We start from the raw sequence: 144,179 nt of genomic DNA, 5'->3' as shown, positions 1-144,179 counted from the left end.
GGACCCCCCCTCCCCCCGAAATAGGATTTTCGCATCTGGACATTTTTCCTCAAATATTTCTCCCCCTTAAAAACGATGTTACGTACCTGCATAAGCATTTAAAATAAAAGTTACATATTAAGTGACTAAGAAAATGCATCAATTTTTTAACAATAATTTGTAAAATGGCTCCCCTTTTACGGAGGCTCATTACACCCCCAGTTTATTTTAGATTTCATTACAGCACCACTTTTAATGAAGATTTTAAATATCCAAATGGAGATTTTGATAGGATAAATATTTTTTAATCTTTTTTCTGATTTTGGTTAAATGTTTTATTTCAAGTTTCTGATTGATAGTATTGCAGGAATCTCAGTGTCAAGTGATGGATATCATCTTCAGTTATGTAAGCAATATAATAACACTTCATAATATTCAATATTATATTTATTAGAAAAAATAATTTTTCCCAAAAAAGAATTAATGTGATTTTCTTCTTAATTTTTGCATGAATAATTTTGAAAATCAGTTATAAATAGACAAGGAATGTATATTTATGAATAACAAGTGACAAATTGAATAAAAAATGTTTTAAGGAAATGAAAATTCCAATTTAAAAAATAATTGGAACAAGAGGCCCATGGGCCACATCGCTCACCTGAGTAACTTTGGCCATGCTGTTCATTACCAGACTTCCCCCTTTGTAATACTTCTTGAGAAGAAGATTTTTAAATATTTAACCTATATATATCAATGTAAAACTTGTATTTCCTATTGGGGTCATGATTTGAACAATTTAGAATCTATACTACCCCAGGATGCTTCCACATAAGTTTCAGCTTTTCTGGCCCAGTGGTTCTTGAGAAGAAGATTTTTTAATGACCCCACCCTATTTTTGTTTTTTCTTGATTATCTCCCCTTGTAAGGGGACTTGGCCCTTTATATTAACAATTTGAACTCCCCTTCACCCAAGGATACTTTGTACCAAGTTTGGTTAAAATTGGCCCAGTGGTTCTTGAGAAGAAGTTGAAAATGTGAAAAGTTTACAGACGGACAGACGGACGGACGGACGTCGGACAACAGGTGATCAGAAAAGCTTATTTGAGCTTTCAGCTCAGGTGAGCTAATAAAAAGTCCATTTGCATGAGTTATCTTTCCTAAATTCCCCTGACTCAAAACACTCTGGAACGGTTGAACATATCTTATTCAGAATAAGCTAAAATTTCTAGAATAAATATACATTTTTCAAAGAAATAAAGACAATCACACAAACCAACAAGAGTACAATACTCTAAAAGCGCAAGTCAATTGTAATTTATTTCAAGGAGGTCGTAGATTTCAACTCGAATTTCCTCTATACGTACATGTTGTCAGTGGTAGAACTTGTTGCTTTCGCCATGACCTTGGGTAGCGAAGATTTGACTGTCATTCTCTGGTCTCTGCTGAAAAATAACCCTTCTTCGTTTGTGATTTATAATGAATCCGTTACCTTGTTCTCATTGTTTACAACACCGCATGTAGTCTAGTATGGAACGCCAAATTAACATATATTCAAATATTTGTACCTATCTTCAAATGAATTGTACCTATCTTCAAATTAATTGTACCTATCTTTAAATCAATTGTACCTATCTTCAAATGAATTAGAGATAGGTATAATTCAATTATACCTATCTTTAATTCATTTGAAGATAGGTACAATAGATTTGAAGATAGGTACAAATGCAATGAATTGAAGATAGGTATAATTGATTTAAAGATAGGTACAATTGAATTGAACCTATCATTAATTACTAAGATATTGGCAATAATAACTACTCCCTTCATTATACGTCATTTCCGTTACTTCTACCGATCTCCGACACTTTCGGGGTACTCGAGTATATATATTTTTTCGCTCACTTATTGACATACATGTGTATTTTAATAAGTATATTATGCTTTTTGCACATTTTAACATACCTTTATTTCTCCTTTCATCCTCATTGTCGTCGCTCTGTATGCTCTGTGCGTTTCCCTCCATGTTCAATATTGTCTCATAGGGAGCGTTCATTATTTTCAATAACACAAAACGAATTGAACATAGGTATAATTGAATTGTACTTATCTTCAAATCCTTTGTGGATATGTTCTAATTGTACCTATCTTCAAATCAATTGTACCTATCTTCAAATCAATTGTACCTATCTTCAAATCAATTGTACCTATCTTTAAATCAATTATACCTATCTTCAAATGAATGAGAGATAGGTATAATTCAATTGAACCTATCTTTAACTGAATTGAAGATAGGTGTAATTCCATTAAAGATAGGTATAATTTATTTGTACCTAGGTATAATTATTTAGAGATAGGTATAATTATTCACACCTATCTTCAATTCAATTGTACATATCTTTAATTCAATTGTACCTATCTTCAATTTATTTGAAGATAGGTACAATTATTTGAAGATAGGTACAAATATTTGAATATATGTTAATTTGGCGTTCCATAGTCTAGAGCGTTTTAAAGATTTAGATCATCAGCAAAGCGAACCTGTACAATTCGTCCCCAGGAGAAAACGGACAAACAATGGAGGTTTATTTTTCTGTGTAGTACGTCACCAAAAAGTGGTGTAATGAGCCTCCTTAATTAAATCGCCATTTATTTGTTCATTAAATTTTGGTGCGAGACTCAGTTACCTGGCTAGTACTCGAAATAAACTGTGTCAATAGGTCGATTAAAGATAATACCTGACACCCGTTAAATTCAGAAGAAAAGCCACACGTGTCCTAACTGTCCTTCATCATGAATGTGGACAATTTAGGTAAATATATTGTGTGTAGAAATGCATAATGAGTATCTGTAGCTTTGAACAAGGGTGAAGTGCATTTTCTGCCGCGTAGTCAATTTCTACAGATTATATTAGTGACAAGATAATTATGTCAACATTTTTTTATGTCAATACGGAAGTTATACATATTGCAGCGCAAAAAAATAAAAATAAAAATAAATCTTAAAAAGACAAAATTTAGTCTAGATTGGCATCTTGCATGTAATTTCATCATTATGTGGCATCTTTTGTCAACAAGGTAATTTGTTTGCATACGTTCATATGCAAAATGCTTATGTATCGACATGCAATGTTCTTTTTCCTTTGTATTGATTAAAATGAAATACACTTTTTATGAAATCAAGAGTCTCCATATAAGGATCTGGTAAAAGCCGCTGTGAAAGCGAAAGATAAAGCTTACTGTCCCTACAGTAACTTTCATGTGGGTGCCTCCATCTTGACCTCTAATGACCAAATTTTCACTGGTAAGTAAAACCAGTAATGTGAATTGATCCAGACTGTTATTACATTTGTTTTGTGATCATATTGTAGTCCACATCTGTGATACAGGTGTTAACGTAGAGAACGCCTCCTATGGGCTTTGTGTCTGTGCAGAGCGCGTCGCCATTATGAATGCTGTGTCACAAGGTCACAAAGAATTCAAGGCCATGGCTGTTTGTTGGTAAGTTATTTGATTTTATTTTGGTTTCCGTTTATTTCAAAAACATATTTTTATGAAATGTGAAAAATTCTAATTCTTTATACTCTGGCGGTATTGGGTTAAAACAATTATGTTTCATTACCCCCTACTTTTCAAGAATCACAAAAATAAATATTTTTAGAAATTACCTTCTTCATATTTGGCAGTGACATCAAAGATTCTTTTAAAGCGCCCTGTGGGGCCTGTCGGCAGGTATTTGCCGAGGTAAGACAGAAAGATTGGTGATGAGAGAAGGGACTTTTGTGAGTAAATGATAATTTGTTATTTATATTACAACTTTACAACGTATTTAAAACTGGCTATCCCTAAGCTAATGACCTATGTTTATCTATAAAGGTCTCAACCCGAACGGTTGATTTAATATACCGGAAAAATATCTTGTAGGGAGTAATGTATTCATTAACTTGATTAATGAATCGAGATATTGCGTAACTGCGGATCTTTTCTGTTTTTCTACGCCTGAGCTCTTTAATTGATGTTATTTAATATAAAGATTGGGGTAAATCTAGTAACATGACTACATGCGCCTTTTTATTTATTTTAACTTTAAGCTCAAGGTCAAGAGGTCAAATATGTTGACAAAAATTATAATAGTTTTAAAACATAGATCGTTGGCTTTTTTTTTTTTTTTTTTTTTTGAAATCAGAAGCCTTTTGGATTTTTCGTTATTTCTAAGAAAGAGGACAAAAGTTTACTTTCAAATTTTGGTGTTGGTTAAAGGTGTTAATGACAAGCGTAGGAGTTGTCTATCACACTCACCCATTACCCTAATGTTAAGCGATAGTGCATTACTTTGTGACCCTATATTATAACAAATACTATTGCATCATTAATCAAAAAACATGAAATATGTCCATTTAAACAATACAAATCTGGAGCTGGGCAAATACGGACCTCCAAAAACATCTGAGGTGGATCAGGTGTCATGGAGGAGTGAACATCGCCTGCCGGACGGTCTAATCGCCGTGTGATCCTTGTCATGATCGGGAAAAACGGAAAAATCCGTCAGACAATTCATGAACAATGGCCTAACAATTAGTATGAAAAATGTCAGTCAGCGTTCGACTTAATGATAGGTTGTATTTGCTGACAAGGTCATTGTATCGACCATAAAACTTAAGAATGATGACTTCAAACGAGACTGTTGATATCCTTGTTTCACCAACTCGTTTGTCAATAGCTTGTCTCGTTCATACGTACAGCATGCTCTTGCTTATCGAATCAACTGGAAAACAAAAACCCCATATGCAGGGTATATTGCAACATAAGTAAGCAAGTTAGTAAGTTATCATTAAACTAGATCATTAGCCTAATGATTCATGCAGTTTTTAAGAGAAAAAATATGAAATGAAATTTTCAGGTCATTGAAGGCAGCAAGACAGCTTTATAGAGAATCATCCTTTTTTTCAAATTTTAATTATAGAATTTAAATATTTTCATACATTCCATTGATATTATCATTCTACACATTATATCAAAAGACCGAGTTGAAGCATGAACAGGGCAAAACCACGGACCAAAGCAAACACCAGAGGTGGAATCAGGTGCCTAGGAGGAGTAAGCATCTCCTGTCGACCGGACACACCCGACGTGAGCCCTCTGCATTGATCTGATTAACAGAGTAATCCGTAGTCTAAGTATAAAACGCAATGATGTAAACACATATCCTATGAAACATGTTAAACAAAATACGACCCAACGATAAGTTATATTTATAAACAAGGTCATGATAATGACCATAGAATTTGCGAAAAGTTGATATTAAACGGAATTATTAAAGTCCTTGTAACTTCAACTTATTTGTCAGTAGCTTGCTTCAGTTTAAAAATTGATTGCTCAGAGCATGCTCAAGCGTATAGAAAAGTTGGAAGACATAAGCACTATATGTAGGTGATGGAAAATTACTACATCAATAGGAGACGTTAACGATTGAAATGCAGAGGTCATCTCGATTGTCATAAAGTTGAGTTATAAGCCATTGTCGTCTGTATTCAGTAAAACATCCAAAATGAACAAAAGATGAGACAGATTCTGTAGTGTCTTTTATTTCAAGTTCACTGGGATACCGGTATATCGTTTCGACAAATCAATGAAACTATTGTTAATTGATGAAATGTCGTCGGTTTATCTAAATGTTGAGCTGAAGGCCACGGTAAGAGTTTTCTTCTTTCGTTAGAAGTTTTTGAAAAAAAATCTGCTTCGTAGAAATATTAAAGGGGTCGGCTAATAAAGGAGCACAACAAATTGTTGGAAGACCTGACTACATAGATACATGTATTGTCAATTGGAACTACAGCATCTATTTAATATGAACTTCTGAGTACTTGTATATAGAATCAGAAGGATTTTTAATAAAGTAATTTTGTAGATGACGATCACAAAATATGAAAATTCACGAGTTCCATTTTCATTGAGAAAGCAGTTGTCTATGATGTCAAAAACCTGCGATTAAATTTATCGCGAGGAATGTTATAGAAAAGCCATATGTTTTGGTGCTATTGATGTCTGAAAATTTTGAAATTCAAACAGATTGAGAAGGCAAGTGATTTGTTTTGATTATGCAATTTTTACAACAGACAAAATGTTATTAATCTCAAATTCATCGACCAACAGAACAAGACTGTCCATTTGCGCGTCTGCTAAGGACCAAGAGTAATTTATTGTTGCCAGTAATATGAAGGGGTCACATTAATCAGTTCAAGTCTTATTCAGATCACCTGGAGAGGAAACGGTGTCTTTAGCTTTTTTCAGTGTCAGATCATACCTGCCCGACATTTTCTGATCTACTTACTCAGGAATCTGACACCTAGCAGATCAAACAACTTAAAACGCTAGGACTTTCATCATTATTTTTAAAATAGCCTCTTTTCAGACAAAAATCCCTCTTGTACACATTTATTGTTTTGTATAATAATTCATCTCTGTATGCCACTTGCACACATTCTTATCTAAAATTTCTGAACTAGCTGTATGAAGCAGGCCTGTTGAACGCGGGGGGGGGGGGGGGGGGGCAGAGGGAAGGGGTCCGTCACCCCCATTTTTTTCTGAGTACAGTATTTTGCTATAGTAAATGTTTGCCCCTCACCCTCCCCCCCACCACCACACTTATTGTTGGTATATTAGGTTAAGCACTGGAAAATACCAGGATTTGGACAGTTAATTAGTTTTTCCCCTTGCTTTTCAGAATTTTTGGGAAGCCCCCCCCCCCTTCCCCTTTTGAAACCGTTGCTACAGGCCTGTGTAGATCTCTAAAAGTGTCTTTTTATACTTTTTAGTTTAATTTGAACATGGATTTCTATATGGTAAAACCAGACTACACATCCAAAAAGATCACAGTAGGAGATTTACTGCCAATGGCATTCACCCCAGCATCGCTACAGGAAGAAAGAGTGTAGAATAGCTTACAAAATGATACCTGAATATCAAAAGATAAGGAAAGTGTTGACTAACCATTATAAATATTGAATGACATGTCTTTATTAACAGTTTTGATATGGAATTGAATCTTGTATTGTATTTCATTGTAAAAGACGTTATTTGCTGAGTGAAATGTTTATCGAATTTTTAAAATGCATATTCATGATAGCAACAGAAAGACTGTAAAAGTATACACTTTTCTACGTTGTAATGTAATGGTGTTAAATATAAATATGAAAAATCCCAATATTAAGATTTAAAAATTAAGATTTATTTACAGATAAATATTTGATTCTTCTAGTTAACTTTTACAAAAATTCAAAGAACAAAGGACTGCCACTCATATTTTAAAAATTTTCATTTACGTTTACGTCACTTGTTGCTAGCTAATTAAGATTGGGAAATTTTTATTGGATAAGAATTGTTAAGATGAATGTATCAGGTCAAAGCAATTTATTGTTGTAATATCATAATACATGTAATCTGTTTTTGCATTCTAAGTAAGCCAATCATTTTGAATACCAACGATACACCGTTCTTTTTTTTATGGAAAAGCATTTCAGATATAAATGTTTATGCGATGTAATGTTGCATGTGTTAATTGATTCTCCTTAAAAAGACCTTGTTCAAGCATCAGTGCAAACTTAGGAGAGAGCTTATTGTCCGTACAGCAATACGTCGGGGTTGCAGTACTTACAATTAGTGATCAAGAGATTACGGATAATTAAGATTGGATTTTATTTTTAACTTTTTTATAGCATGTTCGAATATAGTCCTGTCATTTTAGAAGTTTATTTGTTCTTTAGTTCTGCGCATTTTCACACTTCATCTATCGGTTCCTTGAATTTTCATTATATCAATCGTTGTCAAAGCTCGGGACGCTGTGAAGTTTTTTGTGCACTCCGGTAGATCGTCAGCATATTCATGTTGCTGCTATAGCGGTCACTGACGTGTACAGATAATAGTGTGGCATTATCAGAACTAAAATAATTAAAGTAGTATACTCATCATTAATTTGTGTGTCTTATATTTGTCATATATTTATCATATATTGACATGTTCTAATATTTTGTTTTGGTTTCTCTGATTTTGAATATCCATGAGTAAATTCCAACGACTTCTTTGGACAATCCTCGTAGGTTTCTCCATCTATCATGATGTAAAAGGTGAAGATAATGAATAGTAAGCAAACTCATAAATCGATTAAAGAATATGAATCGTGAACAGGGCAAAAACCAAGGACCCCTGGAAACCCCAAAGATGGGATCAAGTGCCTAGAAGGAGTAAGCATCCCTTGTTGACCTGTCAATCCCGGTGTGAGCCCTCTGCATTGATCGGATGAACGGAGTAATCCGTAGTCAAAATGTTATAAAAACAATAGCCTAATGATTGGTGAGAAATATGCCAGTCAAAATACGCCCCAATGAAAAATTGTTTTAACAAACAAACAAGGTCATTATAACGACAGAGAATTTGCGAAATGCTGACTTGAAACGGGATAATTTGAAACTCTGTGTCGTCAAATTATTTGTCAGTAATCTGTATCTGTTAAAAAATTGATGATACTCAGAGATGCTCTTGAATATTGAATAAGTTGGGAGACATAAACACCATTTGCAGGTGATAGTGGAATATTACTACAGAAATAGGGAGAGTTGGCGATGGAAATGCTGAAGTCTTCCAGTTTCACACATAGACTAGTTTTTAGTTTGCCATTAACGTCTACAGTCAGTAAAATATCCAAGGATGAAACAGTTATATCAGACTTTGTGGCATCCTTTATTTCGAGTTTACATGGATATATTGAGTTGACATTTGAATGAAATAATTATTGTTAATTGAGAAAACATTGTCGATTCATCGAAATATTGAAGTAAAAGTCACAAAAAAAAAATTTCTTCTCATGTAGAAGTTCTTGAATTCTTGCTTATTTATATTTTAAATTCGTATCCATAGTTATGTATCGCATGACATATATTCTAAAATTGCCCATTTACATTGTATACTTCAAAATTTGTAATATTCATTTTTATTAAATTTGTATTTTATAATTGTTCATTTGTACAGTATGATTTTTGTACATGATTTTTACGTTGTGTAATTTTCCATTTGATTAATTCTATCACGTCTCCATTGTATTGTAAATTTCCTATTTGTATTGTACTATAATCATTTGTATTCATTATTGTATATTAATTGTTTAATATATTTTCTATCGATGTTCTATAATTTTCCATTTATGCTCATTATTTATACTTTATTGTATAATTCAACATTTAAAAATTTATCTTTTTTTAATTTGTATTGTAATTAAATTCCATTTGGGTTCGATAATTGTAATTAAAAATACAAACAAACTTTGTTATCGAATACAAATGGAAAATCATAAGTCAAACAGAAAATCTATAATACACCGGACAGTTATAGAATGCAAATAGAAAATTATACAATACAAATAAAAAAAATAAATAAACGATACAACTAGAAAATGTACCATACAATTTATGGAAAATGTACGATACAGGTAGAAAAAATATATACAGTACAATACAAGCAGAGAATATACAATTCAAAGGACAATTATAGAAAACAAAAATATGTTTAATACAAATTGTGAAATAAACAGTACAAATGGACAAATATAGAATGTAAAAAGGAAAAAATCGAATATTATAACGTTTGACATGTCATATTACAGCTTGTTTTCTATGTTCTATACTCCTGTCTGGTATAATTCCACTAATTTGTTACAAATTACAGCATTTGATATTACATTCACATTCCTTCAGGCAAACTTTTGAAGAAATTTATTTATTTATTTGTTTATTTCGTACAATGTTTAAATTGTGTGTCAGTAAAAAAGAGAATTTTCTAAGGATCGAAATTACATTCTTCCTGAGAAAAAAAAATTCTCAGGATTTCTTCACGAACAATTACAAAAATGCAACTTGCTGACTTTTTACATGTTTAATATACAAATTCTTTTTTAACTTAAGAATTTGGAATAATCACATGGCAAAATTCTGAACCAGAAGTATCCTGATAATACTTTTTTTATTTGAACTTAATCTTTCGAATGCATTTTACATTTTATAGGGAAATCCACTAAGAAACTTTTCCATTTCTTCCGCTTTATCAAAATATCCATATAAGGAAAGTAATTAAATGAGCAGGTAGGTACACGGACAAAGTTGCATTTGTAGAAAAAAATGTTTTCAATTTTATCTATTAATGTTTTCTTGTTTTTCACTGTCCGATAGTAAAAATTTTATACAAATATAAATCCATTTTTGAACGTAAATCATAAAAAGGGTTGTGGTTTAGCGCCCGCGTAAAGAAGGGAATTTCCGCCTTGTGCCTGGTTAGAATTTCCTCGTTGTAGCTGCAAGCAGAGCATTACATATATTGGCGGACAGCATTGTAACTGGGGTGGCATTGGCATCCCACGAATCCTCGGACATATTCCTACAGGAATAAAACCGTCTTCGCACGCCCCTTCTGCTGCACATTGACAAAGAAGCAACTTTCCAATCTTGCCACACAGTGCATCAGCGATACCTAGAAAGACGAGTTACACCAATTTTCAGTGAAAAATATAAATATTCTGTTATATTAAATCAGAAAATTTAAATATTTCTAATTCGAAATTTGAACATTAAACGTCAAAATATCAATAAGCTTTTAGCAAATAGAATAATCAAAAAATGTCATGTCGATTTACGGAAAGAGGCCACTAACACTCTTTGTCTTCAAACTGCCTTCTTAGACATATCCTCTTAGACATTTTTCTTTTCTTAAAATGGATTCTAAATGATAAATTTATTTGCACATTTTTTTTTATTAATCAAAGGCTTCAAAGACTTTTCTGAAGTAATAAAATTTACTGTTAGGGAAATTAGTTTTAGAATATATCTAAATTGATTTCAAAACAAACTACAGCTTGTGAGCTTTTGTTAGCCTACAAACAGATTTGAGTTAAAAATCATGATCAGTAAAACCTGTTTTTTCTCTCTTATTTAAGGGTCAGCGTTGTTTTTTAATTATTATTATTATATTTTTATCATTTTGTATCTTTATTTGATTACTGCACCATATGTGTAAATTAGAAATATTTAATATATCAAGCATAGAAAACTTATTTTACTTGAATCTTTTTTTTCAGTGGAAGCATTATTTGATAGACCTTATGGTATTATCTGTTTAAGCGAAAAGGAAAACGAAACATAATAGAATTGGGCATGACATGATTGTCAACGGTAATATTTTCCTGAATGTCAAGGAAAAAGATAATGACCTTGCTACGATCAAACTTAATTAGATACCATCACTAAGTGATATTGTTCTCGAAAATCTGTGAAATTATCATCAATTTCTAAATAAAATGAATATGAGAGAAATCCATCTTCAAAAAGATCATTATTACTGTACCGCTGAATTCCAAATTTGATTTGTAGATTTGAATGGGGATCACTACCAAGCGAAACATATGTTTTGACGTCAGTATTCAATTAAACATAATTATCCAAATTTGAAGCATTTAGCCAAAATCACTTGAAATAGTTCTATGACATACATTTTTAAATTAAAAGAAAAGAAACAAAAAAGTTAGGGTTTAACATTCAATTCTATGATAACATAAACACATAAATAAGACTCCATTCTAGACAACCAAATACCTTGAGACTGGGCGACACAGGACCCAAGGCAACACAGCACTAAAACTGAAATTAACGTCCAGTGCATCTCTATAAGTTAACATATACCTAAGCACTGCACACTAGAGGAGATTGCTGTTCTTTATATATATGTTTTCGGTCAGAATGACAAATTTCATCTAATGAGTCTAGATTTAATTTATAACAACACAAAGTTTTTAGTGTAAAGGTGGACACTATATTTCTAACTTTAGCAAAAGTGGTTGACGTAATTTGTTACCATCTATAAAAAGTCAGGTCATGAAGGGTATATTGTTAAAGAAAACATATTTTATAGATATGATTTTCCTAAGGATAATTGGAATGGAGTTATTTGATCTATTTGTATAGTATTAATGCATCACTCTGCCTCTCTCTCCTCTCTCTCTCCTCTCTCTCTCTTTGATCAGAAATACCTTGTTTTGTGCACTTCTACCTAACGATTGTTATTCTTAACCTTGAAAAATCGATTTTTATTTTTAAGGCGTTTTTAATGGACTGTGATTTTAAAGTTTTAGAGAAACTTTCTGGAGTAGGATGGTTGGTTGATGATGTCACCATAGATCCCCAGGACTGCAAATTTATTACATGACTGAAAGAAATCATGACTGAAAGAAATGAATTAGGGGCATTCTGAGGACACTGGTATAGCACAGATGGTGATTCTAGTGCATCTGAATCATGCTGATGTAAGGTAACTCGTTTCTAAGATAGGAATGATGGACATAAAGGTTTATGGTTTATATTCATACTTGCATTTACTGGACTTGGCCCCGGGAATCATGAAACTTCTTAATCTAAAGTCAAATTCTTCATGCATGTTGTGGAGAAATTATTTAGACGACAAACAATCCAAAAAATTACTATCTGATATTGTATCATCCAACTGCAGTTGTCTGCAAATTCATTAATGCCATGATAAGCAAGCTTGAATAAGTAAGCTAAAGTTTGGTTTAGCTGATAAGATGGATCATCTCTTATTTTGGGTTATAGCATAATATATTTTTTCTTCGTTTTCCACTAATAAAAAGCACAAGATAATTTCAAATTATATGTACATATAACACAGATGACCCAACAACAAAAGTTTGTTGGGCATATGAGTACAAGAACTAATATTAATAACTGTTTACAAAAATATATGAACAGTGATGACACATTGTATCAATGTATTGATTTAATATTGCAGAGCTCAGTACAAGTTTAACGAAGCTCCTGTCCTTACTCCTCACCAAAAACAGTAACTGCTTTGAAGGAGAAACTTCAGACGTATTGCTCTACAACATATTCAACAAGTAGTGAAAATCAAATGTGGATTCTAGACAACTCTAAAGAAATTTTGGAAAATTTAAAATCTCAAACTTTTCAAACATCAATAGCATCAAAACAATTACTTTTCTACGCTTTATACAATCTATCCTCACGATAAATTAAAGATCGGGTTTTTTCGGACATCATAGACAACTGCTTCCTCAATAAAAATGGAACTCGTGAACTTTCATATCTTGTGAATGGTTATCTAATGTACAAAATTACTTTGTTAAAATCATTTTGATTCTACATTCAAGTACTCGGAAGTTGATATTCAAATGATGCTGGAGTTCTTCATTGACAGTATCTATGCAGTCTTTAGAGACTTCCAGCAATCTGCTGAAATTCCGATGGACTGATAGTGTTCCTTTTATTGCTAATCTGTTTTTATATTCCTATGAAACAGAATTAGAAACTTCTTCATGAGAAAAACTTCTTCATGTGGCCCTCAATTTAACATTTAGATACATATTGACGACGTTTTATCAATTTACAATAATTACTTCCATTCATATGTCGACTCTACATATCCAACTCGAAATGAAAGACACTGTACAGAGTCTACCACATCTGTTTCATGTTTGGATGTTTTACTGACTATAGACGATAATGGCCAACTAAGAAGTAAAGTGCTTGACAAAACGGGATGACTTAAGCTTTTCTATCGTCAACTTGCATATGGTGTTTATGTCTTTATGCAAGAGCATGCTCGAAATACGATCAATTTTCAATCCGAGGCAGGAAACTGCCTTAGGTAACAAGGATTTCAACAACCCCGTTTAAGCTTTTCGCGAATTTTACGGTCGTTATAATGATCTTGTTTGTAAATACAACCTATCGTTCGGTCGTATTTTGTCCGAAATGTAGGGTCATTGCTTTAATATTAAATCTGACTACGGAGTACCCCGTTTACCTGATCAATACATAGGCACATGGCGGATGTGACAGGTCGACAGGGGATGCTTACTCCTCCTAGATACCTGATCCCACCTCTGGTGTATCTAGGGGTCCGTGTTTTGTCCTATTCAAGATTCATTTTGTTTAGATTTATGCTGTTGATCACTATTCGTTATCTCCACCTTTCACATATTGATTCTATCAGATTAAAAAAGTTTATAGTTAAAATCTGTCAGCGTTATGCACTTTTTTCTGTCAAGGTAGTGCTTAGCTGCTCCGTTAATTGCAATTTACTCGATGGATAAGGAAGGGATTTTTAAAATATAAATCAAAATTTCGGACCATATAAGGGTGCACAGAAAATAAATATAAGCATTACATTATTAACCAGCATATTTTGAAAGATGTAGTTCCATAACTACAATGGTGTTCACAAAAAATCATAACGAGCTTAATCATTTTTATAACACGTTGCTTATTTTGCTTACAGCTATGAAACTTCATCTTTCAAAAAGTATTAATTCAATGCTTAAATAAAATCAATTTTTATGAAAATAATATTTTCTGACGCTTTTGTGTTTGTAAAAGTGTATGATATTTAATTATGAACGACGTTGTCTACTTAAGCTTTATAATTTATTCTTATGAAAGATATTTCGGGTAGATAGAAAAATTCTGAACTACCGTGACGGCTGACGTTATTCGATAAGAAATGGGTAGCAACTGTTCCGAGGCCCCGTGTCACGGTAGGCGTTGGCACAATAAAGAACCCTCACTGTTCAATGGCCCTAAGTGGCGAGCAAAGGTCTAAATATGAAGCCCTTCACCGGTATATGGTGATTTCTCTATATGAGTGAAAAATTCTCGACCGGGACGTAAAACAATCAATCAATCAATCTAAAAGGCTCTTTTTTCATTACTTCAGCGGTGTACTCTTGTTGATAGTGTAATGCAGCGTAAGAGTCTACAAAAAAGTGTTTAAAAATGGTAAAATCCCTAAAAATTATGTAAAAACTTGATAAAAAGAATCTCGGACCACAGTTTATGATAAGATATGATTTTTGTGTTCTATCTTCTCACCGAAAACACAAATCGTTAGATAAAAATATTTAAATCGAATTACTACCCATTGGAGATCCTTAGATATGTAGTATTGCTTCTTGCTAAAAGTTCTTGCTAGAACTAAATAGGAGACTTTGGTAAAATACATGCACTTTTGAAAATAGTGTTTATTTGACAGAATATTAGACGCATGTGTGTTGGTATTTTAATTTTGACTGCACAATGGACATGGGCTTGATTTCTAGATACAATGGTAAATCGTGCAACGCAAATGCAAGGAGAATCAACCTTCATTTAGACTAATCCCTTCTTTAATAGGATTAATTGGAACATGTCAGAAGAACGTATTTGTATTGTTGCAGTGTGTTGTTAATTTATTGTTCTTTTAAACCTGTACTTTTAATGTACAAGTATATATTCTTAAGATTTGATTTGGATAATTATAGCATGATGTCGTAACAATACGTTCAGGTTTTCGTTAACAGAATCTTCAACTGTTACCCTTACCCCTCCCTACCCTTTTTTCTTTTAATGATCGGACCTTAAAATAAAATGTAAAATGAAAGCATAAACTCTTCAGCGATGTTGTATATTAAACTTATAGAGGCTGAAAAGAAAAAAATGGAAAAAGAAACAGCTAGAGTTTTATATTTATTTACACCTGTACAAAAAATTTAAGATGACACAAAGGTAACAGATAGATAAATTCTACCTGAAACTAAAAAAAATATTTTAGATTTAATGAACAATTGTTCTCTTAAAAAGCTCTTTCAAGACGAAGCTTAATCTCAAAATATGATTTTATTTATATAAATCACTTGTTTCAAAATTACTGAAACACAGTGCATATAAACATAGACATCTCAAAAATAACATTATATATTAAATAGATGTAAAAAAAAAAAAATAAAAAAAAATCAGAATAACTTTTTCCCTTCCTGCATTGACCTTTTTGGCAATATTCACACAGGTGTGTTTAGATGCTATGTATTGAATTCACTAATTCCCAGCGAACTGTCCAAATTTTTCTGTCTCCCATTGGACCCTCGTTCTAAATGAACTTGGAGAACCCATTGTTTATTTTATTTTTATAATGTTGCGGGTGGTTTGGTCCCCACTAACCGGAGGGAATTCCCGCCTTGCCTCTCCCTAAGGATTCCCGTGGAGGAGAAGGAATTTCCACTTTTTGTCTGATTTGGGGTTTCCAGTGAGGGAACAGAATTTTCGCCCTTTGTCTGATTTGGATTTCCGGGTGAAGATAGGGAATTTCCAGCATGTGTATGATTAGTATTAGATCTTTGTTGATATTTTGAGCAGATCATGGCATACATGGGCGGACAGCATTGTATTTTAGGAAGCATTGGTATCATAGGAAGCATAGGACATATTCCCATAGGAATATGACCCTCTTCACATCCATCTGCAATTGTCGTACATTGACACATAATTAACTTCCCAACCTTCCCACATATTGCGCTCATTGTACTTGGATTCATCAAATCCGCCATCATTGCACTTGAACGCATCGTTCCTGAAAATTATTTTTTTTAAAGAATTATTAATGATGAAATAAAGAGTGTAATTTATAACTCTTCCTGATCTAAAATTTTCATCTGTTCTACCTTTGATCATGATTCCCATTTATGTTGCAAAATTGTGTCTTTTAGTTATTGTTATAACTATTGTTATTATTTAGTTATCGATTTTAATTTGATGAATTATTTTTTTGATTAAAATTATAAAATTGTTATATCTAAAATTATTTTCAGGATAAAATGAAATAACTACATGTACTAGCTGAATAATTGAATTATCATATTTTTTGTGTTAAATTTAATTGATATATTTTATAATTAAAAAGTGATAACTAATATGATTATTTTGAAGAAAAAATAATAGAATTAAGTACATATTACATGGATATAGAAAATGATAGACATGTAACTAATATTCAAAAAACAATTTCGCAAATGTTTGAAAGTAACTTTAAGAAATTCAACAGTTTGTATACAAATATTCAAGCAGATTAAATATTTTATTTTGAAATAGAATTTACTTCCACGTGTATTTAAGCGAGTTCTAAATTTATTTTCTTATATTTACATATCAGTCTAAGAACGTTAGAACTTTAGAAACATGACTTTAAAGAACAAAAAAATAATAAAATGAAACTTTAAAAAATACTTTTTTAACAATGAAATACCTCCAGTTTGCAATTGGGCGTCACAGATCCCCAGGCAACATAATGCTAACACTACAATTGAGGTCTGATGCATCTCTACGTGTTTAAAATATACCTATGTACACTAAAGCAGTTTGCTTTCTTTTATATATTTTAGCTTGAAGTCACAAATTTCAATTAATGAGACTTGATTTCTTATGACAACATCAACTTGTGCGCAGAGAGGGGGTCACGATGTTGCTAATTATAGGATACACTGTTGATGAACATATCATAATGTCTTAAACTCATAATGACCCGAGGGAAATCCTTTTAGTTTTTGCCACAAGGAAAACTCAGGAAAGAGTAATCATTAAATATTGACATACGTCATTTAAATTGCGACATTATTGGGTATTGATACATATGTAATTTTTGAATCACATTCAGCGTTTCGTAGAGGATTAAAGTTATCTCTTCTTTCTTATACGACAAAGGTCAAGTAATAGGAATATGATGTTTACAAAGCTGGCGATTGAAGTCATGTCAGTGAACTACGTTTCTGTTTTAAAAAAAACAAATCCCAACAAGATTTATGTTTTTATTTGTGACGTGGTGATGTCACAATGATCCTCGGGGCCCTGTAACTCATGACCAAAAGAGAAGAACATCAAGGGATTTTAAAGGACAATGATCCTTTTTATAGATGAAACTAATATCTATGGAATAGAGTTGTAAGAAAAAAAGAATAATGGGAGTTTCATATCACCAAATTATTTAAAGTCACATTATCTTTAGGTACAAAATGTCTTTGAGAGTTTTCAAACTGACTCTCATTATCTTTTACTTCAGTTGTCTTTGAAATTGTGTCTGAATACTGAATTTGTATTATAATTAGTTTGTTCACCAAAAAAGAGCAAAGTTTTCCAGGCATGTAAACGATCAGTGTTTATTCAAAGTTCAGCTATTATTGTTTGGATCAACAGTAGTATATTATACAAGGTCAATATGATGATAAATCCACCTGAGCAGTACAATATCATCTGCCACATCCGTTTCATATTTTGACGTTTCACTGACTATAGACGATCATGGCCAACTCAATAACTAAATTGTATGACAAACGAGATGACTTCAGTTTTTCTACTGTCAACTTTCTTTATATAGTAATAGTCCACTACTATGTGCATATTATGTATATGTCTTCTAACTGATTCGATACACAAGAACATGCTCTGGGTACGATCAGTTTTTAAACCGATGCAAGCTACTGTCAAATAAGTTGCTGTTACTAACTTTTCGCAAATTCTACAATCGTTATAATGATCTCTACAAATACAACCTATCGTTAAGTCATTTTTGTCTGATATGTTTCATACCAATAGTATTGCTAGAACATTTTATTTATACTTTATTTGATTACGAATTGCTCCTTGTACCGATAATACATAGAACTCACTGGTGTGACTGGTCGACAGGGGATGCTTACTCCTCCTAGGCACCTGATCCTACCTCTTTTATTTCTAGGGGTATGTTTTTCTCCCCGTTTACGATTCTTATTCTTTACTGGATTTATGGGATAGATCATTGTTTGTAATCTTCACCTTCTACATAGGACCCATAAGGTAAGTTGTATTTTTAAACAGGTCATTTTAACGACCATAGAATTTGCAAAATGATGACATTAAAGAAGTTTGTCGAAATCCTTGCAACATTAACTTATTTGTCAGTGGCCTGCTTCGGTTAAAAAATTATCGTAATCAAAACATATTTTTGCATACCGAATCAGTTGAATAATATAAACACCATATGCAGGTGATACTAATTATAGTTATTGAATATTGCTATTAAATAGGGGGATAGCGATGGAAAAGTTGAAAGCATCCCGTTTGTCATATAGTTTAGTTGTTAGTATGGCATGTCTGTAAAACATCCAATATAAAAAAGATATGACAGACTGTGTTGACTAATAACGAGTTCCCTATCTAAATTACATGTAACTTACAAACCAAAATATATTGCATGATGATATTCTTCCAACAGAAAAAAAGACAGGGAAGTTTTGATTGCAATTTTGTAGCATACAGTAATTATGTCATTAAAGTGAAATCGTAAATCTTAAAATATCCATGATCTTAAAAACAAAGGTTAGAGGTTATAGGCATGAATTCTATAATCTTTCTTTGAAAACTTTGTTGTAATCTGACTATTATGGTAGAATTGGTATGTAAGCCCTTTTCTGTGGGAACTAGAACCTAACAGACCTACCTGGGATAATGTCTTTTTTGAGAGTAAGATTTTCTTTTTAAGTATTTCCACCACTGGGCAAAAAACTTCATAGTGTAAGGAAGGTGAACGGAACAAACGTTAGAATATTAAGTATTTTTTGTACATAAATCACATACCCTCTGTACATTTTCCGTACTAATTTATGGATTACAAAGAGGTGACAAGCAATCCTTATAAATTAGACGTGGCTGTACACAATGTAGTTAATATGTTATGTTTACCTACATAAGAGTACCTTTGAAGTGCGCAAAAGTGTACCAATTTGTAATTTATCCTGTTCCTTAAGAAATAGCAAAAGAATGGTAAAATAATGACCTTCACCTGTTTGATATGTAGGGAAAACATTTTTTGCAATGTTACAAATATCTACTCAGCAAAATTTTGTAAGAATATAATAAATAGAAAATAAAAGTAAAATTCTCATGTTTTTTACATATATGCCCCAGTAATGATTTTTCTTTATTTCTATGGCCAGTCTTTAAAATTTGATGAATGTCAGGCATACGGTTTCCTTCGGCAGGAAAACACTGCATATGTATTCGAAAGTAAACTTTCCCTCTGAAAATTAGTCAGCCTATGCGCCTCGGTTGACAATGGTTTTCTTGGGAATGAAAATTTTCAATGTTACACTCAACTACATGCAATATTTATATATTATCATTTGACCTTAAAACCAATCAAATTCATGTACATGTATTTGTAATGGTTAAGCTGTTTCTAAAGTTTAATGACAAATTAGCAAAAGGTTCTTCATATATCATTAGGAAAACACTTTTCTACAGATCGTACCATCAACGGATTATTATTGAGAAGGACACACTGAAATAATAATAATAATACCTAACTAGAAACTCATTGCGAGCAATGAGAGGTCTTCCGTCCGATTCTGAAAACGAAAAAGAAAATTCAAGCTGAAAAATAATAAAAGAAATTCAGACACTCTGGAGATTTTTTAAGTATTAATTTAAAAAAGAAAAAGGTTAAAAAAATGTATTTCTTTGATCACTTCCTGTAACAAGCGGAAGTGACGACTGACACGTTTAACCCAAATGGTTTCGCCTACTTTTCAAGGTCTATTACTCATAAAAGTTTGGTGTTTTAATCTTTTACCTGTTTTTGAGATCTCGCTCAGATAACTTCTCATTTTGAGGACAGGAGAACACGCGACCGGAAGTGATTTTTTGAAAGATATTTATGGATACTCTAGACATTTGCTATCTGAATAACATATTTAAAATTCATTTCAAATACTTTGTCTACAAAGATATTAATGGGAAAGAAAAATACTCAAATTATGTAGTTTTTCTCTTATAACCGGAAGTTGACGTTTTTGTTTCCGGTGGGACAAACATCTTTCGAATCCGCGAAAAAGATGCAATAAAGTGATGCAATTTTTAATTAATAAAAGGAAAATTGAAATTTTACGATTTCTTTGATCACTTCCTGTGACGACCGGAAGTGACGACTGACGCTCGGAACCCATATTAATTGCCTTCATCTTAAGGTCTGTTGTTCGTATAAGTTTGTTGTCTTAATCTCTTACCCTTTTCGAGATCAACTCGTCATTTTTAGGACAGAAAAACACGCGACCGAAAGTGAATTTTACAAAGATATTTGACGTTACTCTAGATATTTGCAGTCTGAATAACATATTTAAAATTCATTTCAAATACTTTATCTACAAAAGATATTAATGGGAAAGAAAAATACTCAAATTATGTCGTTTTTCTCTTATAACCGGAAGTTGACGTTTTTGTTTCCGGTGGGACCAACATATTTCGAAACTACAAAAGAGATGCAATAATATGATATAAGTATTAATCTAAAAAAGGAAAGTTGAAATTTTACGATTTCTTTAATCACTTTCGTAAGCGACCGGAAGTGCCGACGACGAACGAAAAGTAGCGACCAGGCTTGTATCTATCACGATCTATAATTCCTGAAAGTTTCACATTGATATCTTTTACCGTTCTTGAGATTATCCACGGACAAAATGTCATTTTAAATTCAGAAAACGGACCGTAACTTGGCACCGGTAGTAAATTTCTAAAAATTCTCTCGGATAAAATAACTTCAGATTACAACACATTGTTTCTGCAAATATCATTAAAATCCATCCAGTAGTCTTTGAGAAATCGCATGCACAAATTTTGGATTGGGCGGAAAAATAATAATAATAAGAAACAGTAGAATCACTATAAGGTCTTCCGTGAAGACGGAAGACCTTAAAAACAAATTTTATTGCATGAACAACAAGAAATAGGGTGAATTTGATTCCACTGAGCTCCATCCTGCAATAAAGAATACAATATTTTGTCATCATAATGATACAATAAGTAACTGCGTGTTATATTATATGCAAGGTATATTAAATTTATAAGTATTATATAAATACATTTATTTCTTTTCCAGTCATTATTCACCTTACGTTACACATCAACAGTTCTGTATCTTCCAAACATGGAACACATATAGACGATTTGGACAGGACAACATTTCACCGCTCGGAAAGGATAACAGTACCCAGCTGCGTAGGAATTCTGAGAACACTGATACGCACACGGACAGAGCATGCGCAGTGGACAACTCATCATTTGTTGTATATTTTGTCCTATGTAAAGAAGGGCTATAGGATTAATTTAAAAGTACACACAGACAATGCTTCTAATTTGATAATTTTGTTCTTAAATGTTAACATTTATTCCTATATGTAAATTATTAGTCAAGGTAATAAATTGTATTTCAAGTCTTTACTTTATATCTGATCTGTACATTGTAATATATATTTTTTGGTATATGTCCCTACCAATAAAGTTACGCAAAGTTTTTACCATTTTTAGGATATCATAGTTCTGTTTATATGAATCGAAGTTTGTCGTCAGGAAGAGTATCATGTTGTAAATTTTGAATTTACTAGGTGGAGGTAAAAGCAAAATGTTGTAAATTTTTCATTTACCTCCACCTTGTAAGTTCAAAATTTACATGATAAAAGCATGGCACTAACACCTTGTGCTGAATGAATAAGCTCTAAATCTGAGAAAACATGCATCTTTTAAGATGTACAGAAAGTGAGATTAACAAAATTCGCAATTTTTTATTTATCAACATTTAACATTAGATTTATATTATAGATATTTGGTTCCCAATTTTGTGTATATTTTTGTTAACAAAGACACTTGGAATACAAGCATACTTTTAGCTTGTTATCAAAAATTGTGTCAATTTTGAAAAATTGCGGAATTAAAAACTTAAGATTTCATACAAAAATGGGAATTCAGGTTTATAAATTGCACTTTGACGATTATTAGAGATAAACGTCGTCCATATATCTAAATGTTGAATTGAAGGCCACAGCGGGAGACTTCTTTTCATGTAGAAGTTTTTGAATAAATTCTGTTTCAGATGAATACAAAAAATAGGTCTGCTAATAATGGGGCGCAATTAGTACCCATTCCGACAGATTGTTGGAAGACTTCATCTCCAAAAACTACATAGATATTGTCAATCAGAAACTCAAGCATCTTTTTATATCAACTTCGAAGTACTTGTGTGTATAACAGAATGTTTTTAAATAGTTTTACAAATGACTAATGAAAAGGTAAGTAAATGTATGAGTTCCATTTTTGTTGAAAAAGCAGCTGTCTATGATTTCAAAAGGCCTGGACTTAAATTTATCGTGGGGAATGGTTGTATAAAAGTCGTACTTTCTGATGTTATTGATTTTGGTAAAATTTTGTGATTTCAAATTTTCTAAAATTAAGCTCCCTCGAGTTTTTATGTATCCATGCACATCTGATATACACCACTCAATTCTGCTTCAAATGATGAACGTTACATATATTTTCTAAATAACTGAATATGATTTCAGTCTTTTTGGACCAGGCCATTCCATTATGGAAGTCATAAGTCTTACATAATCACGTCCTGCAATATGTTTTGCAGGAAATCATGCTTTATACTTTACGTGACATATTGATTCGTACAAGTTTAAGCTAGGTCTATTCATCCTACATTATGAAAATGCATACTAGTGCCAAACATTGGATGATACATTTTAATGGAGTTTTTCAATTCCTCATTATGAAAATTCAGTTGTTTAAACCAGCAGAAATACATTGGAGTATACACTACAAGTAAATAGAAATTTTAAATTAAAAAGAGCAATTCACATGTTTCTTTAGGAAGTGATTTTTTTCTTCAAAAGCAAGGGATTATGTTTTATTTCGTAATCTGTCAGACAGAGCAACGCAAGTCTGTGAACGATGCCGTCTATCATGTTGTAAATTTTGAATTTACTAGGGGAGGTAAATGCAAAATTTATGTTAATTTTGCATTTACCTCCCCCTAATAAATTCAAAATTTACAACATGATACCGGCAATCGGGAAAAAGAATATCAAGCTCAAACCTGTTTACCCTGATCTAGACTCAATATAATTTCCAGGAAACTTTTGCTTTTTAAAAATCAAACATAGAATCAGAAGTCTCTGCGTTTGATCTGGAGACAAGAGATCGATCTTCTTCATTTTCAAGGTCGTAATTCAAAGATAAGAATCGTAAAATTTCCTGACAATAATCTTATGAGCTTCAAACTTTTTGATGCAGGAAAAGGGCTAATTAAAAATAGATCGAGCCTGCTGTCGAATCCCATTCACTTTTGTAAATTAAATATTGTTTAAATTAATTTTTTTGAAAGTAGACTTAAAGTGAAGTTGGTATCTGGAGGACACAAGCTTAAGGATAAATAATACTAACAAACTTTTTTCCAGAAATCAGCAATATTTCTCATAGATTAATATACGAATAGGTAATCTGAATGATGTTTTCTGGGTAAAGTGGGAGAATTTTGTATGATTTTGTCACAATGTCAAAAATATGTGCATATTTTTGTATAGAATTACATAGAAAACGATACAAAGTTGCTTATCTAAGCACCAAAGAAAACATACGATTTCTTTATATTTTAGGGATTAATTATTTATATCATTTCCATTCAAAATCAGTCAAAAATATATATATCAATCCATGCATCGAATTTTTGTTTTTGGCATGTACCCTTAAACCTATACTACAAATCAATGCATTGGGTTTCTTGTTTATTTTGAAGCACATGTTACGTTTGTGATATTTAGTCTCATTTGGTGATGGAAAGTTATTGCTTTCCTTTGAGTTTCAGGTCATGCATGCCGAAATTCGAAATTGTAACCTACCACAAACAAATCACTACTCTAAAGTAGCCTAAAGATTCGGAGACAGACAAACAATTTTTTTTTAAATGCATTTTAGCAAAACAATTGTAAAATTGTTAACACTGAATGACAGATTTAATCTTGTACCTGAAAGTGCAAGAGTTTGCTGCTAGGGAGAGAACAGCGGTCAGTTTTACACGCTACTAGACGGGCAAGATCTGCCCGTCAGCAGGTGATCGTCACACGGCAATGATCAAAATTCAACATCATTTGAGAGTTGCCAGTTCTAGTGTCAGAGTAACACAGTTTGCGGGGTTTTTTTTATTTAAGAAATTTACCATTTTTTTATGAACAGTGTAAAAATATTACTAATCTATTGTTTTAGCATCATGATCGATTTAGGCTTTGTTTTTTATCAGACTAAAACAATTGTTCGATATGGACATTTGTGAGCAATAATGTTCTGTCACCAGCTTATTAATTACAGGTTTTTATTGATGATTGATAGTGACGAAAAACAATAAAATACGCATGTCTTGCTGATCAAATAAAAATACCGTCCAAGTTTCACCATGTCTCCAGCTGTGTGTGTCACCTAGAGAAAATTTATGTCATTCTGTCATTCAAAGTTCCAGCAGAACAATTGTGGATCATATTTCATTAACTTTTATTCTCGTGTGATTAAAAATAATTAAGCGAAGTAATCAGCACCAGTGACAGATTCAACGAAATAACAACAAAAAATATATCTTTTTAAATGTCGGTTTATTTTTTAAATTAATTTATTTAAACAATTTTATGTTTCACAGCCACTTCATGCTACAAGAAGAAGAACGCGTGATAATTTGCCTTAGATGTACAGCGAGATAAATGGCTGCTTCATGTCTGCCATTAATCAACTCGTAGGGTTTAGGATGAATACACAAGATTCTAAGTAGCTTTTCAAATATTAATGAAAACCTTTTTTTTTTTATCAAGGGATACAGTTGTATAAGATTTACATTGCACTAAAAAATATATAGCTTTAGAGAATTTGTTGAGTTTAATTAATGTTGTAAGAAATTATTACTTAACTGCAATTGACCCAGGTCATTTTAAGTCACTCAAACTATCCAAATCATTAGCAATGTGGAAGATGAATAAAAAAATTAGTAAAAAACTTCGGAGCTGAGAAAATCTGAAACATGTAATATTGTCCTTTCTGACATATTTTATTTTTGTCATAAAAATCTGGAAAATAGTCGAATTGCTGATTTTTATTTGAGGAAATAAAATATGTCTGAAAGAACAATATGTTCAAAGAAGTTACCTCTTAATCATCTTATAGAAACTGACAATTATAACTGATAACCATAAGTATTGGGTATATGTAATTAGTGGTCCAATATTTGTTCTTGGAAATTAAAAGCTTTGTTGTTAAATGAAATTTATAATTAGAGAACAAAGCTTAATAATCCATTAATTCATTTTATGCAAATTTATTAAGTTATCTTAAACTATTAAGTGAGTCTTTGCACGATGGAAATTTTCATAAAGCGCTATAGGTAAAGAAAACAAAGATAAAATAGACAAATGTCTTGTATATATAAAATATTTTCAATTTGTTTAAAATTTAGGTATCAATTTTACTATATATTTAATGTGTCTGCGAGAAAAATATCCTTATCAGTCCGTTTACCTGATTCATTAACATTACGTCAGTTTCCTCCTCCATTTAAAGAGTTTCATCGATGTCGAAAAAGCCATAATACTTACCACTAACAGTGTATAAACATCCAAAAACAGATAAAACTGTAAAAAGAAGAAAGGCGCGTTCCATAACCATGGACTTTGTGGTCTACCTTGGACTGACCAAATAAGTGACCGATGTGAACATTGTTGTCATTCGTCATCATGTGGGGTATAAAAATAATTGTTTTATTTATTTTTGCCACATTGCATGGTCGCATGCCGGACATGACGAGAAATTAGAAGGAATAATGTTGATAGCGATATGTTTATTTTTTGTCTTTGGTCTTTGATCAACTCATCTCCTACACATGTAAATCGAATTAAACTACTAGTGTAAATTGGATGGTGATCGATTTATTATATCACACTTTATTTATTGATTGTGTTCAATGTTGTCAAAAGAAAAAAAAAACACCTTTTTATTGTACCTGATTGGGCTAATTTGTCAATGTTGATATTGATAGTACAATTTTTGTATAATGAATTATTCTTAATCAGTCATATAATTATGTTGTAGAACAAAACAATACATTCACAGAAAATATAAAGATAGAGCCATTAAAAAAATCAAAATAAGTTCTATTAAAAAAAAATAGAAGTGTCTGATGAGTCTGTAGCTTTACTGGTTTGTACTTATAACAAAGGAAAAGTACCACTTACAGTTGAAACTATGCAACAGCAATAAATAGAATAATGATCCTTGGTTTAGTCTCTTTGTGGCAAGACTTATTGCAATCAGACTAAAACTGTTGGAGGAGTAGTCTTTTGAAGATTTTCACCAAAATTTCTTTTTTTAATAAAATGGTTAGACCATTCATCAAATTAAAAACTGATATATAGAATTATATATCTTAGTGTAGTCTACATGTAGGCAAAGTAATGTTGAAATCACACCAAAACTGTAGGAGAAGTAGCATTTTTAAAGTATTTCACAGAATTTTCTATTTTTAGTAACCAAGGCAACATTATTATTCGAAATCAAAAACCGATATGCAGAATTATTTATCTGAGTTGAAAATATCCTTGTATGGAAGTTATAATATTGAAATCAGAGGAGGGGTAGCGTTTTGAAAATATTTCACAGATATTTCAATTTTTTAATAACAATGGCAACACCGCTCACCAAAATCAAAACCGATAAAAAGCGTTATGTATCTTAGTATAGTCTACTTGTGTGCCAAGTTATATTGAAATCAGACAAAAAGTGTAGGAGGAGTAGCGTTATAAAGAAATTTCACAGAAATTTCTATTTTATAACCATGGCAACACCGCTCATTGAAATCAAAAACCGATGCACAGAGTTATGTATCTAATTGTAGTTTATTTGTGCGCCAAGTTATATTGAAATTAGACCAAAAGTGAAGCAGGAGGAGTAACGTTATAAAGGAATTTCACAGAAATATCAATTTTTAGTAACCATGGCATCAAAATCAAAAATTGATGCACTGAATAATGTATCTTAGTATAGTCTACTTGTGTGTTATTTTAAAGTCAGTCAATTGGTTTTAAATTTCAACATCCAACTCATCAACAATAACACCTCTTATATATAACAACATCATTATCGTGTGTCGATACCATTTTTATAATTGTTTAAGTTTTTAAAATGATCAAAATACTGATCCAATGATATATCATTTGCACCAATGTTCGTTCTATCCATAGAAAAATATTTTTAAAAATTGTTCATTACTACAAAGCAAGCAATTTGCTACTACGATCTAATGATTTTTTTACGAGGCCGAGAAAGCCTCAACCTGGCCAGGGTCCTGTTTTACAAAAGAACTTAAATCAATTTTTTTTTTTACAAAATATAAAATTACAAAAACGAATTCTTCTCATTCACATTAAAACCACAAGCGGTCCTGAACCCTTAACCAAAGAGTAATGATTTTAAGAATTCCTGTTTAATGATAACAATACTCATTATAATAAATTTTCTGATGGGTGTCCACAAGAAAAGATGAATCTTTTAAAAGATATATATATATAATGAAGTTTTTACCATATCTCCAACTTTTTCCAACCTTGAGGCCTGAATCCTAACTACAAGCGATATGAATTTCACAATTTAAATATAGTCCATTATTTGTATACGGTTTGCTTGCTATATGAAGAATATTTTCAAAGATTCATATATCACTACCTTAGTCCCACTTGTGATCTGAACCCTAGACCCGGGGGGGGGGGGGGGGTGTTGTTGTTAAAACAGGAGACAGTTTTTCACGTAGAAAACTAATATTTTAATACATAAAAACTATCATCAAAAATGAAACACGAAAATTTTTCCAAGTTTGTAATGGTATGGCTTATTTGAATATTAGACGATATGTATATATATATACATGTAAAACCTTTATCATTGTTTATTATAATGCGAAATGTAACATTTAATTGGGATGATGTGTTGCTAGAACTAACCCTTACATCCAATCACTATTTTAAATTGCGTTGTAAATTGATCACACAAACACTCCTTGTTGAAGTGTACTCAATACATAATCTTCTAGATTATCATTTTAAAGACAAATCAAAGTGTTTATAAAAGTATTACATAAACTGGTTAAGGTTTCATAGATCTAAAAGAAACACGCACTGCTCTGTCTAAGAACGGCATGGCATTGTGTAATATGCTTCAAAATGTAAAAATCGCTACATTTCAGCAAAATCTGACCTAGACAACTATTTTCAAAAGAAAGAAAGAAAGAAACTGGGTATTGTATTGATTAAATTTAAAACAACTAATAACTGGTCGTCACATGGAACAGAAAATGAAGAAAAAAGTTGTTTCTTTGAGGTATTTGTGAAAAAAAGTCTTCTGTTAAAGACATTGGTACAAATGTATATGATTTCATATAATCCTTTTTTTTTATTATTTGCTGTAAAATTCCTTTGTCTTAATAGATAAATGTTAAATTGGAAAGGTTTTGATGTGTTCTTGACCTTTAATAAAGGTACAATTATATAGATCAGAAGTATAAATCCACACAACTCTTCCCATCCCTCTCTGTATCCATAAATGTATGTGATGTCCTTCATACTATCTAAATATCCTGCAGGAAGAGTTGTGCAACAGCAACATTCATCACTTTGAATGTGTCCACGAAGCTAGTGCAAAGGTGTATATTACTGAAACAAATGACACACCAGGGGGCAACATATCATAACTTTTATAGTGTATTTAATGACACTAACATTACCTTATATTGGGGCAGAAAAGTAAAAAATGATAAAGATACTGGTTAATTTTTTTTTCCGAAGGCTTTTGAAATGCAACCACGAATAAATAAATGTAAGCACAGGAAGTAGTTATGCTAATTTATTACAACCTACGGCTTTGTTACTTTTGTTCCAATAGGACAAATAAAGCATAAATGGAAACAAATTACTTTATTTTTGAAAAGAGAATAGTAATGTTAGAATACCGGTATGTTTAAAATATAAAGACTATAGGTTAATTTTTTTGTTTGTTTTATTTAAAGAGATTTGTTCGTTTTAATCGAAGTACCAACCCCGTCCTCTCTCTCTCTCTCTCTCTCTCTCTCTCTCTCTCTCTCTCTCAAAAAAAAAAAAAAAAAAAAAAAAAAAAAAAGCAGATGGCTTCAATTTCGCTGTACATAGTCCCTCATATATTTTTTCTTCAATAAAATATTCTGCATCCAGTTGTATATATATATGCACTCAAGAAGAAAGAGAATAACCAACATTACATAAAGCGTTAATTCGACCACAACATACAATGGCACATTGGTACCGACAACTACCGTGATAATCCAATGGAGAGTACTATGTTGGTGAGTGATGGCACACAGACGTGTTCTGGAAAGGACCACGGATAGACACAATTGGCAGAGGTGGCCCTATATCAACATGAAAAAGTTTCCGTTATTGTGTTTGTATGTGTCATTGATACTGTTTGGATACTCAAAGCTCTCAAATGGTACGTCAAAGAAACACAATTTTTACAAACTATAAATACTTTTAAAAATATATTTGTGGGAGGAGAGAAACAAACTTATCGTCTTTGATTTTTTTTTCTCTCTCTACAGTAAATGTGGTCTGTTTTTGCTTAAGTCCAGACATTAGATTGATATTTTAAAAAAGAAACACAACTCCATATAAAATCCATAACCTATTTTTAAAATTATATATACGTGAAAATAGCAGTTATGGGCGAAAAATAATTTCTGAATACACTTTTTGAAATTTGATTTTAAGTTACGTTTGGTTATTAGAACATAACTTTAATACTAATTTATCGTGTTTTAGTATAAACTAATCTAAACACTAATAAGATGATAAAAAAAAATCGTCAACATTTTGGCAGATTAAAGTGGATATGAAAAAATGGGCCGGGAATGAACATGAACAGTAAAACTTGTTACAAATATTAGCAATAAAAAAATGTTCATGATAATTAGATTTCACAAAAAATACGAATATTTCGTGCTTTATCGTTGGCCTTAGCTCGACGTTTTAGTTAATTGAAACATATGGAACGCCAAATTAACATCTACTCAAATATTTGAACCTATCTTCAATTAATTATACCTATCTTCAAATCAATTGTACCTATCTTCAAATCAATTGTACCTATCTCCAAATGAATTAAAGATAGGTTTCATTCAATTATATCTATCTTTAATTCATTTGAAGATAGGTACAAATGATTTGAAGATAGGTACAATTGATTTGAAGATAGATACAATTGATTTGAAGATAAGTGCAAATGCCATGAATTAAAGATAGGTATAATTGATTTAAAGATAGGTGCAATTGAATTGAACCTATCTTTAATAATAAAGATACTGACAATAACAACTACTCCCCACAAAATGCACTGTGCAGTTCCCTCCATGTTCAAGTCGATGTTAGAGGGAGGTTTCATTATTTTCAATAACACAAAACGAATTGAACCTAGGTATAATTGAATTGTACCTATCTTCAAATCGTTTGTGGATATGTTACAATTGTACCTATCTTCAAATCAATTGTACCTATCTTTAAATCAATTGTACATATCTTCAAATGAATTGAAGATAGGTATAATTCAATTGAACCTATCTTCAATAGAATTGAAGATAGGTGCATTCCATTAAAGATAGGTGTAATTTATTTGAACCTAGGTTTAATTATTTAGAGAGAGGTATGATTATTTACACCTATCTTTAATTCAGTTGTACCTATCTTTAATTCAATTGTACCTATCTTCAATTTATTTGGAGATAGGTTCAATTATTTGAAGATAGGTACAATTATTTGAAGATAGGTTCAAATATTTGAATATATGTTAATTTGGCGTTCCATAGTATGAAACATGTGTACTGATTCCCACTCTAAGGAAAAGGTCATGTCGAATGACAGGGTTTCTGAAAATTTAAAAAATGGGAAATTTAGTACTATCTCGAAAATTAACTTAACGACTAAAACTAAAAAAATTTAAAAATTGTGATCTTCAAAATGGTTCGGAATTTTGATACACGAATGTTGTTTACCTTTCGATGGACATTTTACTCGCTTAATCACCTGTTCTTTACAAAAATCTTGCTTCTTTTGTAGGCCAGAACCCGCGGCAGATGATGATGTGCCCATTAACCTTCCTTTGTCCGTGTGTCTTCTCGTGTCCTCAATATGGCTACGCCATGGGATACTGCTTCCCTTTCAGAGCTATCAAATGCTGTCCGTTCTGGGTGGTGAACTTTTGTGCGCGTTCCAGATCTTTATTTGATCCTTGATGGATTCGTGAACACTTTGACCTTGACTAGTTCCTGGACATGAGATCAAAACCATTACAATGTTCTTTGTGAAAATATGAATTTCCTTTTAGATGGGACTTTTTATGTATTTGTAACTTTATCATCTACATGGACCTGTTTGAGGAAAAATAACGAGGATCTCACATCAAGTAGAATTTAAGTTTGTTACCAATGTAAATAATTATAATTTCTTCTTTATTATGCAATCGTTGGTATGCATTAAAGATTGTGCGTGCTTCATATTTCCTGGAAAGTCTGCATGTTTAGGATAAAAAAGCACATCTAGTGTCAATCGGCATCATTGTATTGTAAATTCATCACAATGCAGCAGTTACAACTTATAAAAATAATTTGTGGTCAATGGATTAGCATATGGTGACTTCGGTGTATCGGTGCTGGTCAAGATTTCGTTATTTTTGTATATAAGAGACATATAAAAGGGGACAGTCAGCTAATCCAATGAGGTCGAGCGAGTTCAAATATATAAAACATGATCTATATCACAAATCTCCAATAGCCTATCAAATTAATGGTGTAATTTGCCTACTTGTTTTGTTGTGTAGAATTTGATTAATTTTTATGGATATATTTGATATCATATAAGATTATTACATTATATAACATACACAATAAGATAATATAATATAAGATGTGGATTCATCTATAAATAAAGATTTTTGAACAAGTTTCAGTATCTACCGCTTTATAATCATAAGATTGCAGGGGTTAAAGCTATTCAAAATGACAACGAATATGACAAAACAAAATATATGGTAAGAGAAATTCTGAAGTCTTCTTTAATGTCGCGTTCAATCCAAACTAAAAGATAGACTGGTGGACAATGAAAACGGGCCCAACATGCTTCGCCATAGACACCACAAACGGTCATCTTCAAGATATGTACTACCAATAAGATTTTACTTTATACAGGCATGCATTACCTTTAAACTACTATTAAACTTTTTGAACTTGGAACTTTGCATTGACAAGAGTATATATAAGGGATATAAAGGAAATTCCACTGTTACTCTTAGTTATCATAGATAAATGCATGGACCTTTACAGTCTACAGAGTGGTACAAGCAAGTTTTTCTGAGCCACAAGACCCTTTTTCCCCTTAACTACTTCTTTTTCAGACTTCAGAACCATTTTGTAGCTCCTTGGTCGAAAGGGAAGCGATACAAGTCTTAAGCATAGATCATCTGAGGGACACCCCTATATGGATTATTTTTAACATTAAAATGGGATCAGCCTTTCAAAACAAGATTATAAATGCATTGCAATACATTAATGAATAGTGAATTTGACAGACTAATAGTTCAAAATCCATATAGAATTTTTGATACATGTGAATCCATCTATTCAAGATTATGAGTACAACTGAACCGTATCTTGAACACTGAGGAGAGGACGTTCTAAGTTTTAAGAATTTGTGTCCGATCCTTTTGTTGTAACATCTAAGCAAAAAAATATATTCAAATCAACACTGATAATCTTGAATACCATGGATGTGTCGAAGTGATTTGGACGTCCCAAAAAGTTATTCATTATTTTACTCTGGATATCTCGAATCCTCGGATATATCTCTGGTTCTTCTCGGTCTCATTGCATTCGAGATAATGAGGTTTGACTGTACTTTAAATAGGACATACTGTACGTGTACATGAATTGGCATATTCAAAATTTAGCGCAATCACTGGGTATGGAGTTGTTGGAGTAATCATGAATTAGTGCCACACATAGCCGTGCCCTGCATTATATATATGAATGATTTATTAGCGCTATTCATCAATTAGTGCATCGTTGTCTGTGCCTTCACCTTACTTGGGGAGAAGCAGAGACCGTGGCCAAGAAGAGAGCTGAGTGGCGAAGTCTTGTGTTGACCTTATGTTCCACTGGGAGCAAAGAGGATAGGTAGTGTCTGCGCCAAAGCCTCTAAAATATGAAGCCCTCTTTTTTAAGTACACATACAATATTCTCATATAATTCAGTGGATGAACAAGATACAATGTTAACCATTAATTATCTTTTTTTTTAATTTGGAGGTTAATGATACTGAAAAGTGTTTGACATACATGTACTCAAGAAATACTTCATATATGGCATCATGTTATGGACTTGTTTAATTTCAAAACTGTGCAGTCAAAACCATATTCTTTCACACTTAATTATCCAAAAAAGTCGAAAAACACAATATTCAAAACACATCAACAACAAAGTTTCTAAAAATTCTTAAAACATCCAAGCAAATCTTCAAAGTGAAATTAAATATGATTATTTAAATGTGACCTAGAATTCTAAAAAGCACAATAAAAATTTTAAAATGCGCTTAAATGATTCATAAATGGTTTATGTAGAAACTAGTGGTAAATGCAATCATTTTTTTTAATAATTGAAATCTCCACATCACAAACTCTGAGAATATCCTTTAAGGTTAAATACTGTATTCTTGTGTGCACAAACATACTTGAAATAACTTGCACTGGTCAATTTTTATATGAACACCACCTATACATTTTTTTCTCTCCAAATTTCTTGGAATCCTTGCCCTTTTTGATTTGGGATATGTTTGGCTGAGATCATATCTTAAAAAAAACTCCTGGCTGTTTACATAGCTGTGTGTGAATATATGTACTGTAATCTTTGTAATCTGATTGCATGTAAATGTGCAATAAAATGTAAAAATTACTGTAATTATATTAAGGCCTAATATAATTAATGCAGTACATGCCTTTTCCATGTACATCACAACACATCTGTCAAAGAAGGTTAAAAGTAATTTCCAATAAAATATACAAGTATTAACAAAGAGATGCAAACATCTCCACTAATTATCAGTTTGTACAAAAAAGTCTCTGTTCTGGTGTCATGAGTAAAAACATCAGTTTGGAAAACAACTCATAGATTTAAAAATTCTACTCTTCAACTTCTGTCAATACTGCTTCAATCTTTTGCTACCACTGTAGCTCTTTTAACTTAGATCCCCCTTGAAAGAATTAATTTTTGCACAGATTTTGAGGGCAGGCCCCAGCTTCATATTCATAGTGGTCATTAGGTGATCCTCCTTAAGAAGCATCAATGCCTGGCCATCAATCTCCTGTGACTTAAATTCATCAGCATATGGAGTACAGCCGGGCATAGACTTGATGAATTCATACACCTCAGTGACCTGTCATAAATAGAACAAAGTACTTGAAAGGTGTTTTGTGAAATCAAGTCTCTTTCAGGACCCAAGCATTAAAATTTGGATCACAAATGCATCACTAATTCAAGAAAATAAACATATCCAGTTTGTTAAATATGTAAGATTCAAGGAAGATGTGAAAATACAGAAATGGCAGAAAATAAAGTATGTTTGATTAGTAAGGTTAATCAATACTTAATATCAGAAATATTCATAATTTGGTAGCAATTCCTATAGTATTTGGCACAGTGATGAAAAGTTTGAGCACAAATTGAAGGACTTACAGTCCATTTTCCTGGGTTTGTGGTGGGTGTGTCAGATTCCATGGAATTATCGGGCTGCTCCTCGGGAGTCACGGGGGAGTCTGGAGCTGAAGAGCTCTCATTAGATGTAGAGGTGTTAGATGTACTGTGTGCTTCTCCTTCCTCCATAGGCTCTGTGTCATCTCGCTCTCCCTCAGGGAATTCCTACAGAGCACAATTGAAGCACATACATGTATATGTAAAATTTAATCTTAAAATTTATATGTATCTCATCCTTCAATAAAATATATGCATCCCTTATACGTCCAACCAATCTTATAATATATGTAGAGTTCCTGAAATAAGAATAAATGTATAAAAATAAACTGCAAGTAATAAATATACACTGTATGCACATGAAGCTTTTGTAAAAATGTTAATTTTACCCTGTTTTCACCATAAGGCAATTTTCCCCCTCTTCCTGGTCCTTTGAGTCCTTTCTTCAGAATCAGAGGAGAGCCTTTCTTCATGATCATTCCTCTTCCAATGCCCACTGTATCAAGTAAGAAATCAGCAAGAAGTCCAATGACTAAATCTATTAAGGACATTCATAAAAATAGAAACAAATTAAACCTTACCATGTTTTCCTCTGGTTTTGAACACAGATGTCCTATGGGCTCTGTTGTACCGCTTGGCACATGCCATGGTGCAGAATCTCTTTGATCTCTTGAATCTAGAAGCCTGCTCCTCAGTACCACAAAATTCACATTTAGAGAAAAATTCTGGCTCTGTAAAGAATGGCAGGAAAATATTCAGGTCTTTAAATTATATTAATAATCCAAAATTTTTGCAGAACACTGTTATGCTGTACCTCCCAAAATAGCTAAAATCCTTTTGTCTCAATATTTTGTTAATCAAGATATTATTTTAGATTTTATGTTTATACTTTGTAACAAAATAAGAACTCAATAGATGCAATTATTCACTTCGGACATGTTCCCTATAAATGATAGGTATGTTTAAGAAATATTGAAAAGATACTGAAAAAAAAAATTGTTTATGTTTGGTGGTGCTTCCTCCTGACCTGGAACTTCTTTCTTTGGCACCACCTCTGAGGGTCCAGCACTTTCTGATTCTTCCTCCATTCTGTCCAGACTCTGACTGGCCTTTGGTGGGATAAATTCTGTCAGCAGTGATGACCTCTGAACCTGTGTAGTTTAAATGAAAAGGTATTTAAAAAATTATCCAACAACAAAGATTTATTTTAATTTGAACCAAAATGCTAAAATATTCTTATGAAAGAAATAATTACACTCCACAATTATTTTTCCTTACAAAGTCATCATATGATTTTGTATGCCAATCAAATATAACACAAAATCACAAGGACACATTTTTTGAGGAAATGAAAATTAGCTATAAAACAAAAAAGAGGTGTATGTACATGTAGCTAAACACATTAATAACTAGAAATCTGATGAGTCAGCAAGGGCCCCGCCGAGGGGTAGAAATATAAGGGTGCAGATTAGGGGATGAGAATTTTACTTGATTACAAAACTTTAAATATATATATAAAGAATAAGCAACAGCAACTGCTAAATATCAAATAACCTGTAAATAGTATACTTGTATTTACATAAGGTAGTAAAAAACCTCATATCTGTAATAACTAGATTAAATGTATATTTAAAGAAGAATGAAGCATGTGTTTTCTAAAATGCCAGCCTTCAGTGAATGCAAATATCACCCAGGCTTGACCTTAACTTCAAAACAAATATCAGTTGCAGACAAAGGTGTTAATTAATCTTAAAGTGACAGAAAGATAACCCTCTAAAATTTTCTGCAAACCAGCAAGATAATCAATCCCAGGGGATTAATTATACTGCTCTCTAAACCTTTTCTTCTAAGTTTACAATAAGAACTTTTTCAGCAATGATAGAATCAGGTTTCTATCTGAATACCTATTAAAATAAATAGTATTCTTGAATTTACAAAAGGCAGAAAAAAAGAAAACAAAAAAGAAAAAAAATAAAATCATAATAAAAAAGATGTCTTTGTCTACATGTATATCTTGTTTTAAGAATTCCATAAAATCATAACTCATTGTGTATTTTACCAAAATAAAGTATGAACATTATTTAAATCCACATTTCAGAGAATGTAAACATCATTCAAAATTGACCATAACTTCAAAACAAACTTCATTTGTAGACAGAGGTGTTAATTAATCTCAATGAGGCAGATAAAGATAAATGCTTTGGATTTTCTTCAAGAGGAAAGTTAATTAATCCCAAAAGACTCATTGCAGCCTTTCATAGTTTACAACAGGAACATTCTCAGCAGTTATCTCTCTTTGCCCATTCACTCTTATATAAAGTTAAGGAATCTACCCCACCAACCCAGCTCCAAACCGGCTGACATAGAGACCCAAACTTAGCATCAAAATATATCTTACTGCCTATTCAACCAACATACCAAATTTGAACTTAATTGGTCAACCCTATAAAAAGATACTAGAAAAAAACAGAAAATTTGTGGACAGAAGAAAGACAGACGGACAGACAGACAGAGTGATTACTATAGGGCACCCGCAAATCCCTGCGGGGCCCTAATTATTCTTTTGCATTTTATGTCCAAAAAAATTCACAGATATCATTACAATTCTCCTAGCATTCTAGCATGCTTTATCAAAATTACATATACACTAGGGATGTCAATTTTGTCAATAATTCATATTCGAATATTCAATGAAAGTATTCGAATATATTCGAATATTCGATACAATAAATGAAATCTGGTTTATTTCAAAAGTACATCATCATACTCTCATGGCAGGTTTTGCGTCGGTATTTGGAAATCAAGTGTATACAACCGAAATATAAATTTAACAAATGATATATATATATATATATATATATATATATATATATATATATATATATATATATATATATATATATATATATATATATATATACAAGCTCAAACCGACGAACCAGTTGTCTACCCAGGGGCAAGATTGTCGTTTACTCTTCAGATTTAAATACACATACAGTGTAATTAATTACAATTATCTGCTTAATAAGAGATATAATCTTGATATAGTGTTTTGAAAATACAAACAAACACTTCCATAGACAATTTTCCAAGATAATTATTTTCCGATAATTATTTTAAAATTTAAGAATATATTCAGATCTGATCGTATTAGACTACTGAAAGTACTTTTTGTATTATACATTAATAATTCTTGTTTATTTCTTTTATACCTTACTCAAAATGATATAATTTAGAAGATCTACAAGATAAGAAAGTAGTAGCTCTAGTAAATACAACGGGGATAATTTCAGCACTGTTCTAATTAAAATTTATTATCTCTTTTTTGTGAAATATGAAAAAAAAACCGAATATTCGAATCATAAATTCACATTCGAATATTAAGTTATCGAATGAATATTCGAATGTTCGAATATTCGTTGACATCCCTAATATACACATAAGTGATTTATAGCACTGTGAATTTTGAAATATAATCCCTCAATGTTTAAATATTGTGAGCATTAACATTTGCAAAACTTAAACCCCATTTCAGTATCACAGAAAATCATTACCCTTTGAACCATTCATGTCATTACTACTACAACTTACAGGGAATGGTTCTGGCCCCTCCTGTATGACAAATCCCTCGATGACATGAGTCAGGATGTGTGGTTTTACTATGGCCTTCTGTTTCTCTACCACTGATGGGTTCTCCTTCTTCACTCCCTCTGTCTTCAACTCAGAGGTATCCATCTTCTCAGGAGCTGATGATTTAACTGATACGTTACCAGATGCCTTTTCTTGCTGCAAAGCAATGGAAAATTGATCTTTCAGTTGAAAAAATCATTAGTTTACAAACTTTATATAAAATTCAAAATAAATTGCCACTTGCACGTAAGTGATTACTTGTGAATGTTGATTACATTAAAATTGCAAGACACAAGTGCATTGCTTCCCCAATTTTTGGTTTGATGTTCAAATTAAAATGAAATATTAAAAGTTTGTTTTCCCTTAAATATGATTAATCTAAATATTCATCAATCTTTCAAAGATTTAAAAGTTTTTAATTTTTCATACCTTGATTGCTTTACCAGACCCTGTCTTCTCGGGCTTTTCCCCTGCAGCACTTTTCTTGGTAGATTCCATCTCACTATCTGATTTGCTTTGACTTTGATTTGGAACAGTCAATGAATTTGGTGTAGGGGTAGAAGGTTTTGACTGACTGGCTGCCTTAGACAAAGACAGTGCTGAAGCCACCGTGTTGGTACCTGCTGATGCTGTCATGGCTCCTGATTAAAGAAAATCCTCAAAATTGGTACATCATCTCTTTAAAATAAAGAGTTTACTTTCATTTTTTAATAAAAATACCTTAGAAAATACATTTTTGATTGATTGGTGTATTAAACATTTCAGAAGTCAAGAATTCTTACCAACAATTCTATTGGCTGTCCTGGGTCGACCTTTCGGGTTTTTAGGAGCACCAGGAACTGCTGCAGTTTTTGGCTTGCTGACAGTTGTGGGGTTAACCCTTGCAGTGACAGCTTTGATTGGGTAAACAGACTGACCCTGGTTGGTCTGTTTGCCTATCTGGACCCCTGCAACATTATTTTGCGAGGAGTTTTTTACTGAAGTCCCAACAATCTGTACCCCCTGGGCTGCCAGTACACCTTCAATCAAACTCTCTTTTAAAATATGAACAACTTTCACACCACAACACCTAGGGGGAAGCTTGACAACATTCACTCATGCAACTCCTCACACATTGCACAACATTTGAAATTAATACAGTTTCCCTGGTGACCAATTAATATGCTTATATCTGCACTAAGTTTGATACAAGTAGTGTTGGACTTAAATTTTGAACATACACATCTATAAATCTATTTCATTTGTTGTTTTTTATTTTTCCTCAGTATCATTATTTTTTATTCTGTGTAAATGTTTCTTCATAATATCACATCTGTCACAAAAATACATCAACAGCATTTCATACTCCATATACCGGTAATTAAAGATGGCTGTTTTTCTTTTTTGTTGAATACATGTACTAAAATCAATGACAGCAATACACAAATAATCACTAAACACCAAACACAAGAAAGACATTTCTACACATACAAGTACTACCTTGTTGTCCCTGAATCTGTGTTGTCCTTAAATAAACTGGTTGTCCAGGTAAGATGGTTGGTGATTGGCCAGATGCTGATAATTGTAACTGCTGATGACCCAATGGGATTGCTCCTTGCTGAAGCTGAGTAGCCATGGCTTGAAGAATGGACTGATTTGTCATGATGGGCTGTGACTGTATGTTTATTTGACCTGAAAAGTTACCCAGATCACATTTTAAATAAAATGATGACTTAAAAAGAGAATGTCATCTTCATATCTCTTATTTTCAAAAGCTTCATGAAGGACTTTAAGGCAATATTTTTTATAATGTCCACGGCAAAGAACCAACCTGAACTAGACACAAGTTGAGGCTGACTGAATCGTATTGGTGCTTGTGTACTTATCAGCTGTGCTGGGGCACCTTGGTTCAAAGCTATTGACTGTCCTTTTGACTATGAAAAGACAAGAAAATCAAAGTTAAAAACTTCAGAGGTTAAATGTGCTGAGTTTAGTTCAAGAATGACCTCTTAATTAGATGTTGAATCTAGAGATGTATCTAGGCTGCCTAAAAAAGATAGAGTTTCATGTAAGTGAACTATGATATACCGTATAACGGGTTTCTTTAGCGGATGTAAATAAAATTTGGCGTTTTGCTTGCTCAAAGGTATGCCAATAATGTTGGCAGAACTTTTTTGGCAAACACAAAGTATTATGGCGTTGCAAAATAGAAGTTCATCTTCTAGATGAGTTTCAGGATCTATAACATTCGTCTGAATATCCATTTACACAAGAGACTGGGTAAAAACCAATACTAGATGGATGATATAATATTCAATTATTAACAGACTGATCAAATTATTTTTCTTGTACATGTACTTCAGTACTTGTATGAAAGGGTGCAAATTTAGCGATTAAAATTTTAGCGGGCCTTACAAAACCGCAAAAATAAGGCAAAGTTAGCACCCTGCTAAAAATTCCTGCTATACGGTATCATGTTTCATTGATCAATATTGAAGAAAAGATTTGAAAGATGCATGTAGCATTACACTATCCTGAAAATTGTTAAACTAACAATTCCATAAATGTCTTGTCCCTGTAAATATGACATTGGTTAATGAGAGTATTTATTCTTAGATTATAAGATAGGTTTGTGGAAATCTTCAGTCAATATACTTACTCCAACAAACCCTGTGGTACTTGTCAGTTGATTAGGTAAAACACCTGCAAAGAAAAAAAAACAGAATTAAGATACAATGAATTTCAAATTGAAAGTCTTTTATTTTGCAGAATTTGCATAGCAACCAAACATTTAATTTATTGTACTGTTTTTGCTCATTAGTAAAGAAATAAATATGATAAGCATACTCAGAACAAGTGGCTGTGCAGCAATGTTTGTTTGAGTTGGCATGATTGGTTTGCCTCCTATAAGTGTGGTGGCTTGGGCCTGTTGTGTGGGTGTGCTAGGGGTTGTTTGTCCCTTACTAACAGTCAGAGCCTTCCCATTGTTGGCAGTGGAGGTTGCTGCAGCTGATACCTGGGCTTGTAATGGCGTGAAAGTGATACCTGGATTCTGGAAAGAAAAACATGACTTTCAAAATATTAACTCCTATTTGCTACATCTGTATGTTACATTTTAATAGTTATACTGAAAATTTCAATATGCTATAATGAATTGTTTTTGTTAAGAATTTTTCAAATAAACAGAAGTTACAACAAAAATGACCTTACCTGTGTAGGTGTTGTTGGGCCTGGTGACATTAGCCCCGCCCCCATTCTCTGCTGCTGCATGGCCATAGCAGCCATGTTCATATTGGCCATGTTTATCTGTGGGTTTATGTTCATGTTCATAGCATTGGCCTGCATTGCTGCTGCAAAATGAAATATAAACTTTGCACACACACTTATTTTAAATAACAACCAAGAGTATAATAATATTTCTACTTCAGATTCTTGTGAGCAGACTCAAATGTTCTAGATGATCTACATAGAACTATATAATTATTACTACATCCATTTTTCTGATACCTTGCAGGGACATCCCTTGCATAGCAGCATTCTGCAGCATGATTTGTTGTTGGTTGAAGGGATACTGCATGTATGGTGTACTCTGCATCTGTGGAATGACCTGCACCTGTGGTATTGTTGCACTTCGCAGGTTAGCAGCATTAACAGTCATGGCTTGAGATGGTATACCACCCTGAAGAGTTGCACCTGCCATGGCATTTCCAGCCAAGGCATTAGCTGTCATGGCATTTGCCACCATTGGATTTGACACTGTCATCATTGAGTTTGCCACCATTGGATTCGACACCGTCATCATTGAGGCGCTGCCAGAGAAAATTGCAGCAGCATTCTGAGGTGTTATGCTAATGGCAGCATTTGCTACTGATGCTGGTTGCTGGTGTTGATGCTGCTGATGTTGCTGTACTGTTGGTGGCTGGTTGACCTGCTGCTGTTGAACTTGCTGTGGTGTTGCAGGTTGTGGATGCACCTGCTGTGGTGTTGCTGGTTGCTGAGATGGTTGTTGCTGAATTGGTGCTACAGTTTGCTGTTGCTGTGTGCTTGCTTGTGGTTGCGAGTTCCCTGATATGAAAAAGTACCATAATTGTTAGTAATTTTTAAATTGAAAATCCTCATATTAAATGTCTTCAAAGTTTTAACAGAATTTTGTTTAAATTACACAGTGCTTAATGCTGCACTTAAACATACCCATATATTCAACAAACAGCCAAAGATGGACAAAAATGCTTTGCTACATGTATATCTTTAATTCATGATACCCTGTTGATATTTTATTTGTTTGAAATTTCAGTGACCAAATATGACTTTGACTTTTATTATAAGCAGGATTGCCATTTCTTCATGATCACTGTAGTAAATATATTTCACTGGTTGGAGGTTATGGATCTCAACTAGGGATTTTAAAATCTTTATATATTTAATCTTTAAAATATTTATGTGTAATACATTTTCAATGCCATTTGGAGAAATGATAGAGCATTTTACTCAATTTATCCATTAATTGGCAGTCTTAATCAATTTTGAATAAGTTGTAGTAATTTGACTTACTTATCAACAACCAAAAAAAAAAAATAACAGTCTATGCGAAAGTTTTTTGGACCACACAGGACATTTGGTCCGGTGTAATCAATGAACACACAGGACTGAACCAAATTTTGTCAGACCAAAAAACTTAATGTAAAAAAGTGAAACACGTGAAAATACAGAGTAGTAGACTAGCTTAACAGCTTTTCTTTAACAAGGGATCACTCCTGCATAATACTGTAGATGGACATGCTGTTTTAATCACATTCATTTACGTATTTTGATTTCTGCGATATTTTTTTACTTGTAACAAACATCTAAATGATACCGCATCAAAATAATAATACTCAAAACTGGACAGTGACACATCAGACATTCTTGTCCGGTGTAAAAAAAAGATGCATCGGACCAGAGGCACTATATATCGGTCAGGTCCGATGGTCCGATGTCTTTCGCATAGACTGAATTAATAATAAAATTTAAAAAAAAAAATCAATGTTAAAAGTAAACACCAGACAAGAAATGGTCTTGGAGAGGAAATGATAAGGATTTCAATAAGTAATAGTGGGGGAATTTCAAGTCAATGTGAATATAACTGGTACTTATACCATAAACTAGAGATGTCAAATGTCAATAATTCATATTCTGAATATTCAGTAAGAGTTCTCAAACATATTTGAATATTCTATAAAATGAATAAGCTCTGATTTATTTTAAATATGTATAATCCTATACCATGATAAATTGGAAGTAAAACTAGATGTAGACTTTTGTAGGTGTACAGTGAGGAATTGTCATTGTTTGAAGCATATACAACTAAATCATAATTCAAACAAGAGCCCCATAGGACATAATGTTCACCACTTAACTTTTGTCCAACTGTTCTTAACATATTTAAAAGATTTATCTCCTTTATATTCCTATCAAAAATTGTAATTATTAATAAGAAAATTGTCTTAAGTTTGGAGGTATTTGTTTATATTTCAAAATATTTCAAAGATTACCTGTTCTGATCTTTTACAATAAACCACTAATTAAATAAATAAATAAATCAAAAAGAACAAACAAAACAAAACAAACAAAAACCAAATGGTAAAAGCTCAGGAAAACACTTGAAGGGATAGGAATTTCATACTTTAGGTAAATGGCTCATTGCCTTTTCACAATCCTGCAAACATTTTGCATATTTTCCAAAACTAGGCTATTAAAGTATTTGTCATTTATTCAAGCATATTTTTACTCAAGACGGGAGTTGGCAATTCTGACAACAGGTACATTTATAGCTAAAAATTATCTTATCAAGACATAGTCCAGGAAAAGAAATCACCTCTCTATCTCTATTGTACATGTTATGTATAGTATTATTTATTATTTTTGCAAAGACATTAACCTTGCTGTGGTTGTTGTTGTGCTGGCTGCTGAGGGTTTGCACTGGGTTGCTGATTTTGAGGCTGGGCAGCTGCCTGCTGTGATTGATCAGCCATGGCCTACGATTTTGGCAAAATCTGTAAAGATACATAATGAAGAATGATATCCACGAAAGATTTAATTTTACATGGAAAAAATAAAATGAAAATGAAGAGACAGACTTTTTAATTTTTTTTTTTTTTACTATCAAACATCATGAAGCTTAATGGAAAAACGCTGCAGACGTCGTCTGGTAAACACTGCACTGCACTGTGCAGTGTACTGTCAAAACTTTCATGAAGAATTAGGCCAAATATCTATTTGCTGGCAATACGAAGATATGCTTATTTTTGAAAGTGTTGGGTATGTGAGATATAAAAGTATTAAAATTATCGAATAGCACTTTTTATTTTCTTTTTTTATTCCCCATAATATAGACCAAAATAAACTGGGTTAATTTATTATAAATAACTCAACAAAGCTCAGCAATATATTTCACTTCAAGTAAATATCATGGCAATTTCAACCGCCTTACAATGAATAACATATACTGGTCGCTATTATGAGTATTAAATATACCTGCAGAACTTTGAAACTGACCTCAATAAGGTGTATTTTAACTTCTCGATTGCTGAACTTGAAGGGACAATGCATAATCCGCCATTGTTTCTTTTCTTTTCGGAACTCCTCGAAAAATTTCTAAAACTAAAAATCGGATCCGGAGACGGTGGATCCGGGAGGCAGTTCATTATTATTTTTAAAAAATGACAAGGCTTCACACATTAGTCAAATTAAATCAAATCCTCATTAAAACATAGATTGAAATTTTTATATCATTAGAATTGTCCAATTTAGTGAGTTATACCAATCTTTTAATTAATTTTTTTTCACAAAAAAAGCATTTTTTTTAAAAAGTGTTTAATGTACAAATTACAAAATCAAAGAATAAAAATATATTTCATCTTGAAATATATCCTTATAAAATATTAAAAATGAAACGTAAATATATTGAGAACTTTGTGCCACAAACTGCAAGAGACAGCTAGTATGAATAGAAATGTCCATGTATTTTTGTTAGAATAAAAATATAATCTTTGCAAATATATTTCATCAATTCTTATTATCTTACCATCTTGAAGTATAAATAATTGAAAAATATTGTATTAAATATTTAAGCAGTTACCAAAATAATGTTAATAAAATGAAAACTTGTGACATATCTCATTGTTGTAATAAAGTGCACTGCCAAGGCACATGTTACGCATCTAATATTGTGTGACAAGGTGGGTTCGGTCGTTGGTGGCCAGAAAGCTCAGCTGGTAGAGCACTAGAGTGGAGATTCAGGGTTCAAATCCCAGTTTGGTCCATCACATTTTTCTCCTCTCCCGTTACATCTGGTGCTCTGCCATGCCCTGGAAGTGACAGGTGAAAGACTTAATTGCCAGGGAAGAGCCTGGGTTGGTATCTTTGGGGTATAAGACCTTTAAGGAGGGAGGAATGTGGTGGTCCGACGGGTTCGCTCGCCAGTGGCCAGATAGCTTAGTTGGTAGATCACCTGACTAGAGATTCAGGGGAGTCCTGGTTTGAATCCAAGTCTGGTCCATCAAGTTTTTCTCCTTAATTGTTTAATTATCATAAACAGATGAGTGTGCATCATGTCCATCTTGATATTTAAGACTTTTCCATTCCTTACATTTCATTTGCATCTCCTATGCTGTAATATTAATTAGAACAAATAGTACATCGATATACAGAGGCCCATTTAGGACCTATCATAAAATATATTTTTGATTTCAATATGATGAATTTAATCAGGTATAATAATTATTTTTAATTCAATATAACAAATTCAAAAATAACATTAAATTCATTTAAAGGAATTCTTTTTTTTTTTTAACGAAAATCAAATTCATTCAAACAAACTCTTATATCAATTTGAATTTGTTTAAATTCAACAATTCATTATATTAAATTCAAAAATATTTTTCGATAGGTCTTAAAGGGGCCTGGACACAGTTGCATTGTTTAAAATTTTAAATGTCTCTATTTTTATTCAAAACGTAGGTAATCAGAGATTACAGAGCTCACCTCAAGGAATGTTGTCTTTAAGGCAAAGTCCCACACTAAACTAATAATCTAGTAGTGTGCATCCCTAGATGCAACATTTATGCAGTTTTGGTCTGATAGGGCTTGCAGTTACTTGGGAATGGATCTAAAAGTAGGTCAGATCCAGCATCCAAAGCAAGTTTAAAAGTGTTTGTCCTTTGATGCATCATCCTTGCAAGTTTGGTTCAGATAGGCCTTATAGTTTCTTGGCAATGGACCTGCTAAAAAACTTTAACCTGGTCACTCATCTGGAAAATGTAGGTACGATCCAGCATCTGAAGCAAGTCCAGTAGTGTGCATCCTTAGATGTATCATCCATGCAAGTTTGGTCGATATAGGGCTTATAGTTATACTTGGAAATGAGATCTGCTCCAAAAACTAGCCTGATCATTCATCCAGAAAATGTAGGTCAGATCCAGCATCCAAAGTAAGTCCAGTAGTGTGCATCCTTAGATGTATCATCCATGCAAGTTTGGTCAATATGGGGCTTATAGTTACTCAGAAATGAGATCTGCTCCAAAACTTTAACCTGGTCACTCATCCGGAAAATTTAGGTCAGATCCAGCATCTGAAGCAAGTTCAGTAGCATGCATCCTTAGATGTATCATCCATGCAAGTTTGGTCAACATAGGACTTATAGTTACTCGGAAATGAGATCTGCTCTAAAAACTTTACTGGTTACTCAATAGGAAAATGTATGTCAGATCCAGCATCTGAAGCAAGTCTGGTAGTGTCACTAGTGTGCATCCTTAGATGTATCATCCAATCCATACAAGTTTGGTCAACATAGGACTTACAGTTATTTGGAAACAAGATCTGCTTCAAAAACTTTAACTTGCTCCAAAACCTCTAACCTGCTCTAAAAAAATTAACCTTGACAATGTCATTCTTTAGCTGAAATTGCAGCATCTGAAACCTTGACTAGTACAACGAAACACACTAGAGGCATCCTCCATGCACCTCTAATTGATATAGGGCATAGAAGTACTTGAAAAGAAATCTGCTCTAAAAATTTTAACCTGGGATGACGATGCAGAGGTTATTACATAAGCTCCCCCAACTTCGTTGAGGTGAGCTAAAAATGACTTCAGTTTAATGATTTGAATTTCTTACATGATTATTTTTTGAATTCAGTGATGTCATTCTTCATAACATCATGTCAAACACTTGTGTTTGTAAACAGGACATAAGCTCTGTTATTGTTTACGTTTCACCAGGTGTGTTCTATTTGTTTAGTCTGCACACATCACTGAGCTCAGACTGACAATACTAGTGAGTTGGTTTTGCTTTCTGGTAATGTCTAATCTTAGTTGAAAACTTTGATATTGTCAGACTTATTTTGATATTTTGCATTTTACAATTTATTCAAAAGTGAGAAAAACAGTTATTAGTAAGGTCTAAATTAACATAAAGCAGGCAAAAAATGAAGAAAAAAAGTTAGTTGACAAAAGTTCAAAGCAAACTTGGGCCTCTACTCCAGTTGAAACAATATATAAGGTCTGATGAGACCTTCCTTGAATATTTGATTTTGTATCTGTTTGTAACATACAGTTGAACTTCGGTATCTCGAACATGGATTTCTCAAATACCATGGATATGTCGAAGTCATTTTGAAGTCTCAACTACTTATTCCTCACGTATTTTACCCTGGGTATCTCGAATCCCCGGTTATCTCTAAGAATTCTCTTGGTCCCTTCAAGTTCAAGATAACAAGGTTTGACTGTATATAAATATTACGATCTTATGATCTCTAAACTGTTTTCAAAATGTCTTTAAAAAATTTGAACACCAAATAATTAAATAACAGCAATTCAAGTCATATCCGTTAGGATTATATAGGATATACTATTCTCCTTGGCACAAATACCTGGTAATGTACTCAATTTTCTGTGAGAAAACTTGTTAAAGAAGCTATATGTCAATCACAATATTAAGAACTATTATATATTACTGAGGAACGTGTCACCTGACCTGAAGACTAAGTCCCCCACCCCACCCCCACACACAAAAAGGCCAAAATTTGTTACTTGTGTGTTACAACAAAATGCTTCATTTGATTTTAGTTAGAACACTATTTGAACTTATTACTGGAAATCTGAAGAATACTGAATTTCAGAATAGGTATATATTAAAAAGAAATAATGTGCAGCAAAAATTTTATTTTCTGTACTCATATTTAAAATATACCTTCAGAGCACATATCTTTTTAACCTTTGAAAACTAAAATGTCCCACATTGCAAGTCCACATTGATAAAACCATACACACATGTACATGTAATCTGTATTAAGCCATCTAGTCTATGGCTTTACATATTTTTGATTTCACTTCTTGAAAATCTTCATGCATTCAGAGATTATATTGTGTATACACAAGAACTTTTCCATCATCACTAAAAATAAAATACTGTTCTGTATACATTTCATGTAGTTTATTTGCATGCCAAATGCCCATCGAAATTTACGACAGACTGGTATATGTACATATACAAAATAAAATAAATACTAACAAATCAAAATACCCATGTAAGAATCAAAATACGTATGCAGTAAAAATAAAATGAAAAGGAATATCAAAGAAAAAAAAAAATAAACGAACAAAGCTTAACAATAAAATATAATTTTCATTTAAAAATTTAAGATTAAAAGGAAAAAGTTCTTTAAAAGATGAACTTGAAAATCAGAACAACGTATATGCAGAATACACGTAACAGGTAAACAGCAAATGCCTTGCATAATGTTTGAATTACATTTCACTTCAGGTAGTTTAGAGACATTTTCTTCAGTTTTACAGAAAAGAGGGCAGTGATGGAAACAATTATGCTTATAACTAATAATCCTGAGATCCGTCTTTATGGTATATTCTAGCATTACACTACTGAATACTTGGAAAACACAAACTCCCGGAATTTATCAAACTTTGTGTACAGATTTGAAATGTCTTCATTTGCATCAATTACCTGTAAAATAAATAAATTTGAAAATAAGCAGTAGTATTTGAACATTTCTATTTGTTGAAGTATGCTGATTGGCAAAGCGGTAATCTGTTCCAAGAAAATGACTTCAGTTGATAAAAGAGAGAGAGAAATAAAGACTGTAATTTTTTGTCATTTCACACACAGAATTTTAAAACACTTTTCCATACAAGAAAATGTGAAGCTTGTTCTAGAAAATCTTTTCTAAAGTAGGTGTACTTTTCTTTTTTTGTACAGAACTTACATAAACAGGGGCTGGTAATTTGAATTTAGTTTGGTTAATCAGCCAGTTTTCATGCAGCACATGGAGGGACTGCAGGTAATCCTGTAATATAAAATGATGTTAAGTTTAATACTGCTTCCTAAGTAGTGCCAATCCCTATTCCTCATCCCCTCGAGTCAATCTCAATACTTGAAATCTTTCATAAATTGCAGGTGTATAATTTTTTTTAGTTAAATCTAGACTTTGTAGTGTCACAGTGAAAAATAAGTTGATAGGCTAGTAAAACCACTAAACCAGGTTGTCCCCATTCGTACCTAATGTAGTAGTCTACTCAAATTGCAGTACGATGGACATACATGTATGTGTGCACTATTACAAATTTATTCATTCTTGATGAAAGGTGGTTTCTTAATATTCCTGATTTTAGAAATACAGAATCTTACAATGGGGACATCTTTTTCCTCCATTCTGGCTCTTTTTCGGATTCTTTCTTGACAAGTTTTGGGGTCAGCTCTCAAGTACACTGCAAAATGTATACAATGTATTCATAGTACATGTCATGTCATGCAAGCAATCTATGGTTTTATATTGATGTTGAACTAAGCAGAGCATTTGCAGCAGTGAATGAGACATCATTCAAATGTTAATCTTAAATTGTCTTAAAATTGTTAAAATCATTAGATATTGATACTGGAATAATCAAGCCATATTAGGCAACCCAGTTGTTCATAACTGTGTCACTTAAGGAACCTAGATTTCCAATTACTTAAAACTGAAAGCTATACAACATTATTTAGTTGCAACTTACCAATGATGTCAATCTTGGTGTTTTCCTGTTGTAATATGAAATCATAAAACTCTGACAACACAGCATAGTCAATCTCAGGCATCAGCTTACTGTAATAATTATAAAAATAAACAGTAATTCACTTGTGATATATACAATGTCATCAAGGTAATATATTGTATTGAGTAAACATGTTTTTTTTTTTTAATTGCCTTTTTTTCAAAATAAAATTTAGTAGATAATGCCATCTTTAAACAGAACGCAAAAGCTTTGAAGTCTTATGAATAATTATTACTCAATATTGTCATGTTTAGAGTGTAACTGGTAAGGGAGAAAAATATGATGGACCAGACCAGGATTCCAACCTAGGTCCCTTGAATCAATAGCCAGGTGCTCTGCCAGTGCTATTTGGCTACCGGCAATCGAACTTGCCTGACAATTCCTCCCTCCTAAAAGGTCTTCACCCCCAAAGACACCAACTTTGGCTCTTTCCTGGTTGGTCTTTAACTTGTCATGTCCAAAGCATGGCAAAAATATGATGGACCAAACCAGGATTTGAACTTGGGCTCCCTGACCAGGATTTGAACCCAGACCCCCTGAATCACTAGTCAGGTGCTCTATCAACTAATCTTTCTGGCTTTGGGCCATTTGACCTGCTTGACTGCCACAAGAGTTACTAAAACATCAGGTGAGGAGTGTGTTCAACCTCCATACACTAATCATAAATTTTCGAAGAATCGTAATGATGGCCTAGAGTTCCGCATTTCACTGTGAGGAATTTCTTCATGAAGTGTAGCAAAGATGTGATCTAATAAAATTTTCAGACAAACAGACAGGGAAAACATAAACAGAAAGAGATACATTTTTAAATGCGGAGAAACTATTAACTTACCTCTGGTAAAGATTTTCAACAAAACAGTTTCTAGCACTGAATATTGATCTCTCCATCATCTTGATGCTGGTATGTTTTGTCTACAAAAAATGAACAAATTAGCTTGTATGATACAGTAAGTGCAGTTAAAACTGTAAAAATTTAATGCTGGTACTTACTCGGTGTTTGTGACCCTCTGCCATGGTTAACTGGACATAGGATTGGAAGGCCAAGCTCCAGCGAGATGCATCCTTATACATCATGTCCTGGGGGATATACAATAATTACTGTATGTATTTAGTGTTACTTAAACAAAAAGAATACTCTTCATTTCTTATAATCAAAATTATTCCAAAACCCAGGTTTTTAATTAATCTGATTTAATTTAAAACTTGTCTGATTCATTGCAGTCGTAATGTATATACACTAAAGTGTACATTTACAGGACTTTCGATTATTCTGATGTGAAGAGGTGAATTAATCCATTCGGAGGGGCTGATTTTGAATTATTTCGAATAGTTTCCTTTGCCAAGTATGAAATTTAAGTCAGTAAATTTCAGTCATTGAAACGACAATAAATTGCCTCCTGCCACCCCTTATTGAAAGCCCTGCAACATTCACATCTTTTGAAGCCAAGACTATGCTTAATTTTCCTGTTTGCAATTTTTTTTTTTTTTTAGAATTCTTATCGTGTGCAACTATATGGACTACACAAACATTTAAAATGACTATTAGACCAGCAACTGATGCAATACTAATCTGCTTACTAGAGTGTTGTATCCATTCACATCTTTCCATTTGTGAACTGGCTCTTGGATTACCTACAAAGCAGACAAATACATCAATTACATAATCATAAAGAAGTGATCAGTTCCAAAAGTGTAACTCACTATAGGGTGCTGACGAAAAAAAAAAAAAAAATGAGCACATGGGCAAAGAATAAATGAAAGTATGCATTTATTAAAAGCCAGCTGGAATACAAATTCATTTTCCATGCATTGACACAAACAAAACATCAAGGTTCATCTTACCTCGATCTTATCACTAAAGTTTTTGAAATATTGAAGAAATGTTGATTTTCCACTTCCAATATTTCCTTCCACCACAATCTTTGAAAAATATCAAATTGCTATATTTGTTAGAATGAAAAATCTAAGACTTTTATTAGTATGAATTTTGCAAGCAAGTTCAAGTTTTTCTACACTTGACAAACACAAGATTAGAATGTTTTTACTTCTGATTTCATATGATTACTTAAAATTTACCGTTGGAACTCGTCCTCTTTTCTTCTTGGGAATGTTGACTTGAGGATCAACATTTTCTGAAATATAATAAGAAATTTCATGAATTTAAGGACGGATCCAGGGATCACAAGCAAAAAAAAAAAATTAAATGGTAGTGTGTGTCTGAGGGGTGTGTGTGTGTGTGTTCAATACCAGTCATGGACTCATGATAAGTTGGTTTTCTTCATACTCTTCCTACCAACTTACATGGGGGTCCAGTAAAAAAAAAAAAAATCCCAAATGAAATTTTTGTAAAAAGATCCCCTCGACCCCTCTCCCTTCCATGGCGAAATAATTTAGTGCGCAATGCCTTCTCCCAGTCATCCCTGCATTGCATGTCCTCCATAGAAAATACATGTCTGCATTATGAACAAAATACGTATACGTCTGATTGAGTTTTTGTGGAGTACACACAATGCCACAATGAACAGGTGAAGTAATGCACTCCACAAACGAAGTTATTTGGAGTGACCAAGTTAACTTAAAGTATTACTAGTTAAGTGTTACGAAGAACATGACATGATACCTGAATCAAAGTGACTGAATCCTAGCATTTTCTCCTTTGTAGTGTTGTCGTACACAGTCGTGATCTTTGGCGCAATATTTTATTCACATATACCGCTAAATTTTTTGTTATCCAATCAAACGCTTCCAATTATTCACTCCATGCGTTCCACTTTTACCGTAAATACACATATACGTGCTTAAGATCTTAAAGAAGTATGACTTGCAGTGGCGTATATTGTGTAGGTTAATGAGAGCCACGAAATTGACGGCTGGATGCGAGGAGTCACACCCTCCCGCTGCAGCGGTATATTTAACTGTTTAAAGGTCAACCCCGAAAAAATATATCACCTGAAAGAAAATAGACCTGACGTGTATTTGCCTGAATTGAATTTGCATCAATATAACTCTGTCATTATAATTGACAAGATTGTAATAATATATATAAACATATTTTCAGTTTACAGGCATGCAAATAAAATCTTCACGAGGACTTAACAAAATTGAAGAAAAAAAATGAAATCCTTAACAGTGCCTAGGTAAAAACATTGATAAATATGAAAACTTCCCGCAGCCTGTTAACTCGAAGAAATAATCCAAATTCAAATAATACTTTGCATGTTTTGATTTTGCCTAATATCCCCAAAATATTTCCAGCATTACATGGCCATAGGAACCGCTTGTGGAGGAATTTTTGCTTGGAAGCAAATCCCCCCCCCCCCCCACTGAAAATGTTTCAGTGATTGTGCGCCCGCAAACCGCTAAAAATTTCCTACGGACCCTGTATTAATCACAAATTTATTTATTCTTTGTGCAGATTATAGACTTTCATCGATTTTCCAATTAGTTTAATTGCTAAAAATACTTTCTGCATTGGACAACAATCAAAGTAAAAATGTTAAGAAAGATATAATTATGATGATCTCCCCCACCCCCACCCCTTTTTTCAACCATTTGTGTTTATTTGATATTTACCATGTTTACACCTTTGAAAAAATAATTTGTAGTCTACAGTCTTTTTGCCTATATATGAAATATATGCCACAACCTTGCGCAATTTTACGATCTACAAGGACCGAACGCATCACTGTTCCGACCAATATCCCAAATCATGTAGCTCTGTGAACATGCTCAAATTAAGTGATAAATAGAAGATGTACAGACCGCACTTAATAATTTTAATTAAGTTCTTAATTGTTCACATCACATGCAACAATTAAACTTTTGACCGTATTATTTAGTTATAAATTATCGAGCGAGTTTGTAGCTGCAGATTTTTAGCTCGTACTGGTCTGAAAAAAAAAAAAAAAATGGGAAGGACAACCATGTCAATTTTTTCAGACGATCTGCAGATAGCGAGTTTGGTGCCCGCGGTTCACATCGCAATTATTTATTTACAGAAAGGGATTGTATGCTGATAATTAAATGGGGAAAAATATCCTGGAGAGGAACTTGAAAAAAAATGGATGTTAAGAAAATACTAAAATAATCATTATGTATGGAATTTGCACCCCCCCCCCCACCACCACCACCACACACACACACACACACCGGATTTGGTTATAGATTCTTGAAGGTTACAAGTACGAAATCAAATATCGACTCTATCCTCTTGTCGTGACCTAACTGACTGGCATTGGAAAATTTTTTTAGATAATACAAATTGTAATTAATCTCACAAAAGTCTGCATAAAATATGCTTTTGGGGAGTCTATGCCCCCTAAAAATATATTTTTAAGTTGGGCGGATGGAATGGGTAGTTGGAAATATCTTAGGACTCAATATTAATATTCAAATATTTGAAGCAGTACATGCTTACATAGCAACAACAAAACGTTTAATTTGAACACTGTCATGTAGCATATGTAAATTTTGTAAATTAAAATATTTCCAAACCCGTTAATCGCCCGAGTGGCGCAGTGGTTTATGCTTTAGAGTCGCGGAAAAAGGAGTTATTCCTTAATTACGTCGCGGATTCGAATCCCTCTGTGAGACGTGGAGCTCAAGTTTTTTTTCCTTTGCTTTATTATATATAAAACCTAGGTGGTTCGGACCCCGATCCCCCTCTAGACAGCTAGATCAGCGCATGAGATTAAAGATTATTATTTCATCAGGAATAAGTACGGTAAATATTGACCAATGAAACAACAGCGCGCGTTACGTCACTGGTTGAATCGTGAGTCTTGCAGTTGTTGCATGGAGGAGATGGATGAAGATGAACAGGAGAAAGCGTAGCGTGACAATATATGTTCGCAACAAGCAGCGATACAACCCAGCTTCTAAGTTGTACAATTTTATCAATGTTCGCGTTGAAAATTTTGCTGGCACCAGAATTGGCGATATCAAGGAGGTTTGTGGGAAAAAAGTTCTGCGAAAGTTCACCGGAAGTTGAATTGTTTATAAACAGTAGCAAGCACATGTCATCATTGCTGCAAAATGGTCCGACACAGTCTCTTGATTTTTAACCAAAGAACTGGAATTAGCTTGATAACTTTATTAATCTTTTCAGCATAAACTTATATTGTAAATATACATTTTTTTTAAATGTTAATTTAATTCGTAAGACGAAATGGTTTTCTACATTTCAACTTAAAACATTGCACATGCCCTTGTTTCTCATCTGTAATGAATATTTTAACCCGTAGTAGATAATAACACAATTAAGGTTCCTAACTCCGAATTACATGGAGTACCACCCTCCCCAGAATTGCAGTCACACTTTAAGAGAAAATGCCATGACACTTGTTTCTGTTATAATTTTTTTTTAAACCCATAGTAGGGTGAATTCACCATGCATCGGGCACCCTCGCACTTCAGCAAGTTCTAGTGATATCTCTACCAACAGAATATTATCAAAATGGAACTTAACATGTAGTAAGTGGTTAAAAATATAAATTTTTGACACAATTTTGTGCTATTTATAGAGAAAATATCATTAAAACCCTATTTTTTCGAAATAAGTCAGAATTCACCATGGATCGGACAATATTCACTATGCATCAGACATAGGGTATTTAAACTAGAAAAATATCATACCTTGATCTCGGTGCTTTAAAATTAGTGACATCGAAACATTTTTATCTTTTATTAAAAAATTAAACTTCCAGTTAAATTTGAATGACTATTTCGATCCACAAATGTGAAGAGATTTTAGGCGCATCACATCGCCTCAGAAAGGCATTACAATGCAAGTAATATGGCAACTCGCGCCTTATTATCATCTAGTTTGAAGAAATAAGTCGAGTCCACTTCTAGTCGTCTTATATCGATATCTTGTATTTTCACTTAAAATTTAGAGTTTTTATTTTCTATTTCTGTAAAAAAAAACCAGCTGTCATTTGGGTTTTATATGAAAATGGAAGTGATTACCCATGCGTCAGAAAGTGTGCGATGCATGGTTAATTTGTGTCTGATGTATGGTGAAATAAACCTACTAGTAAAAAACAACTCTAAAAATTATTATACAAACATTTAAGTAAAATTTTTGAAAAATTTCTGTAAAATTATCAATCATTGACAAATTTTACCTATGATCGACTCTTCCGTTGAAGTCTATTTAAAAGAACAACAACTCTAAAAATTGCAAAATCATAAAATTCTGGTTACTCCCCTTTAATGATGCAAAATATGACAATTTCAAGGCCATTCTTTTGGTATTTTTATCACAACATGAACTTAAAAATCGCATCATGAAAAAGTTTAAATCTTCACCTTTAAGACAGAAACAAGTAAAAACACGGGGAGACTCAGGTTCAATGAAAGTTTATTGCTTCAAGTTGTCCGAAGCAAGGTATGTGTCTGATACATGGTTAATTCACCCTATAATGACACAACGTATCCAACTCTGATTTAAAAGGGGTACACCCCTCCCCAGAAAAGCAGTCATTTAAACTCCAGATTTTTTTACTGTTCAGCAAAAATCAGTTGAAAAGCATGAACAACGTACTGTATCATAAAAAATAATCGGGTTAACCTACAAAATGGGGTGAGTTGGCAATTTTGATGATATAAATCTTTGTAAATAATGTCATTGGTAAGCCAATTGAATAAAAGAATTACACAAAAATTTATAAAGTATTATACAAAAACTACTTTCATAATTTTTAATGGTCAGGTAGATTTGAAGTAATAGATAAAAAATGACACAAAAATACCTTTTACATTAAATATTCTTGAAAGAATAAGAAAGGCCAATGTGAGAGAATCTGATGGGTTACTAATAAGTGCATAAATACCATTGTAATGTTTAATATGAATGATGATAGTGACAATGGGAGTGTATTATCTTTGGCAAGTGCAAGCAAGTAAATCTACCTTATGATTTGTTACTGAGTAACTGTTTTCATCATCCCTGATCATCCTATTTCTCTTCCTTTTGGGTAACATATCTTCATCTCTCAGTTTAATTTGTTTTACTTTATACTTCAATCTATGGATTCTTTACAGTGTTGTATTATGCTTCAGTGACCATTAAGGTCCTTGGGCCTCTTGTTTACCAAATCCACTGTTCCAAAATCTTGCACCAGAAAGTGTCTTTCATTAGGTTTAAATATTGTTCCAAACTTTTAGGCTTAGCATTTCTCCAATACCACATGTACCAGAGTTCCTAATTTCAACAGTTATTTGTTTATAAAGCTATTCGATACAATGGGACATAACCATACAGGGTTCGAAATTCACTATATACAACTCGCAAAACGTGAGTTAGAATTCCCAAATTGCGAGTTAAAAATTAGGTAACTTGCAAAAACTTGCGAGTTGATTTTTTTGCATTGAAACTGTAGCAAAATTCTATAATATGACAGAATACAATGCCTTTGATTTAAATCAGTAATTTAAATAAAAGTCGCACTGTAGTTGTATTTTGTGTATTGTACAGTAGTTACTTTTTCCTTAAGTTACATGTATTTAATTTTTATAAATTTAACTTTATATGAAAATTGCGAGTAGTCTTATAAAATTGCGAGTTCACTTTCTTGGTACTCGCAATTATTTGCGAGTTGTAATTTTTGGGAGTTTCTAACCCTGGGCCATACGTATCTATGTCTTGCGGCGCACAAGGTGATGGATAATTACTAAAAACAAAGGGAATACACCTTTTTCTCAAAAATGTTCAAAAGCACAGAAAAGGGTTGTTAATTAAACTATCTTATTTAAGTTTGTTTTTAGCTCTACTGCGCGGGTATGTTAAGGCTACACCCAGAGATATCCTACTTACCTCTTCAATATGACGTCATAGTAAGCTGTATGACGTGAAGTATAGAAATAATGATTTCTTAATATATATATTTAAAGTTTAATTTCAGGTCCAAGAAATGAATGGAGTCATTCAAAAACATAATACAAGCAAAATCTTGTCGTTTTTGGGTGGTATAAATAGCTAAGTATTTCTCATGGGGGTTCAATACCAAACCCATGACGTCATAACTACTGATCAAATATTTGCCGAGTGAAAATTAAACGTGACGAGAATTCATGTAAACAAGTATATAAAATGGAAGTTTTAAAGCATATACCGTGAATGTTATGTGTGATTCATAAGGAATCAAAGATTAAGAATCAGGTACGCTGATATTTTCTTATCATGTTTTCTTATTATGAACACAGGTAGTGCTTTGAAATCCCGATCAGCCTTTCCTCTGTCGTTCTATAACAACAAAGTTGCAAAAGTTCAACACTACGCCGCATACTTTGAGACATAATTTTTGTTTGTATCGAAAGCTTGTATTCTATAGTACTTGGAAAGTGCTGCTAGAATCGTATGATTAACATGAATTGTTGACAATTCCTTGATCGTTTGTACAAAATGTAATTATTTTGGTAAGGTTTCATGTGAAACTTTGGAATAATTTATTCTGTGTCGGGAGAGTAGGATTCTAGCAGCACTTTTCATGACCCAGTGATGTTTTTACATAATCATTTTTACAAAAAGAAATGAATTATCCTTGGGGTAGTGTTGAACTTTTCACTTTTTCATTAAGGCAATTTTTCTATTTATAGACGTCACGTGATAACGTCGTAGTGGAGTGCTTCTTTTAGCCTAAGACTCAATGACGTCTATACAATGGATAATAACAGTAAATGTTTTATCTATGGCTTTTCCGATTTATCGATGTTACACTACAAAATGCAGTAGAGTGTACAATGATACATAATTTAGTGCATCGGTTTTTGATCTCGATGAATGTTGTTTCCATGGTTACTAAAAATAGAAATTTCTGTGAAATTCCTTTAAAACACTACTCCTCCTAGAGTTTTGGTCTGATTTCAATCTAATTTGGCACACGATTGGAATACACTACGATACATAATATGTATTTCGGTTTTTGATTTCAGTGAATGGTGTTGTCATGGTTACTAAAAATAGAAATTTCTTTGAAATACTTTCAAAATGCTATTCCTCCTACAGTTTTTGTTTGATTTCAATATAACTTGGCACAGAAGTAGACTACATTAAGATACATGTTTCAAAGTTTCAAGTCCAAGTGCTACTTTGTTATACGTGCACACCAGTAGAGCTACAATCTCATCAGAGACTTCTGGTTTATATATCTCTTTTAAATAATCTCATGGTACATATGTTCACAATGTTCTGTCTATTTTTTGCTTAGACAGCATAAAGTTGTGAAAAAAATTATTAATTAAATTAAATTTATTAAATTATTCTATTTTGAATAGCTTTTAAGAGCTATATAGCTTTATCACTGATCAAGATATTGTGTTAGAACTGGTCAGTAGCGTAAATTTTCATAGACATTGCATTTTTGATATTGGAATTAGAGTTTAGCATTGCATTTCTTTCAGGAAGCTAGGCGACAATCTGGAAACAATGTGAAGATTGACGATTTGTACCTGAACAACGAGAGACTGGCTGATGACAGGTCATTGTATTCAAAGTTTTATTAAAAATAAGTGGTACATGTATACCGGTAATATATTAGTATCTAATTCAATTTGAAACTTTACTGCACCAACCTGTACCTAATATTACAAGTTCAATGCCAATGTGTCAGTACTGTTAGAAATCATCAGTTAAGTTTGATATTCAGTTTAACATACCGATATATAATAATATGCAAATTACATTTGAGAAAAAGTTTGCATTATGATTTCTAAAGATGAAATATTTTTATTTACTGAGGAGAAAATCAAACAAAATCCTAATAAATTAACAAATCAGCTGAACATCAGTCTTGTAAACTGCAGGGATCCTTTAATAGGATTCGGCAATAATAAACAAAGTTTAAAAAAAAAAGAAATTAGTGGATAATTTTAAAAAAAGAATAGTTTTCAATTCAAGGAATTGACTAATTTTTAGCTCTACTGGTCAGAGACCAGAAGAGCTTATGCAATAGTAAGGTGTCCGTCCTCCTCTGTCTGTCTAGCTGTCCGGCTGTCTGTAAACAATTTTTCGAAATGCTACTCCTCCTACAGTTTTGGTCTGATTTCAATATAACTTGGTACACAAGTAGAGTACACTAAGATACATAATTTAGTGCATCAGTTTTTGATTTCGATGAACGGTGTTGCCATGGTTACTAAAAATAGAAATTTCTGTGAAATTCCTTAAAAACACTTCTCCTCCAACAGTTTTTAGCTCACCTGAGCTGAAAGCTCAAGTGAGCTTTTCTGATCACATTTTGTCTGTAGTCCGTCTGTCCGTCTGTCTGTAAACTTTTCACATTTTCGACTTCTTCTCCAGAACCACTGGGCCAATTTCAACCAAACTTGCCAGAAAGCATCCTTGGGTGAAGGGGATTCAAGTTTGTTCAAATGAAGGGCCACGCCCTCCTTCAAGGGGAGATAATTAAGAATTAGTGAAAAATGAATAGCATCTTTAAAAAATCTTCTTCTCAAGAACCACAGGGCCAGGAAAGATGAAACTCATATGGAAGCATCCCCAGGTAGTGTAGATTCAAATTTGTTCAAATCATGACCCCCGGGGGTAGGGCGGGGCCACAATGGAGGATCAAAGTTTTACATAGAAATATATAGGAAAAATCTTTAAAAAATCTTCTTCTCAAGAACAGTAAAGCCATGAAGAGTCATATTTATATGGAAGCATCCCCAGGTAGTGTAGATTCAAGTTTGTTCAAATCATGACCCCCGGGGGTAGGGCGGGGCCACAATGGAGGATCAAAGCTTTACATAGAAATATATAGGAAAAATCTTTAAAAATCTTCTTCTCAAGAACAGTAAAGCCAGGAAGAGTCATATTTATATGGAAGCATCCCCAGGTAGTGTAGATTCAATTTTGTTCAAATCATGACCCCCGGGGGTAGGGCGGGGCCACAATGGAGGATCAAAGTTTTACATAGAAATATATAGGAAAAATCTTTAAAAATTTTCTTCTCAAGAACAGTAAAGCCATGAATAGTCATATTTATATGGAAGCATCCCCAGGTAGTGTAGATTCAATTTTGTTCAAATCATGACCCCCAGGGGTAGGGCGGGGCCACAATGGAGGATCAAAGTTTTACATAGAAATATATAGGAAAAATCTTTAAAAATCTTCTTCTCAAGAACAGTAAAGCCAGGAAGAGTCATATTTATATGGAAGCATCCCCAGGTAGTGTAGATTCAAATTTGTTCAAATCATGACCCCCGGGGGTAGGGCGGGGCCACAATGGAGGATCAAAGCTTTACATAGAAATATATAGGAAAAATCTTTAAAAATCTTCTTTTCAAGAACAGTAAAGCCATGAAGAGTCATATTTATATGGAAGCATCCCCAGGTAGTGTAGATTCAAGTTTGTTCAAATCATGACCCCCGGGGGTAGGGCGGGGCCACAATGGAGGATCAAAGTTTTACATAGAAATATATAGGAAAAATCTTTAAAAATTTTCTTCTCAAGAACAGTAAAGCCATGAATAGTCATATTTATATGGAAGCATCCCCAGGTAGTGTAGATTCAATTTTGTTCAAATCATGACCCCCGGGGGTAGGGCGGGGCCACAATGGAGGATCAAAGTTTTACATAGAAATATATAGGAAAAATCTTTAAAAATCTTCTTCTCAAGAACAGTAAAGCCAGGAAGAGTCATATTTATATGGATGCATCCTCAGGATGTGTAGATTCAAGTTTGTTCAAATCATGACCCCCGGGGGTAGGGCGGGGCCACAATGGAGGATCCAAATTTTACTTAGAAATATATAGGAAAAATCTTTAAAAATCTTCTTTTCAAGAACAGTAAAGCCATGAAGAGTCATATTTATATGGAAGCATCCTCAGGAAGTGTAGATTCAATTTTGTTCAAATCATGGCTCCCGGGGGTAGGGCGGGGCCACAATGGAGGATCAAAGTTTTACGTAGAAATATATAGGAAAAATCTTCTTCTCAAGAACAGCAAAGCCATGATGAGTCAAATTTATATGGAAGCATCCTCAGGTAGTGTAGATTCAATTTTGTTCATATGTTGACCCCCGGGGGTAGGGTGGGGCCCAATGGGGAATCGAAAGTTTTACATAAGAACATATAGAAAAAAAAAAATTTCTCAAGAACAGAAAAGCTATGTTAGTCTTATTGATATGGAAGCATCTTCGGGTAATGTAGATTCAAGTTTGTTCAAATGATGACCCCTGAGATAGGGAGGAGCTACAAAGGGGGATCAAATTTTTACAAAGGAAGAAATGGGAAAATTCTTTTAAAATCTTCTCAAGTACAACAAATTCATTTGTTATATTGACATGAGTCCCTCAGGTGACCTATTGCTATCTGTTTTTGTCCTTTGTCGTGTGTTAACATTTAAACATTTTCAGCTTATTCTCTGAAACCGCTCAACCAAAGTCAACCAAATTTGGTATATAGCATCTATGGGTGAAGGGGAACAAAAATTGTGAATTTCATGGTCCCTGCCCCCCTGGGGCCTGAAGGGTGGGGCTAAAACCACTAAAATTAATGCAATCTTTAAAAATCTTCTTCTTTACTCCTGGACATCAAGCAGTCAAACTGTTGGCATGATTGTAATCAGCATTGAGCCCTCTACCAAAATTGTGAAATTCATGGCCCCAGGGTTAGGGGTTCTGGTGCTAGGGTGGGGCTATATAGATCATATAGTGAAAGTGCATTATTTCTTTGAAAATCTTCTTCTCTGCTCCTGGGTATTAGATGAACTAACTAACTACATAGTTATGTTGAGCATAGCTGCCTCTTCCAAAATTGTGAATTTCATGGCCCCTGGGTTGGGGTTCTGGTGTTAGGGCGGGGCTCTATTGATTATAATGAAAATGCATTATATCTTTGAAAATTGTCTTCTCTGCTCCAGGGTATTAAGTAAATTAACTAAGTACATAGTTATGATGAGCATAGCTGCCTCTTCCAAAATTGTGAATTTCATGGCCCCTGGGTCAGGGGTTCTGGTGTTAGGGTGGGGCTCTATTGATTATGTAGTGAAAATGCATTATATCTTTGAAAATCTTCTTCTCTGCTCTTGGGTATGAACTAAACTAACTAAGTACATAATTATAATAAGCATGACTGCCTCTTCCAAAATTGTGAATTTCATGGCCCCTGGGTCATGGGTTCTGGTGTTAGGGTGGGGCTCTATTGATTATGTAGTGAAAATGCATTATATCTTTGAAAATCTTCTTCTTTGCTCATGGGAATTAACTAAATTAACTTAGTATAGTTATGATGAGCATAGGTGCTTCTTTCAAAAGTGTGAATTTCATGGCCCCTGGGTCAGGGGTTCTGGTGTAAGGGTGGGGCTCTATTGATTATATAGTGAAAATGCATTAAATCTTTGAAAATCTTCTCCTCTGCTCCTGGGTATGAAATAAACTAACTAAGTACATAGTTATAATGAGCATGACTGCCTCTTCCAAAATTGTGAATTTCATGGCCCCTGGGTCTGGGGTTCTGATGAAGGGGGGGGGGCTCTATTGATTATATAGTGAAAATTAATAATTTCTTTCAGAATATTTTTTCTACTCCTGGTTATAAAGCAAAGAAACAAGTGTATAGTTATGATGAGCAGGAATGCTTTTACAAAATTTTTCAAACTTGTGGTCCCAGGAGTTCTGATGTTTCTCTAGGGGGGGGGGGGGGGGCTCTATTTGATTATATAGTGAAAATGTGTGAATTCTTTGAAAATCTTCAACTAATTGCATAGTTATGATGATGAGAGTACCTCTTCCAAATCTGTAAATTTTCATGACCCAAGGTCATGGGTTCTGGTGTTAGGGTAGGGCTGTGTTATGGCCAGGAACACCGCAAGTTCCTTTACAGTACCGTCGTCAGAGACCTTTAAAGTTAAGCACCAAAACTGGTTCGTTGTCATGATCTCACAGGTGAGGTTAAGATAATGTCAGTCCGGTGTCATTCAAAATATACAAGAATTTTTACTGAATGCATAAAAATCATGTTTTTGTTCAATTCCAGGAATACACTTAAGTATTGGGAAACAGATACAGCATTCAGTATTCATGACAAAAAGTCATGTCTCTGTTATCCTAAATATATTCCGAGTAGTTTTGATTGGCGAATACATACCATGGTGCAAGAGCATGGAAGTGCAATGAAAAAATATATATTTTTTGTTGTCAATTTATTTAAAAAGCACTTTAATTTCGTAGTTTGAAAAGTAGCTCTATTTTCATTTCATTAGACATATTACAGCCTTTTGCAGAACACATACTATATGAGAACTTGACATTTATAAGCAAAATGTCCGTTGTCAGTGCATGTTAAGTTGATATGGTCCGGTCACTTGTCTAAACATATAAGTCTGTCTATGAAATGGTGCGGAAATGATCAGATTTATTTATTCTTAAGGCACATAATATCGGGAGAGGGGGTGGTCCCGAGCTTAAACGTATACCGTTTATTTAATTAGTATGAAAGTAGTCTTTGAAAGGTCAGTTGCCCGAGCCCCCCTCCCCCCACCCGCTTTTTGTTTCAGTAGAGTGAATTCTCTCGTCCAAGAAGTTGGAAATTAAGCCACCCCCTAAATAGGATTTTCTTCTCTCTATGTAGTTCGTCAAAGAAATTTCAGATAAATCCCAATTACTGTCCTAGCCCCTCCCCCATCTTTCAAAAGCGATGCTTTATGCATGAAGAGATAACAGATTTAAGCAAATATCATGATGATTGTAGTTATAATTTTAAATTTTGTTGGATGTCTGAAAGCAGCTCAAAGTTCAACAATTTCTGCAGTGTGACGTCACTTTAGCGCGAGTTTCACCCTGTATATTTCTACGCGTGAGTATACACAAAAATGACTTTCAAATCAATTTCACAGTTGGATTAGTAGAAAAACACAGCAGATGTAAATATAGTGAAATATTGTCAGCTATACACGATGCAAAAGTTTGTGGTTGGCTGCTTGCTTGCTTCATGTCCCTTGAACACTACTGACTGCCTATTGAGGGATGCTTTAGATCTGTACTCGGTACTTGTGGACATAGAACAGAAAAAAAATTATTTCGTACCAACATCTGACTACTATGATACGGGGCTTATACCGGTCTCGACGTCTGCGTTGAAATTCGAACCAGTGATGTAAGGATCAATTCTCTTGCTCCTCCACACTAGAGTGAAATGCTCTGACCAATGCTTCGTGCTGCTAAGATGTTCACCAGGAAAAGTCCAACTTTGAAGCTCAGTAAATCTTAAATTCCTTTGTCAATAAATCGTCCACCCATTGATATATTGAATTATTTTTGTTTTATAATGAGATTGGGCCTTTGAATTGAATTTAAATTATTAAGATTTTCTCATAGAAACAATTATAGAAGAATCAGTGCCATGTTATCGATGAAACATGCTTTTAAATTTTTTATTAATAGCACTTGTTCGAAACCTACGGCACCGTTGGAGGGCCAGATTTAAAAAAAATATTTATTTGTTTGGACGAATAAGATATTTGTTCGGACAAATTAGATATTCGTAAGGCAAAATGCTACATACATGTATGACCGGTTTTCCTTTCCAACATCTTTTCCCTCTATTTTCAGGTATGGATAGTTTTCGTAGACACGATTTTAGCAAGAGTTATTTCCTGAAAAATTGGTCGCCATTTTGGAGGTACACAAGCCCGAATTCCTTCATTATTCAACCAATTTAAACTTGTCATACTAGGCAATTAGGTAAAGATAACACAATTTTTATTACGAATTAATGTTAACACAAGCTCTCTTTAATTCGTAATTTTAGTGTTTTAAGATTTTTGCCCTTATATTTCTGCTTTACATGTTTAAAACTGGTTGCTCAAAGAGGAAAAATGGCTAGTTGGACCTCCAAGATGGCGGCCAAGGGAAGTAACTCGCAGGGAAAATAAGGTCAGACGAAAACTATCTATAATTGATAAATAGAATGCATTAAACAGTAGTTTACCAATGTTGTATACTGTACAATTCTGACAATGGACCGATGACAACGGACTGAATTTTCATAACTTGTCATGACAACGGACATAATTTGAATTATAGCAAAAATTTTCAGTTTTACTTTGCTTTGATTTTTATTTCAGGGGCTAACAATACCTCATAATATTACCTGTACCTAGTGTTGGGTATTGTTTATTGTATAAAAGAAAAATATTTTCATTTCAAAGAAAATTTAAACAAATCAGAATATGTTTTAAGCAGGGTGGTGTATCGCCAACACAAACTACTGTAATATAACCTGTTAATATCATACCATATTGATGCACCAACAAATATATTGCCAGTTCTGTTCCCCATTGCAATTTGAGAGTTTGTAATCAATTAACTCACTTGGAAAATGAAATTACACTAATTATTAGTTCTCTGAAGTTATGACACCGGACGGATATCATCTTAACCTCACCTGTGAGGTCATGACAACGAACCAATTTTAGTGCTTAACTTTAAAGGTCTCTGACAATGGTACTGTAAAGGAACTTAACATGTTCCTGGCCGTGTGTGTTAAATAGTGAAAATACATTATTTCTTCGAAAATCTCCTCTCCTCCTGGGCATATTGGAAGCAATCAGAGTAAAAGTTTTAATAAGCAAGAGTATTTTTACCAGAATTTTGAAATTTGGACCATTTAGTCAAGTGTTCTGGTCCTGGCCAGGGATCTATTAATTTGTATTCTGTTGAGTGAAGTTATTCCCCTTTGCCATTCACTTTTGATAATTAATCACTGTAGAAAATGTATTTGAAAGGTTAATAGAATAAGAGAATTATGCAAGAACTTTTACTGTATTATACAAAAAGTACTTTCATAGTTTTAATAATCAGGTAACTTGGAAATAATAGATGAATAAAAATGAAACAAAAATAACTTATCTTCTTAAATGTTCTTCAAAAGCCAAGTGAGGCCAATGTGAGAGGTAATAATGTAGACATTTTAATAAAAGTCTGCATGGTAATAGTGGTAAATGGGGGGCAGATAGAAAGATACTAGACCAATTATTTTTATGAGTCAAGCTCTTGGAGCTCGAACGTCATCTAGCAAGCGCCCAGTTGAAATCGCGACCGGATATGTATGCGACCGAATGTGTCAGTCGATGCATCCGCAATAGAAAATAGCAATAGCTATAAACCAATTTCTTTGAAAATGCTTAAAATGAATAATAGCTTGAAAATAAAATTGCATCAATTATATCTGCAATTAATTCTATTGCAAAACAACAATATTATGTTTTATTCTCACACAAGAAAAACGTGATGGTTGTTGCGGATGAATTTCTACAGAAAGGGTGCATGACATGAATAACATTTCGGAACGATAACCGTGTAACATAAACAACACAACAGGAGGTAAAATAATTACAAAATTACATAAACACGAATACTACAAGACTAAAAAGATTGAATTTCTAAATCTTAGCTTTACTTATACAATCTTCTAACCAACTCTATCCTAAAAACCGATGATATTGACCAGTGTTACTGTATTTCTCCATTTCCTCCATTTCCCAGTATACCACGCCCGATCGTAACTCGATCGTAATTGTAACAGAACAGAGTCTTGGTTGTAGTTTAGATGCAATCACTAATACAACGCTTTGACATTGGCAATTAGAAAAAATATTATATAAATTCATGAAATCCTTTATAGTTCTTCAACTGACTGAAAAGAATTTAGCATGAACATGTTCGACGGTGTCTGGTCGATTCGAACCCTGCTCCATTCGGACCATGACATAAGGCCCCAGACTGTAAATGTGATATTTTGTTTAAAACTATTTTTTTTATTATGTCTCCTGAGTCACTCACTTGATTTATTGCTATCTTCAAATTCAAAATGATCTTTTGAAATTGTTTTTCTTCTTTGACGTCATTGAAGCCTTTCAGGCTTTTGATTTTGATCATAATCATAGTATTTTTCTTGCTATTGGGCAACAAAGCTTCATTTATCAGTTTATGGATCCTCTAAATTGTTGTACTCAGGTGACCGATAAGGCCCTTGGGCCTCTTGTTGGTTTGGCTAACAACGCATGCACATCTCCGATAGTAAAGTATTTGGGAACTCATGAATTGATGAAAGCATTTTTAAACCAGAACAAATAAAAACAGTCAAAACGATAATTATGAATAATTATCGTTTTGAATAATATAGATGCAAGTTTGGAAGAAAAAACATAGTACATATGTAGTTGCGCATGTTTTTTAAAAGCATACCATGCAATATATGCACAATAAACTTGAAATAATACACAGTAAAACTTGTAAAAACAATTTTCAATAATCTATCGTAAGAATGGAACAAACAACCAGCATATTTGCTATGCATATTCATATGCATTCAAATACAATTGATGCATATCGAGAGAACACGTCGAACGCTGTTAACTTATTCATACCTGGAAATAGACCACTGTACCCGTTCGAAGATGTGCACATGCTGAGTGATTTACACCTTGTATTCCATTTATTGAAATATGCATCACAAAAAAGTAATAAACTTCCTAAATACTCTACAGTAAACACGTTGTCACTTCATCGTACAGCCTAGCACTCAAATACACATAGTCCATGCTGATCAGATTTTGGTCAGGGAAAATATCAAAAGTGAAAAAGGGAATTAGTGTTTGCGTGACTGGGTGAAAAATAAGAAATCACTAAAAAAAGTCTGATTGCTGATTATCTAAAAAATATATCAAGTAATTTGGTGTAAGAAAATGATTTTGAACACGACATGAAAGCATTTAACCCGAACACAAATTAACAAATACATGTATATGCACACGCATGTGGAGGGGGGGAGGATACTCCCTTTTCTCAGAGTGTCTTTCAGGCACGTAGCGTCTAAGAAATAATTAACAGTTTACCTGAAAAATCTTTGACAAGCAAAAAAAAAAATTAATAATAAAATTGTAATCATAATAAATAAAAAAAATAAAATAAAATATAAAAATCTCCAAAATCCCATTTTGTGTGGAAAGGGGGGGGGGGGGGGGGCAACTTTTTTGACAATTTGACTGTAGTGCAACAAAGAGTGGAGGGGATCAGCCTTTGAGTGTGTATTTCATACTAAACAGTAAAACATTATGCTCGGTAAAAAATGGGAGGGGGCTTCCCCCATCCACGCGTTCTATAGGCCTGTCTTTTATGGTTGATTTTGTAAGGATTTTTTTTTCAATTTCAAGACTGGCTGCCCCCCCTCCCCTCCCCCTCCTTATCCAACATTATTGTACTCAAATATTTTTCTGCCAAAAATGATAGTATGAATGGAATCTGTCCCTCCCCTGACTACAGATTATTTTTTTTTAAATGCCTGTTTTCCTTCTTCACTTCCCCCAATTTTTAAGTGCCAAAAATTTAAGTTTTTCTTTTGCTTGTCAATCATTTTACTGCCCACCCCCCGCTCCCCCTGGCATACACACATTTTGAGAAATGGTGCTACCTGCCTGTTTTATATGCATGTATAGGAAGCCTTTCCAGATTGGAGAGTTTCCGCAGGCAGTCTAAAATTTGGTACCTATTCAATTTCTTGTATTTTGAGAAAATCTTAAAAGATAGTTTAAGGATTACTTGAAACCTTAACTGCAAGATTATGGATAAATATTTTTTGCATTTTCAATACAAGTATATTCTCTCTCTCTCTCTCTCTCTCTTTCTCTCACGTGGTGTAAGCATCCATACATGTAAGAGCAATAATGCATATAAAATCCGATATAGTAAAAATCTTGGGAAATGTATAGTCTTTATAAGGGCAGATCAAGGAATTTTTTTGGGGCAGAGTGGATCAAACCTGCTGTATAAAATGTCTCCATTTTGACAAGCCAAAAAAAAAAAAAAAAGAAAGAAAAGAAGGAAAAACCTACACACCCAAACAAAAGGGGAACTAAACAATTGTGAAAACTATATTTCACGGGAATGGAAACATGTGGACCCTTCTCACGTACTTCCCAGAGGAAATGAAGTCAGTTTTTTTGTTTCTTTATACCTATTAGAAGCTCTGAAGAGCCGAAGGGTTCCTATCAGAAATTTTTAGACAAGAAAAAAAAAACAATATCAAAATAAAAAAAAAAAACTTTGGGGGGGGGGGGGGGTGACACTCTCAAGGGCACATGTTTTCCTTTCCTATAAATTTTGACTATTAATATATAATATTTAAAGAAGTAATAAACATGCACGCAACCATTTTTTAATCATTCTGTCATATTACAAAATTTCTTTAAATATCTAGCACGTGTAAATATGTGTAATTGTTAAAAAAAACACTTATGTAATATAATGATTAGCACTTTTGCATCGCTTCGTGACATCTTTGGCAATGTGTTGAATCACCCCACTTTACATTTGGGTACACAGTAGCACTATTTCAATTATCAATATTACTTTCATATATTATACTAATAGTGTAATACTTACTCAACTTCAAACATGTAATGTAGATTATTTTATATACACATAATTATGTCTGTGCTTATGTGTATATAAAATAATCTACATTACATGTGTTTGTATATATTGAAGTTGAGTAAGTCTGTCTGTGCTTGTTGGTAATTGTATCAATCGTGCTGGTAATTTGTGATGCCAAAGAGGGTCCTGATTTGAAAATAATCTGTCTACAGAAACAAATTGTTAAGTGTGTGTAAATTTAAGATATATTAGTTTTATATCTAAAATAGTTGAGGCCAGTTCATTGCACGTATTTAAATATATTTGATCAAGGAAAATCTTACCTTTTCCCGACATATTGAAAAAATGTATTCTACATATTCCACCCCCCCCCCCTTTTCATTTTTTTTAAAAGATGTAAGATCGGTAACAAGAATGTATGTTTATGTAATAAATTTGAAGTAATGAAGCCACATTCATGAACATATTTACGACAGGTACCGACAACAGTTAGTTCGATTTCTGAAACGATATGTTTGCGTGACTATATTGTCTAATCAGGCAAATACCATGTCATTTCCACCTTTGATATTTTCCCTGACCAAAAATGCTGATCGGCAGGGACCACGTGTGTTCAAGTGCTAGTGACAATGTGTTAACCGTTGAGTTACAAATGGAGTTATTTCTTCTGTGATGCATATTTCAATAAAAGGAAAATAGGAAGTAATTCTTTCGACATGTGCACATCCCTGTAGCGATAGCAGTATTTCAGGCAGATAGTTTAGAGCGTTCAACACGTTTTCTCGTATTTGCATGCATGTACAACTTGAATGCGTAAGTTGCATAGTATGTGCATATACCATGTAGCATGCATAAAGCTCAACAGTACAGTGTTATTTGGAAAAAAATGCTTGTGGTAGTCTTTTCTTCATTATTGTTCAAATATGTATGTATATCAAACATGCATTTGCTGTTTTGATTTTTATGCATTGCATTATTCAAAATTTATATACTCCATTCCAGTTTTCAATAAAATTCCTAGTTTTGGTAGGATTGTTATGATTTATTGCATGTTCCAAAACTGCTTTATCAGAGATGTGTACAGGCCTACATGTTTTCGGTCTGTTCATGGCGTGTTCCAAAACTTTACTATTGGAGATGTGTACATGTCGACAGCCAGGCTAGAAAATCACTCAAGTGTAAAAAAGACATCAGGGTTTATATAGCCGGTAAAATAAGTGAGTGAATCCGAAAGAAATATAGCGGAAAGGGGAGTACGGGAATGAAATAAGTCGTACAAGGATGAAAATATCACATGTTTAAGAGTTCATGTCAGCTTTAATATAACTAACATGCTTCTGTCAAATGCATAATGATACAATGTTAATAACAGATATCTTGATATTTTACAGATCTGTTGCACATTACAACCTGGAGGATGGAACAATTCTGGAAACTACATCTAATCCTTTCTGGGCTACTTGTTTGTTCATCAAACACTGTGAAGCTGAAGATGAGCAGAAGAAAAATCTGGACAATCCAGATGTTCAAAACTGGACAAACAAGTCACTGGCTCGAAAAAGAACACTTCTGTCTGTCCTCTTCAACAGCAAAAAGTAGGGGTTCAGCATTTCTTTGCTTAAATTGCATATTAAGATATTTGCAGGAATACTTGAGGCCCTGCTTTGCAGGTGCCCTTTAGTAATCAGTCTGTCTGTCTATCTTATATTATTTGTCTAGAAAATATATTCTCTACATTTATTATACCCCCCGCAAACAAAGTTTAGGGGAGTATATTGGAATCGGCATGTCCGTCTGTCTGTCTGTAGATGAGATTTTGTCCAGACCATTTCTTGGAAACTGTTGCAAGGATTTGTCTGAAAATTTGTACACTTATTATTCACCATATGAAGGTGTGCACCTGGTATTTTCATCGAGATTGGATAATTTTTTATGACGTTGAGCTCTTGGAGCTCGAACGTCATCTAGCAAGCGCCCAGTTGAAATCGCGACCGGATATGTACGCGACCGAATGTGTCAGTCGATGCATCCGCAATAGAAAATAACAATAGCTATAAACCAATTTCTTTGAAAATGCTCAAAATGAATAATATCTTGAAAATAAAATTGCATCAATTATATCTGCAATTAATTCTATTGCAAAACAACAATATTATGTTTTATTCTCACACAAGAAAAACGTGATGGTTGTTGCGGATGAATTTCTACAGAAAGGGTGCGTTGAATGACATAACATTTTGGAACGATAACCGTGTAACATAAACAACACAACAGGAGGTAAAATAATTACAAAATTACATAACCACGAATATTATAAGACAAAAAAGATTGAATTTCTAAATCTTAGCTTTACTTATACAATGTTCTAACTAACTCTATTCTAAAAACCGATGATATTGACCAGTATTGCTGTATTTCTCCATTTCCTCCATTTCCCAGTATACCGTATACCATGCCCGATCGTAACTCGATCGTAATTGTAACAGAACAGAGTCTTGGTTGTAGTTTAGATGCAATCACTAATACAATGCTTTGACATTGGCAATTAGAAAAAATATTATATAAATTCATGAAATCCTTTATAGTTCTTCAACTGACTGAAAAGAATTTAGCATGAACATGTTCGACGGTGTCTGGTCAATTCGAACCCTGCTCCATTCGGACCATGACATAAGGCCCCAGACTGTAATTGTGATATTTTGTTTAAACTATTTTTTTTATTATGTCTCCTGAGTCACTCAGTTGACTTATTGCTATCTTCAGATTCAAAATGATCTTTTGAAATTGTTTTTCTTCTTCGACGTCATTGAAGCCTTTCAGGCTTTTGATTTGCATTTTACAGGTGTTTTTTTCATTTTTATTATGTGGTTTTGTCCGGATCTGTTCCCAGAGACTATTGCATAGATTTGTATGAAAATTTGTACACTTATTATTTACCATATGAAGAAGTGCACCTGTTATTTTCAACATTATTTGATAATTTTTCTGCATTTTACAGGTGTTTTTTTTTTTTTTATTTTTATTGACTTAGTCATTTCGGGTTCGTGTCTTAGGTTTGAGACATAGAATCTAGAACATCTGTACAAAAATGTGAACTACAGCTTAAAACTACTCATCAGAACTAAAAAAAAAAAATCACAAAATATTAAAAACAGTTTTTACATTACACAGCAGATAGTGTAAATCTATTTGTCCCTTTGGAGTAATGAGTGGACATGCATCCAGTTAAAGATTAATTAATGAGTTAAGTGTGGGAAGCTGTTAGGGCATCTCTGATCAAGCAGGTCTTATCTATATCTCCTGGGAATTGGGCAGAAAGAAATAAAGATCTCTGTTGTCTAAGCCTCTTAATTGTAATTTATGTCTGTCAAAATACATAGTTACTGAAACCAGCCTTTCATTTTTAAAATGAGTTTGATATAAAGGTATTAAGATCAATTGACTTTGTATAATTAATTATGATATTTTTTTTTTTCAACAATCAATTTGCAGAGTGTCATGTCTCACAAAGATGACAGATAGCTGCAAACTATTTTTTTTCAATGTAATAAAAAACACTGTAATTATTAGTATTGATGTTTTATTAGGCTGCACATTAGTTTCATTCATTAAAAAAAATATAATGAGTAATTAAATTTTCACTCTAAATGTTTAAGCAAATTGTGAACACCTCTCACATCTAGAAAACATTAGTGATTTGGTACCTTCTCTGAAAAACCCAGCGGGGGATATGTGTCCCTTTTGGACAGTTCTAGTTGAAATCTGGCTCAGTGGACTTCAGTGACATTGATCCATTTTTACATAAGCAATCAAAGTCAGAAGAAGTCTTTGTGTAGAAAATAATTTCTTCTCCCTTGGCCCATCTGACTCGTACTTCACCTTAAGTGTGCTCTTTGTTACAGGGTGTACAGTGACCTTCAGCCAATCTCAGAGGTGAAAATAGAAGCATATCGTTTTGTAAAGTCCTTAATCCCCCCCCCCCCCCCAAAAAAAAAGGTAGCAAATTCTGAGCATAACACCAATACAAGAACTATTCTGAGCGGTAAAGGTTCTTATCAATTACAATTCATTGCAAGAACTATTTAGGCTTTAAGCTCGATGTCTTTTACATATAATGAAAGTGAGACCCTTCGTTATGATAAACCTCTCAATGATGTTTAGTTGCAATCAGATATTGTTTTGCATTAGTAAGTCATGTTGACATAATCACTTTGTTTGTATATAAAAAAGCTACTGATTCCGATGATCTCTTACATGTACATGTATTTTTCTTCATAATCAACCAATGGATTCACACATCTTATAGAATACAATGTGAAATTTGTCCCCATTTTTACTTTACATGTACCAAGAGAATAACAAGTATTCTTATCAAAATTAAAATGAGCCAATGTCCCATAACTATCAACTAAATCTAAACTAAGTTGTACATGTATGTCTGCAAAAGTAATTTGCATTTTGACAGTATTGCAGGTAAAGTGCACAGATTTAAAAGATTTGATTATACAATATGTTATTGTAGTTATGAATCAGACTTACATTTCAATTTCATTATTATTTCATGAAGTGAGTTTCAGAGCCAACCACCCCACTTTCCTACCCTTGATGACTTTGTGGGATATCTTAACAACCTGAAAAAGAAGGGGGCTACAATGAACCCTTACTACACACAGCGCCACTTGGGAGAGATGTACCAGGATTACCTTGACCTGGATGTGGGACGCAGTAGTGACCCTCTAGGATCTTTCATCAACAGATATGCTGCTAAACTGGGATACAGGCAACCAGGTTTATCATTTATTCTTCTCTGCAGGAGAAACTGGATTAGAGGATGAATATTTGTATGAAATGTCTGGTGCTATCTCTGTGTTAGTTTTATAGTTCTGTAGAAATGAAACTGGGAGACAAATGTTTTTGTAATCTGCTCTCTATCAATCTCTCTGTTGTCTGCTCATCCATCTGTTTTTCTGTAGGTGTAAAGTCAAAATCACCATTAAAATCACCCACTGTCTTGTCTTAAGGTTTATTCAAGCTAAACTTGCAGATATGATGTGTGTACCATATTGCAGGTGAATGTATTGTTTGATGCATAAGAATAACTAAAAGAGAATTGCAGACATACTTTTAGATCACCAATTGTTATGCCACTTTATTTTCACAAGAAAGTTATTTAGCATTTATAAGCAAAACAAAATTTTCACAAAGTCTGGTTATGTTGTAAAAATAAATAAAAATATACTTGATAATTAAATTTTTGCGAGCAAGCTGTCTTGTATAATTACACGTAAATAAAGCTCTTGCGAATAAAAAATCATTTACAGTACTGAATTAGTATCTTTATAATAGTTCAATAAAAACCATTATTTCACAGATCAATTATTAGGCACAAAAACAAATTAATGATGAAAACTTGTTGTAGATGCACATGATGGTGAAGACAGACCTCATGTAGGAGGGGCAGGCAAGAGCGCTGCAAGGGGTAGTGGTAATGGTGGAGAGGGGTCCAAACAACCCAGAAATAGAGCTGTGGCTAATAGGAGCAAAGTACAACACCAACCATTTAACTGAAAAAGCTCTGTTGCTACCAGTATCAAATAATAAAAACTTGATCAGAAATAAATTGTGAAAATATACATGTACCTTTCCCCCAAAAAATTTTAAATTGTATACAATGTAATGAACATGTACATGTATGATGATATTTTTAAAATACTAGGCATGGTTATAAAGTGCTTTTTTTGTCACCAGAATTTTATTTTCATTTTTGAGTTTGCAGATAACCCCCGTGTATAGGCCTCATTATAAACATGTATAACAAGTCATTGAATTGAACATATTTTATTGTAATAATACATACAAAAGGATTGGATACAAGTTCTTTCAACTTAATAAATCCTCTCCTTATTATACAAACAATGAATACAATTTGATTGTCATAATAAATAAATTGAGATAATTTACGAAAATTTATTTTGTACATATAATATATATGAAAATTATAAAGACACATACTCTGAGTAATCTAACAGAGCTCTAATGTTACATATACACTGATTACAATGTTTATTGAACAAGAAGCTTTCATATTTGCTAAAACATTTAAAATTTTAAAGTCATTCTTAGATAATTCTTCATAATACAATGTAGCATATTACTTTGCTGACCTGATCCACGAGAGCAGTTAAAGCAGCAGTGTAGAAATATAGTTCCTGAAAGAGAATTTAGGAAGGAAGATAGTATTTCTCAAAAACTCCTGTACATTACATTGAATGATAAGTGATCCCTAATTTGGGAGATAGATTTCAGCCTCAATTTTGAGATTTCTGATTAAAAGAATGATACTCTATACTACTCTGCCTACCCAAGACTATCAATTAAGTTCAGAGCTTTTCAGTACTTTTGGTTTTTGTAGGAGGTGACCTGTGATGACTGTGAAGGTACCTTAGCAGAGCTATATTGTGGGGAATGTCAGAATGCCCAGGGGGGACAGGGTCTATACCTCTGCACCCCATGCTCTCAGCTTATTCATGCAGGTGCTGCCAGGAGGAGACACAATGTTCAAGGTAATCAAATCAGAAAAATCATAGGAAAGCTTACTCTACAATATAATAACCTCATTTAAACATGTTTTAATGTTGACACTTTCTCCTGTTTACAGATGTGGGTAATGCCCCTAAAGTTTCCAAACCATATATTCCTCATGTAAGTAATCACTAAAAACTTTTTTTTATATAATTGTAGCATTTTTCATGATAAGAAACTAACAATGTATTCAGAGTTTTATCTACTTGTTTTACAGGCTTTTAAGGCTCCATTTTCCATTTTGCTTGGATTATACAGGTAAACATCCCAATGAATTGTTGTTGCATGTCGATGGACATAATGTGCCTCATTCACTTTGTTTTGTCAATAATTCTGCATTATATTTGTGTTTTATTCTAAGTGGTCTAACAGAGAGGAGACCAGTACTCAGTATGACAGAGGATGAGATAAAACTCCGTGCCCAGCCACTGACAGATACAGATCTACAGGACAAACAAACAGGTACATATGTCAGCTGCTTCCAGATACAAATACATTTTCTGTATGCACTATTTTAAGGAATTGTACATGTGTTTACAGAGTAATTACACCGAAATATTTTTATGCAATTACACACATACATGGACATGTGCCAAAACTCAGGAAATGGATGATATTAAATCTGAAATATTTTTTGCATCAGACAAAAATAGTTGTACACAAAATAGGAATGTTGATAAAGCTAAGATTGACATTTAAGATTGACATTTACAAGTTTTTTAGCTCACCTGAGCTGAAAGCTCAAGTGAGCTTTCTGATCACCTGTTGTCCGTCGTCCGTCCATCTGTCTGTCTAGCTGTCTGTCTGTCTGTCCGTCTGTAAACTTTTCACATTTTCAACTTCTTCTCAAGAACCACTGAGCCAATCTTAACCAAAGTTGGTACAGAGCATCCTTGGGTGAAGGGGAGTTTAAATTGTTAAAATGAAGGGCCAACCCCCCTTACAAGGGGAGATGATCAAGAAAAGATTCTAAATTGTTCAAATCATGGCCCCCGGGGGTAGGGCGGGGCCACAATAGGGAATCAAAGTTTTACATTGTAATATATAGGCAAAATCTTTAAAAATCTTCTTCTCAAGAACCACTTGGCCAGAAAAGTTGAAACTTATGTGGAAGCATCCTTAGGTAGTGTAGATTTTAAAATGTTCAAATCATGGCCCCCGGGGGTAGGGCGGGGCCACAATAGGGAATCAAAGTTTTACATTGTAATATATAGGCAAAATCTTTAAAAATCTTCTTCTCAAGAACCACTAGGCCAGAAAAGCTGAAACTTATATGGAAGCATCCTTGGGTAGTTTAGATTCTAAATTATTCAAATCATGGCCCCCGGGGGTATGGCGGGGCTGCAATAAGTATTACAAGGGAGGGGGTCTGGTGAAGAACAACAGGGCCAAAATAACTCAGGTGAGCGTTGTGGCCCATGGGCCTCTTGTTTTTAGGTCAGTACTGTGGGGGATTTGATTGTATGGAGAAGATACTAATGGCAAAAGGTCTTGTTCAGAGAGAGGATTCAAGAAACCCAACGTAAGTCAGGTGTAACATCATTGGTCTTTGGAAAAAATATACCTCTAGGTTTGTTTCAAAGGTTCAATCTACACATGGAGAGATGTGTAGGTTGAACCCTGGTTATTCAGAACCCATAATAATAGATCTAAGTAAAAAAAAAGTTTGTATTAGAGAAATAGAGTGTTGTTGTAGTGAACAATTATATGGTACATGTACAGTGGCGCCTCGTTTATCCGGACGCCTCTGTCCCCAACGAAATCATCTGGCTAAATGAATTGTCCGGATAATTGAATCACATCTCAAAAACACTTTCTAAGCATGTATATATATGCACATTCTTGTTTCAAATGTGGCAGCAAAGAAAAAAAAACTTTTAAATTATATTTTGGTTAATTGTTTTAAAAGCAGTAATTGATTAATGAAAAAATATATTAAAATATAATTTACCCCCCCCCCCCCAAAAAAAAAAATGGATGGGCAATTTTAAGCCGAGACCTCCATGTGACTTCATGGGTTGAGAAAATTTTGATCTAATATGTTGTTTTATTTTGTCATATATCATATTCATATATCATATGACAGAACTGTTCAGCATCATCATTGAAAATGTTCAAATATAAATTAACCCTGTATATCCCCCGTATATTCATTACAGGGTTACTATAAAATTAACTGAACACTGCAAGCTAACTCGAACAAAGTATTAAAAACATTCGTAAACACAAGCCATCTTCATGATTATCAATATAATTTTTTTTCTACAGACGCTAAGTTTGAATTTCGATCATTAAAAATACATTGAAAAACGTAATCAACTTCTGTACGTAACGCCAGTCTTATATGTAATGGACGTTTGTAAACGGTAGTACATTAAATAGATATGTTTCTTCAATTATGTACCTTTCTATACTGTCTTGTGGGGAAAAAAGCGTTTCAAAACGCGTTTCAAATACATTTACGTTTTTTAGAAATGGAACATCGTATTTTAAACTAACGCAATTGACATGATAAAGAGCATTACGAAATCGCTCGTTATTTATTGTTCATTTTATTTACAACTCTCCAAAATTCTCCCGATGTATATACAGTTTTGAATATGATTTTGAACGGATTATTATTTAATTAAAGCACAGTGTCAGCTAAATTCTTTGAGCTTCATAATAAAGATAAACGTGTGATTGAATTGGAGTAAACACACGCTAATTATAGACGCTATTGTTTGTAGGTAACTGCCTTTGGCCGCCTTCATACTGACTGCATGGCCAATGTTTTTACAACAATTAACACGAATGCAAGATAAGTGCGAAAATGTCGTTTCTTGAAAAATTACCGTCAGGATAAACGGGTCATTTTTCAATGAACTATTATGTTTTGTAGTAGAAATTGACCGTCCGGATATGGAACGCAAATTTCCGGATTAATGAGACAAAATAATGTGGAAAAAATCGGTTCCCAAAAAATATCGTCCGGATGGTGAAGCGTCCGGATAAACGCGGCGCCACTGTATATTTCTCAAAGACAATGACACAAAATCATAAAAATTTCTTCTCTTTGAAGATTATTGTCTTCCCTTTGATGAGGGGGATGGGGTGTAAACCCAGAATCATAGTTTTTGCAATAAGCTCATCTTCTCATAGTCATGTCTCTTCCATATTTCTAAAAAAAAAATAATATTGGCTTAGGATATTTGACATGTAGGTTGTCATGAGACAATATTTGTAATGCATAATCATGACCCACATGACCATAGCCTTTTTAAGTCGATGTGGACCAGTACTTTTCTATCTTTTAACCCAGACGAGATATTTTAATATTCTATATACATGTATAAAAGTTTGTATTATTTTCTAGGTATGCATTGACAGAGACAGGAGAAGAGCTAGCAGGGCAGCTTTATGAATTTCAGCAGAGTGTACAAAGATTCCTGAAATCAAATAAAGTTCCTCATGTTCCACAGGCAATAGAGTAATTGAAAATTTTGAAATAAATATCATAAAAAGGATATTAGATTAATTCTAAAGATTTTTTTGGAATAACAACAAATGAAATTACTCGTAGCACTGTGTGTGGGACAAGGAAGATTTGTCTTATAATTGATGAGCAGGAGAGAGATAAGGACAGGTTCCTCCAGATTGCCACAGAGAGAGGGGTGGATGTACAGTTTAGACATCTAGGGGCAGGGGATTATCTGTGGATTCTGACCCCTCCTATGGCTAGCCCCACCTTAAAGTACACTCAGCAGCAACCTACCATTGAAAAGGTTTGTAAATCTAAAAAGTTGTTTTTAATTCAGGCCATCTGATAACTTTTCTTCACAAACCTCTATAAATATAATATTCAGAATCTTGATGCACTGTCTAGAATTTGTTTTCAAGGTATTACCTTTCCTTGTTGAGAGAAAGAGCTGGGAAGATTTTAAGGACAGTATGAGGACTAAAAGATTTCAGAAACAAGTCAATCATATGCTGGTAAGGTACTAATTTTTGGCTAGATTATATAGAAATTTTTATTCTTCTATTCTTGTGCTTCTCTCAGAACCAATGTAAGTTACATACATGTATATTTGTCTCTAGAACAGTGGAGTGGAGAAGTGTTTCTACCTGATGGAGGGTTCTATAAATAGTGGGAGATACAAACCATCTGCTGAGCAGCAAAAGAATCTAAAGGTACAGTACTGACATGAGTTTATAGAAGTCCGGTGTTCATGATTTAGTTATCAATATTGTGATGTGGGGCCACTGATGTCATACTCATTATTGGAGTGTTTACCATTGACGATATCAATAGCTAACATTGTTGCATATCAGTGTCTTTTGAGTCCAATTTTGCAAGAAATAAGAAGTAAACATGTAGGTTTCTTGGTTTGTAGGGATACATGTATATAATTACATGTATATCAAAACAGATATATATGTACCGGTACATGCATTTAGTGCAAAAATAGCTTAGGCTGCTTAGCCATTTTGAACTACCATATGTTTCAATATATATAAGTATATATTACATTTTCATGTAAATTAGTTAAATGATTTGTTGAGGAACATTTGTCACACTATTACCATCTGAATGATGAAACCACAACCTCCAGCATGGTAGAACGTAGCAACAGTCGACATTGCTTGATGAGGGTTGATATTCAAAAAATGTTGACTGCGCAGAATTTATGTGGGCAAGGTTCACTGCTTTATGTATTCATATGAAACATTTATATAATAGATATTTCATGTTGTTGAGGGTAACATTGAAAATTTTTACCCCAAGAAAACCAATATAAAACCTTGGCTGTGCCTGAGTTGACAGTATTTTTCTTGGAATGAATATTTTCAATGTTTACCTCTACATACAATATTTGTATAATATTTGATGATTGAATTGAACAAGATACCTGGTAAGTTGCATAAAAGTATCTGAATTTTATTTTTATTTCTGATTGTATGACATATATATATACATGAACTTCCTTTTATATGTATCCAGTACAAGTTAAATGGTGTTTATTCATCATAAATTCATATGTAGGATTTACTTGAGAAGATTTTTCTGGATAATGGATTCTACATAAATTACACAGCTTCCTGGTACAAATCAGCTATATGGTTATTGTGGGCTACAGCACTAGCATCTGAGGCACAAAGGAAAGGTTTGTGTAGTGACAGGTTACTGATTTTCACATGTAGCATACTATTCAATATTATAGTACTTGTGTGTGTTTAAACTTTAATTTCATTTATATTCATCAATTTTGGATGATAGATTGAAAACTACTGGAACATATACATGTATTATAGACAATTCTGTAAATTTAAGATCTAATTGGTAATAAAACAAAATACATTGTAGTTATAGGAGTCATTTGTTTCATTAGGCCAGTTGACTGGACAAGGAATGACCTATGCTGAATTTACAAAGAGAACAAGTGGACAGAGCCGCATTTCTACCCTGACCAGGACAGACTACAGACGGATGGACTGGAGAACATGGGAGGCTGAACACTTTATTGATGGAATCTTTAGGTGACTTGTCAAGGCTGAAAACTTTAATATTCCTAGCAGAAGAGAAGGGTTAATATAAGTATGGTACTGAATTTTTTTTCTATTTTATTTCCCAGACCTATGCTATGGTACTGAATTGATTTAGTTAAATGTATTTTCAAGAGAGCTTAAAATTTGATGCACTTACTACATGCAGAAATGTTTGAATAATTGGAAATCTGTTTCCAGAGACAGTGTCAATGCGATTTCTCTTACTGAGTTATGTAAAAAGGACCTAGGACTTGCAGAAAGACATGTTATTAACATTCATGGTTTAGAGGCTTACAATAAGGTAACAACATTTTAAGTTGTATAATTCTAGAGAACAGAAAATCGAATTTACTACTTTTTTGCAACACCTGACAATACACATAAAAAATTGCAAATCTGATTGATTAGGGGAGGCAGACAATGTTGAACAAATGTTTAAATGAGGCTTGTGGAAATCCAAACAGAATATCAGGTGTGTTACATGTGAAATTAATTGTCAGTGGCTTGAAACAGGATGAAGTCTTTATAAAAAAAAAAATGTGAAATTGGTTCCACATTTTAGAATTCCTCTATTGCAGACATTGTAAACACAAGCCTAACTGCTCAGTTACACAACATGCTGCACTACGATGTCATGTCATGGTGGCAACTCCGACTTCAGGTATAATATAGGAAGCTGTAATAGATACTGTGACTTCATTTATTTTTGTGGGAATCAAATTTCGTAGTTTAGGCAAAAACACATTTTCATTGATATATAAATTTGTGGACACCTACATTGTATAATCTATTACTAGTAAAAAATTATATTTTGTGGATCACCTAATTTTGTGGGCTTAACCATGAAAACTATGAAATTTCGTGTTCAAGAAAAAAAGGAGGAGACTGGAGTATATTGTACTATTTCATATAGGAGTCAATTTCTGTGTATTAAAGTTGATGATAGAGTCAGGACTTGTCTAACATATATACATCTGACATGTTTTATATAATGGGTAATGATGCTACCAGTGACATTATTGTTATAGTGAGTTTTATTTTTTACAACCTCCAAGTCTGAATTGAAAGCAATGGTTTTCAAGTTATGTATATGAGAATTTACTGAGAAAATATGAACATGTATATGTACAGGTAAACTTTTGTATCTTGACGTTCTTGAATTTCATAATTACTGATAGAGATATTAACCCATAACTTTGCATACATGCATGTTGTAGTCTTTTGTTTTTGTAACGAACAGTATTTTTATGCGTTTCAGTTTACCCTTGGAGTGTACATAGTGAGAACTGAAAAGCCAGAGGATAGACAGAGAATTCAGGGGGAGATAGACTGGAGGTCAGGAGGTCAACCAGCCATAAACAGGAGACCAGGGCAACCAGGTCAGGACCACAGACCAAGGCAGCAAGAGGACAGAAATAGGAGGTCCAGGGGACATGTATTGGGTCATGGTTAGTTTATTTTCTGTTCCTGCATTGATATTGTACGGAAAACATCAAATTGCTCACAGTTTGTGCTTCTTTATTACTAAACTGCAAATCCTACAAAGATTATTATTTTAATTTTCAAATTAATTTTTACACGTTTTAAGGAATCTCTATTAAAACACTGCATACAGAGGAGTTCTGTAATGTGTCCTTTGATGTAAAATAGAATACATTGGAATCTACAGTGAATGGAACAGTTTGAAATAGATAAAAAATACTCTTATCATTATATCTGACCAAGGTACATGTAAAGTAATTGTATATACATTATTTTCATGTATTTTCCCTATGCAAGTACTAGGGGTATAACGATATACCGGTATACTGCAATACATAAAAATGGTAATGTATCATGGTACAAAAACTGCATATCTGCATATCACAATATAAAACATTTTAAGCAATTTATTGCCCCCCACTTTTGTGAAAGCAAGGGGGCATTGAATCTCATTTATCTGTCAGTCTGCCTGTAACAAAAACTTTAACCTTCATTATTACTTATGTATGAGAAAAGATAGGGTTTTCATATTTCACATTTACATTACCTGTGACAAGACCTTTTCAAATGTACTGTGATTTTTGAATGCATGACCTTGGAGTTTGACCTACTTTTCAAAATTTTTTAACATAGGTGATGACCTTTGAATGAGAGAAGATAGGGGTTCATATACTTGTGACAAGACATTTCTAAAAATACTTTGACACCATGACCTTCAGCTTGAAGCTTAAAGCTACATTTCAAAAATTTAAATGTTGGTGATAACTTTATAATGAGAGAAGACAGGGCGTTCGTAGTTGACGTGTGCATTACCTTTGACTATGTACCTTTTTAAATTTACCAAGATTTCTAATCCCTTGACCTTGAAGTTTGACTTACTTTTCAAAAAAAAAATCTACATTGCTGGTAACTTTTGAATGAGAAATGATAGAGCATTCATATAACCATGACCTATTTTTTGAATTTTGAAGTTGTATCTTTATATTTAGGATACTAAGAGGCCAAGAATCATCAATTTTTTTTACTCATTTGGGTCCTCAGATTGTGACCAATGTTTGTGGATTTCATTGGTCACCCTCATCCACAAATTTACATCTCCACGAACAATTATTTTGTCAAATATTTCATTGAATCCTCATTGAATTCAGAGTTAACCCATGAGATTATGTCTCCAAGAACCAACAAAATTTTGCATGCCCACGAGTATTGACCCTAACGAATTAAAATGTTTCCACAGTATGTGTAATTATGATCTTTTGTTTATATGCCAATATAAAGTCAAACAGCTCCACTCTTACTTGTAGGCCCAGAAAAAAGGTTTTCTAAGGAACCAGGTGAACCCAGTGTAGAATTGCCTTCAACTTCTGAAACTACAGATGCTGCTTCAGATCCCAAATTGGTGTTTGCCTCTGATTCTCAGACAGAAAACTTTATGATACAGCAGGTAAATTTAGTCTGAAGATGGGGTATGCCTTTTATATTATTGTCAAGCAATGCTCTGATCACATTCGTTGTGATCAAGAGAGTAAAGAGAGAAAGGGGTTTGAATGTTTCCATTATTTGTTTCTTTTGCATCAGAGTGAAAATACATCAATGTGTGCAGAGTTTAACAAATTAACACACCCCATGAAACGTAAACATTAACAAAAACAGAGCTTGTTCCCTGTTTACAAAAACAGTTTAAGTTTCACGGGTGTGTTCAATTTGTTAAACTCTGCACACATCAATGAGCATGGACTGACAATACTGGTGAGTTAGTTTTGCTTTCTCATATTTTTACTCTGAATTTTCTGGATTATAGTTTTAATATTTTTCAATAATACACAACAACACTTCTACTTTTCTTAAGTATTTAGGATAAAGTTTACTTTGTGAAAGTGCTAAAATGTGTCAATCAAACGCGTCCCAAAATTCATAGTTTCAATAATTTCCAGATAAAATAAGTTTTTTATACTTCAGATCTGTCTAAGCCCCTTTAAAAAGGAGTGCATAAGAAATAAGACCAGAAAATGCATTGTATGTCCGAAGAAGTCATTGCATGACATATGGGCATCCATTTTTATTTTGTATTTGACTCAGTCAGGGCACATCTGTTAACTCTTTAAGGCATTAGCTCTCAGCAAACAGGAGGATGCTGAAGAACAAAATAGAGCATTGTTTTCCTCAGCAAAACAGCCATCCACTGCACAACAATCAGCTACTAATATGTCACCAACCTCAGTTTCAAAAAGAGGCTCTAGAGGAAGTACCAGATCAGGTAAAGAATTGTAAATTTTTGTAGAAGAAAAAATCTCTTCAAGTTTCAACTTGTAATAGAAACAAGAGGAGGGGTTTATGGTAAAGGGGGGGGGGGGGGGTGTTATAGGTTCATCATAACATTTCCATTAATGAAATATGCTATGCTGAAGTTTAATTCTTTTTATTCTTATGTGCAAAAAGTATAACTAATATTTTGGACAGGGAAAAGGACCTCAACAGCAACAAAGGAGGATGAAGAGTTGGAACTTGCCATAAAGCTCAGTCTAGAAGATGCTGCAAACAAAAGAACCAGTGAAACTGTGAACAGAGAAAGCACTGACCCAGTAATGTGTGATACTAAACCTAGTTCCATGAAATCCAAACAAACCATCATTCCACTAGAACCAGACTTAAATATGGACAGCCAAGAAGAGTTGCAGTATGCTTTAGAGTTAAGTAAGAAAACAGCAGCTGTCACAGAAGAGAAAGATGATATCCTTATTCACAGTGATCATGATGATGATCAGCAGGAACCTACAGAACACAGAGAGCAATTGCTGCCTTCTCACCTGAATAGAGATAACTCAGAAGTACAATATGGAAAAATCAATCCTATAGATAAACCTGTTTGTGGAGATGAGAAGGTGACAGCAGAGAGCAGTGAAGATGAGGCTCTGAAGCAAGCTCTTGAATTAAGTGTAAAGCAAAATCCACATATAATAGACAAAAAATCAATTTCTTCACAATTAGATAAATCTATGTTTTCTCCATTCAAAAATCAGTCCATAGAAAGTCCAGTTTTAAGTCTCAGTGATCAAGGAGATAAGGATCTTGAGTTAGCTATCCAACTCAGTTTACATTCAAACAGTAACCTTGGTCAACTTACTGAGGGAGGCTGCATATCAGAAAATGAAAATGATGTGATAGAGATAGAGGACTCTCAAGAAATTTTTGTGGATCATTCAAAGGGGACACAGAAGGAAAAAGACTTCAAAGAAAATGACTACCGGTATATTGTATTGGATGACTCTCAAGAAGAACCAGCAGAGAATATGGATTTTAACACAGTCACATGTATGACAAATGATTTTATAAAATCAAATAATCTAGAAACAGACTCTAATCAGATGATTGCTGAGAAAGAAGTTGAAAAAAATGGAGGATGTTTAGCACCAGACACTCAGATTGAGAAAGAACAAATGGATGAGGAAGATCCTCTTGTTGTACCAGAGACTGTGATCAAGGCTGAAACGACTTCTGTCTCTCTACATTCTAATGGATCAACACTGGAGCCAGAGCCTTTCCAACTAAATGTGGTACAGAACAGTCAAAACAAAATGGTTGATAGCAATACCTATACAGTGGATGCAAAAACATCAAAGGGAGATGTAATGAGCAACAATGAAAATTCTGTGATATTAAATAAAACACCTATCACAGAATCTGAAGAGGCTGAAAATGATGACTTGGACGTCATCCCACCCTCTCCAACAAGCAGTCAAAAATCTAGTTTATCCATCAAAGTATCTAAAACTATCCCAGAAGAATCAACTTCTGAAGGAGAAAATGTGAAAATTAGAGACAAGACACAAAAAGATGAGGTTAATGAAAAACATGATCAGAACAGTGATGGAGACTCTCAAGATTTTTACTGTACAGCTTTGGTGCTTCCACCTTTGTCTCCATACAATGACAACAATGAATCTCCTTGTAATTTATTACAGGGAAAGAGGCATCATACTTCAGGATCTGATGAGAATTATTTGCCACATTCAGTGAAAGTGAAGCAAGAAAAGGTGGACTTGATAGAGAGTACCATAAAAAATGAAGAAATTGTGATGGACAGTCAGACTCTAGAGGACAGTCAGGAAGAATTACCTAAATATGACTGGATAAAAGAATCTCCTGTTAAAATGGATCAAATTACTGTTCAGGTTGTCTCACCTTTGAAAAAGGGAAGTAACTCCACCTCAGATACTGTCAAAAGAATTAATTTGAGTCAAGGATCAACATCTAACATCAATATAAATATTCACATTGGACACATTGAAAAAACTAGTCAGTTAAGTTTAAAAGATAGTGTTATTTGTGATGATGAAGAATATGCAAAACGTTTACAAAGGGATCTGGATGAAGAATATGAACTGTCAAAACAGAGAAACGAACATGTACCTGTGAAGATGGAGACAAGATCTATCAAAAAGGAAGTTAAAAGCCCCCAAAAGTTTGTGAATGATGCATGCAGTGGGAGACTTGTAGATGATTTTCATGATGTTGATGCTGCAATTGCTCAAAGTTTGCATGAAGAGTTAAACAGTCCTGCACCAAAGAGGGATAAGGAATTACTACTACAAGATGAGAAAATTGCAAAACAACTTAATGAAGAATGGAATAAACTAAGCAGTGTTGGTAGAAAAGATGGAGCCCACGATCCTAGAGTGGTGGAAGATGAGGAGTTAGTAAGAAGCTTACAGAGCATTGAGAAGGAGAGTCAGGAGGACAGATACCAACAGATTCAGAGAGATGAGGACCTGGCACGTCAGCTTTTGGAGTCAGGTGATAACTACAGATCAACAGGTAAAATTGTGATTTTAATATATACATGTATTTATACATACTTTTATCCACCAGTCCCCTGAATTTTAAAGTAAACTTTCCAAACAATTGTTAGGGGTAAATGACCAGCACATGACAAAAGTTAAAGCATGTACAGTAATTGCTTTTTTATTTCTTTTGTAAAGGAATGAAAATTTCATCTGCAAAGAAAAGGAAAGGTCTTCTAATAAATGACAGCCCTCCTAAAGAGAAAATTTCTAGAAATGAATCGTGGAGAAAGAACCTGTTTAATGAAAATCTGAAGTCAAAGGGAGACAGTTTGAAACAAGTATTAATTAAGATCATTTTGAGCCCATGAGAGTCAAAGGCTTATGTAAGCTGTTCTGATCAAAGATTGTCCTGTGTTTGTCAGTCATGTTGTCTAAACTTTCAGAATTTTAATGTTTCTCTAGAACAATTCAACCAAAATTGTTTCAAAACATCCTTGGATGAAGTGCTCCACTCAAAGGGGAGATAATTAGGAAATTATGAAAATTGGGTGAGATCATTTGAAAACTTAGTACCGGGGTATATGAAAGATTCTTGATGAAATGCAGTTTTACATTTGTTTAAACTATGACCCCATGAATTTATTTAGGAAAATATATGCAAGTCTTCTCTTGTTGAATAGTAGAGACTTAATAATTTAGTGTTAATTAATAGTCAAGTATACTTACAAGATATTTGTTCTAAACATGACACATGAGTTAGAAGGGGCCAGAATACAGGGTCAGTAATTTACATTGAATGTACATCTTACGGAAGAGCAGGACCACGTATAGTCATTTTAAAGTGCAAGCATGCTCATGTAGTGTTGATTCAATTCTGTTTTAATCTTAGTCCCCAGGAAAAAGTTGGGGCCTTAATGGGGGTCAGTGTACATTTGAAAATGCTTTTAAAAAAAAGATTAATATTGAATATAAATATTCCCATGTAGTGTATATAAAAGTTGTTCAAATCATGGCCCCAAGAGGAAGAAGAGTAACTTATCAGCCACAATATTGACCAAAGTTCTTCATAAAGATACATTGAAAAGATTCTTTGAAATCTTTTTCAAAAAAAGACTGATTGATTGATAATAACATCTTTGTGCAATGTTGGTACGGATTTGTGCTTGACAAGCCCCCAGAAGTTAGGTACAGATTTTTACAGAGAATACTACTGACTTCTTAAGAACAAGGCTACAGTTATTAAATTGATACAGTATCAAGTCTCAGTACACTGTAAATTAAAACTGTTAAATCATGAAGAGAGGGAGGTTTACAGCCACAACAGAAAGGTCTTGTATATCTATACATTGATAAATAGATAAAATTCTAGCTATATGAGATTTAATAAGAAAATGTTACTTTGGAAAGCATTATGACCCATGTGACTTTTGTAAATTCTAAGTGTTTTTGATCTGAATATACATAATTTACTTCCTCAGTTACATCATGTATCTATTCTGAAATATTCTTGTTATATCATCACCTAAAGATGATGAAAAAGAGATTGAACAGTAATGAAGAGTTACAGTAGAAGTTTCACTTTCAAAAACAGAATCATTATTGTATCAATTGTAGCTTCAAGAGATAAGACGAGAACAGAGTGAGAGATTCTTAAAGGAAAAATCAGGATTTACTGGCATTAGCTCACTGAGCAGATCACCATGGAGTCCTGGTAAAAACAAAAACATATTGTTTATACTCTATATACTCATATACATTGAACAGATATCAAAATTGTACATATAACTTATTCATTTTTTTGTTCTGCTCATTATTTTGAGATATGCAGATGTACTGATACATTGCCATGTGAATGACTTCATTGGAAATCTAGCCTTTGATTGCACCAGTGTTATAAAGTTTAAAATTTATTTCAAATTTATTATTTATTACTTTTAGTGGAAACCAAACATGTTAAAACACCTCTCTGTCACAGTTCTTCAATGGTTCAAGATTCTATAGACCCTGGGGCAAGGAATTGGACTTCATCCACCTTCCTAAGCAGAAAATCCAGTGAAATCCACTCCTCTAGTAGTGGAGATCAAGGGGAGGATGAAAAGCCTTTAATGGGAACTCAATCAGAAGCCCTGTCAAAGTCTAAGTGTGGGAACTGTGGAGAGATAGGGCACACCAGAAAGTGGGTCAACTGTCCACGATATTACTCACACGAAGAAAGTCTTAGGAGACAGGTGTGTCGATTTGTGAGGGTTGAGCAAATGAATGCTGCTTTGCAGAACTAACTTAGAAATAGATAAAAAGAAATTTTTATTAAACCATTGCAGGAAGTAAAATTTGTATTAAATAAAAAAAAATCAAACTAATGAATATGTGTGGTAAACTTTAATAGTAATTATAATGAAAGTTTTAAAGAATTAGATGTACATGTAGTTGATTCATGTACCTGTATATACATGTACATGTTTATTCTTCAGGAACAACAGGCTAAGGCTAGGGAAAGGATTGAAGCCAGAGAAAGGGAGGAAACTCAAGCCAAGCAGGACTTGGTATGCAATGTTTTTTGAAAGTTTACAATTATTATCAATGTACAGATATGTGTAGCACAAGAGAAAACTTTATCTGTTCAGACATAGTGATAATACCTTAAAATTGTTCATTGTTGTTAATGATTGTAAGTACATATTGAAGGATGTGTATTGCACTGCTACTATTTTGACATGTTGGAGACAAAATTTCAAGGGTCTAAATTCAAATGGATTACTGTGGAATCATTAAAATTCATGGGGGCCAATTTTTGTGGATTGCTTTAATTTTACAGAATTGTGGGGACATGATTTCGTGTATTCTCTTATACCTACAGAAGGAAATATGACTTTAAACCATAGTTTATTAATGCGTTGAGGATATTAATTGGAGAATGAGAGGTTCCGACGAATTCCACAAAAATTTAGCTACCAAGAAATCTAATGATTCCACAGTAGTCCAGTGTTAGCTTAGAATATCTTTTTTTCAGGAACATCATCAAAGAGCATTAAAAGATATTGCAATTCAGATACAGGAGGAACAAAAAGGATTGGAAAAGACAATCAAAAGATTAGATAAGAAGAAAAAGCAAAGAGAAAATAGGCACCATTGAACCATGGAATTTGATGTTGATATGGCAGATTTTTATTCTTCAAAATATTTGTACTTTGTCAAGTTAATCCGATAGAAAAGTGTTTGTTCATGCATGGGAAAGATGAACAGATATGTGTAAATTTTATAGGTCATCCTAGTCTATGCATTAAAAAGATGAGGCAATAAAATTCATTGAAAGGTTGATTGATATAATTTTGTTAAAGGCCAATGTTTCAAGCATTGCTTTGTGATTATTTTGTTTTATACAAAAGAAAATATCAGATTTTTTTCAGTATTGTTAATTTTTTTATTGTTAATAGATTTTAGTGCTCCTTTTATTTTGTATTAGTTAATTGCATACAGTCAGTATTAAAATTTCGTATTGTTAAAAGTTTGAATTTTTTTTATAAACAAGGGCTCAAAATAAATAATTAATGGCCTATTGGTCTGGTGGCAGTAAAATTTGGATTTGGACTAGTGCTTTGTAGAGAGCATGTGCCCTTGGGACCAGTGATTATTTTATGCATTTCAAAATTCATTCAAGATTGAGTTAACTTAGACAGATTTGTAGTCCAAGCTTCAATTCCTTGTTTTGTTAGGTTGAACTGTTAAGAAATAATGAAATGTAAATTCAATATCGAAGATATTTGTAAGAACAAGTTCTCTTGATCAGAATACTCTTATTCTTAATGTGTCGCCGTGGTGAAAAAAGTATGAAAAGTAGAAGTATTATAAAATGAGAAATATGTGCAGTAAAGATTAAGGATCACAATCTGAAAATGGCACATTTGTGACCTTTTGACCTTGGAGTTTGACCTACTTTGAGAAACTTTAACCTTGGCCATAACTTTGGAATGGTTGGTGTTAGGTCTTTCTTACTTGACGTTTATTTCTTGTACCAAGACCTTTTTAGGTACCAATATTTTTTACCTCTTCGATCTTAGAGTTTGACTTGCATTTGAGAACAGCAAACCCATTATTAGTCATATTAATTCAAAAGCATCCTTAGGTGGTATAGATTCAAGTTTGTTCAAATCGCCCCCCGCCCCCCCCCCCCCCCCCAATCACTTCAATATTTTTATATTTAAACTTTTCAGTACTGAACTGATTTCTGCTTTTCCTAGCCAAAGTGCTCAGGTGAGCAATGTGGCCCATAGGCCTCTTGTCACACAAATTTTGTCTTTTTTAACCCCCTGTTCTAAGTTAATCTTTGACCCTGCAATTCAGATGTGTTCAGGTGTGTTAATTCTCTTGCTCACTTGCCACTTCTGTAGCAAGTAAGAAACTGAAAATTCTATGTAATACTTTAAAATCTTAAAGAGTCTAACATTTCTAATGTTTTCTGCTGCCAGCCCCCCCCCCCCCCCCCCACCACCACCAAAAAAGGATTTTAGATTGCTGTGATATTTAATGTTTGTCTCTCTTAATTTGCATCGGTTTGTCCGCCGCCTAGGCGGGATCACTCTCGACACAAGTCAACCTGCTACATGTATATCTAAGAAAAAAAGTGTAACTTTGAGGGCGAGACAGCTCTTTGACAATGGATGGATACAGGGATATCTCGGTCATGAGGGCGAGAGACAGGTTGTCTCACCTGCTCCAACACGCCTGTATCAGGTCTGGTATAAGATATATATATATATACTAGACTTTGACCCGTGCGTGCACGGGTTGACATTGTTATGAATGCATCCATGTGCATATCGGACATTTACAAAATAGATACATCGACACATTCATATATTGTAAGGTACTTTTGAAATAAACAATGAATGTGAATATAATTCTGCTTTTTTTTTTTTCTTTTTTTCTTTGGCAAAATTGTTGCGTAACAGTGTAGCGCAGAATGGGTTTGACCCCCAGTTAGCTATAAATCAAGTCTTGAGTTCGAATCACGCCGGAGCTTACATAAATTTCACCTTTCCAAACTTTAATAAAAGAAATTATGGATATTTATTGAAAATATGACAACAACAAAGAGTTGAGCACTGCTGATACATATCAAGCAAAGTAATGAAAATGAAGAAATGTGTTTAGCTGGTATTTTTACACGATTAGTTATTAAACTAAAGGTGTAAAAAATTTTTGTAACAATTTTAACACTGCAGGTCTCAACTTGTTCAAAATATGACCTCAACAATAAAAGAGTTATTAAGCACTGCTAATACATATAGTTTATATATACACAGGTAATAGACATGTATATAATCTGTAAAAGCAGAAATGAAAATGGACAAATGTGCTATACTGGTATTTCTACACAATTTAGCAGATGTGAAGCAGAACAGATTATTTGCTAATACCCCCCCCCCCCCCCCGAAAAAAAAACATACTGGTTGTTCAAGAGATCATAATAAGAATTAAGAATATCAAATGTACTTTACATATGATATAAGAAAATGCTCTCATGACTGTCTGTTTTGATAAAAATTAATGTAATATCCTTGAATTAGTAATATTTTGAATCGATTCGATTAAAACAAAAACCTCGGTTTTACCAAGGGGAGGTAATTAAGAAATATTGAAATTTTTTGGTAATTCTTTAAAAATATTACTCTCAAGAACCATTTGACCAGGGAAGTTGAAACTTATGTGGAAGCATCCTCAGGTAGTGTAGATTCTATATTGTTAAAATCATGACCCCCAGGGATAGGGTGGGGCCTCAATGGGAGTTGAAATTTTACATAGTAATATATTGGGAAAATCTTTAAAAATCTTTTTCTCAAGAACCTTTTGGCCAGGAATGTTGAAACTTATGTGGAAGCATTCTCAATTTCCTTTAAATCTTATTATGACCTTTCATGACCCCTGGGGGTACGGTGGGGGCCACAATGGGGGAGGGGTATCCATGGGAGTATTTATAGGAAATTTTTTTTATGAATTTTCTTTTCCAAAACTACTTGACCAGAGAGGTTTTCTGAAATGTAAATTCATATAAATGTACATTCAAATTTGATGATGACGATCACAGGGGGTCATGATAGGGTACAACCACAATGGGAGAGGGGGGAACAGAATATTTACTGTATATTTTACATATGAAAATCTTTGGATAAAAATCTCAAACTTAGAATATGTATCAAAACCTTAATATAAAAAACTAAATTTGTACAGATTTTTCTGATTTGTTAAAGCTGTTTGGGTTGGAGTAATTGACCATAGTTGCTCAGGTGAGCGGTGTGGCCCATTGGCCTCTTGTTTATACTAAGTATAAAATATATGGGAAACATGAATTATCATTATCTTAGATAAGCCAAGCAAGGGTATCCTAAGTAGGAAAGTAGGAATTTGAAGGTACTTCTTGCTGCAATAATGATGCCTTTTCCTGGGGGTGGGGTACAACTCTTTTTGGATCATACAATATCATTTTCATTTTTTAATTGAAATCATACAATGTTATCAGGAACATTTTAAAATAAATGTTTCTAATGTTATTATTCAGAGCATAAATTTTTCCAAAATATTTAGTAAAGTCTGAGTTTACCACAAACTTTAAAGTTTACTGACCTTTACCGATTTTATTTTGGGACAGCCAATGAGAATTTGGGAGCGGATCTTGAAGTGAATAATGGTATTTTTCTTACTTCATACGTAAATAATGCAGCAAAAATAAAATAAATATATACCTCATAAACATTTATATATCTGTTTAGTGATAACAATGAAAAAATTAATCTACTGCAGTATTAAACGTTTTCAATCAAAAGTCATCACATCACATGAGAACTGTCATGGCTGCTGAAGAAGACAACTTGTTTTCACGCTGGTGTATTTTTTCTTGTGGCGATTTAATAAAACATAAGTTTGTTTGCTACGATTAAATATATACGAAAGCCTATTAGGATCAAACTACGGTAAAAAAAAATTTAAAAGGCGTTATAACGCCTTTTCAAAAGGCGTTATAACGCCTTTTCAAAAGGCGTAATAACGCGGAAAAAGGCGTAATAACGCAAATAAAGGCGTAATTACGCCTTTCCAAAAGGCGTTATAACGCGAAAAAAGGCGTTATTACGCCTTTCCAAAAGGCGTTATTACGCCTTTTCAAAAGGCGTTATTACGCCTTTCTAAAAGGCGTTATTACGCCTTTTCAAAAGGCGTTATTACGCCTTTTCAAAAGGCGTTATTACGCCTCTTTTTTTTCAATACATGACTTACTTAGCCCACCCTGGGGGCTGATTATAATTAGATTTCTAGGAAAAAGATTTTTAAATGTGTATAAAATATTTTCAGTGTTAAACCAACTTAGTCCTTCTCTGATGCCAGACGCTTCTACCAAGGTGTATGGATTTCAGAAATTTTGTTGAAGGCTAATTGCTCATTATACCTATGCAAATACTTTGCATGTTTTTTACCAAGAGGAGAGAAAAATATTTCAAATTTGACATGAATTTTTAATACGTGGCTAGCAAAGCCCAAAGCTGGTTCTGCCTGTATCCTGGATTTTCAAAAGTAGAGTGTTGACTTCTCTTAATATGCATGCAAAATGCAAACAACTGTCTGCGAGATGTGCAGGAATATAGAAAATACTATAATTTATAATATAATTTATAATATTATAACTATAATCTAAATATTGCATAAATAAAGATGGCTTTGGTTCAATCTTTCATATATTTACTATCTTAAAATAACGCCTTTCCATTTTTGGATACAACTCCTTTTCAAACAGGCCGGTAGTACGAATGTGAGTGGGGGGGGGGGTGGTCCCCACCCCACTTTTTGGGAGAATAGTCTTGCTTTAGTTTAAATATAAAAAATCATTGATTGATTGCTTGGTCCCTTAACATTTTGTTGCAGTATGGTTAAACTCTGGCAAGTCATTGCATTTAAAAAAGTTTTACCGAAAAATTAGAAAAAGTTTCCCCTCAAGTTTAGGCAGTTTATTTTTTTTCGGGGGGGGGGGGTTCTTGTTTTTTTGTTTGCTTGTCAATTTTATGGGAACCCCCCCCCCCCCACTTTAAAAGCACGGGCCTGTCAAAGACATAATAATGGCCCTTCAAAAGGCATAATAACGCCTTTTTGAAAGGCGTATTAATGCCTTTTAAAAAGGCGTAATAACGCCTTTTGGAAAGGCGTAAAAACGCCTTTTGGAAAGGCGTAAAAACGCCTTTTGGAAAGGCGTAATAACGCCTTTTAGAAAGGCGTAATAACGCCTTTTGGAAAGGCGTTATAACGCCTTTTGGAAAGGCGTAATAACGCCTTTTGGAAAGGCGAAATAACGCCTTTTAGAAAGGCGTAATAACGCCTTTTTTCGCGTTTTAACGCCTTTTGGAAAGGCGTAATTACGCCTTTATTTGCGTTATTACGCCTTTTTCCGCGTTATAACGCCTTTTGAAAAGACGTTATTACGCCTTTTTTCGCGTTATAACGCCTTTTTAAAAGGCGTTATAACGCCTTTTAAATTTTTTTTTACCGTAGTTTGATCCTAATAGGCTTTCGTAAATATAATTCATTTCATCATTGAATAAATATTTTTACGATCTTAATTTTCTCCCACCTCATAGTTTTGAGATTTACTATGCATTGATTAAATTTTACAAACAATCGATATTTTAGCAGCATTGATAGAATGAACTGTACGGGCCGCAAGGGCTGACTTCAAACTACCTATCAAGCGTAGTTACCACAACAACCTTTACATATTTAGAAGAACAGGCTGTCCCTTCTATATAACGTACCGAAGTTCAATAACAATTATTTACATATTTCACCCACTTTTTTTTTTTAAAGTTAAAGAAATTTTTGGAGGTGAAGTTATAAATCTCAGCAGTGAAGGTAATAGTAAACATGGCGAACAAATTCAAGTTGCAATCATTTAAACACATTTCAAATTGAAAATATCGGTTGTATTGACGTTATTTAATTATTTCAATTTATTTCAAAGTTAAGAAATGAAAATAATGTTATTGTAATTTTTGGCGGAAAAAGAATGCCTACTTCACTAAGATGTGATTCCAGCTGGAGTTGTAACACCCCCCCCCCCCATTTACCCTTAAAAAAAAGCATAAAAGAAAGGTAGGATAAAATAAAATCGGGTAGTTACATTAATATTGCTCCTACGATCATGAGCTTTTTGCCTCCGTTGAGATGACCAGAGACATAAATAACATATAACAAATGTGTCTCCGAGGTGGCGAATGATTACCCACGTGGCCACAATATATCACACTTGCATGGATAAACTCAGAAACATTAATACAAATACGTGTAAATTTTCATTGGAAATTTGCTATATATTTTGTTCATATATATTTATGATTTCTTATTAGAGAAAATTTTAAAATAACAAATATATATCTACTTAGTACAAATTACTTTTGTCTTCTCTGATTTGAACACCGTAATTTAGCGTGAATGTAATACGCACGCGCAAGATTGTAAAATCCAAAAAATCCAGATGATTTCCGGAATTTTTTGAGGAATTTTCGTTGATTATTAATTAGCGAAGCTTAATAGAGAAAAAATAAAAACAAATTGGTAATCTTCAAGTACCAATGATGTTTAAAATATATAAAACAAACGACAGTACTCATCCGATTTATCGGTATTAAAGGCCAAAAATTCGAGTCTATTATTTTAATATAGTAGTATAGATATAAATGCCCGACAAACCAAGATAGAGTCGGGCTATTGCAAATTTCATGAAGCTAGTCCTTGGGGCTTTTCGAAAAGTATACCGAAATCTTGCTTGAATATTAATTGTTCCATAAACAAGAATTTAAAATCTTAAATACAACACAGGATACAGATTTGCAACTTTAATTTTTAATCAAAGATTTTCACTAAAGCAGGAGGGCCATGCTCGCTCTTTGACATCGGTGCCTTTCCTCTCATCACTCAAGGCAAGAAATCAATTTTATCAACCGCTAGTGACCCATAAAACAATAAAAAGTTCGTTGAAATATTCAACTGAACTGTGGCAAGTGTCTGTTCAGAAACATCGATCAAAATTAATTCTACATGTAACTATTAGCAATACATTTAACAAACTAAAAATAAAGATATACTCTTTATTGTACAAATCGTTTGTACATGTACGTCTGACATTTTGGCATTCGCAGATCTATCTGGGAATCATTTTTTTCCGGCGGGGGGGTGGGGGTTCAACATCAAATTGCTCAGAATTTTTTGACAAACAAAAAAAGGGGGGATTGAATTGGAAAACGTATTCTGTGGTGTGGGTGGTGGGGTAGGAAGAGTAACTTTTTAATGTGAATTTTCTTCATTATAAACGTCTCGCATTGTCATATTATTATTTCATTTGAAACAAAAAACTACAATTTTCTTTTAAAAATAATGATCTAGTTGGTGGTTCAAGTTCACAGCATACACGGGGAAAAAAATCATTGAAAAGTCATTGTCTCCAAAAAAGACATGAACGCGATATTTTAATCCATAATATAATGATATACATGTATTTTTAAAAAAGCAACAACAAAAAATGAATTTATGTTATTCCTTTACTTAAAAACCACATTATATTTTACAATTAATAGACCCCTAGAAATAAATTGAATAGATTCAAAAGTAAATTAGTATAAATTGATATTTTTCTTAGAATTAAAAATCTTTTTTTTCTTTCAATATCCGAAAAAATTGTAATAAATTATACGCAACTATTAAAGATTAATGAATTTGTATGGTTCTATTTTTAATTTTACTATATTTAGAACAGTGTATATATATTAAAGAGCAAGGACGAGTTGCCAATCACTTGGATATAATCTACAGGCGAGCGTTTCTAAAATAAGAACAAGACCCCATTGATTCATACTGGAATGTAATGCGCTTGCGCAGATTTAGTGACTTCCGATTATACACCCCGGAAACTGCAGGCTGAAAGAATATTACAAATCATTGTTTTCCAAAGAAACAGAGGTAATGAAAACAGTTTCTTTGATTAAAATTATCCGATTTATAAGTAACTGTCTTAAGATAGAGATAATACTTTTGTACATAACTGTGAAAAGTTCATCCACACTATCGCAAAATGGCGGAAGTCGCCCATTCTCTTTGGATGTCTTATGATACTTTCAGTGGTCTGTATTATTTATGTCTCCAGTAGACATCCATTCATGTTTACCATGAATAGTTTTGCGCTACATTCACGTTTAGTGTATTCTGAGTGAACGAGAAATATTGTGGTAACTAAATTTGGTGTTGTAAGCACTTGACTTGTTTTTATAAAAACAAGTTTATCAGAGATAAAATTATTGTAGCAGACCATAAAAAGAAATACTTTTGTGTTCCTATATTAAAATCTTCCCAATATATATGACGCAGTTAAAGATATTAAAATTTCTTATATTTAGTCAAAACTTGGGAAAAATAACATAACAGCAAAGTCCCATTTTGAAAATGGGAGTGTCTATTTATTCACTATCAGTTATGTGCCTCAGTGACATTGAAAATCACAATTCCAATTAAATTCTGAAAACAAAAGGAAAGACATTTCTGTACTTATATGATCCTTGTTTTCATCATGTTCATCAAATAAAGATAAATTCCCAATATTATCTTCAATCTACAAAAAATTCCTATGACAAAGCAAATGGTAAATTGACTAAATTCTGTCATCAGAAGACATTCAACTTTTAAATTTTTATATATTTTAACTCTGTTAAATAAGTTTTCTACACAATGAATAGGTACTTCCATGCATTTTGAACAGTAGTCAGTATATAAATACATTACCCATTTCATGATAATAAGATGAAACCCTTATTGAACCCCCGATTGAAAAGCAGGGGATATATAGTGATGGGAGTGTCCCTCCTTCCGTATGTCATTTGTATGTCTGTAACACTTGGGGGTACCCATCCCTTATCTGCAACTCCTCCTATACTAATCTACTGAAATTTTTTTTATCAGCAAATATTCATTACCTTGATATTAATGATGAAAAATTGATATCTGATAAAGGATCTTTTGAATATTCATTGTAGTTCCCCATTAGCCATGCAGACGATAAAGTGTGTAGTGGTAGGAGATGGTGCAGTAGGTAAAACATGTCTACTGATCTCCTACACAACCAACAAGTTCCCCTCAGAATATGTACCTACAGTATTTGATAACTATGCGGTGACGGTAATGATTGGTGGAGAACCTTACACGTTAGGTCTGTTCGACACTGCAGGTCAGGAGGATTACGATAGATTACGTCCCCTCAGTTATCCCCAGACTGATGTCTTCCTGGTATGCTTCTCGGTGGTGTCACCAGCTTCTTTTGAAAACGTCCGAGAAAAGGTAGTGTACTTTGTGTTGGAAATATTTACAATCTCTGTATATGTGTACATGTAGTCCAATCAAGCTGTAATTTGCTTTAATTCAGTACTAGCTTTAAAATACTTATGTTGTATCAGTTATCTTAAATTTTTTAAATGGTGGTACTACAGATACAGGGATTAAAGTATATGGTGTTCATTGTGCTCATTATCTCATTGTTGTGTATTGCCTATTGTGCTATACTGCTCATTGTGCTCATTATCTGATTGTGCTGTATTGCTCATTATCTCATGGTTCCATAAAAACAAAGAAGAAAGTTATGCTAAAATGTATTATTAAGTGCAGCAAATCGGGCAATATTTTAATCAAATAAGGCAATATACTCAAATGAAAGTCTTTTGTTAAGTGAGCCAAAGAAATTTAACAAATAAATATACATTTGTAGTGGGTACCGGAGATAACTCATCACTGTCAGAAGACACCGTTTTTACTAGTCGGAACACAAGTAGATTTACGTGATGATGCAACAACAATAGAGAAGTTAGCCAAGAACAAACAGAAACCAATTACATTTGAGCAAGGAGAAAAACTGGCTAGGGAACTGAAGGCTGTTAAATATGTAGAATGTTCAGCATTAACACAGGTAAGTGTAGGATGTAAATAGAAGGAAGAGTTAAGTACAAATGGTATACTTCTTAGGAGAAAGGGTAAATATAGCAAAGACAGTCACACAGGTGCTATGTGAATAAATTTATATTCTTGCGAGTGCCAGTATTTCAGATCTTTTGCTGTGTAAAAATTGATATCGGGAGAGAATTTTTAAAGATATATTTGATAATGATTAAAAAAGGTTAATGAGTTTTTGTACATGATAAAAGTACCTCGAATTTGAAATGAGCTATAGTGATTATACATTATATGCTGATGTTATAAATCACTAGTTAATTTAATTATTTTTTTGTGTTTTTATTTTCAGAAAGGATTAAAGAATGTGTTTGATGAAGCTATCTTAGCTGCTTTGGAACCTCCTGAACCACCCAAAAAGAAGAAGTGTGTGATGTTGTAATCTGTGAACTTGAGTCATTTTCATGTGTAATCATAGAAAGGTTTATGACTTCAACTTATCATCTGTGGAGAGATCTTGAGCAAAATCGAAAAATAAAAAACCAATTTTATATGTCTGAATAAGCACTTTCACAGATGGATTATTTCAGGTTGAGTGTGAGATTTCTCTAGAAAAAGGGATATTGAGAGTTGGCATAAGTCAGGTGATTATTTCAAATGAATCCCTAGCACAGTGCTAGGTTTTATTATCCCATAAGGGTCCAATTAACTTGTGATTTGTGAATATAAATTATTGACCAGCTTCTCCCTTAATTTATTATCTTTTGGTGCCAAAAATGTGGAAGTGATCTGAGATTGTCATGTGTTCACCCAAGATGTAAAAGGCACCATGAATTGCAATTCTCAAACATGCAGGTCTCGGTAAAATTTAAATATTTTTCATTAAAGAGAAACTCTTGCTAGTTTTGAACCAATATAAAATGACATATATGTGCTAAATGGATAATAAATAAAGCAATATTCTGCTGATTTTTGTATAGGTAACTTTTTATTACCTTTAATAATATATTAGCTATTAACACATGATTTATTTAATTATAAGTACAAAACCCAGTTGAGGCACATTATGATTTACTGGAAATTTTCTAAGTTAGACATTTTCCTCTTTTCAAGTTGTATTCTACTTGGCGTTTATTATACAATGTAATATTATGTAGATAACTGTACAGGCTTTATAATTTTAAGACTCTAGGATTTAGTTTTGTTGTATAAATGGACTTGTTTTATCTATTTAGGAAGTCATGGATGAGTGGGTGTGTGTATACATGTATGTGCTATTATCAGCTTTACAGAATACATTGATTACTAGAAGTAATATTATAGTGTTTCTCCTTTTTTAATCGTTTCTAAAGCATTTGTTCAATTTTGCATGAAGAGCAGGTGTTTCAGAAGTTAAATTTTGGTTTCTATCATTTTGAAGTACAATTGTTTGCAGTTGTGGACCTATTTTGTCTATGTTACCACTACTTGTGGTGCCTTGAAGTTGTGACAATGTGGCCGTGAACTTTTGGTTATTTATGTCTTGTAATATGTACCTGCATGTCTTTTGTCATGTATCTTGTCTAAAAAACACCATTTTATTTTCACTATACTTAAATAAACATAAGAGTCTGTTTTCATTTTTTTTCTTTTTTTGGTTAACTGCATTAATAGTAAGAATTTAAAGAACATGGGGAATAGGGAAAGGAAATAGTTTTTTACTGAACAGATAAGGAAGTGAAAAGTTAGGTAACCAATGGTTTTTAATTTTATTATTATTATTAGTGCATAAGTATACTTGAAATGTTTATAAGTAATTTTGCAAGCTGATAAGTATAGAAGTGCACATCTTAAGAAAAAGGATACAAATATCAAAGTATGGCAAATTAACAAGATTTTTTTTTTTTGAAGAGGTGCACATTTTGTTGTATGTACAGCTGGAACATTTCTTTCATATTCATTAATTTTCATGTCCATAGTAGGTACTATATGTACTTCACTTTTGGTGAATAGATAATTTGATTCATATCATATTCATTATATATCCATATTCACTCTAAGTAACCATATGTTACTGTATTGTTAAGAAGTAAGTTCATATAAATTCCTCCATGTCCTTTGAAGTTCAGTAGTAAATTGATAATTTCCATAGATGGTAACACACACAAAAAAAAAAAAATGGAGAAGTGTGATATTATTGAATAGCTCCTAAAATTCTGTGTAAATTTGTAGGTCAACCAAGTAACTTGGGAGATCTTTTGCTATCCTTTTTTGTCCATCATCTGATGATTGTGAACTTCTGAACATTTTCAGCTTCTCCAGAATGGCTGAATCAGTATCAACTTTGGAATATATATCACATCAGGATATAGGGTGTGGCTATGGTGGTCATACATTGTAAATACATTACACTTTTGATAGTTTTCTTTTTTACTCATGGCCATGTAACATGCAAATTGTTTGAATGATTATAATTATCACTTGGGCCCCCAACCAGAACTGTTATATTCATGGCCTTTGAGCCCAGGATTTGGGCATCAGGATGAGACTGATTTCATTCTATGTTGATGGTACATTACATCATCAAAAATCTTCGTTTTATTATTATACCTACCTATTGACTGAAAAATGAGAAAAATGCAATGTTGATGAGGACCATTATTCTAACCCAGGTCCCCAGAATCACCAGTCAGGTGTTCTACCAACTGAGCTATCAGGCCACTGGCAGTCAAATCTGCCTGACCGCCACATTCCTCCCTCCTTAGAAATTCTTTACCCCAAAAGACATGACCCAGGTTCTTTCCTGGCAGGTCTTTCATCTGTCACTTCCAGGGCATGGCATGTCACTGCGACAAACCAGACCAGAATCCAAACCTTAGCCCCCAAAATCACCAATTAGGTGCTCTACCAACTAAGCCATCTAGCTACTGGTGATCAAACCTGCCTGACCGCCACACCTGCTAATGAACTGTTATTCTCGGAAAAATTTAACAATATACTTTTGGTTGAAATATGGTGAGCTAGAGAAGTTTTATGAATTTCATGTAATACACATGATTGGCTGTACCTTTTGCACCTATAGAGACGGGGCTTTCATTTTATAACTGTGCATTACATTTACGCATTACATGTGACAAGACTTTCCCAGATGTACTAGGTCACTGTTGGAATGTCATTTTTCATTGAAACTTACAGTTAAAAAGTACAAGGGAGATAATCAGTATAAATGTAAAATACAGCACCGATCATTTATACAAACAGGCATTGCACTCAGTCCAATATAAATTAATAATATTAACTTTCAAAAATCATTAGGATAATCTTCTAACTGGTTGTACACATATGATGTATGATAAGGTTATCATTCATTATAGAAATGCCTTTTAATTGCAAGGCAATGGCAACCCAGTCAAACTGTTGAGGTACCTTGGTATAGTATTAATATTTCTTGCAATCCTCAGTACAAAGAGAATAACAAATTTGCTTTATAAAAAACAAACTTATTCTGTTGTCGGTAAACACACACATTGCACCACATTATGTCTTTAGGTATATTTAGATAGATATGTATACAAAATGTAGGTGACTTTACTTCTGAATTTTCTTTTCTGAAAATACAAGTATAAAAAATCCTCAGAAATGTTTGGCTAACAAAAAAAAAAAAAACAACAACAACAAAAAATATACTTCAATTGTAATATATTTTATTTTTGACAATTAAAAACATACAAAACATTATAAACATATAAAAGTAGCGACTGCAAAGTATTACACATTATAAATCGACACCAGTGCACATGCAACATACATGTACGCACAAACACATGGATTCCCAAAACATACAGTAATACTTGTCTATAGGGATAATGTTAATACTAGGCAAGGGATAGTGGAGAACTAACTACTAGGAAGAAACAAAACATACCTTAATAACCAAAGATATAACTCTGGAGAAATAAACTATACCACACTGGCCCGTACATATATTAAAACCATAACCATTTTGTTACAGTAGATATTTATTGAGAGAATTAATACTCGAAATTGAATTTTAGGGTTGAGTGCGAAGTTACACGTACATTTCATAAAGAATGATTATGCTTCTTACCCTGTGTAAATGCATATAACATACATGTACATACATTTACTCAAATCTAAAAATAAAAAAAATATCTTTGAAGTAGACCAAATACCTATTAAGGACACATATTGCACTGTATTTGTAATAACTACACATCATTTTCAAAAGAACACTAAGAAAATTTATAAAATGTTTTTTGGGTGTATGTTTGAACATGGGCCTAAAAATTTTACCAATCTATAAAACTCAATCTAGCAAATATTTAGTATTATTTCAGATCTCCCAGAAAAAAAAAATATTCACATTCTCTGTTTGTGTAAAAAATAAAAGGCTCTTAATATGTACAAAGCACTTTTTCTAAAGGATTACACATTCTTTAATTACATTTTTCAGATCTACAGATTCTATACATGGACCAAAAAACAAAAAGACATTAGATCCAATTACATTTATAATTAGTAACTGTTCTAACTATTGTTCATGAAAAAAGTCAGATCTTTTGTGTGTCTAAAGTGTAAAAAGATATTTTCAATGAAATAAAAAAAAATTTTAGGACTAGGAATACTTGAGGAAAAAAAGAACAACTAAATTACATGTGCAGTATAAAGTGGATTAGCATTGAAAAAATAGCACATAAGTATAATACTCATGTAACAACAGAAATTTCTAACACTGAACCATAACAATTAAATATAACAGATCATTGCAACATTTCCCAGACAAAACAGACCGATATCAACAGTTACCTGAGATGACAATTACACTGTAACAAATCAGATGTACATAAGCTCTTCTATCTCCTAAATATTACATGGAAGACCATAACAATATGAAATTTGGGCATATATAGAGAAAAATAAATTTTCTGCAAAAAGCAATTAAATATCAATGAAGCACAGAAGTTTTGTCATGTCCTTGAACAAAGTAATAAAAAAAAAATGTACAGTACAACAAATATTTTAATCAAGAGGAAGAAGTGATGTATGTCTGAAAAATAATGCTTAAAATCAAATTGGCTATCACTCCTATTACAAGTATTAGTCAGTGCACACACATTCAAACCCTGCTGTCCTTAACTAGCTGCCTGCTTGAAGAAGTTGGCCTTTTCCTTGAATGCCTTTTGTCTTTCTTTCTTTTCCTCTAACTCTCGTTTCTTTTCTTCTTGCTCTTGCTTGATTTCCTCCTCAAACTTTTTGCTGGCTGTCTGTTGTTCTATCTGTTCATAAGATCAGAAAATATTAAAGAAAATATTACACAAGACACCAAAACTCAAATACTGGAGCAATCTATCAACTTAATTAGAGGTCACTGTAGTGACCTTAATGTATGATGCGACACATCTCGTAACTAAGATGCATTAATGGACCAGGTTTAATGATTCTTGGTCTTAATTTATAACAAATGTGTATGGTTGGCCTGTATGTATTTTCAGTGTTTAATGCTGTAGAACAAATTTCCCAACACATATAATATGAGGGTTGATCACTACTGATACATGTATGCATGTATAAAATCTGAAATAATGGAAAGTCATTAACAAAATTTGTTGTACTAATACCACCATTCATTTTGAATTCACTTAAATATATTTTTTAATCCTTTTTAAATATCAAGATAAATATCGAGATAAACACAAAGTTTGGTTTGACTACAAGTCATTACGGACATCTTTATGATGTTACTTTTGGGACCCATTTTCACTTCATCCACAAATCTATTAAAATCTCTCACACACATCTTATTTTCCATGCTTTGTAATAATCCTCACTGCAATCTTGCAGGAAAATTGCTGCTTATTTTTAAAAAATTATTTCAATAATCCAAAGTTCATTTCTATATTCACTTCATTGTGCCTAGATCTCTTGTATTGTCAGAATCGAGGTTAAGTGATAAAGACTGACTGATCGTTCGCTCACTTTCCTCCTTTTCCTGTTGAAATGAGGAAAAGGTTGATACCTATAAAATGCCAAGACATGATGCCTGGCACTTTCACTATTAATAAGGGAAACAAGAAATGTTTGTGAAACACTTATGCCTCCCCTCCCCCCCCCCCCCCAATATTTTTTAAGTCCAAGGGGCATAACTCTGTCATAAATTGCTTGATCATACCCAAAACAGAACTTGTTCTAGATATTTTTATGATAAATCTGTATACCAAATTTCATTTCAGTACGTGCAACCTCCGTGAAGAAAATGAACGGAAACTGTAAATAATTGGAATTTTCCTAAGTCCAAGGGGCATAACTCTGTCAAAAATTGCTTGATTGTACCCAAAACAGAACTTGACCTAGATATTCTTATGATAAATCTGTATACCAAATTTCATTTCAGTATGTGCAACCTCTTTGAAGAAAATGAACGAAACTTGTTGGTGGACAGACAGACAGACCAACCCACCGACCGACAGACAGCTGCAAAGCAATATGCCCTCCCTTCTTTGAAGAGGAGCATAATAAACTTTATAGAGATTAGAAAGATACATATTTTTCCTTTTTTATTAAATGGAAGTCAACAGGTAGACAGATGCAAGAAAAAAGTGTGTGGAGGATCAGTCAACCTTCAAAGTCACTCTTGAATCTGACGATTACCCGCAATCTACTCACAAATGAATGAATGTGGAAATAAACTATGGAAAAGTGTAGAAAGTGTAACTAAACCTTGTAATAGATTTTCAGATGAACTGCAAATGACTTACAAAAAAATAAATATAAATAATAAAATGTTGTTGTGTGGAGATAGACATAACATTTTGAGTTTTAATATCTTTATATTTCAAAACATATTGCATTTATCTGAACAAAATTTTTAGGCAAAAGTCAAAATGGATGGATGTTTTAGTCGTATATCAGATTTGGTTGATGACTTCCTATTATTACAGAATTTATAGCAGTAAGTGACACTACTTTTGAATCAACCCTTGTATCATTGCAAATCATTAATAATTATTATAATACAAAAATGTACTCATTTTCGTTTAATTTTGAAAACTTGTGTGATATTTTATTTAAAATTTTTCTCATTTAGTGAAACTATTTATAGACAATTTCAGGTCAAATTCAAATACTGATGTTAGCTAACATCGACTTTTCCTCTATAAATGCAATACAGTTGGCACAACCAGGACATAAAATAATTATGTACGCCCAACACATGCAGTATCATGTTTAATTGTATTTCTTGTGCCTGTTTAAATAATTTTTTTAAAATAGTTTTGTTGTTCTCATCTAAATTTTTCCCTCTAAATTTTTTTTTGTTACTTTCCAAGAACAGAAAAAAATTCTAATCATTTCACTTGAGTGTACAAATTCAAAGAAGAATTGACTATTTTCAGAGACACTAACTGCTCAATATCCTATCTCATTTCCTGAATAGTACATATCTGTCGATTTTATTTATAATTGCATGGGAGTGAGTGTTTCACTGCAAAATGATGTGCAATGAATTTTATCTTGGTCAATAAACTGAAGAGATTCGAAGAGCTTTGTCACACAACACTTAATCTCAAGCACATAATTAATGCAAACCCAAGATGAACAGACTAGCTTAAATCCTCCCATTGTTATGAACAGGAAATGCCTTTAATTTTCTTAACCACTCACTTTAGCTTGGAAGAAGTTCTTAGCTCCCTTGACTCCTTCTTTGTCGACATCGATTTCTGTCATGTTTTCAAACAGGGCCATTAGTCCACTTCCTGCCTCTAATTCTCCAGCATTAGCTTTACGGAAAATTAATAGAAACTGAAATAGAAAAGATTACCACATTACACCCAACAAACTTCTATCTTACACATACAATTTCTGTGTGTTATTTAATTTATTCTTTAAAAAAAAAAATACAGTCAAGCCTCGTTATCTCAAATTCAATGGGACTGAGAAAAAACATCGAAATATCCGAGGATTTGAGATATCGAGGGTAAGATACTTAAAGAATAAGTGGTTTTGACTTCCAAATCACTTCCAAATATCCATGGTATTAAAGAAATCAGTTTTCGAGATACCGAAGTTCAACTGTATACGTGACATATGAACAAGATAATCATATATTTATGACCGTAAACATTAAATACCAGGGGTACATTAAAATCAGTTTCACATGAACATTTTTGCTAACATAAGCTGCCATGAAATTTATTCAGATCTTGCCAAAAGATATCATAGCATAACTTACTACAAATGTAATTGATTATATACTGTAGTTTTATTACAAATAAAAACATTAGATGTAATGAGAGACAGTACGCCTCGTGCCCTTTACAGTAGTGAATTCTTAAGGTTTCTGTATAGCCACTCGACATATGAATACTCCCATTACCCTCCCCTTTTTATTTTTTATGTGTACTTGTGAAAACGTAATTTTCCAGTCTATTCCTTCCATTTAGCCGAGCTTATTGAGCTTCCAAATACTTCTATAAATAAATAGCATGTACGTAGACTGCCGGAGAGTTTTCTGAAGTCATACACTCCACATCAATATAATATTAAACTGGCAATTTATAATATTACCTCCAAAGACAATGTCAGACAAGTGTTTTACTATAGCTTTATACAAAGGAGCCTCGATACCATGCAAGATGCTTCACCTTCCAAATGAAATTCATGGAGAAAAGAATTTACATAAATTTATATCTTCCAATTGTATAGGTTATGTTTCAGTTCTCCAGATACTGCATTAATCCGGACTATTTGCCTGGGAACACAAACGTCTGCATTAACAAGGTTTGACTGTATAATATAATAAGGTTTAAGATAAAATTTCAACTCATATATACTAGATAATCACTCTACAGTCTTCATGACGAAGGAGAGGGAAGAATTTCATTGTAGGTTATAAAAACCTGGCAATACATGTACAAAATATATGAAATACTTCCTGCTTCACAGGCAGGTAAGCTAACGGTTGTACAACTTACTTCCCTGAAGTTGATTTTATCATCATAGTCTTCATCCACTTCCTTTATCATGGCCTTCAGGGACAGGTGTGTCTGGGGGGCTCCAATTTTCTCCATCATCAGTTTCAGTTCATGAAAGTCAATAAAATTGTCTCTACTAACATCATACCTGCAATAGACATCATTTATAACATGAAAAAATCTCATAATTTATATACTGGTACACTGTACTAGATCCTTTTTAAGGTATGCAGTCTGTTGCAGCTATGCAGTCTGTATGAGAGTTTTGAAACTGCAAATATGTATGTACTACATGTATTACATAAATCATTACTGCCATGACTTTGAAAAGCACATTTTCTTAATATCATAAAAGTTTACATGCCAAACATGTACGTGAGAGCAGAAGATGAATTCCCCCAAAAATTATAATGCCTTTCTGCATCCTTAACCCTACAGAATTGGGTGTGAGGTCAAAATAAAGTTAACTAAAGCAATAAAAATGATCTATGACATTGAAGGGATTAACTTGTCACACCTCTCGGAGGAACACCTGTCTCTTCTTGAGGACAAAATGTTTATCTTTCATCCTGAAGAGGAGACAGGTTGTCCCAGAAATAGGATATTTTAATCCCTAATGATCATTTTATATATTTTCTACTGTTCATACAATACAGAGCCTTATATAGGAAAATATGAAGTAATGACTATATATATACATATGTGTTTCAAATAGTTTCACAAAGCCCTATCTATGACAATAGTTCAATACATTATGTTTCAGTATCATGCAGATGCTGTAGGTCCTGTCATTAACTCAGATATGTGCATGGACACTTCTTTATTATGTTCCATTCAAATTTTCATTAATAATGATTTAATTTTTCTTTCAATTTTAAAATTTAAAATGAAATGTCAAAGCAAAGAAAAGCTTTAAATGGTGTCAGAAATGTGTGAGTTTTCTGCCTTTTGCCCATTGAAAATAAAAATCTTGTATCTCATCTTATAAATCCCATACAGTGTTAAGACAAGGATAAAAGACATAATGATTGATATTTTTAAAAGCCTTAGTAAAAATATAACAGACTCAGATGTTTAATTACATGATCGTGATGATATGTACATTTCAATATATGTCAATCAGGTTTTCATTGGTTTATTTTAAAATAAGTAAATGTAATTAATTTGCATCTAGTTGTTAGAAGCACCTCTCAGGACGGAAATATGAAATGTATTCAAAAAAAGTGAAAACTAATTTTATTATTATTATTTTTTGAAGGTATGATTTAATGCTAAGCTCAGGTAAGTTATGACAATAATTTAGGAATGACTCTAATTCTTGGCCAAATTATTCGCGTATAACCTGGTTTGGGTCAGTTTACGCTTTATAATCCGCGAAGCGGATTATAAAACAGCGTAAACTGACCCAAACCAGGTTATACGCGAATAATTTGGCCAAGAATTAGAGTCATTCCTTATAATTTAATTTTAAATTCATCAAATAACTATGGGTGTAAAATTTCGTTGCTTTTTATTAGTTCAAATTTGCCGCTCAATAATACAACCATAGTAACGGAAGTACCGGAAGTGATGGGAAGCGAGGGGAGGTAAAAACTGATACATAGGCCTAGCAGCCTTGTTGTTTGTTTACACGTGGTAAGATCGAATTATTGTTTGGTACATTCATTAAATCTGGAATTTTCCATGAATCCCGAGGACTGGAAATGAGAGGATTGTATGGATACAGATGATTCAGCTGGTTGTCAGGGGGGGGGGGGGGGTGTCCCCATACCAAACCAGGTTATACAGAAATAATTTGTGTTCCTTTTTGGATATTAACCAATCAGAGGTTAGAATACAAACAAAATTAAATTATTAAAGTATAACCTGGATGTAGAGGTGCAGTGAATTAGCAACAGTGCCAGGTAATAATTAAAATCATTCATACAATGTAAGTGCTAAAATTAGGATGAACATAATCAGTAGGCCTTTAGATACAATCCTAGATAGAATCTTCTATCGTTAAAATGATAAATGTCCTAAGGACTCGGTTTAACAACTGTGGTGAGGGCTTATCCCAATACACAGTTAAATTATTCTAAATATACAATCCGAACAGCCGCTTTTACTGAGAGTAAAATCGTTAGTCCTTTGATGGTTTGATATGATAAAACATGAATACATAAAAAAAAAAAATACACCTACAGAAATATGTGCGTGTAATTTAAAATGATTTGATATTTTAAACAATACATTGTCCTCTATCTAGTGCTGACAGTGACACATCAGGAAATCCTGGCCAACCTAATGCTTAAACATGCACTGTGTAACAGTAATAAACTCCAAAATCAAACACATTTCACTTAAATTCTGAAATCATGGCAGCTGTTTTGCATTGCAGATAATTACTCACTTGTTAAAGGTTCGTTGGAAATCCTTGATTTGTTTACGACTGAACTCCTTGAATTCTGTGTAAGGGTTAAACACATTCATCGATGGTAATGCTGCTGTTTCATCCCCTTCGTTGATTTCATTTCGTCTGTTTAGCTTTCTTGCAAGTTCATCACTTGCCATTGTTATGTTTTAGTAGATAACACGATAAGAGGGTAAAGAGACAAATTTTAGTTCCTTGATAAATCCCCCAACTCTCCCCTCACTTAGCAGAACACGAGTTTCACTTCCTCAAAATAAACCTAGCTGCTTCCGGGTCACGTGGTATTCAAGGTAAAAATTATAAGGGCGGATCGCAAAATCTGAATCTCAAAAGAAATTACCAGTATAAAATCAGTCAGTCGTAAAAATCGTAGAACACAATATGAAATGAAATGAAATATGGAGATAACGAACAGTATTCAAGCTCAAACTTTGAGTCAAAGTCAATTTAAACAATACAAATCGGGAGCAGAGCAAACATGGACCTCCAAAACATCAGAGGTGGGATCATGTGCCATGGAGGACTGAGCATCCTCTGCCGACCGCTCGCACCCGCCGTGTGCTCCTTGTCATGATCGGGAAATAACGGGAAAATCCGTCAACAATTCAGTGTGTAAATAATGGCATAACAATTAGTATGAAGTGTCAGTAAGCATTTTAATTACTTACTGATAGATTGTATTTGCTGAAAAGGTCATTGTATCGATCATAGAACTTTTAAAATGACGACTTTAAACGAGAATGTTGATATCCTTGTTTCATCAACTTGTTTGTTAATAGCTGATACGTAGAACTTGCTCTCGCGTATCGAATCAACTGGGAGACAAAAACCCTATATACAAGTATGCAGGTGATAAGGGTATATTGCTACAAAGGTAAGGGAAGTTGACTATTGAAAAATTGAAGTCATCACGTTTAATTATAATGGTTTGTTGTTAGGTTACCATTAAAGCCTTTTTCTAGAAAAATATCCAAACATGAAACAGATGTGTCAGACTCTGTTGTATCTTTTATTTCAAGCCAACTGGGATATATCGAGTCGACATATGAATGGAAGTGACTATTGTTTATTAACGAAACGTCGTCGATATATCTCAATGTCGGGTTGAAGGCCACAGCAAGTGTTTCCTTCTTCTCATGTAGAAGTTTTTGAATAAATCAGTTCTGCTTCATATGAATACAAAAATAGGTCTGCTAATAAGGGGGGCGAATTGGTACCCATAAGTATTACGGCAGATTGTCGGAAGACATGATCTCCAAAAACTACATAGGTATTGTCAAAGAGAAACTCAAGCATCTTTTTAATATCAACTTCAGAGTACTTATGTGTACAATCAGTATTTTTTTTTAAACAAAATAATTTTACAAATGACCAGTGACAAGGTAATTACAAGTATATATTTACTAGTTCCATTTTTATTGAAAAAGCAGCTGTCTATGATGTCAAAAAGCCTGGACTTCGATTTGTCGTGGGGAATGGTTGTATAAAGTGTTGAAAAGTCGTACGTTTCGATGTTATTGATTTAGGTAAAATTTTGTGATTTCATGTTTTCTAAAAGTTCCTTGGAGTTTTTAAGTATCCACATCTGATTTACATCACTTCTCGAATATACTTCTGTACAGTACTCCTGAAGTTTCTCCTTTACTGCTATAAATACTTTAGTGAGGAGTGAAGAAAGAGGCTTGGTAGAACAATTACTGGAACCCAGTGTGTATCCTTTTTTTGTAAGGATTTTTATGAAGTTTTAGAATCCAGTATCGGTATGGTAATTCAAATTAATTTAGATTGTTGGGAATATTAAAAATATTTAAAACTGACGTATATGGTTTTTAAGAATTTCCTCCTTAAAAAGGGAGCTATGGGCATAAGTTGGATTACCACTTGCAGAATTAAATCCTAGTTCCTCTAAAATACAATTGAAATAATGAGCCTTACAAACAAAAACAATGTTGTTACCTGCTGTCAGGGAATTCTTGTTTCTTCTGCATTGTCGAAGACAGAAGGATAAATGCATGTTTTTCATATTGCCCCTCAATCGTGATTTCAACATCCATCTGATACTAATCCATTCTGACGAAGTGTCAAGGTCTTCTTTTTCATATTTGGCCCATCGGCTGTTATGAAATTATGACGCCAGTTGAATGATCGAGGTTCCCTAACATTAACTCTTTTTACGTCACCAGTAATGACGTGTCCAGCAGGACTATATTTGTAGGGTGAAGAAGAACATGAACACGTAGGAGGATTATGTTTCAGATGCTCGATATCTAGGCACTGTGGAGTTTTTTTATTAAAAAGTTTGGAAGTAATTGTTGATGTATATTTGTAAGAAATACAAGGTGTGGACTTCAACTTGAAATATGGTGGAATACAAGACTGGACCTTTTTGCAATTAAGAATGTTACTTATACAAACTGCGTCAATTCCTTTGTTGGTATATTGAAGTTTAAGGAACAAACGTGTTGTTTGAGCGGTATTTTTCTCCACAAAACGTGGCGGTTTAAAGGGCTTACGATTTACAATATCGGAGACTGTATCCTGGTGTCGAGGAATCCAAATATGGACTATCCTTGACTTTTATAAATGGATTAGACTATTCAAAACTTTCAAAGGGACAGAGTAAAGTTTGGTGCGAATGTGATGAAGGCCTAACTGTTTATTTAGATAAGGTAAAAGTGAATCAAAGGATAGGTTTATTGTAAGACCGATGTCCATGACTAGGCTTACGTCTCTTTGTACTTTTGAAAAGTCCCATCACATTCACATTGCTACACTGTGGACTTGAAAGATTCCCAACACTATCGACATTATCATTGCTACCATATGGGTAGACCGTTTATTTAAAGTAGATTTGTATTAACAAGTTATTAATTTATAGTTACAAATTTTTAATTTGTGAAAACAAATTATCTGAATAATTTGTTACATTAAATTGATGGTTTGTTATTACAAATTACACATTTTTTGTTTAAGTTTAATACAATTCTCTCTGAACATAAATGAAAAATAAATCTGGATCTATTAGAAAATATAACGAATGAAGGTGTAAGTATTGAATTTATTAATATAACCATTGGGTACCTAGATATATAGTACTATAATTTAATTTTGTTTGTATTCTTGCCTCTGATTGGTTAATATCCAAAAAGGAACACAAATTATTTCTGTATAACCTGGTTTGGTATGGGGACACACACCCCTGACAACCAGCTGAATTATCTGTATCCATACAATCCTCTCATTTCAGTCCTCGAGATTCATGGAAAATTCCAGATTTAATAAATGTACCTTTAACTTCAAACGATAATTTCGCTCTTACCACATGTAAAAAGGCTGCTAGGCCCATGTGTCAGTTTTTACCTCCCCTTGCTTCCCATCACTTCCGTTACTTCCGTTACTAAGGTTGTATTATTGAGCGGCAAATTTGAACTAATAAAAAGCAACGAAATTTTACACCCATAGTTATTTAATGATTTTAAAATTAAATCATAAGGAATGACTCTTATTCTTGGCCAAATTATTCGAGTATAACCTGGTTTGGGTCAGTTTACGCTGTTTTATAATCCGCTTCGCGGATTATAAAGCGTAAACTGACCCAAACCAGGTTATACTCGAATAATTTGGCCAAGAATTAGAGTCATTCCTAAAATAATTTAATTTTGTTTGTATTCTAGCCTCTGATTGGTTAATATCCAAAAAGGAACACAAATTATTTCTGTATAACCTGGTTTGGTATGGGGACACCCCCCCCCCCCTGACAACCAGCTGAATCATCTGTATCCATACAATCCTCTCATTTCCAGTCCTCAGAATTCATGGAAAATTCCAGATTTAATAAACGTACCTTTAACTTCAAACAATAATTCGATCTTACCACATGTAAACAAACAACAAGACTGCTAGGCCTATGTATCAGTTTTTACCTCCCCTCGCTTCCCATCACTTCCGTTACTTCCGTTACTATGGTTGTATTATTGAGCGGCAAATTTGAACTAATGAAAAGCAACGAAATTTTACACCTATAGTTATTTATTGATTTTAAAATTAAATCATAAGGAATGACTCTTATTCTTGGCCAAATTATTCGAGTATAACCTGGTTTGGGTCAGTTTACGCTGTTTTATAATCCGCTTCGCTAATTTAAACGCAATTTTCTTATAAATCATTTTCAGAAAAAAGGAAATATCTACATTAACGTTGATAATTCAGCGTTCTCACATATCCAAGCTGACTTGGATGTTATTATGTTTCTCTGGATGGAGATTGTGGGGTAATTAGTCATTTAATGGTTGAGTTGTTAATCACTGTTAAAACACCTGTCATGCAATTCTTTAATGATATTAAATCACCGTTGAACACTGCGAATTAGTATGTTTGTCTTTTGCAGTTGTCCATCGAATGAATTACTAAACAAACATTGTAAATTGAGTGATGTAGTTCAGACTTAATTTTAATTATGGTGACAATGCAGAATAAACTTATGTGACATCTGCTCTGAATATATATGATTTCTCAGACATGATTCGTGGTTTTCCTTATTTTTTCTTGTCTGTGAAAACTGAACTAAATTATATATGCATGTAGTTTTCTTATCAACAAAAAGACAAATAGAATGATTTAACTTCTAACGACTTTTTTTGTCTTCTTGTGTATATGAATAGAGATACTTATATAGGGGAAGAAAGTTTTCAACAAAAATTAAATGCATATTTTGATACGGTTAACCGGTTAATCGGTCGGAACGTCTTGCAGTTAACCGATTAGCAATTCTGTATTCGATTGCCATCCCTAGTTATTACAAATTAACTAAATTGTTATTACCAATATACAGTCAGTTTGTTGTTTCGTAAATTATTTTCGGTAACAAAAAGGGGCTTATTCCTTACTTAAGGAAGAGATTGCAAGGGTACATGAAAAAAATCCGCTCTATGAATTTTTCTCATTTTTACATATAATTTGCCTTACCTTAATGGTATCATAATATGAAAATTTCAACTATGGTCATCAGGGTTATAAGGAAGATATGGTTGCCATGGTAACCACCGTTTTTCAATATTTTGATATTTATGTAGTGAATTTTTAATTATGCCATACAGGTATCAAAATTGAAACAAATTAAATAATTTTCACCAGATATTAAATAATATGCTTTATATTCATCGGAAATAAAAATTGTATCGGAAACTACTGATAGTTGTACTAATGCCACAGTTGCTTTGGGGAGTAGTCATTGTAAATTTGAAGCAATATTTTCACCCCAAGAGCAGTTTTCAACGTCTTGACAAAAAATTACCCAATGAATTTTCCTAAAATTAATATATTTTGTAACAATTATTATAAGTGACTTATGGTTAAAATATGAAGTGGGGTCATCACATTCTTTTTTAAGCTACATGCATTTCAATACCCCCCCCTTCCTAAAATATTAAAAGATTTCATAAATTTTAATCTGATGGTTTGTTGCTGAACCTTTAATATGCATAATCTGTTACAAACTATAGAAAATACGTATAGATTAATAAATATTTTTTCCTGAAAATCTTGTAGTGGTTGCTCATTTTATACGTAGAGCAGAATGATATAAGTATAATGTACACAAAAAACAACAATATGCATATTTTTTTTTATTTCCCCATCTCCAAAATATTCATTCCGTTATTATATCAACATAAGTACATGTATATACATTCTAAACCAGTGCACAGTGGTCTAAGGGCCAAATTATTCATGCTCTGAACACTCATCGAGTTCTCTGCACTGTGACTTGGAATCGGAAAGGGGGGGGGGGGTCACTTGAACACATTGAATGAATAGGTTATTTCAGAGAACTTGTACCTGCAATATATACCGTATATAAAAATCCTAACTATTATCTTATTTGACAAATTTTATGATTTGCTATTTAATATTTACATTTTGCAAATATTTTTCCTTCAGATTCAATGCAAGTTAGAAAACAATTCATTTTTTCATGAACTAGGTAAGCCTACATATCTCCATTGTGACGTCATAATGCCACACTTGACGTCAAAACTATAGTGCAAACTGTTTTGTTTCAAAAATAAAGACCTCGATTGTCAGAATTAACCTCTCTTAGTTTCGTCTGTCATTCTTACTCGCGTATTTTTTGCTAGATTTGTGAAAACTTGCAAAAAGAAACTTTTCTTTTCTGTCAGAAGAAGTGTGTTAAGTTTCAATTTTTTACCAAATACGACGAATAAAACATTTTACCACAACAATTAAATGTTTACGCAATAATGTGCCGACGATTCAATGTTTACATGATCGATGTAAGAGTTGAAAATGCTAGAGAAGATCTTACAGAGGAAAACAATTTCCTCTGCGATATTTTTAAAAATACGTTCATGTCCAGCACGCGGCCTCAAACTGGTCTATACACGTATATATGAAAATCGCATTCATTTATCTGTCCATCCATATAGGCCTATATTCATTATAATCACTGAGAAAATCACGCCGTCTGAAGCTTCTAAGAAATGAATATCGATTCATAGATGTAGATCCTATAGGAAAGAAACCGATCTCAAATAAAATTCTAATATTAATATTTTAATTAAAACTAGAGGACGTAAAGATCCAGATATGAATTAAATTTATTCATGAAATAGATTTCAGTGTTTAGAACTACGACAAAAGGTAGACGTGTCGAAACGAAAAAAAAAAACACAGGGATAAAAAAAAAGTCTGCGTCGACGCTCACCAACACTCTGCAACATCACATCTTTATATTATTCTTTCTCTGCTTTAAAAATATTGCCACGAAGATATTTTGTCATGGTAATCATAATCACGCTCCTTATTCAGCTGTTATTCCGGAAATGGTTACCGTAAATCTTCTTTTTTTAAACATCACATGAGTCGATCACGTGACGCCTTGCAATCGCTTCCTTAAATACATTGTTGAAATTCTAGCCTCGACTTTGGTCTTTTTGTAGTCTCATTATCACAGCTGCATTTTTAGAGGAACGTGGATTCAATTCTACAGGTGGTAATTCCACTTAAACTATTAGTTCCCTTTCTAAGGAAGAAAATCTTTAAAATTATGTGTTGGTTTTAAATATTTTTAATATTCCCGACAATCAAATTGAATTCGAATTACCATATCTATATACTGGATTCCTAAACTTCATCAAAGATACATAGCGGGTTATAGTAAATTTTCTACCAAGTTTCTTTCTTTTCTTCTTACTAGAGAAGAAACTTCAGGAGTACTGTACGGCAACATATTTGAAAAGCGGTGTTAATCAATTGTGGATACTTAAAAACTTCAAGGAACTCTTAAAAATTTTGAAATCACCAAATTTTACCAAGACCAATAATATCAAAACGTCTACAACTTTTCAACACTCTATACAACCATTTCTAACATTAAATTAAGGACCAGGTTAGGCCTCTTGACACCAAAGACAACTGCCTCTTCAATAAAATGGTATCCGTGAAATTGCATACCTTTTCATTAGTCATCAGTCATCTACAAACTTATTTCGTAAGAAAAAATCATTTTGATTCTCTCCCAGGATGCCCGATTTTCTCAATGACAGTATCTGTGTACACTGTAATGTAGTTTTTGGAGACCGGGTCTTCCAACAATCTGTTGAAATCATGTTTAGCAGACGTGTTTTGTATTCGTATGAAGTAGTATTTATTCAAAAAAATTCTACATGAAAGGAAAAATTCTCTTGCATTGGCCTTCAATTCGACATTTAGATATATTGACAACGTATATAATCAATTTATAAAATTCATTTTCATTCCCATGTTGATTCGATATACCGGGGTATCCCATTGAACTTGATATACAAGATAACGCAATATCTGATTATCTAATTCATATTTGGGTATTTTACCAGAGAAAAATATGGCAAGGCCTTTTACTATTTATTCGAAAACTAAGACATCTCTGTGATTTAAAGGGATATTTAAAGAAATATCTCTAAAAATATAAATATCTCTCAACTTAGAAAGATATCTCTCAAAGACTTAAAGAACAGGTATCTCTCTCATAAGAGAGATATCTTTTTCACCTAGAAAGATCTTTTTCACTCAGAGAGATATCTATTTCCCTTAGAAAGATATCCCTTACTCTTTTAGAGATATCTCTTTCGCCAAGAGAGATTTTTCTTAAGCTATAGAGATATCTCTTTCACTTAGAGAGACCTCTTTTACTTTGCTAGATAACTCTCTCCCAAAAGTATCTATACCCCATCATACATTGCTTCAGTCCCACCCTGGTTATTGTTTGGTCCCTTATTCTATTGCTTCTCTGAATATAACAAAATCAAAACAGAAAACTTTTGAAATAAATATATATTTATAAAAGTAATGTACATAGAGATATTTGTTTCCGGTTTTGAATAGACACAGTGGAACTTGTGTTACACAATACACAAAAAACACACTACCCGGAAAACTTAGCTAGTTGTATAAAGCTCTATAAATCAATTATATTATCCCAGTCTTAATGTACTCCTCAGAAATTTGGATCTCTCATTTTAATGCAAAACCGAATAATTTTGATAAAACTCCTTTTGAAAAAATTCAAAATTTTATTTTGTCATCTTGTTATTCTTAGAGAAATTCATTGTAAAACTAATGTTGAAGATAGAAAACATTTTGTACTTGATTGTCCTGTGTATGAACATTTTTGAAAAAAAAAGTATTCAAAATTGCTAGATGTTAATACCTTATCTTGTTTACCTTGTATCTATAAGATATCAGAGACTGTTTTAATGTTAGAAACGAGCTTGACCAGTTAAATATTTTGTAATGTGTCAATGCATATATACAGCTGTATATGTATGGCTAACAACGCATTCTTTTATAGTGTGCTTTAGTACCAATCAAGAATTGAATTGTATGAAGGTTATTGCACACGCTACCTAGTAATCTGCACTAGTGTGGTCAATAATTGACACTTATATACCCAAACTTTTTATATATGCTCGAAAATCACACAAAAATACGCAAATCAGCAGACCATCCTGTAGCGAAAATTAATAACTACAAATTAATCATGTTTATATGTAATACGTCATATGTCTTTTAGACCCTAGTAAATGTAACAGTGCTCTTACTTTATTAACAAAATTATATAGATAATTATATGGATTCAATTTTGTCTGGGCAGTTGTTATTTTGTTGTCATTAACCGAGCAATGATTCCTTGATCTAGGCTCGTTATGAGCGAACGACAGTTGACTCTCATTTCTTCTACCACCCCATGCAGTCAAAGAAGATCTGCTCACTCGTAGACACGTAACACTTTTCTAGCGAGACCATTGTCTCTCTCTCTCTCTCTCTCTCAATTTTTATTGCCTATACATTGAACGCGAACAAATTTCAAATAGAAGCTGTCGTTATTATTTTTTTTAAAAGAAATACTCTAATAGAATTTTTTTCTCAATCAGTGAGTGAGTGTGTGTGTGTGTGTGGGGGGGGGGGGGGGTTGAGTGTTTCGCATGAAGACTTGACAAGATGTTTATTTTGTATGGGAATATATGGGAATTCCAGTATAAATATTTACTTTTTTATTTTAACTAATGTTTCTCTGACACATATATAAGGAAGTGCTGCCCCTTTTACGGACATTCTATCAATTTAACACTATACTTTTACAGCTGTTTATGATGAGCAAGGGTGCCTCTTTCAAAATTGTAAAATTCATGTCCTCAGGGTTAGGGGTTCTGGAGTTAGGACTGGGCTCTATTTATCATGTAGTGAAAATGCATAAATTTTATAAAAATCTTCTCTCCCCCTTCACATTTAGCAGATAAACTAGGTGGCTGGTTATGATGAGCAACGGTGCCTGTTTCAAAATTGTGAAATTCATGGCCCCAGGGTCAGGGGTTCTGGAGTTAGGGCGGGGTTCTAAAGATCATAAAGTGAAAATGCATAAATTGTTTAAAAATCTTCTCTCCCCCTCCCCTGTATACTGTTCAGATAAACTAGGTATATGGTTATAATGAGCTAGGATGCTTCTTCCAAAATTGGGAAGGATCAGGGGTTCTGGAGTTAGGGCGGGGCTCTAATGATCATACAGTGAAACCGTATAAATTCTTTGAAAATCTCTGCTCCTGGGTATTCAAAGCAAACAATCAAACTAGGTGCATAGTTATAATTAGCAAATGTGCCTTTTTCAAAATTGAGAGAGCAAGAGAGACAAATGTGAGAGGGAATGTAATTGGTATTCTAATAGTGCTGAAGCACTATTGTTTTGTTTAGTCATAATGGTGATGGTGATAAATGGGGGCAGATACAGACAAATAAATAGATCTGATTTAACATTTATTACTGAGCAATAGACTAGTTAGACTGATCATCTGATTTCTCATGCTTTTAGACAACACAGCTTCGATCATCTATGTTTATTTTTTTGTTTTTTTTAAACTTCTGTGGTTCCTTTACAATGTTTTATTATACTCAGGTGACCGTTCAGGTCCTTGGAGCTCTTGTTATAAACAGAACGTAAGACAACCATGTATGACTCAAATGCATTTATTTCACTTATAAGTTTCCTAAACTTGTGACAAATTGTTTCATCCTCCTCACAAATATCTTGAAGAAAAAAGTGCTTCAAAATACTAAGTTACTTTTAAAAAAAAATTACCAATCTAACAAATCTAACAAACATATTTTGATAGTAAAAGTGCAGCAAAAAGATGATAATACTGATAGAAACAATGTATGCTCTTGGGTCACAATTAACGCTCACAGGAGACGCATTGTTCTTTCTAAATGAATTCGTAATGAAACTTTTCATTGAACAAAACTTTAGCAAAGACAGGATATTTGTATGCATAACTTGCACATCAATTTGAGAATCTGTATCAGCTTTGATGTTCCTTAGGATATTTCCAGTATTCCAAGTAAAAGTTCGGACACAGGTTACAGTTCACTTTTTAGCTTCGTGGCAATGTTTTGAATAATCTTGAATCTATTCTATATACAGGTGCTGCCTATTAATTTGAAAAATTATAGCCTTGTACATTCTTGGGTGATAGAAATGCATGATGCGGCTGCAGAATATTGAAGTGGAACAATGTATTTATTATTTTGATTCAACTTGTTACCCTATTTTGGTTATTTTGGAAATCCAATAACATTGTTTGTGACATTCTATCATTTGCAATCCTCTTTGCCGTCATGAGGCCTTATTGTTCGCCATCTTTTTGCTTTGATAAGCTTTTGAACATTTTTTCGAAGTTTGTGATTGAACTCAGCATTATTGTTATTTGTAAAAATATTGTTTTGGGAAAGGGGATCAGGACAAATTTGATTAAATGTTGTGTAGCTAAATGACAAAATATTCGATGTTTGCTGATTTCCCCCTTTGTTTGTGAATCCAAGATTTCGTCATTTGTTATTTTTAAAAATTGACATACATGTATTCCATTTTCACACAATATTGTCCTGTTGTACATGTCAGTTTAAGCAAATACAAGCCTCGGTGAGCTGTTTGTAAGGAAAACAGTAGGATACATAAATGATTTTTCTGAATTTTCTTTCAAATTTTGAGCAATTATATCTAAAGCCCATGACCGTCACTGTAGCTCAGTCAGTAGAGCGCTTGCTACGTGAATGGAGGGTCGTGTGTTCGAATCACGGCCGCGACTGACCTGAGTCGATAAAAAATTGACCAATCCTGAATCTGAACTAATTATGGCCTTTCTGAGCTCTTTATGAAGATTTTAAAATATTTTTGCCCAAACATTCGCATGTAAAATTTTGATCTCCTATTCTGGCTCCATCCTACACTCGAGGACCAACGATTGAACAAACTTGAATTTACACTACCTGAGGATGCTTGCATACAAATATGGCAAATCATGATGATACTCTTCTTGAAGAGAAGAGTTCTTAAAGTTTTATTTTTAAATTCCCTTGTAAAACTTTGAACCCCTATTTGTGACCCTTTGCTATCCCCGCGGAACAATCAGTTGAATAAACTTGAATCTGCACCACCTCTCCCCCTATACATGTATATATTCCTATGTAAAACTCTGATCCCTTATAGTTGCACCTTCCTTTTCTATGGGACAAGGGACTGAAAAAAGAAATTGATGATTTCTAACCAATTACATGTAGATGAAATCAAATTAGAATGACCCGTTGGTCTTAAAACGAATACTTTTAGTGATTATTCCCTAATTGTTCCAAATTATTTCGATGTTTAATTTGGATTCAATACTGTATCATATTCAGCAAGGATACATTACTTAACAGAGTTTAATCAATAGCCTATGGGAATGCTTCAAGATCTTATTTTTACGCTCCCAGTTATAAAGAAGATTTTTCCCTTTTTAGACCTATTTCAAAATAAAACATGATACCCAAATGTCACCCAATTCCACTCCAGAATCATAATTTTGAAATAAACTCGAGATTATATTACATCAAAAAATATTTAAACATTTTTTTTTTCGTTTTTGCCAAATGAGGTCTGATAAGGTCATTAAAATAAATTACTTTATTTTCGTCACTTCTTGAGTATATCCTCCTTGAAGAGGACACCATCTTTCATTTGCATAATCCTACATTCCATTGATAAAAGGACACTAAAAACGTGAACAGGTAGAAAAATAGCTGTACAGACTGTGAAACAGAAGCAGACGAACGATACATGAACTTTGATAGAGCTCACTTGAATCCCTGGCTTATTGGTGCTAAATACAACTGATGATTAGTGCATGTATAAACATTTTGAATTCTCAATTTATTACACCATAGTATTTCCCGCTTTTATTCGTATATTATAACTAAGACTTAAAATAATTACATTCTTATCTAATAAAGTATATTGTAGTAAAATTTTAATTTACAGGCTTTGGGACCACAAAGAGGATAACATGATTACTGAAAACTAACAACCCTGTTGAAAACTTCAATATGTGATTTGAGTAGATCTAAAGAAAATAAATAGAGATCGTTAAAGTGCGTTCCTATATAACTTGAATTATAGATATGTTTTTCTGACATTGTCAAACCTCTGCAAAATCATCATCTACATCGATTGTTACTTCCATCACTTCCGGTAACACGTCTGCCCTTTGCTTTGTTCTTCGTCGTTGGTATGCAGTCTTGGTCTTTCCATTGCCCAATTTAAGAGCTCCATTTTCCTTTGAACGAGTTTCATTGGCAAATGTTATTGCCTTTTTCTCAATTTTCGGTGACTTGGCTTCGTTAGCAAGGGCTGGCTTTTTTGAATTTTCATTTGGCATAGGGCTTACTGAAGGACTAATTTTATCAGAGAGAGGAACTAGGAGGTTATTTGGGGACGGGCTCATCATGTTTGGTTCCTCTTTTTCCTTTTCCTCTTGTAGTTGTGGATCTGGAATTATCAGAGTTTTGTTCAACAAGTTGTTAGAAAACTTCCTGGTTCGTCCGGTGAGCCAGTATGTTTCATATTCAACGCCCTACAAAAAAGAGACTTCTTGTAAACTTCACGACATAAATAAAGATACATGCATTTTACCCTATATACATATACGCAGTGATTTTGAAAAAGTCATAATATTTTTCATTTATTTCTATTCTGGTAACTGAATTCTTATAAGCATTCTGTAAATTATTTTTTATTCTCGAGAATTTAACGTTATCGCGTATAATTACCTGTGACGGTCTTCTTGCGAAAATTTCACTCATATTCACTCACCAAAAATTCGTATAAATACCAATACATATTTCGCAAAAATAAGGTGTCGCAAATATTTTGTGATCTTCAATACATTTTTTCTTCATTTTTTTCTATACACATTCTTACAAAGAATGCAACAAAACTACTAACCCTGACGATGAGTAGACCCGATCTTTCAGTTGAAAAATTGTTTGTTGTAAGGATCTTTTTCCGTAGATCCTGGGATGTATGAATTCTTGAAGCGTCCGAAGATCTTGCAAGGCATCGAACAACTTCCGGCAAATCACTGAAGAGAACAAACTGAGGTGTGTCAGTCTCAATAATGCCTGTAGTGGTAGTACCAACATGAGCACCTATACTCAGCTGCATCATCCACACGTCGTCAGAAGAACAGCTGGAGTCCTCAATGTGCTCATGAGTTAGAATGTCTAAACACATATGCGCAGTTTTAAAAGCAACACAGTATTCGTTGTTATTGTTCACCTCTCCCATACCTACAACTATCATGAAAGATGTTCCATGCGAACTGTATCTAAATGCTGAGTACTTGCTTACAAGTAGATCCAGGTACGTACACATACTTGTCAGTTTTTCTACTTTTTCTTTTGAGGATAAATTGTTGAAATCATTTTCTTTGGTTATCTCCACACATATTACCCCAATTAGCTTCTCCTGATCATGATCTATGGATTCACCACTCGCGATAGCATTAGCAATTGTCCCTGGTATAATACTGGACATCATGGCCTCCAGATTTTTCTTTGTTGACTCTAATTCTATCGTCTTCTCCTCCACACATTCCTCTAGATGCTGCGTATAATCTTCCATAGATTGAATGACACTGTCCATTACTGATTTTCTCATTGGACTGTTCCGTTTCATTAGCTTCAATATTTGATCAAACGACGGCCGGCTGACTGGGTTGTCTGTCCACGCAATTTCCATGATTTGTCTGATTGCCACTGGAATGTCCAGTTGGATTTTTGGACGCAGGTTACTAGAGTATATTGCATGGATGATATCCGCAGTCGAAGTTGTTCCAAGGTGTTCTGTGTATGGTTCTTCTTGCGAGTATATTTCTTGTAAAACTATTGCAAAACTGTATACATCGCATTCATGCGTTATTCTGCATTTATAATTTGCTCGAAGTACTTCAGGAGCCATCCAGAATTCCCAAGAACACTGACTCTGTGAATCGTCTGCGTGCATATCTGCTATAGCCATAGCGTCGTTTTCGTTGTTTAGTGTTAAAATTTTCAAAAACTCCCAATCTCCGACTTTAACGGTCCATTTACAATCTACAAAGCATACACGCGCTTTCAAGTTTCCATGAGTAACATGATGGTGATGAAGATAATTCATCCCCTGACATATATCCAAAGCTAAAGCCATTTTGAAATCTGGCGTCATCGTTATCTTATTGTCCTGAAGGACATCGGCTAGGGACCCTTTTCGGCAGTACTCACCAATCACATATTTTTCGTTGTCTATGACTGTAAGTCCGTAAAATTTTACAATGTTTAGGTGATGTACTTTATCACGAATTCTGAGCATCTCCTGTTTCATATGCTTTGTTAAAACTTGCATTTGTGGAATTTCTAACAACCTTACTCCAATGTCATGCCCTTTCCATTTCCCAGGCCACTGAAGCACTTTATCTACTAAAGCTTCCAATTCTCTCTTATCCATCTCTGATTGTGCCGACTGTAAAGATCTAGCAGATCGTGCAAAGAACGAGGAATGATGCGTTGAATGATGATGGCTATCATAATAAAACACGATATCCTCAATTGGAACTAACCAATCATCCTTATTTAGTAGCCTCCAGTATTTGAATCTTTGAAACAATATATAACCACCAAATATCCCTAATACTATCGTAGTGATTGGAACCGCTATCGCTACTTCCGTTTGCCATGAATTATCAACAACCTCCTCTTCCCTTTGCTTGTCCGCCATAACCTCTTGCCACATGTTGCGTCCCTTGCAAGAGACCTGTTCCAGAACAGTTTTATGTACTCTATTCACCATATCCATGCTAAGTGGAGCAAATCCCAAAACTTCACAGTCATGACGAGGAGTAGATTGAGTCATAAACCAGTCTATATATCGAATGAGTTCTTTCGCTGAGTCACAATTTGTCATAAGAGTTTTGTAAATGATAAAATGTGTGAAGCCTGCTATTGGGTAGGCACCTGTACCGCCACTGTTAGCCAATGAAAATGTTTGTGCCGTAGGATTTAGAGCAGCAAAATAATCCATAGCATTTTGAACTGCTGTGGATGTGGGTGACATGTATTCACCGGCTGCGTTTTGAAGAAGTGCTGTTTCTACGATTCCATCTTGAACATCAGCAACGGATAAATAACCAAGAGAATTTTTGAACGACAACAGCAAACCCGAAACACCTCTAGTCTGCACCCCGTAATAGGTGATTGCTGCTTTATTCCAATGGTAAGGTGTCCCACTGTCATTAATTCCCCTTGAAAATGTGCCATAGGTAGAGTTCCAGTTCTGATCAACCGCAGAAAGCGCAGAAGTAAAAAGTTCAGTTGACCCTGATTTATCGGCCCTGGCTATCACAATAATGTTTTCATTCGGAAAAATGCCATTCGGATTGTTTGTTGTAAAAATGGCATCGCTCCATGATGTGTAGGTCCCGTTATATATACCAACAAGCTGCTGTAGAGAAAGATTAAGTTTGTTGGAGCCAAAATTTGGTAAGTTGTATCCCATGACGATTGCCCTGAAACAGATTAAAAAGCATTCAGTAAAGCAATTATGATCAGTTTAGCCTTATCTATAAATAATAAAAAGCATGGTATGTAAGCAAAACATAATGATAATAAATAATAAATATAATTAAATGCTTTAAACAATGAAATGCCTCCTTTGATTGTATGTATGCGAGGATAATGCAGAAAAAATACAATAGCTGTGTCACCCCTTAGATACCCAGATTTCAAGTTTGAATATATTTTACGTTTTTGTGTTGTGTGATTTACTATATTCATACTGCATGTAATAATTAAGTGTTCCTTAAATCCTTATCAAAATATAGTTTGTCAAAAGGACTTAAACGTTGCATAGGCACATATAGCACATGAGTTACGAGAAAAATATTACATTTGAAAATAGGAAAATGTTGTTATGAATGTATAATGTACTTATACTTCATGTACATAGGGGTTAAATTATATTCCTTATAGTGATATGCGTCTACAACTTTTCCAGAAGAAGAAACATGGAACTATTCCATCCGTAAGGCAGCTCAGTCGTTAGAGCGCTCGCTCTGTGATCGGAAGGTCGTGAGTTCGAATCTCGGCCGCGACTGACCTAAGTCGATAAAAAAAATAGGTAGCAACTGTTCCTTCGCCATGCGCTCGACACTTTGAAGTGAAAGCTCCGGGTCCTTCGGATGAGACCTTAAAAACCGAGGCCCCTTGTCACTTCAGGCGTTGGCACGATAAAGATCCCTCACTGCTCAATGGCCCTGAGTGCCGAGTAAAGGTCAAAATTTGAAGCCCTTCACCGGTATATGGTGACGTCTCTATATGAGTGAAAAATTCTCGAATGGAACGTAAAACAAAATACAATCAATCAATCAATCCATCCGTATGGTTTGTTCTTTGTGCGTGTGGTGTAGTAGATACCCAGTACTGTTTAATGGGTTTTTCATTAGATTTATTCTTCTCATTTTGATGACCTTTTGTCAAAATATAAATCAGAATATATTTTGCTTGTTCTTTTTTTTGAGGGGGGGGGGGTTGATTTGATATATACCATTATAATTCATGTTGGATATACTAATATTCAATTTGTGTTCCTAAAATTCACCTTATTTTTATTTTTTGTCAGAATAGTCCTTTTCCATAAATTAATAAAACCATAATAGTATTATGTCAATACTATAGTTACACATGTGGGCTAGAACATTGCTTAATATGCACATAGTAGAACGCCATTGAGAGATGTGTATTTGAAAGTATAAAGAAAATATTTCAAGCGACACGCAATGTAGGTTGCACAGTAAGTTTCATCTATTTGTTGTTGGATGTCAAACTCTTTCGGTAAGAAATATTCCCGAATGTTTGCATGGTGTCACTAACATGCTCATGCACTGAAATACATTTTTAATGCATGATATATTTCGATGTACTTGTAAAAATTAATAAAAATCTGGCAAGGAAATTAATTTTTACCACATATTTACCTTTTTTTTTTCTTAAATCCATAGCTATAGTCGAATATTTGCAAAATTACATATATAATTGAGTCACTTTTACAAGATTTAAAAATAAAGATGAACAATCTAGCAGAATCAATTTATTTAACATTACATTTAAACAGGAAAAAAAATGTTTTCTTATACTTCATGTAGATAGAGTTAAGTCTTATTTCTCATCAAGATATGCGTCTAAAACTTAAAGAAGTAAAACTATATATGGCATGCCTGTGTAGTTTCTACTTCTTTCAAAGTTGTAGACGCATATCACGATGATGGAATAATCATATTTATAATTTCTTTGTTAATAGATGTTCAATTTTGGATGATTCTCTCTATCATAAGACTTTGTGCTTTCCAAAAAGCAGTAATGCTGTATTAATAAAAGGAAGTTTTGCAAAAGCGTATAGATTGATTGATTGTTTATTGTTTAACGCCGAGTCGGCAATATTTCAGCCATATTTCAGCGGAAAAAGGCGTATAGAAGATAACCATACAATTTTATCGATGTGAAATTTTAAATAGATCTTGGTTATTTATTCTTAAATACATTGACCTCAGAGGCAGATTTCGATTTAGTGACATTTTATAAGGTGTTCCAAATAGCTGTCGTATTTCCAACCTCACCAACCTCATTTTGTCATTGACGCCCAATATTGATCAGATTTGACTTAATTTGAAAAAAAAATCTGTTTCTTAGAAAGATGTCTCTAATCTGAGTATTTATTTTTCAAAATCCTATTCACTAGTATTTGTTGTTTTCCGTTTGCATAGAACAGTTTCACAATATTAATATAGAGATCTCTTTTATCATCCATTTTAGGTTAAAAAAAACCTGACTACCTTACATTTGATGATGTATTCACACTTCAAAAAATATCAATTATGACCTTATAGTATATTGTATTTATGTTATAATATGTTTTTTTTGTCGGAAAACACACTATAAAATAGTTGTTGTTTTGTAAATACTTTATATCCGCGCAAAAATACAGACATCCAAAGTCGGGACATGTTTGCTGAAACACACTGAACTGTTATAGTTTTAAGTAAGTTTTCTTTAAATTCATCTTGTTTATATCTAATGTTAGGATAATCGTGATCCATAAACTACTAAAACCAACAACGAGTATAGATGCATACAGCGTTTTCAACATTTACTTCGAGATGATTTATCGATGTTAACCGAAGAGTAATTTAGGACCAATCTGTACAAGAATTATAAATTGCATTATGCCACATAAGTATTGACACACCTTTGTCATTTCCGATTATGTTCAATTAAAAAAAAAAATCTTAAGAATGAAATATTCCGCGGCTTTGCTGTTTATTTGACACAAATACATATGAAACCTACGTGAAACACAGATACATATTTTTATTCTTTTTTTTTTTTCTTTTTTTTTTTTTTATCAAATCCTAAATACCAATATTCTAGATAAAACTTTGATAAATATATGCCAGCAATGAATATCTTTGATTTTGTAATAAAAATCAAAGGTGCATTACTTAATGCAATTTTAAAACTAAAAGTATGTAACTTTGCTTAGAAAAATTTATTTGATATACAGATGTATATTTGAAATCTCAGCCAACCCTTATGGTGATTTCGGTATTTACAAAATTAAAAAATCAAATCTCACAGGAAAATGAAAAAAACTTAAATTGCAGTCTGTCAATGCTCAACAAACAAGAACAAGACTAAAAACATTATATGAGCATATTTAGTAGAACAGCATTTAGCGACATACATTTGTTAAGTTCATGAAAAAGTTAATGAAAGTATTTCAGGCGACAAGAAATAGTGGTTGTTCAGCAAGTTTCAGTATTTGTTGTTCGATGTCAAGTGTGCATGATCATTTGTTGACTTTCGGTATTTATATATATATATCAGGCACGTAGCAACGACTTTTTTCCAAACAATTTTTTTTCTATTGAAAATGTTCATTGAAAGGACGGATGTCCTCCCACTTTTTGTTGCAGTATAGTCAAAATAAGGGTAATGTAGTAGTGTATGAAGAAATGTGGTACTCAAATAAGTCGGAACCTACCTACCCCCCCCCCCCCCCCCCCCCCCGAAATAGGATTTTCGAGTTGGGACAATTTTCCTTCTTTTTTTTTTTTTGCTTATCCAGTTTTTTCAGGTAAGTTGAATTTTTTTTCTCTGGCTGCCCCCCCCCTTTCAAAAACGATGCTATGTCCCTGTATATGTACGAATTTTTGCAAGGTGTCACTAGCATGTCTATGCACTGACAAAAAGAAATGAATGTCTCTTTTATAGGAACGATTTGAAAAGAGGGGAGGGGGGCATTATCGGGAAAAAATGACATCAGAAAAAAATTCTTATATTTACCTGGAAGGTCACATGCAGGTGAATAAAACGTAGTATTTTTTCTGCATTGTTGGATCTCAGCCAGTCAGAGAGATAGGAATTTTTCAATCATATAATAATTTTAGATTATTTAACCCTCCTGGAAAGGAAGAAGTCTGTTCAAAATCAATGGAAATTGCATCAAATATTATTGTAGAATGTGTGTTTTTTTCTTTATAATTGTTTATGGTTAGAAAAATCATATTTCAGAGGTGATTCTATTTCGTCTTTGTTGAACAGCATCCTAAGGCTTTACAGAAAAAATGTTTTGTAATACAAAAAATACTAAATGACTTTATTTTGATCTTAAATCATCAATATTTCCAATAAACATCATAAAGTGATACCAGTCCTTCAAATTTTATGTTCATTTTATAGAGCCCCTTGTATTATCCAATGAATATACAAATGCAGGAAATTGGATTTCTTTATTTGTATTATAACATGTAATAAATTGCCTTTAAAGTGTATCGTTTTGTCTCAATGAGACCAGTTAGATAATCCTTTTCTATAAACTGTGTGCTATAGCATACTAGTATTGTATGCAAACATGTTATTCAATATTTTTGTGGTGCGTGTATTTCACATTTTTTAATACCTGTATTGTGACAAATGACAAAGATCCTTCCTTATGGTACTTATACGACATATTTTTCTGCATATGATTATAAAGTAAATAGGATGATTGCATAATTTAAACATGTCCAAAAGATTTTATGTATTTCAAACCAAATATCTCTTGAATGAATTAACTTTTAAAGATGCATTTGTCAACGTAAAAGACCTTATCGATGTGTATAGTCATATTGTCTTTTACACACATTGATCATTGATAATAGATTTTTTTAATTTCATTTTTTTTTTAAATTTAATTTATATTTAGATGCAATTATTACCAGCAATCGAAAGAAAAAATATTAAAAAAATGTTTGCATCCAAATCCAAAAATCGAAGTTTGTCGTCATTGTGCTACTTTTGATTTCAATAGAACTTTAAGTAATTAATATAGGATCAGAGGATTATCTTCACTCTAATTGGCCGAAATCAATATTTTTCGAAAAAGTATAATATCATGTTGACAATATTTTCCCCCCCCCCCCAAATCTTATCTGAACATTAATCAATGATGGATTATAAGAACTGTTTTATTTTTTGCCAATGAAAATGCCCTTCTTGATTTACATTTAGCTTGACCAGAAAATGGAGATCGATACATATTCTTACCAAGAGCCTTTTAAATCGATGTTTAACTTCATCATTTAATTACTGTTTCTGTGAGCTTAAATGTTACAACAAAATTGTAGAGATTTGGCCCAAATACTTTGTAATAAGAGTCACTTCTTCATAAATGTTATCGCTATTAATTTGTTTCACTGTACTTATGAAGAGCTAGTTAAATGTAAATTCATCATTCATTTATATCCCAGTGAACTTGAAATATGACTGATTGATTGATATTGTTTAACGCCGAGTCGGCATGCAATATTTCAGCCATATATCGGCGGTGAGAAGTTATGTTCAGACTGAAAGATTTTTTGGGTTTCTCTGGCGGCTCCCAGTGAGCCTACTCTTTTTCGAAACCAGAAAAACAATCTTTTAGGTGCCAAGGGGGTTGTTATCCTTGATACGGGGCACTATTTAACTCCCATCCGACGGACTTTAAAAATATGTAAACAGTTAAATTCATAATAACAAAAATTGGCTATTTAAAATGTATATATCTAAATCTTACTGTAAAAATCAGTTTCTTGCAAGTATTGTAAAATTGTACTTGGACTTATATTTGTAAAAAGGTCATGCATTGTTTGCACATTATTAAAAAGTCTACTTCGAACAGGCGTAAAATCAGAACATTCTAAAAGAACTTGAAATAAAGATACGACAGAGTCTGACACATCAGTTTCATATTTAGATATTTTACTAAAAAAAAAATTGATGGTTACCTAACAACAAAACTTTATGATAAACTTGATGACTTCAAATTTTCTATCATCAACTTTCTTTACTTATATATAGCAATATACCCTTATCACCTGTATATAGTGTTTATACCCCCAGTTGATTCGATACGAAAGAGTATGCTCCACGTATGAACAATTTCTAAAACAAGACAAGCTATTGACAAACAAGTTGATGAAACAAGGATATCAACAGTCTCGTTTGAAGTCATCATTTCACAAATTCCTTGGTCGATACAATGACCTTGTGAGCAAATACAATCTATCAATCTATACAATCTATCATTAAGTCGAATGCTGACTTATGTTTTTCATACTAATTGTTAGGCCATTATTTAAACACTGAATTGTCTACGGATTTTTCCGTTTGCCCGATAATGACAATGAGCACACGGCGTGTGTGACCGGTCGACAGGAGATGCTTATTCCTCCAAGGCACCTGATCCCACCTCTGATGTTTTTATGTTTTCTCTGTTACCAATTTGTATTTTTAATGGACTTTTGAGCTTGATTACTGTTCATTATTTCCATATTTCATTTTAACAATATTTTTAATTTTTCAGTTATTATTTTCAGAGGTTCAAATTTTGACAAAATATTGAATGAAAAGTCTTTTTTAAAATTTGGTATTGGAGTTCACGTAATGAAAAAAATATTGAATTTAATTACTTTTCAACACGATTATTTAGGAGGAGGATGCAATAACCCAGGCACAAAGGATGATCAATAATCCTGTTGATTTTTCAAAAGTCAGTGATTGTATTAGACAGACATTTATAAGGATTTGATCAAGGATGAACTAGTTTCCTCACTAATTTATAAAAAAAAATAACTACTGTAATTTAACTTTTTTCCACAAGGTCATAATTCCGCGAGTCACAATTTCTGTTCAATCCGCAAGTAGAAATTCACGCGGATTTCTTAGATTGCCACTGTATGCCTCAGAAGTATACAGTTTAGGGTGTTATTAATACAATTTCCAAAAAAAAACCGAGTTTCATATTAATTAATCTAAACAAACGGCATTAAATTGTCGCCAAGGGTCCCTGGACTTGTGTTTTACTGTACTCGTATTGAGCTACATGTACATTTGCTAAATTTCGTTTGGCAACAGAAAAATAAATTACTGGGTATGTAATTGATTATAATGTTTGCTTCAGACAACTTTGTCAATTTTGACAAATGTTTATTTTAGATCTACAACTTAATCATTCCTGAAAACCAATAGTAATAATTGGTAGCAACGCAAAGATCACGAGACAACAAAATTTAAGTTCCCAAAGAGTTGATTCATTTGACAAATTGCATCATTAATCATTCATATATGCATTCTGTTATTCATCCTTGACGGCAGTTAATCTTATCGATATCTTGTATTTTCCAGATTATCGATAAATATGTTTTACATATTATAATAATGCCTTGTGTTATTTCGTTTAAGTTTTATTGTTTCATAAAACATTTCATTGCATGCACGTTCGCTAATCCAAGTCTTAACTTAAGCATGATTTCGGTGTAACGAAAGACCATGTATTAGCATGTCACTATTTACTTAAGGACCTTAAATTTTCAATTAGCTGTGGACCCTGTTTGTTTTTAAAAGCTGACACATTGAAGAAAAAAATATCAGAAGCAGATTGCGTTCAAGTTAGTTGTCTAATTATTAGGCAACTTTTTAGTCATGTAGAAATACACTACTGAAATGCCGAATTCTGGAAACGTCTCTTATTTTTTAAAGTACATGTATTTTCATAGTTAATATTTTCATTGTCACGTCTTTTTTGAAATTCTTTCTGTTAACTATATGTAGCTTACTTATTCGTTGAATGCAATACGCTAGTTAGACTACTTGGTTGGTTCTTTTTATCTAAGAGTAAGATGGATGGTACTATACTTCTTGAATACCTCGTTATCTCAAAGGTTTCGAGACGTTCAATGTAAAATACTTAAGAAATACCGTATAACGGGTATTTTCTGCGGTTGTCCAATTTTTGCGGAATTTTGCGGATAGGACAAATCCGCCAAAATTACAATCGCAAAATATTTTTCAATATTTCTTCAGATATATATTTTATACATGCAAGTATGATAAGTGGTGCGTATGTCCTCGTTAGCGAGAAAATTCGGGTGTCATCGAAATTCGAAGATTTTAGATATCAGGATTTTTCCAAAACATATTGAATTAAAACGTTGCTGTAAATAATAACAATTTAATAAGTTTATACAAAAACATCTTTTCTTGTACCTACTTCTTTATTTTATACGGATATACATGTACATGTAAATGACTAAAAGAGATTTCACAATTAATAGTCCAAACTCCGATAGCTGCAAACAACACATAGTAGCTTTTCCTTCTTTCTTTAACACTTTTTTCAATCTTGTGTTTTATCTGGAGACCATAGTTACTGCTTTTATACACAAAGTGGCTTGATTATCTCGTGAATTTCACACAATGCAGACGACTGACAGGATTAGTTACGCCTCAATGCACATGGCACCTGTGATTGTACACGGTCAACTTTAGGTTACTTGATTATGCAACTGTTTGTTTGAGCTTAAAATATAAACACCAGATTAATTTTGATTGCAATTAACTTTAAGTGTATTTTTTAGAATATGGCTTGGATGCATTAATTATCTATATATTAAAATATTTTAATAGATCGCACAAAACGTTTGTTACAATGTAGAATAAAGTTTTTTATTGATGTTTGGGTGGACCGATACTGCAATAATTCATTTCAATTGGGACTCAACATGATTTTACAAAGACTAACTGAAAGATAGTAGTTTAGTTAAGCTTAATAGCTTAATACCAGTTCTCATGCAACTTTGATCAATATGTCTCAATGAATTTATAAAACGTAAACATGGCAGCTATCTGATAATTCTTAGAGATTGGTGATCATACCCAGTAAATAATTTTTTGAGGCATAATGCAACCGCAGAAATTGAAAACGCAGAAATTAATTTTCTATCTTTTAGGGGTTAAATCGCAAAAATTTCCAACCGCAGAAAATACCCGTTATACGGTAAGCACTTTGGACTTTGGATTTCAAAAACACTTCGACCATTCCATGGTATTCGAGATACCAAAGTTCAACTGTATTTCGAAATATCCGAGGATCGAGATATCCAAGGTAAAATACTTAGGACATAAGCTCTTGGGACTTCAAAAGTACTTATACATATCCATGGTATTCGAGATATAGGTGTTCGAGATTCCGAAGTTCAACTGCATCTTCTTTTCTGCTTATTTCATTAAATTGATCGGGGGTGAAACACATATTACTGAAAAATCATTACTTTGTTTAAAATTGTAAACTTATCAATTGACCATCACAGATCAATTGAAAAATGCATTCTTTGGTACTTGTTATCGGTTTTCTTGTATTCAAGATATTGTTTGATCATAACAAAGCTCAATTCAAACCGATACTAGAGCCAGTGTTTCACTGTAGCTGTATTTTCACAATTTAGAAGGAAGGGATGGACTTCTCAAGAAAGAAAAATCGTCTATAAAGAATACCAATATCAATATATTCTTTTCATTTTATAAAAAAGTATTATGGGCTTGAAATCAATAAGATTTACCTTGAAATGCTTCACACAATTAAAATTTTAACAGGATTTTAAAGACATCATAGTCAATTGAGCAACATGAAAATTTGTCAATGATGTCATGCAATGTTCGTTAACGTTTAAAAACAATGGCTTTTTGAAATTCTTTAATAAATTGTAGCCCAATTTTGTATATAGAATCTTAAGGGATCGAGAACAAACATTCTTATCATGAAAGTTAAAACAACCATAAAACGCGTAGGGTGAGGGAAAAACCGGGAGAAAAAATAAAATTTTTATGACATTCTTCACAGGAACAATAAGCCCTATACCATGCTGTGCTCATATCCTAGGTTTCAATTTCACACACAAATGAGACTAATTTGATCATACAAATTTTTAAAGACCTTCCCACTCCTTGAAATCAAAAAGAAAAATTGTACAATAATATTTAACACGGAACCTTATCTCAAAATTGCTATTTTTGTGGTTCCTTGTTGCAGAACACAAGAAAACACGAAAATATATATCTGTATAAGATGAAGATAAATTACATTGATCAATCTCACTAATCCAGTAAACAAAACGAATCGTAAACAGAGCAAAAATACAGACCCCTGAAAACACCAGTGATGGGATCAGGTGCCTAGGAGCAGTAAGCATCCCCTGTCGACCGGTCACACCCGCAGTGAACCCTATATAATGATCAGGTAGACGGAATACTCCCTAGTCAAAATTAGTATAAAAGCAATGATCTAACAAACGGTATGATACATTCAAGACAAAATGCGACCCAACGATAGGATGTATTTACGAACAAGATCATTATAACGATCGCAGAATTTGCGAAAAGCTTACTCTAAACAGGGTTGTTGAAATCCTTGTAACATCAACTTATTTGTCAGTAGCGGTCCTCGGTTTAAAAATTGTTGGTATTCAGAGTATGCTCTTGCGTATGGAATCAGTTGGGAGACATAAACACCACTATATGCAGGTGATGTTGGGGTATTGCTAACATTAAAGGAAGCCGATAATTCAGATTCCGAGGAGTCGATAGGGGATTCCATTTTAGACGGTTCAGTGCTACATAGATAAGGGAAGTTGACGAAGGAGGAGCTGAAGTCATCCCGTTTGTCTTACAGTTTAGTTATTATTTCGCCATTATCATCTGCAGTATAAGTCAAAGTATTGTATAATGATTTGGCAGGATCATGCCAGGATGTCAGCAGATTCTGATCTGAATTTTACTAAAATAAACAAAATTTTGCAATGAAATACATCTTAAATTAATCATTTAAATTATAAAAGAAATTCAAGCACCATCACAAACAAAAGAAATTCAAGCAACATCACAAAAAAGGGGTGATCATTACAAAATCTGACGAAGTTTTAAAAATCTCTTTTGTTTTACAATACATTGTATATATTTTGATGACCAGTGCAGATGTATATCAATGGTATTTATTTCTCAGGAATAATTTTATTCGGAAGAAGCATGATGAAATAATGAATGATGGAAAAAAGGTGTTCTTATTTTAAACCTCGGCGGAAATCAGAGCTATTAAACAGACTTTCTAGAGGAAATGTGACCTCCTGCCAAGTTTAATGTCAGATATCTACAACAAAGCTTTATAAGGCACACAGAAACGATATTGGTAGATCCAGTTATCAACATTTATTTTGTGCATAATCGTTAAATAGACTTCGTTGGAACGTCTTATTATTTTCTGAATGTTGTAAACAAAGTTATCATTTTTGCAATCAATTTCAAACAAAACGTTTTCCGGGGTATACACACTATTATTCTAAAATCCAAAATGAATATAAAGTTTAAATACAGGTACCGTTAAAAGTGAATCTTTGAACATAAATTACCTTAATAGTTTAGCATTTATGGGTATTTACGTCAAAAGTTTTAAGGTCAATAAATTTCGAACCTTTACCTACAAATATTTACATTTTACTTCTTTGTAGTTATGCCGAGTACACGCAGTGATCTTATTAATAATAATGATTAAATAACAAATATGCTTGTCTGTATATCATTCTTTTAGTGATAAGGATTTTTATGTTTGTTTTTAAAATACTGATCGATACCCCCCTCCCCTCTGAGAGAGAGAGAGAGAGAGTTTGAGAGAGAGAGAGTTTTCAGTGACAAGTAACAATTAGTTTCACAAATTTCACACGTATGTATTTTCTCCTATACACTTTAATTTGAATAATTTCATCAGTTTCTAATATAAGTTGAATATGTTGTTGAAACACTTTAATTGCTTGTTAAATAACAAATCAGTTTTTTAAACATAACAATTCACAAAACAAATTAAGCAACGGTTAGCTATTTTAAAATGTTTTTCTATTCTGATCGTCCACTTATATATTTTTTTAATCATTTAAATAACACTGTTCAGAACTCTGGCTCAACAATCGTAAGTAGAAAAGAACGGATCACGGCAATTATGTGTTAGTGGGCTAAGGACCTCCAAAAGATTAGATTGAAATGCCTTGAAAAAAAATTGATTACACCCAATCGATATTACCCACAATATTGCTTATCTGATTTTGAAAGTTCTGATATAGGACTCACATACTGAATTTCTAGTGTGTAAATTACAACATGATTATAAAAAAGTCACACTTAGATTACAGTACGTTAACGAATACCCTAAAAACTTAAAGTAACCACGAGTAATCTGTGAATCAGAGGTACTTATTGTATTTTTTACCTCGATAGACTTTTTAAGCAATTTTAGGCACTGACAAATATTAATAATTGATTTGTACATATATTCTCCAAATTTTCTTGTAAAAAGTTGTAGTTTCTTTTCATTTAAAAGATTTTATTTTTTATAACTCTGATTACGCATACATTTTTATATATAATAAATGAAATTATTTATTTTCTAATTCATTTACAGAATCAAAAATTATTCATTTTTAACCTTCTTTTTCAAAAATTTACTTTACTTAAAGTAATGCCTTCCTAAAGGCATCTTGGGATATGGTACTGGCCCACCAAATGAAAATAAAATAACGTTAAAAAACTAAAGCACGGAGAGGATACAGTTAAATTAATTATGTGGACATTTAAATATTCATTCTATAGGACAACTCACCCAGCCATGGTAGGGAATTCAACAAGGTCTGAATGTTCTAACTTATCAGATTCAGACAAAACGGTGTCTGAACCAGCATATTCAATATCAATGTTCTGGAAAATTGCAGCTTGCCCTGTACTACTTCCTACAGCATCGTATTGCATCTGAATAGACGCATATCCTTTCCTATATGTTGTATAAGCTGGTTGCCAAACCTTGTAAACCTCATATGGAAAACTGGCGCCCTTACCACGAATATCTATAGCATTTGTACCACACCATATCATTGTCACCAAAGCCAGAATCATATCATGAACAATTGTCATCTTAATTCACATATTCCAAGACTTCTTTGTTCTAAGATTCTTCAATGACTGATAAAAGATTGCATTGGACGTTTACAAAGCATGTGCTTCTTCTAAAGTTACGTCTAATTTTGTTGCATGCTAAAATAAACTGTGTTTGTAATGGGTAAATACTATTTGAGTGAAGTAGAGAAACTGTTATATGAGTATCAATAGAAGACACAAAAAGAGACAAGTGTGCATGGAAGAGACAGCAGACTCGGCAAACAATGTCGATCTTAGAAGCATATCTCCGCCAAAATCTATATAATAATAGCCTATCAACGCAAATCTTTTCCTCAAAGAGACTATATTGTTTAGCAAAGCAGTGGGGTGAATCGTAAGTGAAAATAATGAAACATATTTTATAATTGAGTATTAATAAACGAGGCACTTTAGGGTTGCTATGTAAATAAGAAAAAATAAAAGCTTGTTATTATTGGAAAAAACTGAGAAAATCCCTATTTCTGGCTGATCGAAAAACAGACGATTTCTTGACATAAAGTTTAGGTTATTGCTTTTAACTTTTTTATTCAAAGGAATTTGATTAGTTATGACACTGTTTCTTAAACTAATCAACAAAATTAATGATGACATTGTCAAAGTAATGCTGTTTATTTATAAAAGAAATAATTTCTAACTTCTAAGAGAAATTTTAGAAAAATGGTTTAAC

General features: G+C 33.2%; 7 protein-coding genes and 1 long non-coding RNA gene across 11 annotated transcripts; 3 read left to right on the top strand and 5 right to left on the bottom strand.

The window, feature by feature from the left end:
- The first annotated feature begins 2,543 nt into the window (after positions 1–2,543).
- LOC133205329 (cytidine deaminase-like) lies at positions 2,544–22,049 on the top strand. Of its 2 annotated transcripts, none has more exons than XM_061341116.1 (5): positions 2,544–2,788; positions 3,160–3,279; positions 3,365–3,476; positions 3,662–3,719; positions 21,759–22,049. In XM_061341116.1, the coding sequence occupies exons 1-5, from the start codon at positions 2,770–2,772 to the stop codon at positions 21,819–21,821; spliced, it is 372 nt and encodes a 123-aa protein (XP_061197100.1). In that variant the 5' UTR covers positions 2,544–2,769; the 3' UTR covers positions 21,822–22,049. The 2 variants fall into 2 exon arrangements, with proteins under 2 accessions (XP_061197100.1, XP_061197099.1); XM_061341115.1 differs by lacking the exon at positions 21,759–22,049 and adding an exon at positions 6,791–7,942 and having other exon boundaries at positions 2,552–2,788.
- On the bottom strand, positions 9,513–11,689 carry LOC133171626 (uncharacterized). Its single transcript, XR_009718825.1, has 2 exons — positions 11,609–11,689; positions 9,513–10,490 (listed from the first exon to the last, which is right to left on the bottom strand). It is a non-coding gene; the product is annotated as an uncharacterized LOC133171626 (long non-coding RNA).
- LOC133171488 (uncharacterized) lies at positions 15,683–17,182 on the bottom strand. Its single transcript, XM_061306248.1, has 2 exons — positions 17,100–17,182; positions 15,683–16,427 (listed from the first exon to the last, which is right to left on the bottom strand). The coding sequence occupies exons 1-2, from the start codon at positions 17,170–17,172 to the stop codon at positions 15,985–15,987; spliced, it is 516 nt and encodes a 171-aa protein (XP_061162232.1). The 5' UTR covers positions 17,173–17,182; the 3' UTR covers positions 15,683–15,984.
- A 12,015-nt stretch (positions 22,050–34,064) lies between the features above and the next one.
- LOC133172187 (polyhomeotic-like protein 2) lies at positions 34,065–53,893 on the bottom strand. Of its 3 annotated transcripts, XM_061307031.1 has the most exons (24): positions 53,817–53,893; positions 53,273–53,328; positions 53,039–53,116; positions 52,775–52,828; positions 52,187–52,273; positions 52,029–52,108; positions 51,158–51,246; positions 50,793–50,872; positions 50,371–50,451; positions 45,031–45,127; positions 42,621–43,178; positions 42,324–42,460; positions 41,961–42,165; positions 41,773–41,816; positions 40,945–41,047; positions 40,614–40,805; positions 39,917–40,153; positions 39,564–39,775; positions 39,096–39,290; positions 36,532–36,655; positions 36,086–36,235; positions 35,894–36,000; positions 35,490–35,672; positions 34,065–35,190 (listed from the first exon to the last, which is right to left on the bottom strand). In XM_061307031.1, the coding sequence occupies exons 1-24, from the start codon at positions 53,842–53,844 to the stop codon at positions 34,993–34,995; spliced, it is 3,375 nt and encodes a 1,124-aa protein (XP_061163015.1). In that variant the 5' UTR covers positions 53,845–53,893; the 3' UTR covers positions 34,065–34,992. The 3 variants fall into 3 exon arrangements, with proteins under 3 accessions (XP_061163015.1, XP_061163014.1, XP_061163013.1); XM_061307030.1 differs by lacking the exons at positions 50,371–50,451; positions 50,793–50,872; positions 51,158–51,246; ... (4 more) ...; positions 53,273–53,328; positions 53,817–53,893 and adding an exon at positions 45,648–45,712 and having other exon boundaries at positions 45,031–45,145; XM_061307029.1 differs by lacking the exons at positions 50,371–50,451; positions 50,793–50,872; positions 51,158–51,246; ... (4 more) ...; positions 53,273–53,328; positions 53,817–53,893 and adding an exon at positions 45,648–45,711 and having other exon boundaries at positions 42,324–42,463; positions 45,031–45,145.
- A 2,086-nt stretch (positions 53,894–55,979) lies between these two features.
- LOC133172537 (uncharacterized) lies at positions 55,980–93,415 on the top strand. The gene is made up of 28 exons (XM_061307448.1): positions 55,980–56,144; positions 60,599–60,675; positions 72,965–73,168; positions 76,141–76,361; positions 76,993–77,117; positions 77,986–78,136; positions 78,232–78,275; positions 78,373–78,413; positions 78,517–78,617; positions 79,593–79,677; positions 81,511–81,624; positions 81,718–81,919; positions 82,035–82,127; positions 82,233–82,325; positions 83,179–83,299; positions 83,525–83,672; positions 83,880–83,982; positions 84,090–84,153; positions 84,260–84,342; positions 84,940–85,129; positions 86,468–86,607; positions 87,270–87,420; positions 87,624–89,978; positions 90,143–90,285; positions 91,562–91,658; positions 91,886–92,175; positions 92,419–92,490; positions 92,958–93,415. Exons 1-28 carry the CDS (start codon positions 56,004–56,006, stop codon positions 93,078–93,080), a joined length of 5,772 nt encoding a protein of 1,923 aa, XP_061163432.1. The 5' UTR covers positions 55,980–56,003; the 3' UTR covers positions 93,081–93,415.
- Positions 93,416–100,800: 7,385 nt separating this feature from the next.
- On the top strand, positions 100,801–104,523 carry LOC133172250 (cdc42 homolog). The gene is made up of 4 exons (XM_061307100.1): positions 100,801–100,939; positions 102,007–102,307; positions 102,732–102,929; positions 103,263–104,523. The coding sequence occupies exons 2-4, from the start codon at positions 102,020–102,022 to the stop codon at positions 103,350–103,352; spliced, it is 576 nt and encodes a 191-aa protein (XP_061163084.1). The 5' UTR covers positions 100,801–100,939; positions 102,007–102,019; the 3' UTR covers positions 103,353–104,523.
- Positions 104,524–106,576: 2,053 nt separating this feature from the next.
- On the bottom strand, positions 106,577–114,550 carry LOC133205800 (EF-hand domain-containing protein D2-like). Its single transcript, XM_061341679.1, has 4 exons — positions 114,272–114,550; positions 111,880–112,027; positions 110,570–110,707; positions 106,577–108,186 (listed from the first exon to the last, which is right to left on the bottom strand). The coding sequence occupies exons 1-4, from the start codon at positions 114,430–114,432 to the stop codon at positions 108,043–108,045; spliced, it is 591 nt and encodes a 196-aa protein (XP_061197663.1). The 5' UTR covers positions 114,433–114,550; the 3' UTR covers positions 106,577–108,042.
- A 12,704-nt stretch (positions 114,551–127,254) lies between these two features.
- On the bottom strand, positions 127,255–143,488 carry LOC133172344 (uncharacterized). The gene is made up of 3 exons (XM_061307208.1): positions 143,181–143,488; positions 128,097–130,692; positions 127,255–127,725 (listed from the first exon to the last, which is right to left on the bottom strand). Exons 1-3 carry the CDS (start codon positions 143,486–143,488, stop codon positions 127,291–127,293), a joined length of 3,339 nt encoding a protein of 1,112 aa, XP_061163192.1. The 3' UTR covers positions 127,255–127,290.
- Between the last annotated feature and the right edge of the window lie 691 nt (positions 143,489–144,179).

This window comes from Saccostrea echinata, unplaced genomic scaffold (genome assembly GCF_033153115.1).
Source record: "Saccostrea echinata isolate AGI-Se365-2 ecotype Australia unplaced genomic scaffold, CSIRO_AGI_Sech_v1 ptg000054l, whole genome shotgun sequence".
In the NCBI taxonomy this organism is placed as follows: domain Eukaryota; kingdom Metazoa; phylum Mollusca; class Bivalvia; order Ostreida; family Ostreidae; genus Saccostrea; species Saccostrea echinata.
The sequence above is the reverse complement of the archived record's forward strand: the minus strand, read 5'-3'. Positions and strand labels throughout refer to the sequence as shown.

Excerpts from the sequence above, each read along its gene's own strand:
- LOC133172537 (XM_061307448.1), top strand. The coding sequence starts at position 56,004 with ATGAAGATGAACAGGAGAAAGCGTAGCGTGACAATATATGTTCGCAAC. Across the intron at positions 77,118-77,985 it reads CTGTGGCTAATAGGAGCAAA|GAGGTGACCTGTGATGACTG; the intron begins GTACAACACCAA and ends TGGTTTTTGTAG. Across the intron at positions 86,608-87,269 it reads AAAACTTTATGATACAGCAG|GCATTAGCTCTCAGCAAACA; the intron begins GTAAATTTAGTC and ends TAACTCTTTAAG.
- LOC133171488 (XM_061306248.1), bottom strand. The coding sequence starts at position 17,172 with ATGCATCAGACCTCAATTGTAGTGTTAGCATTATGTTGCCTGGGGATC. Across the intron at positions 16,428-17,099 it reads CGCCCAATTGCAAACTGGAG|GAACGATGCGTTCAAGTGCA; the intron begins GTATTTCATTGT and ends AATAATTTTCAG.
- LOC133205800 (XM_061341679.1), bottom strand. The coding sequence starts at position 114,432 with ATGGCAAGTGATGAACTTGCAAGAAAGCTAAACAGACGAAATGAAATC. Across the intron at positions 112,028-114,271 it reads TTCCAACGAACCTTTAACAA|GTATGATGTTAGTAGAGACA; the intron begins GTGAGTAATTAT and ends TGTCTATTGCAG. Across the intron at positions 108,187-110,569 it reads AGAACTTCTTCCAAGCTAAA|ATAGAACAACAGACAGCCAG; the intron begins GTGAGTGGTTAA and ends TCTTATGAACAG.
- LOC133172344 (XM_061307208.1), bottom strand. The coding sequence starts at position 143,488 with ATGACAATTGTTCATGATATGATTCTGGCTTTGGTGACAATGATATGG. Across the intron at positions 130,693-143,180 it reads GAATTCCCTACCATGGCTGG|GGCAATCGTCATGGGATACA; the intron begins GTGAGTTGTCCT and ends AATCTGTTTCAG. Across the intron at positions 127,726-128,096 it reads CGGGTCTACTCATCGTCAGG|GGCGTTGAATATGAAACATA; the intron begins GTTAGTAGTTTT and ends TCTTTTTTGTAG.
- LOC133172187 (XM_061307031.1), bottom strand. The coding sequence starts at position 53,844 with ATGCTAGGATTCAGTCACTTTGATTCAG. Across the intron at positions 51,247-52,028 it reads GTTGAAAATCTTTACCAGAG|TAAGCTGATGCCTGAGATTG; the intron begins GTAAGTTAATAG and ends TAATTATTACAG. Across the intron at positions 36,236-36,531 it reads GCCAAAGAAAGAAGTTCCAG|AGCCAGAATTTTTCTCTAAA; the intron begins GTCAGGAGGAAG and ends CATTCTTTACAG.
- LOC133172250 (XM_061307100.1), top strand. The coding sequence starts at position 102,020 with ATGCAGACGATAAAGTGTGTAGTGGTAGGAGATGGTGCAGTAGGTAAA. Across the intron at positions 102,308-102,731 it reads TTGAAAACGTCCGAGAAAAG|TGGGTACCGGAGATAACTCA; the intron begins GTAGTGTACTTT and ends ATACATTTGTAG. Across the intron at positions 102,930-103,262 it reads AATGTTCAGCATTAACACAG|AAAGGATTAAAGAATGTGTT; the intron begins GTAAGTGTAGGA and ends TTTTATTTTCAG.
- LOC133205329 (XM_061341115.1), top strand. Across the intron at positions 3,477-3,661 it reads AAGGCCATGGCTGTTTGTTG|TGACATCAAAGATTCTTTTA; the intron begins GTAAGTTATTTG and ends CATATTTGGCAG. Across the intron at positions 3,720-6,790 it reads GTCGGCAGGTATTTGCCGAG|TTTAATTTGAACATGGATTT; the intron begins GTAAGACAGAAA and ends TATACTTTTTAG.